General features: G+C 44.6%; 1 protein-coding gene and 5 long non-coding RNA genes across 6 annotated transcripts; 5 read left to right on the top strand and 1 right to left on the bottom strand.

The window, feature by feature from the left end:
- Positions 1–5,601: 5,601 nt before the first annotated feature.
- Positions 5,602–11,908, top strand: LOC135812499 (uncharacterized). Its single transcript, XR_010552826.1, has 4 exons — positions 5,602–5,661; positions 10,740–10,797; positions 11,476–11,533; positions 11,843–11,908. It is a non-coding gene; the product is annotated as an uncharacterized LOC135812499 (long non-coding RNA).
- Positions 11,909–13,551: 1,643 nt separating this feature from the next.
- Positions 13,552–14,842, top strand: LOC135812500 (uncharacterized). Its single transcript, XR_010552827.1, has 4 exons — positions 13,552–13,739; positions 14,049–14,106; positions 14,416–14,473; positions 14,782–14,842. It is a non-coding gene; the product is annotated as an uncharacterized LOC135812500 (long non-coding RNA).
- A 1,773-nt stretch (positions 14,843–16,615) lies between these two features.
- LOC135811539 (uncharacterized) lies at positions 16,616–110,860 on the top strand. Its single transcript, XR_010552628.1, has 3 exons — positions 16,616–16,671; positions 98,685–98,742; positions 110,800–110,860. It is a non-coding gene; the product is annotated as an uncharacterized LOC135811539 (long non-coding RNA).
- LOC135811537 (uncharacterized) lies at positions 19,371–22,653 on the top strand. Its single transcript, XR_010552625.1, has 3 exons — positions 19,371–19,585; positions 19,895–19,952; positions 21,568–22,653. It is a non-coding gene; the product is annotated as an uncharacterized LOC135811537 (long non-coding RNA).
- On the top strand, positions 67,378–68,104 carry LOC135811536 (uncharacterized). Its single transcript, XR_010552624.1, has 2 exons — positions 67,378–67,769; positions 67,845–68,104. It is a non-coding gene; the product is annotated as an uncharacterized LOC135811536 (long non-coding RNA).
- Positions 68,076–72,577, bottom strand: LOC135811535 (uncharacterized). The gene is made up of 2 exons (XM_065324774.1): positions 69,048–72,577; positions 68,076–68,747 (listed from the first exon to the last, which is right to left on the bottom strand). Exon 1 carries the CDS (start codon positions 72,342–72,344, stop codon positions 69,051–69,053), a length of 3,294 nt encoding a protein of 1,097 aa, XP_065180846.1. The 5' UTR covers positions 72,345–72,577; the 3' UTR covers positions 68,076–68,747; positions 69,048–69,050.
- Positions 110,861–143,491: the final 32,631 nt, after the last annotated feature.

A 143,491-nucleotide genomic window follows, 5' to 3' on the forward strand; every position in this document is an offset into this window, starting at 1 on the left:
TCGGATTTTGACCATTTGTGCTGACCTTTGAATTTCAATGTACCTCTCTATAACATGACCCAGCTGTAATGTCAGTGGTCGCATTGATTTGATTTTTGGTTTCCTTGTAGGGCGCTGGCACCCACATTCACTGACCCAACAAATTTGGCACTGCTGTGAATAGTTTAGTCGCAAATTGAAGATTCACGGGCAAAAGGCCCCAAACTGTGAGATTGGTTATTTTTCAGCTTTCAGCAGCCCTGTGCAAGTTCTTTAGAGAAATGTGGCTGTTTTTCTTGCTGCACTTGTCTATGTCCAGCTGCACAACGAGATGAGTCTGGTCATTGGCATTTTCTGAGCTGTGAACGGGCAGGAAGGTGAGAAAATGTCGGATTTTGACCATTTGTGCTGACCTTTGAATTTCAATGTACCTCTCTATAACATGACCCAGCTGTAATGTCAGTGGTCGCATTGATTTGATTTTTAGTTTCCTTGTAGGGCGCTGGCACCCACATTCAGTGACCCAACAAATTTGGCACTGCTGTTAATAGTTTAGTCGCAAATTGAAGATTCACGGGTAAAAATCCCCAAACTGTGAGATTCGTTATTTTTCAGCTTTGAGCAGCCCTGTGCAAGTTCTTTAGAGGAATGTGGCTCTTTTTCTTGCTGCACTTGTCTATGTCCAGCTGCACAAGGAGATGAGGCTGGTCATTGTCATTTTCTGAGATGTGAACGGGCAGGAAGGTGAGAAAATGTCGGATTTTGACCATTTGTGCTGACCTTTGAATTTCAATGTACCTCTCTATAACATGACCCAGCTGTAATGTCAGTGGTCGCATTGATTTGATTTTTGGTTTGCTTGTAGGGCGCTGGCACCCACATTCAGTGACCCAAAAAATTTGGCACTGCTGTGAATAGTTTAGTCGCAAAGTGGAGATTCACGGGTAAAATTCCCCAAACTGTGAGATTGGTTATTTTTCAGCTTTCAACAGCCCTGTGCAAGTTCTTTACAGAAATGCGGCTGTTTTTCTTGGTGCACTTGTCTATGTCCACCTGCACAACGAGATGAGGCTGGTCATTGTCATTTTCTGAGCTGTGAACGGGCAGGAAGGTGAGAAAATGTCGGATTTCGACCATTTGTGCTGACCTTTGAATTTCAATGTACCTCTCTATAACATGACCCAGCTGTAATGTCAGTGGTCGCATTGATTTGATTTTTGGTTTGCTTGTAGGGCGCTGGCACCCACATTCAGTGACCCAGAAAATGTGGCACTGCTGTGAATAGTTTAGTCGCAAAGTGAAGATTCACGGGTAAAAAGCCCCAAACTGTGAGATTGGTTAATTTTCAGCTTTCAGCAGCCCTGTGCAAGTTCTTTAGAGAAATGTGGCTGTTTTTCTTGGTGCACTTGTCTATGTCCAGCATCACAACGAGATGAGGCTGGTCATTGTCATTTTCTGAGCTGTGAACGGGCAGGAAGGTGAGAAAATGTCGGATTTTGACCATTTGTGCTGACCTTTGAATTTCAATGTACCTCTCTATAACATGACCCAGCTGTAATGTCAGTAGTCGCATTGATTTGATTTTTGGTTTGCTTGTAGGGCGCTGGCACCCACATTCAGTGACCCAACAAATTTGGCACTGCTGTGAATAGTTTAGTCGCAAAGTGAAGATTCAAGGGTAAAAAGCCCCAAACTGTGAGATTTGTTATTTTTCAGCTTTCAGTAGCCCTGTGCAAGTTCTTTAGAAAAATGTGGCTCTTTTTCTTGGTGCACTTGTCTATGTCCAGCTTCACAACGAGATGAGGCTGGTCATTGTCATTTTCTGAGCTGTGAACGGGCAGGAAGGTGAGAAAATGTCGGAATTTGACCATTTGTGCTGACCTTTGAATTTCAATGTACCTCTCTATAACATGACCCAGCTGTAATGTTAGTGGTCGAATTGATTTGATTTTTGGTTTGCTGGTAGGGCCATGGCACCTACATTCAGTGACTCAAAAAAATTTGGCACTGCTGTGAATAGTTTAGTCGCAAAGTGAAGATTCACGGGTAAAAATCCCCAAATGTACCTCTCTATAACATGACCCAGCTGTAATGTCAGTGGTCGCATTGATTTGATTTTTGGTTTCCTTGTAGGGCGCTGGAACCCACATTCAGTGACCCAACAAATTTGGCACTGCTGTGAATAGTTTAGTCGCAAAGTGAAGATTCAAGGGTAAAAAGCCCCAAACTGTGAGATTGGTTATTTTTCAGCTTTCAGCAGCCCTGTGCAAGTTCTTTAGAGAAATGTGGCTGTTTTTCTTGGTGCACTTGTCTATGTCCAGCTGCACAACGAGATGAGGCTGGTCATTGTCATTTTCTGAGCTGTGAACGAGCAGGAAGGTGAGAAAATGTCGGATTTTGACCATTTGTGCTGACCTTTGAATTTCAATGTACCTCTCTATAACATGACCCAGCTGTAATGTTAGTGGTCACATTGATTTGATTATTGGTTTACTTGTAGCGCGCTAGCAACCACATTCAGTGACCCAGAAAATGTGGCACTGCTGTGAATAGTTTAGTCGCAAAGTGAAGATTCACGGGTAAAAAGCCCCAAACTGTGAGATTGGTTGTTTTTCAGCGTTCAGTAGCCCTGGGCAAGTTCTTTAGAGAAATGGGACTGTTTTTCTTGGTGCACTTGTCTATGTCCAGCTGCAAAACGAGATGAGGCTGGTCATTGTCATTTTCTGAGCTGTGAACGGGCAGGAAGGTGAGAAAATGTCGGGTTTTGACCATTTGTGCTGACCTTTGAATTTCAATGTACCTCTCTATAACATGACCCAGCTGTAATGTCAGTGGTCGCATTGATTTTATTATTGATTTACTTGTAGGACGCTGGCACCCCCATTCAGTGACCCAGAAATGTGGCACTGCTGTGAATAGTTTAGTCGCAAAGTGAAGATTCACGGGTAAAAAGCCCCAAACTGTGAGATTTGTTATTTTTCAGCTTTCAGCAGTCTGTGCAAGTTCTTTAGAGAAATCTGGCTCTTTTTCTTGGTGCACTTGTCTATGTCCAGCTGCACAACGAGATGAGGCTGGTCATTGTCATTTTCTGAGCTGTGAACGAGCAGGAAGGTGAGAAAATGTCGGATTTTGACCATTTGTGCTGACCTTTGAATTTCAATGTACCTCTCTATAACATGACCCAGCTGTAATGTCAGTGGTCGCATTGATTTGATTTTTGGTTTGCTTGTAGGGCGCTGGCACCCACATTCAGTGACCGAGAAAATGTGGCACTGCTGTGAATAGTTTAGTCGCAAAGTGAAGATTCACGGGTAAAAAGCCCCAAACTGTGAGATTGGTTAATTTTCAGCTTTCAGCAGCCCTGTGCAAGTTCTTTAGAGAAATGTGGCTGTTTTTCTTGGTGCACTTGTCTATGTCCAGCTGCACAACGAGATGAGGCTGGTCATTGTCATTTTCTGAGCTGTGAACGGGCAGGAAGGTGAGAAAATGTCGGATTTCGACCATTTGTGCTGACCTTTGAATTTCAATGTACCTCTCTATAACATGACCCAGCTGTAATGTCAGTGGTCGCATTGATTTGATTTTTGGTTTGCTTGTAGGGCGCTGGCACCCACATTCAGTGACCCAGAAAATGTGGCACTGCTGTGAATAGTTTAGTCGCAAAGTGAAGATTCACGGGTAAAAAGCCCCAAACTGTGAGATTGGTTAATTTTCAGCTTTCAGCAGCCCTGTGCAAGTTCTTTAGAGAAATGTGGCTGTTTTTCTTGGTGCACTTGTCTATGTCCAGCATCACAACGAGATGAGGCTGGTCATTGTCATTTTCTGAGCTGTGAACGGGCAGGAAGGTGAGAAAATGTCGGATTTTGACCATTTGTGCTGACCTTTGAATTTCAATGTACCTCTCTATAACATGACCCAGCTGTAATGTCAGTAGTCGCATTGATTTGATTTTTGGTTTGCTTGTAGGGCGCTGGCACCCACATTCAGTGACCCAACAAATTTGGCACTGCTGTGAATAGTTTAGTCGCAAAGTGAAGATTCAAGGGTAAAAAGCCCCAAACTGTGAGATTTGTTATTTTTCAGCTTTCAGTAGCCCTGTGCAAGTTCTTTAGAAAAATGTGGCTCTTTTTCTTGGTGCACTTGTCTATGTCCAGCTGCACAACGAGATGAGGCTGGTCATTGTCATTTTCTGAGCTGTGAACGGGCAGGAAGGTGAGAAAATGTCGGAATTTGACCATTTGTGCTGACCTTTGAATTTCAATGTACCTCTCTATAACATGACCCAGCTGTAATGTTAGTGGTCGCATTGATTTGATTTTTGGTTTGCTGGTAGGGCCATGGCACCTACATTCAGTGACTCAAAAAAATTTGGCACTGCTGTGAATAGTTTAGTCGCAAAGTGAAGATTCACGGGTAAAAATCCCCAAACTGTGAGATTCGTTATTTTTCAGCTTTGAGCAGCCCTGTGCAAGTTCTTTAGAGAAATGTGGCTGTTTTTCTTGGTGCACTTGTCTATGTCCAGCTGCACAAGGAGATGAGGCTGGTCATTGTCATTTTCTGAGCTGTGAGCGGGCAGGAAGGTGAGAAAATGTCGGATTTTGACCATTTGTGCTGACCTTTGAATTTCAATGTACCTCTCTATAACATGACCCTGCTGTAATGTCAGTGGTCGCATTGATTTGATTTTTGGTTTGCTTGTAGGGCGCTGGCACCCACATTCAGTGACCCCAAAAATTTGGCACTGCTGTGAATAGTTTAGTCGCAAAGTGAAGATTCACGGGTAAAAAGCCCCAAAGTGTGAGATTGGTTATTTTTCAGCTTTCAGCAGCCCTGGGCAAGTTCTTTAGAGAAATGTGGCTCTTTTTCTTGGTGCACTTGTCTATGTCCAGCTGCACAACGAGATGAGGCTGGTCATTGTCATTTTCTGAGCTGTGAACGGGCAGGAAGGTGAGAAAATGTCGGATTTTGACCATTTGTGCTGACCTTTGAATTTCAATGTACCTCTCTATAACATGACCCAGCTGTAATGTTAGTGGTCGCATTGATTTGATTTTTGGTTTGCTGGTAGGGCCATGGCACCTACATTCAGTGACTCAAAAAAATTTGGCACTGCTGTGAATAGTTTAGTCGCAAAGTGAAGATTCACGGGTAAAAATCCCCAAACTGTGAGATTCGTTATTTTTCAGCTTTGAGCAGCCCTGTGCAAGTTCTTTAGAGAAATGTGGCTGTTTTTCTTGGTGCACTTGTCTATGTCCAGCTGCACAAGGAGATGAGGCTGGTCATTGTCATTTTCTGAGCTGTGAGCGGGCAGGAAGGTGAGAAAATGTCGGATTTTGACCATTTGTGCTGACCTTTGAATTTCAATGTACCTCTCTATAACATGACCCAGCTGTAATGTCAGTGGTCGCATTGATTTGATTTTTGGTTTCCTTGTAGGGCGCTGGCACCCACATTCAGTGACCCAACAAATTTGGCACTGCTGTGAATAGTTTAGTCGCAAAGTGAAGATTCAAGGGTAAAAAGCCCCAAACTGTGAGATTGGTTATTTTTCAGCTTTCAGCAGCCCTGTGCAAGTTCTTTAGAGAAATGTGGCTCTTTTTCTTGGTGCACTTGTCTATGTCCAGCTGCACAACGAGATGAGGCTGGTCATTGTCATTTTCTGAGCTGTGAACGAGCAGGAAGGTGAGAAAATGTCGGATTTTGACCATTTGTGCTGACCTTTGAATTTCAATGTACCTCTCTATAACATGACCCAGCTGTAATGTTAGTGGTCACATTGATTTTATTATTGGTTTACTTGTAGGGCGCTAGCAACCACATTCAGTGACCCAGAAAACGTGGCACTGCTGTGAATAGTTTAGTCGCAAAGTGAAGATTCACGGGTAAAAGGCCCCAAACTGTGAGATTGGTTATTTTTCAGCTTTCAGCAGCCCTGTGCAAGTTCTTTAGAGAAATGTGGCTGTTTTTCTTGGAGCACTTGTCTATGTCCAGCTGCACAACGAGATGAGGCTGGTCATTGTCATTTTCTGAGCTGTGAACGGGCAGGAAGGTGAGAAAATGTCGGATTTTGACCATTTGTGCTGACCTTTGAATTTCAATGTACCTCTCTATAACATGACCCAGCTGTAATGTCAGTGGTCGCATTGATTTTATTATTGGTTTGCTTGTAGGGCGCTGGCACCCACATTCGGTGACCCAGAAAATGTGGCACTGCTGTGAATAGTTTAGTCGCAAAGTGAAGATTCACGGGTAAAAAGCCCCAAACTGTGAGATTGGTTGTTTTTCAGCGTTCAGTAGCCCTGGGCAAGTTCTTTAGAGAAATGGGGCTGTTTTTCTTGGTGCACTTGTCTATGTCCAGCTGCAGAACGAGATGAGGCTGGTCATTGTCATTTTCTGAGCTGTGAACGGGCAGGAAGGTGAGAAAATGTCGGGTTTTGACCATTTGTGCTGACCTTTGAATTTCAATGTACCTCTCTATAACATGACCCAGCTGTAATGTCAGTGGTCGCATTGATTTTATTATTGATTTACTTGTAGGGCGCTGGCACCCCCATTCAGTGACCCAGAAATGTGGCACTGTTGTGAATAGTTTAGTCGCAAAGTGAAGATTCACGGGTAAAAAGCCCCAAACTGTGAGATTTGTTATTTTTCAGCTTTCAGCAGTCTGTGCAAGTTCTTTAGAGAAATCTGGCTCTTTTTCTTGGTGCACTTGTCTATGTCCAGCTGCACAACGAGATGAGGCTGGTCATTGTCATTTTCTGAGCTGTCAACGAGCAGGAAGGTGAGAAAATGTCGGATTTTGACCATTTGTGCTGACCTTTGAATTTCAATGTACCTCTCTATAACATGACCCAGCTCTAATGTCAGTGGTCGCATTGATTTGATTTTTGGTTTGCTTGTAGGGCGCTGGCACCCACATTCAGTGACCCAACAAATTTGGCACTGCTGTGAATAGTTTAGTCGCAAAGTGAAGATTCAAGGGTAAAAAGCCCCAAACTGTGAGATTTGTTATTTTTCAGCTTTCAGTAGCCCTGTGCAAGTTCTTTAGAGAAATGTGGCTCTTTTTCTTGGTGCACTTGTCTATGTCCAGCTGCACAACGAGATGAGGCTGGTCATTGTCATTTTTTGAGCTGTGAACGAGCAGGAAGGTGAGAAAATGTCGGATTTTGACCATTTGTGCTGACCTTTGAACTTCAATGTACCTCTCTATAACATGACCCAGCTGTAATGTCAGTGGTCGCATTGATTTTATTATTGGTTTACTTGTAGGGCGCTGGCACCCACATTCAGTGACCCAGAAAATGTAGCACTGCTGTGAATAGTTTAGTCGCAAAGTGAAGATTCACGGGTAAAAGGCCCCAAACTGTTAGATTGGTTATTTTTCAGCTTTCAGCAGCCCTGTGCAAGTTCTTTAGAGAAATGTGGCTGTTTTTCTTGGTGCACTTGTCTATGTCCAGCTGCACAACGAGATGAGGCTGGTCATTGTCATTTTCTGAGCTGTGAACGCGCAGAAAGGGGTGAAAATGTCGGATTTTGACCATTTGTGCTGACCTTTGAATTTCCATGTACCTCTCTATAACATGACCCAGCTGTAATGTCAGTGGTCGCATTGATTTGATTATTGGTTTGCTTGTAGGGCGCTGGCACCCACATTCAGTGACCAAGAAAATGTGGCACTGCTGTGAATAGTTTAGTCGCAAAGTGAAGATTCACGGGCAAAAAGCCCCAAACTGTGAGATTGGTTATTTTTCAGCTTTCAACAGCCCTGTGCAAGTTCTTTACAGAAATGCGGCTGTTTTTCTTGGTGCACTTGTCTATGTCCAGCTGCACAACGAGATGAGGCTGGTCATTGTCATTTTCTGAGCTGCGAACGGGCAGAACGGGGTGAAAATGTCGGATTTTGACCATTTGTGCTGACCTTTGAATTTCAATGTACCTCTCTATAACATGACCCAGCTGTAATGTCAGTGGTCGCATTGATTTGATTTTTGGTTTGCTTGTAGGGCGCTGGCACCCACATTCAGTGACCCAGAAAATGTGGCACTGCTGTTAATAGTTTAGTCGCAAAGTGAAGATTCACGGGTAAAAAGCCCCAAACTGTGAGATTGGTTGTTTTTCAGCTTTCAGCAGCCCTGGGCAAGTTCTTTAGAGAAATGTGGCTCTTTTTCTTAGTGCACTTGTCTATGTCCAGCTGCACAACGAGATAAGGCTGGTCATTGTCATTTTCTGAGCTGTGAACGGGCAGGAAGGTGAGAAAATGACGGATTTTGACCATTTTTGCTGACCTTTGAATTTCAATGTACCTCTCTATAACATGACCCAGCTGTAATGTCAGTTGTCGCATTGATTTGATTTTTGGTTTGCTTGTAGGGCGCTGGCACTCACATTCAGTGACCTAGAAAATGTGGCACTGCTGTGAATAGTTTAGTCGCAAAGTGAAGATTTATGGGTAAAAAGCCCCAAACTGTGAGATTGGTTATTTTTCAGCTTTCAACAGCCCTGTGCAAGTTCTTTACAGAAATGCGGCTGTTTTTCTTGGTGCACTTGTCTATGTCCAGCTGCACAACGAGATGAGGCTGGTCATTGTTATTTTCTGAGCTGTGAACGGGCAGGAAGGTGAGAAAATGTCGGATTTTGACCATTTGTGCTGACCTTTGAATTTCAATGTACCTCTCTATAACATGACCCAGCTGTAATGTCAGTGGTCGCATTGATTTGATTTTTGGTTTCCTTGTAGGGCGCTGGCACCCACATTCAGTGACCCAACAAATTTGCCACTGCTGTGAATAGTTTAGTCGCAAAGTGAAGATTCAAGGGTAAAAAGCCCCAAACTGTGAGATTGGTTATTTTTCAGCTTTCAGCAGCCCTGTGCAAGTTCTTTAGAGAAATGTGGCTCTTTTTCTTGCTGCACTTGTCTATGTCCAGCTGCACAACGAGATGAGGCTGGTCATTGTCATTTTCTGAGCTGTGAACGGGCAGGAAGGTCAGAAAATGACGGATTTTGACCATTTGTGCTGGCCTTTGAATTTCAATGTACCTCTCTATAACATGACCCAGCTGTAATGTCAGTGGTCACATTGATTTATTATTGGTTTACTTGTAGGGCGCTGGCACCCACATTCAGTGACCCAGAAAATGTGGCACTGCTGTGAATAGTTTAGTCGCAAAGTGAAGATTCACGGGTAAAAAGCCCCAAAGTGTGAGATTTGTTATTTTTCAGCTTTCAGCAGCCCTGTGCAAGTTCTTTAGAGAAATGTGGCTCTTTTTCTTGGTGCACTTGTCTATGTCCAGCTGCACAACGAGATGAGGCTGGTCATTGTCATTTACTGAGCTGTGAACGAGCAGGAAGGTGAGAAAATGTCGGATTTTGACCATTTGTGCTGACCTTTGAATTTCAATGTACCTCTCTATAACATGACCCAGCTCTAATGTCAGTGGTCGCATTGATTTGATTTTTGGTTTGCTTGTAGGGCGCTGGCACCCACATTCAGTGACCCGAAAGATTTGGCACTGCTGTGAATAGTTTAGTCGCAAAGTGGAGATTCACGGGTAAAATTCCCCAAACTGTGAGATTGGTTATTTTTCAGCTTTCAACAGCCCTGTGCAAGTTCTTTACAGAAATGCGGCTGTTTTTCTTGGTGCACTTGTCTATGTCCAGCTGCACAACGAGATGAGGCTGGTCATTGTCATTTTCTGAGCTGTGAACGGGCAGGAAGGTGAGAAAATGTCGGATTTCGACCATTTGTGCTGACCTTTGAATTTCAATGTACCTCTCTATAACATGACCCAGCTGTAATGTCAGTGGTCGCATTGATTTGATTTTTGGTTTGCTTGTAGGGCGCTGGCACGTACATTCAGTGACCCAAAAAATTTGGCACTGCTGTGAATAGTTTAGTCGTGAGTGAAGATTCACGGGTAAAAATCCCCAAACTGTGAGATTGGTTATTTTTCAGCTTTCAGCAGCCCTGTGCAAGTTCTTTAGAGAAATGTGGCTGTTTTTCTTGGTGCACTTGTCTATGTCCACCTGCACAACGAGATGAGGCTGGTCTTTGTCATTTTCTGAGCTGTGAACGGGCAGAAAGGTGAGAAAATGTCGGATTTCGACCATTTGTTCTGACCTTTGAATTTCAATGTACCTCTCTATAACATGACCCAGCTGTAATGTCAGTGGTCGCATTGATTTGATTTTTGGTTTGCTTGTAGGGCGCTGGCACCCACATTCAGTGACCCAAAAAATTTGGCACTGCTGTGAATAGTTTAGTCGCAAAGTGAAGATTCACGGGTAAAAAGCCCCAAACTGTGAGATTGGTTATTTTTCAGCTTCCAGCAGCCCTGTGCAAGTTCTTTAGAGGAATGTGGCTCTTTTTCTTGCTGCACTTGTCTATGTCCAGCTGCACAACGAGATGAGGCTGGTCATTGTCATTTTCTGAGCTGTGAACGGGCAGGAAGGTGAGAAAATGTCGGATTTTGACCATTTGTGCTGACCTTTGAATTTCAATGTACCTCTCTATAACATGACCCAGCTGTAATGTCAGTGGTCGCATTGATTTGATTTTTGGTTTGCTTGTAGGGCGCTGGCGTACCCACATTCAGTGACCCAGAAAATGTGGCACTGCTGTGAATAGTTTAGTCGCAAAGTGAAGATTCACGGGTAAAAAGCCCCAAACTGTGAGATTGGTTATTTTTCAGGGCTCAGCAGCCCTGGGCGAGTTCTTTAGAGAAATGTGGCTCTTTTTCTTGGTGCACTTTTCTTTGTCCAGCTGCACAACGAGATGAGGCTGGTCATTGTCATTTTCTGATCTGTGAACGGGCAGGAAGGTGAGAAAATGTCGGATTTTGACCATTTGTGCTGACCTTTGAATTTCAATGTACCTCTCTATAACATGACCCAGCTGTAATGTCAGTGGTCGCATTGATTTGATTTTTGGTTTGCTTGTAGGGCGCTGGCACCCACATTCCGTGACCCAAAAAATTTGGCACTGCTGTGAATAGTTTAGTCGCAAAGTGAAGATTCACGGGTAAAAAGCCCCAAACTGTGAGATTGGTTATTTTTCAGCTTCCAGCAGCCCTGTGCAAGTTCTTTAGAGGAATGTGGCTCTTTTTCTTGCTGCACTTGTCTATGTCCAGCTGCACAACGAGATGAGGCTGGTCATTGTCATTTTCTGAGCTGTGAACGGGCAGGAAGGTGAGAAAATGTCGGATTTTGACCATTTCTTCTGACCTTTGAATTTCAATGTACCTCTCTATAACATGACCCAGCTGTAATGTCAGTGGTCGCATTGATTTGATTTTTGGTTTGCTTGTAGGGCGCTGGCGTACCCACATTCAGTGACCCAGAAAATGTGGCACTGCTGTGAATAGTTTAGTCGCAAAGTGAAGATTCACGGGTAAAAAGCCCCAAACTGTGAGATTGGTTATTTTTCAGGGCTCAGCAGCCCTGGGCGAGTTCTTTAGAGAAATGTGGCTCTTTTTCTTGGTGCACTTTTCTTTGTCCAGCTGCACAACGAGATGAGGCTGGTCATTGTCATTTTCTGATCTGTGAACGGGCAGGAAGGTGAGAAAATGTCGGATTTTGACCATTTGTGCTGACCTTTGAATTTCAATGTACCTCTCTATAACATGACCCAGCTGTAATGTCAGTGGTCGCATTGATTTGATTTTTGGTTTGCTTGTAGGGCGCTGGCACCCACATTCAGTGAACCAGAAAATGTGGCACTGCTGTGAATAGTTTAGTCGCAAAGTGAAGATTCACGGGTAAAAAGCCCCAAACTGTGAGATTGGTTATTTTTCAGCTTTTAGCAGCCCTGTGCAAGTTCTTTAGAGAAATGTGGCTGTTTTTCTTGGTGCACTTGTCTATGTCCAGCTGCACAACGAGATGAGGCTGGTCTTTGTCATTTTCTGAGCTGTGAACGGGCAGAAAGGTGAGAAAATGTCGGATTTTGACCATTTGTTCTGACCTTTGAATTTCAATGTACCTCTCTATAACATGACCCAGCTGTAATGTCAGTGGTCGCATTGATTTGATTTTTGGTTTGCTTGTAGGGCGCTGGCACCCACATTCAGTGACCCAAAAAATTTGGCACTGCTGTGAATAGTTTAGTCGCAAAGTGAAGATTCACGGGTAAAAAGCCCCAAACTGTGAGATTGGTTATTTTTCAGCTTCCAGCAGCCCTGTGCAAGTTCTTTAGAGGAATGTGGCTCTTTTTCTTGCTGCACTTGTCTATGTCCAGCTGCACAACGAGATGAGGCTGGTCATTGTCATTTTCTGAGCTGTGAACGGGCAGGAAGGTGAGAAAATGTCGGATTTTGACCATTTCTTCTGACCTTTGAATTTCAATGTACCTCTCTATAACATGACCCAGCTGTAATGTCAGTGGTCGCATTGATTTGATTTTTGGTTTGCTTGTAGGGCGCTGGCGTACCCACATTCAGTGACCCAGAAAATGTGGCACTGCTGTGAATAGTTTAGTCGCAAAGTGAAGATTCACGGGTAAAAAGCCCCAAACTGTGAGATTGGTTACTTTTCAGGGCTCAGCAGCCCTGGGCGAGTTCTTTAGAGAAATGTGGCTCTTTTTCTTGGTGCACTTTTCTTTGTCCAGCTGCACAACGAGATGAGGCTGGTCATTGTCATTTTCTGATCTGTGAACGGGCAGGAAGGTGAGAAAATGTCGGATTTTGACCATTTGTGCTGACCTTTGAATTTCAATGTACCTCTCTATAACATGACCCAGCTGTAATGTCAGTGGTCGCATTGATTTGATTTTTGGTTTGCTTGTAGGGCGCTGGCACCCACATTCAGTGAACCAGAAAATGTGGCACTGCTGTGAATAGTTTAGTCGCAAAGTGAAGATTCACGGGTAAAAAGCCCCAAACTGTGAGATTGGTTATTTTTCAGCTTTTAGCAGCCCTGTGCAAGTTCTTTAGAGAAATGTGGCTGTTTTTCTTGGTGCACTTGTCTATGTCCAGCTGCACAACGAGATGAGGCTGGTCTTTGTCATTTTCTGAGCTGTGAACGGGCAGAAAGGTGAGAAAATGTCGGATTTCGACCATTTGTTCTGACCTTTGAATTTCAATGTACCTCTCTATAACATGACCCAGCTGTAATGTCAGTGGTCGCATTGATTTGATTTTTGGTTTGCTTGTAGGGCGCTGGCACCCACATTCAGTGACCCAAAAAATTTGGCACTGCTGTGAATAGTTTAGTCGCAAAGTGAAGATTCACGGGTAAAAAGCCCCAAACTGTGAGATTGGTTATTTTTCAGCTTCCAGCAGCCCTGTGCAAGTTCTTTAGAGGAATGTGGCTCTTTTTCTTGCTGCACTTGTCTATGTCCAGCTGCACAACGAGATGAGGCTGGTCATTGTCATTTTCTGAGCTGTGAACGGGCAGGAAGGTGAGAAAATGTCGGATTTTGACCATTTCTTCTGACCTTTGAATTTCAATGTACCTCTCTATAACATGACCCAGCTGTAATGTCAGTGGTCGCATTGATTTGATTTTTGGTTTGCTTGTAGGGCGCTGGCGTACCCACATTCAGTGACCCAGAAAATGTGGCACTGCTGTGAATAGTTTAGTCGCAAAGTGAAGATTCACGGGTAAAAAGCCCCAAACTGTGAGATTGGTTATTTTTCAGGGCTCAGCAGCCCTGGGCGAGTTCTTTAGAGAAATGTGGCTCTTTTTCTTGGTGCACTTTTCTTTGTCCAGCTGCACAACGAGATGAGGCTGGTCATTGTCATTTTCTGATCTGTGAACGGGCAGGAAGGTGAGAAAATGTCGGATTTTGACCATTTGTGCTGACCTTTGAATTTCAATGTACCTCTCTATAACATGATCCAGCTGTAATGTCAGTGGTCGCATTGATTTGATTTTTGGTTTGCTTGTAGGGCGCTGGCACCCACATTCAGTGAACCAGAAAATGTGGCACTGCTGTGAATAGTTTAGTCGCAAAGTGAAGATTCACGGGTAAAAAGCCCCAAACTGTGAGATTGGTTATTTTTCAGCTTTTAGCAGCCCTGTGCAAGTTCTTTAGAGAAATGTGGCTGTTTTTCTTGGTGCACTTGTCTATGTCCAGCTGCACAACGAGATGAGGCTGGTCTTTGTCATTTTCTGAGCTGTGAACGGGCAGAAAGGTGAGAAAATGTCGGATTTTGACCATTTGTGCTGACCTTTGAATTTCAATGTACCTCTCTATAACATGACCCAGCTGTAATGTCAGTGGTCGCATTGATTTGATTATTGGTTTGCTTGTAGGGCGCTGGCACCCACATTCAGTGACCCAGAAAATGTGGCACTGCTGTGAATAGTTTAGTCGCAAAGTGAAGATTCACGGGTAAAAAGCCCCAAACTGTGAGATTGGTTATTTTTCAGGGCTCAGCAGCCCTGGGCGAGTTCTTTAGAGAAATGTGGCTGTTTTTCTTGGTGCACTTTTCTATGTCCAGCTGCACAACGAGATGAGGCTGGTCATTGTCATTTTCTGATCTGTGAACGGGCAGGAAGGTGAGAAAATGTCGGATTTTGACCATTTGTTCTGACCTTTGAATTTCAATGTACTTCTCTATAACATGACCCAGCTGTAATGTCAGTGGTCGCATTGATTTGATTTTTGGTTTGCTTGTAGGGCGCTGGCACCCACATTCAGTGACCCAGAAAATGTGGCACTGCTGTGAATAGTTTAGTCGCAAAGTGAAGATTAACGGGTAAAAAGCCCCAAACTGTGAGATTGGTTATTTTTAGCTTTCAGCAGCCCTGTGCAAGTTCTTTAGAGAAATGTGGCTGTTTTTCTTGGTGCACTTGTCTATGACCAGCTGCACAACGAGATGAGGCTGGTCATTGTCATCTTCTGAGCTGTGAACGGGCAGGAAGGTGAGAAAATGTCGGATTTTGACCATTTGTGCTGACCTTTGAATTTCAATGTACCTCTCTATAACATGATCCAGCTGTAATGTCAGTGGTCGCATTGATTTGATTTTTGGTTTGCTTGTAGGGCGCTGGCACCCACATTCAGTGAACCAGAAAATGTGGCACTGCTGTGAATAGTTTAGTCGCAAAGTGAAGATTCACGGGTAAAAAGCCCCAAACTGTGAGATTGGTTATTTTTCAGCTTTTAGCAGCCCTGTGCAAGTTCTTTAGAGAAATGTGGCTGTTTTTCTTGGTGCACTTGTCTATGTCCAGCTGCACAACGAGATGAGGCTGGTCTTTTTCATTTTCTGAGCTGTGAACGGGCAGAAAGGTGAGAAAATGTCGGATTTTGACCATTTGTGCTGACCTTTGAATTTCAATGTACCTCTCTATAACATGACCCAGCTGTAATGTCAGTGGTCACATTGATTTGATTATTGGTTTGCTTGTAGGGCGCTGGCACCCACATTCAGTGACCCAGAAAATGTGGCACTGCTGTGAATAGTTTAGTCGCAAAGTGAAGATTCACGGGTAAAAAGCCCCAAACTGTGAGATTGGTTATTTTTCAGGGCTCAGCAGCCCTGGGCGAGTTCTTTAGAGAAATGTGGCTGTTTTTCTTGGTGCACTTTTCTATGTCCAGCTGCACAGCGAGATGAGGCTGGTCATTGTCATTTTCTGATCTGTGAACGGGCAGGAAGGTGAGAAAATGTCGGATTTTGACCATTTGTTCTGACCTTTGAATTTCAATGTACTTCTCTATAACATGACCCAGCTGTAATGTCAGTGGTCGCATTGATTTGATTTTTGGTTTGCTTGTAGGGCGCTGGCACCCACATTCAGTGACCCAGAAAATGTGGCACTGCTGTGAATAGTTTAGTCGCAAAGTGAAGATTAACGGGTAAAAAGCCCCAAACTGTGAGATTGGTTATTTTTAGCTTTCAGCAGCCCTGTGCAAGTTCTTTAGAGAAATGTGGCTGTTTTTCTTGGTGCACTTGTCTATGACCAGCTGCACAACGAGATGAGGCTGGTCATTGTCATCTTCTGAGCTGTGAACGGGCAGGAAGGTGAGAAAATGTCGGATTTTGACCATTTCTTCTGACCTTTGAATTTCAATGTACCTCTCTATAACATGACCCAGCTGTAATGTCAGTGGTCGCATTGATTTGATTATTGGTTTGCTTGTAGGGCGCTGGCACCCACATTCAGTGACCCAGAAAATGTGGCACTGCTGTGAATAGTTTAGTCGCAAAATGAAGATTAACGGGTAAAAAGCCCCAAACTGTGAGATTGGTTATTTTTAGCTTTCAGCAGCCCTGGGCAAGTTCTTTAGAGAAATGTGGCTGTTTTTCTTGGTGCACTTGTCTATGATCTGCTGCACAACGAGATGAGGCTGGTCATTGTCATTTTCTGAGCTGTGAACGGGCAGGAAGGTGAGAAAATGTCGGATTTTGACCATTTGTTCTGACCTTTGAATTTCAATGTACCTCTCTATAACATGACCCAGCTGTAATGTCAGTGGTCGCATTGATTTGATTATTGGTTTACTTGTAGGGCGCTGGCACCCACATTAAGTGACCCAGAAAATGTGGCACTGCTGTGATTAGTTTAGTTGCAAAGTGAAGATTCACGGGTAAAAAGCCCCAAACTGTGAGATTGGTTATTTTCAGGGCTCAGCAGCCCCGGGCGAGTTCTTTAGAGAAATGTGGCTCTTTTTCTTGGTGCACTTTTCTATGTCCAGCTGCACAACGAGATGAGGCTGGTCATTGTCATTTTCTGATCTGTGAACGGGCAGGAAGGTGAGAAAATGTCGGATTTTGACCATTTGTGCTGACCTTTGAATTTCAATGTACCTCTCTATAACATGACCCAGCTGTAATGTCAGTGGTCGCATTGATTTGATTTTTGGTTTGCTTGTAGGGCGCTGGCACCCACATTCAGTGACCCAGAAAATGTGGCACTGCTGTGAATAGTTTAGTCGCAAAGTGAAGATTAACGGGTAAAAAGCCCCAAACTGTGAGATTGGTTATTTTTAGCTTTCAGCAGCCCTGTGCAAGTTCTTTAGAGAAATGTGGCTGTTTTTCTTGCTGCACTTGTCTATGACCAGGTGCACAACGAGATGAGGCTGGTCATTGTCATTTTCTGAGCTGTGAACGGGCAGTAAGGTGAGAAAATGTCGGATTTTGACCGTTTGTTCTGACCTTCAAATTTCATTGTACCTCTCTATAACATGACCCAGCTGTAATGTCAGTGGTCGCATTGATTTGATTTTTGGTTTGCTTGTAGGGCGCTGGCACCCACATTCAGTGACCCAAAACATTTGGCACTGCTGTGAATAGTTTAGTCGCAAAGTGAAGATTCACCGGTAAAAAGTCCCAAACTGTGAGATTGGTTATTTTTCAGCTTTCAGCAGCCCTGTGCAAGTTCTTTAGAGAAATGTGGCTCTTTTTCTTGCTGCACTTGTCTATGTCCAGTTGCACAACGAGATGAGGCTGGTCATTGTCATTTTCTGAGCTGTGAACGAGCAGGAAGGTGAGAAAATGTCGCATTTCGACCATTTGTGCTGACCTTTGAATTTCAATGTACCTCTCTATAACATGACCCAGCTGTAATGTCAGTGGTCGCATTGATTTGATGATTGGTTTGCTTGTAGGGCGCTGGCACCCACATTCAGTGACCCAGAAAATGTGGCACTGGTGTGAATAGTTTAGTCGCAAAGTGAAGATTCACGGGTAAAAAGTCCCAAACTGTGAGATTAGGTATTTTTCAGCTTTCAGCAGCCCTGGGCAAGTTCTTTAGAGAAATGTGGCTCTTTTTCTTGGTGCACTTGTCTATGTCCAGCTGCACACGGAGATGAGGCTGGTCATTGTCATTTTCTGAGCTGTGAACGGGCAGGAGGGTGAGAAAATGTCGGATTTTGAACATTTGTGCTGACCTTTGAATTTCAATGTATCTCTCTATAACATGACCCAGCTGTAATGTCAGTGGTGGCATTGACTTTATTTTTGGTTTGCTTGTACGGCGCTGGCACCCACATTCAGTGACCCAGAAAATGTGGCACTGCTGTGAATAGTTTAGTCGCAAAGTGAAGATTCACGGGTAAAAAGCCCCAAACTGTGAGATTGGTTATTTTTCGGGGCTCAGCAGCCCTGGGCGAGTTCTTTACAGAAATGTGGCTCGTTTACTTGGTGAATTTGTCTATGTCCAGCTGCACAACGAGATGAGGCTGGTCATTGTCATTTTCTGAGCTGTGAACGGGCAGGAAGGTGATAAAATGTCGGATTTTGACCATTTGTGCTGACCTTTGAATTTCAATGTACCTCTCTATAGCATAACCCAGCTCTAATATCAGTGGTTGCATTGATTTGATTTTTGGTTTGCTTGTAGGGCGCTGGCACCCATATTCAGAGACCCAAAATATTTGGCAGTGCTGTGAATAGTTTAGTCGCAAAGTGAAGATTCACGGGTAAAAAGCCCCAAACTGTGAGATTGGTTATTTTTCAGCTTTCAGCAGCCCTGGGCAAGTTCTTTAGAGACATGTGGCTCTTTTTCTTGGTGCACTTGTCTATGTCCAGCTGCACAACGAGATGAGGCTGGTCATTGTCATTTTCTCAGCTGCGACCGGGCAGAAAGGGGAGAAAATATCGGATTTTGACCATTTGTGCTGACCTCTGAATTTTAATGTACCTCTCTATAACAGGACCCAGCTGTAATGTAAGTGGTCGCGTTGATTTGATTTTTGGTTTGCTTGTAGGGCGCTGGCAGGCATAGTGGGATGGTCTAAGACCATGATTGAGAAACAGAGGGTACCAGGTTCAAGTCCTGCTTGGAAGCGGAAGGAATTTTTCCAGCCGTGCTGCGACCCACAGTTAATTGGGAACTCGTGGCCTGGCACGAGGGTAACATGGATGCAGCTAATGGGACTTCGGTCTTTGACCACTTGGTGGTGGGTCTGATCTACTCACCTCCCACCGTTTAGGCGCTGCATCTGCGCCTTTGATCCTAGAGGGTGGTGGCGTTCCCACGGCGGATGCGGAAAACTCGGCTTCCAGCCGAGTCTCACGCGAACCGTGAAATTTTTTATTTATTGTAGGGCGCTGGCACCCACATTCAGTGACCCAGAAAATGTGGCACTGCTGTGAATAGTTTAGTCGCAAAGTGAAGATTCACGGGTAAAAAGCCCCAAACCGTGAGATTGGTTATTTTTCAGCTTTCAGCAGCCCTGGGCAAGTTGTTTATTGAAATGTGGCATTTTTTCTTGGTGCACTTGTCTATGTCCAGCTACACAAGGAGATGAGGATGGTCATTGTCATTTTCTGAGCTGCAAACGGGCAAAAAAAGGGGAAAGGGGACAAAATGTCGAATTTTGACCATTTCTGCTGTCCTTTGAATTTCAATTTACCTCTCTATAACATGACCCAGCTGTAATGTCAGTGGTCGCATTGATTTAATTTTTGGTTTGCTTGTAGGGCGCTGGCACCCAAATTCAGTGACCCAGAAAGTTTGGCACTGCTGTGAATAGTTTAGTCGCAAAGTGAAGATTCACTGGTAAAAAGCCCCAAACTGTGAGATTGGTTCATTTTCAGCTTTCAGCAGCCCTGGGAGAGTTCGTTAGAGAAATGGGTCTCTTTTTTGGTGCACTTGTCTATGTCCAGCTACACAAGGAGATGAGGATGGTCATTGTCATTTTCTGAGCTGCGAACGGGCAGAAAGGTGTGGAAATGTCGGATTTTGACCATTTGTGCTGACCTTTGAATTTCAATGTTCCTCTCTATAACATGACCCAGCTGTAATGTGAGTGGTGGTATTTATTTAATTTTTGGTTTGCTTGTAGGACGGTGGCACCCACATTCAGTGGCCCAGAAAATTTGGCACTGCTGTGAATAGTTTAGTCGTAAAGTGAAGATTAACGGGTTAAAAGCCCCAAACTGTGAGATTTGTTAATTTTCAGCTTTCAGCAGCCCTGGGCGAGTTCGTTAGAGGAATGTGGCTCTTTTCCTTGGTGCTTTTGTCTATGTCCAGCTAGAAAAGGATATGACGATGGTCATTGTCATTTTGTGAGCTGTAAACGGGCAGAAAGGTGAGAAAATGTCAGATTTTGACCATTTGTGCTGACCTTTGAATTTCAATGTACCTCTCTATAACATAACCCACCTGTAATGTCAGTGGCCGCATTGATTTAATTTTTGATTTTCTTGTAGGGCGCTGGCATCCACATCCAGTGACCCAGAAAGTTTGGCACTGCTGAGAATAGTTTAGTCGAAAAGTGAAGATTCACGGGTAAAATGCCCCAAACTGTGAGATTGGTTACGGAGATCGTTTCGAAGCTGATTATTTCATACACAGAGCAGCAGGGCTTCAATGTTTTGTGTGGCCACCGTCTGCTTCGATTAGGGCTTCAACACGACGTGGCATTGACTCCACGTATGGGGAAACCGTGTCAGGAGCCAACGAGTCCCACTCCAGGTGCAGTGCCCGCACCAGCTGGTCAGCATTCTCGCAGCGATGTGGAATTATTCTCTTCTTGAGAGGAGCCCACAAATTGGGAATGGCCGTGTCCTTCTCTATCTCTTCTTGATCTTGAGCTGTACTTCGTGAAGTGAATGAAAGAAATTTTGAACTGTTTTAGCATGCAACACGTGCACTCCGAACTTTTACACGAGGTGAGTGCAGTTGAGTTCATACACACAAATCGCCAGTGATGTAATGGGAGCTGGCTTCGCGGCGCCGGCTTTACACTTCGGGCCGGATTTCACCGAGCGCAACTGTATCTGGCGCTGATTTATGTGACGCTGACATATTCGGCGCTTATCTGCTGGCGCTGAAGTAAAGTAAAAAAAAGTAAATTATCCTGTCCGTTCCCAAAGGGAACTCACGACGGCCGCTAACACCCGGTAAACCCTAGCGGCAGATGCAGCGCCTAACGGCTGAAGTATACGGCGCTTTGTCATCATGGCAACCCTCCTGTAGATGCTGGCATATATCTTCCGCGAGTCCTCTGCGACCGCTTGTAATTATGCTTTTCGACTCGCTGCAGAGATCCAACAAATACCAATAGGCCTCCTTTAGGTGTGTGTGTGTATGTAATCTCACATGGTTACTTTGTGCACGTGTATGTGTATGCGTGTGTGTATGTGTGTGCATGTATGTGTGTGTGTGTGTGTGTGTGTGTTCCCGACGATTTCGGCCGCACACGTCTTTCTTCTCTTTCTCATTCTCCTAGCTCTTCTTTCCTTCTCCTGGGTGGTTACCAACAGCCAGTGTATGCCGGAGTATGTGGTGTGGCGTGCGTGTAAAAAAATTAAAAAATTAAAAAAATTAAAAATAGGGATTCACTGGCCAGAAAAAGCCACTTCTATCACTCTGTGTGGTGGATACCAGGCAAAAATTAGTGGCGGTCAATTCATCAGCCTTGCAAGCTGTTGAATGGTGTAATCCCAGCACAAGTTGCTATGTCTAACATAGCCGTTCGCTATCATCGCTTCCGTGATGGGCAAGTCTGAGGTCTGAGGTGTGTGTGTATTTTATGTGTGTGTGTGTGTGTGTGTGTGTGTGTGTGTGTGTGTGTGTGTGTGTGTATGTGTGTGTGTGTGTATGTGTGTGTGTGTGTGTGTATGTGTGTGTGTGTGTGTGTGTGTGTGTGTGTGTATGTGTGTGTGTCTGCGTGTGCTTCTTTTCTGCTGGTTCCTGTACAGCTTACCTGTGCAAATTGTGTCATCTGCCATTCCCTTCAAGCTTCGATGAACGTGGCTTCATAGCATGTTTGCACACTCTTGCCAAATCACAATAACCCTAACTGCGGCGTGACAGAAAGCTACGGATGTACATATCCGGTAGCAGCTCAAACAATGCAGCAGCCAGCATTCTGCTGGTATATGCGAGCAACGGTTGCTGTTGGAATTGTCCTGAGCAGAGAATCGCTTTCCTGAGCTTAGTGACCTACCGTGTATCACATGATCAGTACAGCCGCTAGACCTGTGTTGACGGATGCAGGAGTTCACCTGCCAAGTTGTCACTATAGATCTTTGAGGGTATCATGGATATGGATCCTGCTCCTGCAACATTTCCCGCGTTGATGGCCGCTTAGTAGCAGGCCAGTAGCTACCCCAGCAGATATAGCAGCTGAGCCCGCCATCGCTAACACTGCAACGGACACAGAAGTAAGAGCAGCTGCCATTGCAGCTAGCACTGCAGCAGACACAGCGGCAAGAGAAGTTGCCATGGCAGCAACACACTCTGCATCTGCTGCACCAGACACTGAGTGCATTAGTTTGAAAACCAGTGGACACACTGCTCACAGCAGCAATGCCAAGCATCAGTCAGAGTGGCTCAGTCTTCAGCAGCAGCAGCAGCAGCAGCAGCCTGCAGTGCACTTTACAAAGTGAGCACCTTAAAAAAACAAGTACTAGTAATCTGATTTATTTCGAATATGATTATTATTGAAAAAAACGAGCGCGTACTCGAATCCAATATTCGGTATAATTGTCTCACCCCTAACGATAAATATATCCAGCAAGTGAAGCCATTGCCCACAAGAATTGGGCATTTTCTATACAGCATACGCCCCAGCAGCGAATCATCCAGGAACAGAATGTCCTCCATTGCATCTTCATTGTTGTTTTACATGGTACATGCATTTACCACAGAAATCTTCAGTTTCAGAGCAGCAGTCAGTAGATATTGAAATGAAGACTGTTCGGTGAACATGATCTCAGTGCCAACTTTCACCCCTATTTATCGTACTTGTTTTTAATGTCCTGTATTGATATCTACAGTGTACAGGAAGCTGTGATCTGTGTGCTGTGTGCTGTGTTCTGTGTGCTGTGTGCTGTGTGCTGTGTGCTGTGTGCTGTGTGCTGTGTGCTGTGTGCTGTGTGCTGTGTGCTGTGTTCTGTGTTCTGTGTGCTGTGTGCTGTGTGCTGTGTGTGTGTGTGCTGTGATCTGTGTGCTTTTATCTGTGTGCTGTGATCTGTGATCTGTGTGCTGTGTGTAGTGTGCATTTTCCATGCATGTTCCCTTTTGTTTGCACTACAGTGCTGGCTGAAATCCGACCCGAAGTGCAAAACTGGCGCCCTGGACACGTCCCGATTACATCTTTGTACTGAAGTATTTGTACATGTGTACAACCGGCCGCATTCGTGCCACATCCAGGGCGTCATGGGTCGTGCAGATTGAGGGCGCCAAATGTGCACTCTGGGTAGGATTTCATCGAATGCAACAGTAGTATGCCAAGAGATATTTGACTGTATAGCTGGTTAAAACCTACCCTGATTTGGACACGAGTGAACACTCATGTGGACCCAAGTAACCCACTCGAATCCAGGTCAGCGTGTGCCTGGCTAATACCCCTAACCACGTTCGCTCATCTTCGGGGACTGCAATAGAGAGGTTAAGATGCACATTATTCTGATTTGACGCGCATTTTCACGTCAAGTTTGGCGTAGAACTCCAAACTTCAACGCGAGCCGTGCAGGTCACTCGCGTTGTTTTCCAACGTGAGAGCCAAACAACGCGAGCTGAACTTTCGCATCATGTCAGAAATAACAGCGCGACCATGAGCACGCATCCATACGTTAGCATAACGCAGAAACGTGTCAGTCGTGCTCACACTACAACCATTATACAATATTATCAAGAGTATATAACCCCCCAAGAGTGTGCAACTCCTGATACCCTTTCTATGGGGTACGCCGACGGCGAAAACTCACATCACGTGGTGCAGTGTCGCAGTTGTACGTTATATTCTCTTGATATTATAATATTGTACTCTTGCTACAAGTTAGTTAACCCTTTGTGTAAGTAGGCTACGATTCCGGGGCTGACCCCCCACCGGCCAAGTTCTTCGGCGACCGACAGTAGATCTACTCTACTGCAAACCGGTCAGCGGTGCTCCGATGCACGGTGGTATACTTGACCCTACAGATTAGTACTAATATTATAGTAGAGAGAATGCGCCCAACGAAAATTCGTAAGATTTCGACCGTCCGGGTTCGAGTAACGAAAGCTGCTACGAAGATCCGCCCAAACGTGACTGAAACAGACAGATCTATGAAAATGTTTTTCGTAATTTGGAGTACTAAAATACTAAAATGGCAATAAATAAGATAAATTGTGCACTCATAACAACAGCAAAAATGAAGAAAGTCAAGTACCATAACGTTTTCTTGTGACTGTCATCAGTGGAACGCCGTCACATAAAAATGTAATAACTAAAACACACACTTATATACATGAAGCTAATATGGTTTCAGGTAGAAATACAGCAGCTAACAAGTACAAAAAGCGAAGTTTGCACCTTTGCAATGCGTGAATATAGCAGGTGTTGGAAGCTGTGTATATTCGTACTCGTGACCCTGTGGTATGTAAACAGAAAGAAAACGTTGTATCACTCACACTCTTCAAGTAATACACACGCACCATTACATTCATTCACACAGTATCACATTCATCTGCCACTAACTTTCTCACATACACTATAGTATATTCACACATTGCAAAGGTGCAAACTTCGCTCTTTGTACTTGTTAGCTGCTGCATTTCTACCTGAAACCATATTAGCTACATGTATATAAGTGTGTGTTTTAGTTATTACATTTTTATGTGACGGCGTTCCACTGATGACAGTCACAAGAAAACGTTATGGAACTTGACTTTCTTCATATTTGCTGTTGTTATGAGTGCACAATTCATCTTATTTATTGCCATTTTACGACTATTGTCTCCCCGTCGATTGTTTAAAAATACTAAAATACTGATATTTTACAACTCCATGCCTTGACTCTCCGCACCCGTGCGCGCGCCGCGTCGACCTGCTACGAAGAAGTTCACGCGCAGCATACAGTTGTCGTCTGCAAACAGAGGCACGCCAGGGTTGAGGACAGGGAGGTCGTTGACGAAGGCCAGGAACAGTAGCGGTACTAGGGAGTAGGGTGGACCCTTGCGGTACACCAGCGCAAAACAGGGAGAGAATCAGAGAGGACTAGACCAAGCTTTACTGATTGAGTTCTATTGGTGTTCTATTGTTGAGATGTGAGGCAAGCCACGACTGCAGGCGGCCGATGACCACCCCATAACCCCATAACGTAAGCATGCAGCTTGGCTAGTACAGTAGTAACCCCCCATGCCAAACTGGATCAAACGCTTTCGCCAGGTCGAAGAAACACAGGCTAAGGTAATGCCGGCGGTCTCGGAAGGTGCACGGTCGCTGGACGAGGTTGGTTAGATGTAGGGAGGTAAAGTCACCATGGCGGAACCCAGATTGAATATCATGGAGCAGAGGTGCCAGATAATGGTAGACCTACACTGCTACAGCCGATCAGAGACGATTCTCTCAAGTATCTTGGAATAGGTGTTCAGCAGAGAGATAGGGCGATAGTTACCAGGATCATGACTGCTTCCCTTGTTCTTGTTTGTGGGCACAACCACAGCATATTTCCGGGCAGTAGGAGAATGTGCGCAACCTCACGGTTTACGAATATTCGTTAGCTTTTTTCGTTAAAAGTAGATCTACTCGAATTTTCGTTGTGCCCAACCTCTCTAGCTAGCTAGCTCTGATATCGCATCATGATTTTCGGGTGACTCGGGTCAAGTCTGCCACGTGCTTTCTCATAATTTCAGCCAACGTTGACCAATAGACAGCGAGTACGTAATGCTCTCCAGTCTTCGGGAACCGGTTAACCGTACAACTGCTTATCCAGCAGTCTACCAGGAGATGAACCCGTGACCCCATGACCCCGTGCACATCCCGTAGAATCTACGCAGCTGCAGAAGTTCTTTCGAGCCGAGGCCTAGCGACTCATTTTCCTCGATGTTGTTGTCGGAGATGGCTTGCGTTTCAGCTTTCTCTCTCCTCCTCCTAACTGATGGTTGGCGATTCGTGCCTGAAGCAAACTGAGTTGTGAGTTGTCTTGACGCATACGATGCTCCATCATGAAAAGTTTCAGGTAGCCTCTAATATTGGCGAACCAGTACCTACACCGCTCGCTAACAGAGCGGTTGTGGCCTGAAATAGATAGGGACTGGACGAAAAGCTATGCGTCTTGGAGAAGACTGGCAAAACGGTGGGTGTCTGTAAAGGCAGATTTGCGCTATGTAACAACAGCTTCGTGAGAAGTTTCACCGAGCGGCTTCATTGTCAGTAAGTGGTTGGTTTCGTTTGCCATGGGTTTGTCTAGTAATTCTGAATCTTCTTCTTTCCGAATCAACTTCTTTTTTGGTTTGGGCCATGGCAGGTATCTGTTCTCCGCCAACCACACGGCTGTTGTGCATGCAGTGTTTCACTGCTGCTCCATTGCAGCTGTACCCAACCTTGATGCCTTCGCTATTTTGTTCTCTTTTTTTCCTCGAAACCAGGGCTTTTACGACTCCTGCTGGCGAGTGAAGAAGTCGCTGCCATTCTCAGTTGGTCTGCGCATGCGTGAGTTACGTGGAAGCGTGTTCCGTTGAAAAAAGACTGATGTAAGTACTAGAACACGTGCAATTCATTTGTCGACCTGTTGATATTCGTCCGTTGCTCTGTGGCTTGCAGTCTGAACTGTCGCTAAATTCTTTACTCCCTATTTCGGCTTGCATTTGTTAAGGCGTGTCAAGACCATTAGTCCACAGCCCTTTGTAATCAAAACTATACGCCTCGTCTTGATGAGCACTTGTCAGCGACGAACGACGCATGGCAGTGTGAGTTCAACTTACCTTCTTTACCTGGTCGTTTTTGAATTTGTGGCAAACTTCTGATAACGCGTGGCTAATTTGTTATGGTCGGAGAGCGAAGCACCCGTCTGTCGGCACTGGACTGCCTTGCCAGTTGTGGTGCTGTAGAATGTAGAACCCCTTCCGTTGTTGCGGGCGGTTGCCGGGACAAGGTAGAGTGCGCTTCCTGAAAAAGTCAAAACTGTTCCGGTCAAGCATTTCTTCGACTTCTTCTTTTCTCCTCTGTAGGTTAGTTTACCATCTTTCAAGGGTCGTGGAGTCGGTCTGGATAGTGACGTTAACTTGCCAGGACGACCGGATTACACGTAAGAGACTGCGTCTGATCGCTATAGAGTGTAACACTGTACGACATCGCTCGCAAAGCAATAGGTGCAATGACTTGTGCTCTTGCTTGTCTGGTGGAAATTTCATGAGTGGATATTATTGCTGTGACGTCAGACAGTGTTGTATATCCACACGAGTGTGCCTAATAGTACATGTGTTGTGGTCGCTAACGACAATACTATACGATTATTTGTCGCACTCACTGACTGTATTATGATCTGGTTACGTTGGTGGACAGTTAGTCATAACTCGTAACATGTTGTCCTTTCTTTATCTTTAAGTCCACTATACGATATGTGTTAGAAAATGAAAAGTGCTCGTCTTTCTTTGGAGGGACGCGCTGCTTGACCGTAATATGTCATTTACTAGTAGATCGACATAATTGTACATGTCTGTCTAGGTGAACGTTCTGTTGCTTACCAGCGTCACAAATCGCCGTGTTAGCTGTGGCTGTTTGTACAACAAAGCAATGCTACCTACAGTCTGATAGAGGCTCAGTTCACGGGGCCATTTGACCTACTGTTGTATTGTGTAGAAGTTTGGATGCTGGCGATAGGGTGCACTTCGAAATGGCGCCTCCGCAAAATGTTCTCAGTGAATACCATGTACCATGTGAATACCAAGTTGATGGATTTTGGATGATTCGCATCGAGGTCTCATGCTGCCCATTATGATTTTATGATTTCTTCTTTTTTTTAATTCTCTTCTGAAACTATCAGCCTGCTAAACCGCTAACCAGTTAACTCTAAGCAACAGCGGGCAGTAATGAAGGTTTCGGTGTGATATCTAAATCCAATATCCTGAGCGCATCTGACATTTTCTTGCAATTTCCATACTGAATTCGACTGGCGATAGCGCATTTCAAGATTTAAATTTCCATTTCAAACCATGGTAGAAAGTGTGCCACATACTGCCAGCATCCACGTACATGTACCTGTGTATGTGTGACCTCTTCAATGGGTTTGGTGATGATACAGCCACTTGTGCCCTTGTCTATCTCTGTATATGTTTAATGTTAATCCTCCAGCAGACGGTTGTTAGAGTTGACAATTTTATGTTCCCAGTTGGCGGAGTACCGGTATGAGCCCTTCGCAGGCATACAGTTAACAATTTAATGTCCGATGTTCCTGATTGCTGCTTACTGTGTGCTCTATGATGGTGGGAATATAACTCCGTTTCAGATGATACTGGAAATAGCTTTCCAAAGTCTAGTTAATCTCAATATGTTGAAGTATGACCAGTAGACAATTGACCAATTCTCCTGGCATTGGCTGCTATTGGCCGCACTGATCTGAGGTCTAACACCCTCCCCTCCCCTCCCGCTATTGCCTGGCATGTCATTTATCTCAGCCTGCTTTCCCACATCATGATACAATGGGTGATATTTCTTCTGTGTGTGTGTGTGTGTGTGTGTGTGTGTGTGTGTGTGTGTGTGTGTGTGTGTGTGAATGACAACGTGCGGATGGATTGCCACGAGCATTCAAGTCGACTTCTCAATCACCGCCTACCGGACAGCATTCCACTGTCATCACCTCGCAGAATTTGCTAGGCCTCTGGATATTCTATTGTGATTGCTATGGAACAGCACCAGGCATTGCTCACAACCAAAAGGTACTGTTGAAGTGTTGCTGGTTATCTTGATATCCAATCCTCTTCTGCCGCTGAATCATTAAATTCAGGAAGGGATCCCCTGTTCAAATATAGGCAAGTAATGCAACTTGAAAAATGACACAGGTCGCGTCAGGCGAAATAGCACGTCATAGTACATTTGAGATCAGCGGGAAGAAGATGACGACGTCCACTAATTTAGTATCTGTGCACACGAATCTGCTGTGTGTGTGACTCTGTATGTCAGCTATGATATCATCTTCTGTGGTTCCATGTCTAGCATGTACGTCTGTACCATCCTGCAACGTTTGAATGACGTAGGTTGAGCGATCGCTCCGCGAAACATACTTTTTGAAATTCTCTTCATAGTATATCTTCCACCATTGAAATTTCGAATTTTTTCAAAAAAAGTGCTGAGAGGGGTGGCTTGCAACCTCGATATGGCTTGTTCCAGGCATGCTTTGGAGCCATCTTCTGTTGAAGTAGTGGCAGGGATCTGCCCTGCAACTGCTACAACAAAAAATGATTCGATCTGAGAAAGGGTGAGACCGCGAATCTCGGTTGAATATTGAGTATTTCAAGCCTTTTCACGACGAAGATGGAGTTCTTTTTGGAGATGGACGTCACGGCAAAGGACATGGTGTCCGACTTCTGGCGTCTGGTGAAGCCAGGGATCATTTGTCCAGTCCGGTCGGCAGCCTGACCGTCGGTAAGCTTGTGTTTGGATCTTGTTCTGCTCGATGTGGTATCACAAACAATTTCAGGGCTAGTACTTGTACAGAAACACGTGGGCGCCATCTTGGTTCACGTGACATGTGTCACACCATGCTGTGTACAGGGAATCTTGCCATACTTCGCGTCGACTCTGGCCTGTTCAAATCCACGCAAGTGAGCCACAGTTCTCTCTAGCAGGCTGAGATTTTGCAGGCACCGAGTTCAGATGTGGGCAAAGGGATTCACCGAAGGATTTTTTGATTTTCGCAATTTAGACCTCAAATAATACCCTCAAACTCGGTAAACGTGTCCCACCTCTAGGATCGTTTTGGCGAAATTCGCTTCGGTGAAAGTATGGAGCATCTCCTACTGAAAATTTTGAGCCATCGATTGTCAAAATCGGCTCATGTGGAGCTCACTTGTGTCGTTTTGAAGGACGCCGCGCCACGCGCGACATGCGCTGGTTCTTTCACAAACGGAAGACACCTTCCAGTCAGAACTGCAGACTGTGACTGTGCAGTGCACTGGTGCGCACGGCAAGGAAAAGAAGGAGACATGCATTTTCCATTTGTTGCACTGTGTCCTTTGCTTTTATTGTTCGCTGATAACATGTTCGCAAAATCTTGAGCTAGAGAGAAGACTGACTTACAATCTGATTCATCTAGGCTTCAGCGTGATGCAATTATCCCGACCATAGGAAATATTGGGAAAGGAACCGGGAACCACGAGAATAATTGTTCTGGAGCGAATCCAATTATTACCATGGTTCCTTGTTCTTGAACACCGCGCTCCACATCGTCAATGTTCTGCGAGGTAAAGATTTCAGGACTACTGTCGGTTTGTTCGACCTCTGGGCGATCTGATCTACGTCCAGCTGGCCATGATACTGAGCCGAACTGGCCACTAGTTCGCTTCTTTCTCGACTCGGGATAATCAAGCCGGTCAGAGTGCGATTTCCTACCCTGGATGCGATCCATGGTGCGGACTGAAAATAACTACTGAACACCTCCTTGGACAAGCACTGACATACAAGACCGGTGGTGGATACAAACTGACCACAGGAAACCCTAACAGCACCCGGTCTGTCAAAGAAAGTCGAAGGGAAGCAGTTCGAACTAGTTCAAGCACCACCAAAAAATAAAACTATGATAAAAACTAGCACTTGCTCTTGCAGGTCGAACACTGCACTGGCAAGTACACTTTTGCACAGTCGCGATCTCGCGGCCCCGCATCACGTGCGGGTATCTGATGACGTAGCGTGATTCAAGATGGCCTCTGACGTGTTTCCCGTTTTGTGATCCCAAATACCAGCCCTGAATTTGATATCGCACAAATTGATCTCAGCATCGTGCGTACGGTATTTTATATTCAGAAAATCCAGAAGTGTCTCTGTGTGGCCGTCCTATGCCACGAGAAACTCCAATCAGGCTCCTATGTCCTCTGCCTTCATGATTGAATGTCCACTTCGTTTGAACAACGAACACAACAATCGAGGACGGCTTTGCAATGAAAAATACAGCTATACTGGAGCTGAAAAAAAGAAGAAAAAAAAACGTGCTCAGGATGAGACTCGAGTACACGCATACTCTCCCAGCAGGTGAAACGCAAATTTTTGTGAAAAATGCGTGTCGCCGACTGACCAGTAATTTCGCCTGACGGGGTACAGAGTGGGTCAAGAACCACGTTTCCACCTCCGTGGGACGCCACAACCCCATGTTCACGTGTCAGGTGCGGCTCCTAAACGGTGGGGGTAAGGGGGATAGATCAGACAAGATGGCTCTGTGACATTTACATACCCAGACCACTGTCCACCTTCTGTAGACATTCGGAACTCTGTATCTGAAGACTGAGACCCGACTAGCAAAGTCCCAATCATTGATGTCTTGGATATCCATTTCAAACCACACCAGAAACCATGCAATGCATGGCCAGCATCCAATAACCCTTCAATGGAGCTGTCTCCAAGTGTATCGAGGGGCGTCAGGCGCTATTTCAAGATGGTATAGTCAGCCATCATGGTAAATGCCATTCCGAAGTCACTCCCAGTATCCACTTGCTTGGAGTCGGCAGCACGGATGTCCAAGTACTTGATGGGATGGGGGGGGGGGGGGGGGGGGGGGAGAGTACCAGCTCTAGATTGAACCACCCTGTATCAACTTGGCTCAAGTCCACAGACTGAAGTGCAAACTTAAGCCAGGTTCCCACTGGGCCGATATTTTGCCCGATGCTCCGATACGGCCTCAGACATGAAATCAGCCGACTGTGTCGGACGAGTCGGACTACCTCTTCACCCACAGCACCGAGCGATTTTGCTTGTTGGCCTGTCTGTGTACATACGTACACTTGCTAACGTTACACGGCGGCGCTAGGCCATAGTAGATACTAGAGCAAAACGAGGTTTTTTATTCACGCGGTAGAGGACCAAAATCTTGAACTAGCCTGATATGTAGGAGCCATCCACTCCAGCCAGTTCTCTATCTGTACCGACCCACTCTGCTGTCATGTTAAAAAGCCGTCAGGGATTGGTTTCTGGCAAATCTGTGGTGAATTTCTCGTGGTATGATTAAAATGGCAATTTCTCGACTGGTCAATATTTGGTCGAAAGTCGCCCCATTTTTAGTTAGTGCTTGAACGCGATGGAGCGGGCCTGCAACCAATCCCTGACGGCTTGTACGACAACTCCGCTCACACCAGGTGATTTTGGCGCCGATCTTGACGATTTTTCGTCAGATTCCATGGCGGCCGAAAAATCGGCCTTGTGGAAACCCGGCAATAGGAAAGATGGTGCTTGCACCCAGATGAAACCCTTTGTGTCCACTTTCAGAATGAGGCAGGCGTACATGTGTGTATGTGGGCGGGGAGGGGGGGGGGGGGTCACCTCCAGATAGGATACGGTGTACATGTACCTTCTGTGCTCCTCTCCACTTGCGTCTGGCCATGCATGAATGCCTTCAGGGGATTACACATTCACTTGTTTACTTCTGTTTTATTGTGTTTTGCAACCACTGAGCAATGTGCAGTCAGATGTCGGGCTGAAGTTCATCCTACGCAAAGCGCCAGCAACTGAAAAACACCCATGCCAAGCATTGTTAGCCAGCCCGCTCCACTGCCAGCAGGACAACGCAGGTCAGGCTACGAGTTCAGAACTGTTTGTTCATCGGCACAGTGGACCAAGGCTTCTTCATCAAGAACTTGGCTGCTGCTGCCGCCCACCCTCTTTCTCACAGGTACACATGCTCACATTGTTAGCACTACTAGTATCTGACTAAGCTTTCCTGTGAGAAATGGTGATACCATACGGATGCGGAATGGCAAGTTTGAGATTGTGGGCAATGTGAATTCTGTAGGTTTATACGTCCAGTGGAACAGCTAACAACTAATACGAGTGTGAAAGATTAGGCAAGGTACTATAGCTTATTGAATAGTTCTCCTCGAAGGACCCTGTTCTGTATCATCGTTTCTTGTGTGTGTCTAGCCGAGTTTGCCATGGACAACCCTGTGGAGGCTGGGAAATAGGATTTGCCGCGGTGTCGTGATAAGTATCCATTTGAGCTCCTTCAAACCTCACAGTTATTATGCTATTGTACTTTGAAGTACACTTTACAGTCCGTTTGGTAAAAATCACCTTTGCAGCTAGGAAATCCCAACATAGGCCGGGTTTAGGCTGGAAAGCCCCAATCAAACACTTTCAAAACACTAGACTTACAACTTCATTTGGATCCTGTCAGCAAGAAAACCCAAACTCCCTGGACTGACTCAGTGCAACCTCAAATGTGAACAAGAAGAGTCTGCACGACCCATATATTGAAGGATTTTCGGCTATTTGCATTGTTTCTGCCACTATACGAATGAGGAGGCAGTGGAGAGGCCAGATTTGCCCTAGCCTAGGTGACTTTGAATGAGTAAATTAGCACAACTGGCAATCACAATTATGATGGGGCCTCATTTAGGATTTCTTTTGAGAATGCTTGCATAACTGCCCCTGATATTTTGTATGGTGGTGTGTCTCCCTCTTGTGTGTTTTTGTTCCAGGCTTGTCATTTGCCACCTATGCTTCACTTTATGATTTCCTTTTCTTTGTAGACCTGGGAGGGGTCACTTCATAGCAGCAAGATTTTCTTGTTGCTATGTAGCTGACAAAACATGGCAGGTGTTCCGTTCCAATTCCCCCGGGGCTCAGGAAGGTAATGGAGGGATTGGGGGGGGGGGGGGGGGGAGGAGCTTGCTGGCAACTCCATGACTGGCTCCGATCAAATTTTCGCCTCAAAATGAGGTCAGAAGGAGAGGTATTCTGAATTTCTCTGATGTAGTAGTTGAATTTGTCTGCGAATCAAATCGAACACATTTAAAAACATTCCTGGTATGCTTTATGGGGGATTGCCAATGAAAATGTTACGGCAAACAAAGAACCGCAACATGAAAGGCAACTTCTGCTATTGATCACTGGATTTTTATGCATTTGAGGTGTTTCCTGTAATATTATGTATGCCATCACGAGTCGACCCTTGCCCTATATTGCCTGTGTCTCAACCCATGCCCAATATGGACTGTAGTCTGCAATATTGTAATTCCTACCCTAATAGTATTGCAATACCTATCATGCACGATCCCAAATTATGTTTGGTAGAGTTTATCATGAATTCATTTGTTGGTGGTAGAAATGATCTGTACCATTGCATTCTACAATCATAATCAATCTTACTATTTCCACACCTGCATGTGTGCTCCCACACACACACCTCAGGGACCAGCACACTACTACACACTCAGCGAGTACGAGAACTCGTACTACACAATGCGGCCGGCGGGGAGCGAGGTGGAGCGGCACACACTCGGCCGATGATTAGTGCAACAGTCAAGCAATGGCGACAACTGGTGGCTGGAGCCAGTCAGACTATCAAGTATCAACCACAAACACTGAACAATATTTGACCCCGTACCACACAATATTCATATTCTATTTCATCATTCTCACTCAAAATTCTAGTATATTCATGTTATGATCTTTTTCACATTTTTAGCTAGGTTAGCTAGGCATAGATCAGGGCCAGGTAAGAGCCTTGTAGGTCATCTCTCCTACATCCAACCAGCGCTACAGCGTCAAGTCATCAGACCTACCATTGGTAAATATGTTGTTTTGTAGTGCATGCTTGGTGTATTGTACGACACCATGTTGTTTAGTCGTCAGGCGAAATTACTGGTCAGTCGGCGTCACGCATTTTTCACAAAAATTTGCGTTTCACCTGCTGGGAGAGTATGCGTGTACTCGAGTCTCATCCTGAGCACGTTTTTTTCTTCTTTTTTCAGCTCCTGTATTTTTCATTGCAAAGCCGTCCTCGATTGTTGTGTTCGTTGTTCAAACGAAGTGGACATTCAATCATGAAGGCAGAGGACATAAGAGCCTGATTGGAGTTTCTCGTGGCATAGGACGGCCATACAGAGACACTTTGGGATTTTCTGAATATAAAATACCGTACGCACGATGCTGAGATCAATTTGTGCGATATCAAATTGTTTGTGATCTACCACATCGAGCAGAACGGGATCCAAACACAAGCTTACCGACGGTTAGGCTGCCGACCTGACTGGACAAATGATCCCTGGCTTCACCAGACGCCAGACGTCGGACACCATGTCCTTTGCCGCGACGTCCATCTCCAAAAAGAACTCCATCTTCGTCGTGAAAAGGCTTGAAATACTCAATATTCAACCGAGATTCGCGGTCTCACCCTTTCTCAGATCGAATCGTTTTTTGTTGTAGCAGTTGCAGGGCAGATCCCCGCCACTACTTCAACAGAAGATGGCTCCAAAGCATACCTGGAACAAGCCATATCGAGGTTGCAAGCCACCCTTCTCAGCACTTTTTTTGAAGAAATTCGAAATTTCAATGGTGGAAGATATACTATGAAGAGAATTTCAAAAAGTATATTTCGCGGAGCGATCGCTCAACCTACGTCATTCAAATTTTGCAGGATGGTTCAGACGTACATGCTAGGCATGGAACCACAGAAGATGATATCATAGCTGACACACAGAGTCACACACACAGCAGATTCGTGTGCACAGATACTAAATTAGTGGACGTCGTCATCTTCTTCCCGCTGATCTCAAATGTACGATGACGTGCTATTTCGCCTGACGATCCGTGTCTGTTACTCGTACTATCCCTATGCAACAGTGGCTGTCACAGGCTGCTGTTGTGTGGGTGTATGTGACCAATCAATTGTGTCATGCTCATTCATTCCCGCTCAGGTAGGTTCAAGCACTCTACGGACACCACGGCAGCCTCGCTAACGCCCGTCACCCTGGTAACGTATATTTGGGTGGTACGTACGTAGAAATTGGTAGGGTATGCATTCTGCTGTTTTGGCTTGCTAGTTCCCCATGTGACAATGGTCATCATTGGCTGCTGTCACATGGGTGTATGCTTCTAATCCATTGTGTGAAGCTGTGTAATTTTATTTTCCCACTCAGCTGGATATGGAAGACCAAGGGACCCGGATTCGCCGCAGCACGGCTAAGTATAAGCCAATGAAATGGTACGTTGCACAATTTCGTTTCTGCATGTTGCAACCTCTTTATTACTACTGTGCTTGCCAAGAATTTCTTGAGTGTTTGCAAACTGTTATAACCAAATGCTCTACCTTGTGCAAATCCGTAACTGTTTGCTTCGTACCTGCTCAGGTAGATCATCTCTTCAATCACTCCAACAGATGCCGACCATCTCGCTACTACCGATGCCGACCATCTTGCTACTACCGATGCTGACCATCTCGCTACTGCCGATGCTGACCATCTCGCTACTGCCGATGCTGACCATCTCGCTACTGCCGATGCCGACCATCTCCCTAATGCCGATGCCGACCACCTCGCTACTACCGATGCCGGCCACCTCACTACTACCGATGCCGGCCACCTCGCTACTACCGATGCCGGCCACCTCGCTACTACCGATGCCGGCCACCTCGCTACTACCGATGCCGGCCACCTCGCTACTACCGATGCCGGCCACCTTGCTACTGCCGATGCCGGCCACCTCTGTACTACCGATGCCGGCCACCTAGCTAGTGCCGATTCAGGACATCTCACTTCTACTGATGCTTGAAACTTCGCTACTACTGGTGCTTCGCTATAACTGGCATCAGCCAACTCTGTACCATCTACCTTGTGGCTCACTACTACCACTACCGACATTGACTTTCTCATTACCACGGCTGTGATCAGCGCTGCCAAGTTGTTCGCACCGCTTGGTCCTCAAATGTCGGGTGTATCATCCATCACGCTTATGCCGAGGTTGTTATGCCAGCAATCACAAGACTGGTCGTGTCTTGTGTGTCACAATGCTGCTGCTGGCATCATCGTTTTCTATCCTGCGGATGTCAGTAACATTATTTCCATCCGTGCACAGCTATGCTATACCCGCTGCATGATCACTGTTTGGGCTGGATGAAGACCGGCATTTGCCTTCACCCACCTCTAAGAAAGGTAAAGCAATTTCTGAGCCAACTTGATGCATGTCTTTCAACTTGATGCATGTCTTTCAACTTGTTGCATGTCTTTCAACTTGTTGCATGTCTTTCTACATTCAAGTAGGACAGTCATTGTCATATCAAGTTTGTGCAGTTGCCATCAGCAAATTCTGCACTTCATACATCCCATATCCTGGCAAATCTTTCAGATACACCCCCCCCCCCCCCCCACACACACACACATTGGGCCACAGTGAACACTTCGAGTAGGCGCAGGATTTGAAGAGCGTAATTTACACTAACTGTAGGTAGAAATTTAATCACAGATTGACCCCTAGTGTTGAGTCGTACACCGGGAATTTACACCTGCAAAATGCATACCCAGTACTTCTCAATTTGAAGCTTCCACTGTGCTCTCAAAGGGAAGGATAGTAACATTAATTTGATGTTGTTAGACTGACCCCTTTCTCGGGAGTTTACGTGTCTTTCAAGATCGTTATCCAGCACTAGCACCCCCCCCCCCCACACACACACACTATTCTGGGAATTATTTGCAGGCCGTTTCTTGTCAGTGGAAATTTGAAATACCTCTACCTAGGATTTGTGGTGATTGCATACAGGTACACGTACTTGAAAGGCAGATGTGCTCCTTCGCATGTAGACGTCTAAGATTGTATAGCTGCATTGCTTTTCAATTTGCACATGTATTAGCCTGCATTAGCCTGTATGACTGTACAGGTTATCGGCTTGGAACGTCAATGAAGGCCAGCCACGTCATGGAGTCGCTAGCAGCTCCCCCCCCCCCATATTATTTATTTTCAATGAATCAGCAATGAGCATGGATCCTGAGTTGAGGCTGTCACCTTTCACTATTTTACTTGCATGCAATTTTGACTTTCCAGTGTTGCTTCAAAGTGGCCGCTTCCTCATGTCCTGGTCTCATTGCTGACCCAAAAATGGAACGGAACACCTGTCAATGGGGAGGGAAATTTACAACTTGTCTTTGAAATAATTTATATTATAGTTGGGGTACAAAGTATCCATTTGAAGAAAATCCAAAAATCATGAAAAAATCGGGAAAAGGAACAGACCTATGCCCAAATTTTTCAGGTTTGGCCGCCATTTTGATTCCTGCGTGCAGTTTGTGTGGGCCCCATTCAAATGTATGGGTTGTATTCAAATGTATGGGCTGCATGCAAATGTATGGGCTTCATGAAAATGTATGGGCTGCATGCAAATGTATGGGCTGCAAGTAAATGTATGGGGTCTATTCAAATGTATGGGATCTATTCAAGTGTATGGGCTCCATTCAAATGTATGGGCTGCATTCAAATTTATGGGCTGCATGCAAATGTATGGGCTGAAAGCAAATGTATGGGGTCTACTCAAATGTATGGGCTCCATTCAAATGTATGGGCTGCATTCAAATGTATGGGATCCATTCAAATGTCACATGATGGGCTCCATGCAAATGTATGGGCTCCATTCAAATGTATGGGCTGCATGCAAATGTATGGGTCTATTCAAATGTATGGGATCTATTCAAATGTATGGGCTCCAATCAAATGTATGGGCTCCATGCAAATGAATGGGCTCCGTTCAAATGTATGGGCTGCATTCAAATGTATGGGATTCATTCAAATGTCACATGATGGGCTCCATGCAAATGTATGGGCTGCATTCAAATGTACAGGCTGCATTCAATTGTATGAGCTGCTTTCAAACATATGGGCTGCATTCAGATACAAGTCATGTACCATAAAATCCCGCCAGAGCACCCCTACCTCCGCCATCCTTCGAGTAGGTACAGGTGGAAGGGCGGATGGGTGAGCCCTCCTTACCGCATTCAGTACTACATGAAAAAGTACTCACCCTACGGAAACTGTCCGTGCATCTCGGACACCAACCAAAGGTCAAGAGCCAAGGGTCGTACAGACCCATCAAAACTCCGTGTGGTGTAGACCAGGTGTGCATCGGGGGGGGGTCGATTCACATGGCTTCGCCTGTTGTGTGGATTAGACAGTTATCTGGCGCTTGTCTTGATCTGTTTCAATCAGAATCAGATCCGCTATCGTTGCTACAAAGAGAAAATCTGTGGGTGCACATCCACTGCATTTGCAGATTTGCGTTCTTCTCTTGCGACGGGCGTATACATGGTACATGGTACATTGGGGGAATGCATGCGGGGCGATAGCGCGGGTTCGAACCCAGGTTCGGCGTTGAAAAAAAGAGGATAGAAAAGATGAAATAAGGTAGTGTCGTATTAATACGAGAGAGCTTGACAGTTCAGGGCCCTCGCTACTGTAAGTCAACAAATATTCATAAGAAGAAAAAAAGGGACCAAAGAGCTACAAGTTACGCTATAATTATCCACTAACACAACCTGTTACTTTGCAATCAGTTCATGCGATAAAATTGCACGGCACTGACCAAAGGTACTGACGCTCTGCACCTAACTGGCAATCAGCTCTAGCACATCGTGGATGTGCACTCCAACAGCCTTCCAGCTTGGAAGGTTCTAAGTTATAGAAATAACATAAGGAGGGGAAGGGGAGCGCAACCAAGACAAGCCACCCAGAATTAATTCGTTTGTTTGGGTCACTTCACTCATCAGTAGCATGGTCGGTCGGCGTTTTTCCCTTTTTCTTTTTTGGTTTCTGCCATGCAGACTATGGGCGCATTTCATTACACACATTTCGGTCAATTCTAGCATTAGTTATGGTGGATGCACTGGTCGATTACCCAAATCTCGTCAGAATTGATGGAATCCAATTCCTTCACACCACTCAATTCTGAAGAGGGGGTGGAATTGCGTGCGAGGTGTACGGGATCCCACGTGATCCCCTTTTTACGATTTTTAAGTGTAGTCGTTCGGTTACATGGCCGCAATTCCGGTTTATTCCCGTAGCTATGCAGAAGACGTTACTTCAGTAACGTCTGGCGCTAGCCAGGGTCCACACAGCTTTAATTTGGTGTTTGTGTGTTTTTGTCACGCCTGGCGCTATCCCGTATCTGTCCCGTACCGTACCGTACCATCAAACACAGCTGGCCACATACCGGTACAGCTAGCTGGCCGCACTATTCAAATAGGACTTTCAAACGCAAGATCATAACGTGAAGCAACTTGGAAGAATGAGTACGAATGCGAAGTGTATCGAGGAATGCATGTAGGGCGATAGTGCGGGTTCGAATCCCAGGGTAATAGGGAGGTTTAGTTCCCACGTAACGGAAACGCGTACGTGGGTGATCCACGTAAAGTGGATGAAGGGCATCCACGTTGCAATGTTGTGTTTAGTCACACGGAACAAACAAAAGCATAAAGCGAAAGGCCCAAACCTGGTCAAGGACGAAGCTACCCGGGCCTAAGAAGCTCATCGAATATTTTAATTTCGTGCTTCGGAAATTTCTTCAGCTGAGCACCTTCACAGCTCGCAAAATGCGCTCCATTCTGATTTTCACCCACGTTCTGGCGGAACGTGGGTGAGCCTCCATACACGGTATGTCGTGAATCAGAAAACGTCTGTACGTGGGTCACTGAGTATCACGTGGTACACACACGTAAAGTACCCACGGATTACGTGGGACTAAACCTCCCTAATGCCTGAAAAAAATAGGAGAATTGAAAATTTTTTAACATCCCTATTCTTTTTTTGCCGTCATGAAGGCGGTAGATGGTGTCGTATTACCCTCGACCGTACCTGTCCCGTATCTGTCCCGTACCTGTCCGGTACCGTACAATCAAAGACGGCTGGCCTCAATGCATATTCAAATAGGGCTTTCAAATACAAGATCATAACGTGAAGAAACTTGGAAGAATTAGTATGTATGCGAAGTGTATCGGGGGATGCATGCAGGGCGATAGTGCGGGTTCGAATCCCAGGTTATTTCTAAAAACAAAAAGTAGAAATTTATAAGAATTTATAACATCACTATGCTTTTTTTGTCTGAGTCATCAAGGCAAAAAAGCATAGCGTAGGGCCCTGAGCTTCCAAGCTCTCTCGTTCTGCTCATTCGAGAATTATAACCTGGGTCTAAAATACAACCAGAATGTTGGCTACTGTCATAGCCTAATGTATGTCTACAGCATTGGGTACATTGTGTGTATGTATGACCCATAACGATTCTGGCCGTACGGGCGCCACGTAAGCCATAAGGCAGCAGCATCAAAAGAAGAAAAAAGAGAATCTAACTGCACTCATAAACAAGCTGCCTATAGCTATCACGATCAGCAGCAACGAGAGAGAGAGAGAGACAGAATTGTACGATTCCTTGATCAGTCTCTGGTGCTGGTGAACCAATTGATTGTGAAGGGGGCGACCGCTGGGTCTTTCTTGATCCCGGCACCATTCCATCCAAGAAATAGAGGGAGTAGCTATCATGATGCCTTGCCACACGTCCAAACCACTTCAACTTGATATGCTTTTAAAGTTGAATCAAGTCGTGTGAACAGGCCAATATCATTTTTTTGACTTCCAGTAGTACTGACTCATTTGTGCAATGATGATAGCATTTGACGCCAAGCAACTTACGCAGATACCTGAGCTCAAAAGCTCTAATTCGATTTAGGATAGCTTATGAGATGGTTAGGGGCAAGTGGATTATGCCGGCATGACTTTTGGCAAAAACATGTCCTTTTTTGTTGTCCTTTTTTTAGAATGAGCGTAAAATGGCGTCCTACTACTACTACTACTACTACTACTACTATCCGAAAGACAAGGGCAAATGCCCACTGAAGCTGTTTTACACACCTGCTATTGTAGGCATACGTTTTTGGCATAATCAGGTCCTTTTTGAGAAGGAGCATAAAATGGCATCAGAAAAACAAGGAAAGATGCTCAATGAGGCTGTTATATAATTATGTAGGACTGAGTGACCAGTCGAGGCCCCATGACCAGTCACGGTCCCCGTGACCAGTCAAACAGTCACAACCCCCCCCCCCCCCCCACCCTGACCAATCACAAAATTAATTAATTACTTTACCAGTCACAATGCCCCATGACCAGTCACAAATCACCATACATGTACATGTGTAAAGCACACAGTTCGTGACTGCTCGCGGAGTGCTTCGTCCTGCAGGATTCGTTGTGGAAACTAGAATTCCCTATGAGCGGTCACAGAATACAGTTGTGGCCACTGTAATTCCATGCGAACAGTTCCATGCGGAATGTACAGTTGCGACCACTTTTCTCTGTGAGTAGTCACAGGCAGAACATAGGTATTTTGTATTATTATTTTATCACATGGCACGTGATTGTTGCCCGTACTCCAGCGAATCAGCACCTTTCGCGCCGCGGGCAATAATATGCGATATTGCCCGCAAAAACATAGTTTATTTGCCCGCAAAAAAATAGTTTATTTCAGTGATCGCGTGACTACGACGACTCTGTCGACTGTACGACTCTAGGACGAGTCGCAGTGTAGCATTGAGACGAAGATGGAATTCTTTTTGGAGATGGACATCCCGGCAATGGACATGGCCTCGGACGTCTGCCGTGTGGTGCTTGCAGGGATCATTTGTTCAGTCATGTTGGCAGCCTGACCGTCGGTAAGCTTGTGGATAAGATTCAGTTCTGCTCGATGTGGTACTGTGATCACAAACAATTATTTGAAATAACACAAATTCAACTCAGCGTCGTGCGTTTTCAGATCCTCGCAAGTCACTGCCTGTGTGTGGTCTTCGTGTGCCACGCAAAACTCTTAGTCTTACCAGGCTCATCTGTCCTCTGCCTTCACCTTTGCTTGAACAACAAACACAACAATTCAGGACATGATGTTTTGCAATGAAAAATACAGCTATGTGGAGCTGAAAAAAAGAAGAAAAATTGTCCTCAGAATTTACACACCAGGGAGTCGTCAAATACTTGCACTTGTTGCAGTACTGTATTTGACAACTTCCTGATACCCATGTAAACATGAAGAAACTCTTTGTGGTAGCACTCTTAATTTTTCAACTGAAATTATGATTCTGCTGTATTATATTGTGGTTGCCATGTCTATTGCTATGACGATGCGGTGCCGGCACTTTTTTCTGTCTCCGTCTTTCAGTGCTGTATACTCTCTGATGGCCTGTAGCAGACTTTTTGTTAGGGTGTAGGAGAAATATCTTCATTTTTCCTGTTTTGATAATGATAGTACATCAATATACATTGTGGTCATAATGTGTTGCCATTTTGGCTAGTTTCAACAGCAGCCCAATTGTCTGCTCTGTAGGCCATGTGATAAATTTGTTATCGCATGGTTGCTGCGGGCCTTATGGCATATTATTGCCCCTCGAGGTTAGCCCTCGGGCCTACGGCCCTCGGGCTAACCTCTCGGAGCAATAATATGCCATAAGGCCCTCGCAACCATGCGATAACATATACTTATCTCTTTTCAAACAATCCACAAGCCAAGAAGATGTGTAGACGGAAGAACCGTATCTTTGTGATACTGATCGCAAACATGATTAATTCCTCCAGGCCATTGAGAACCCAATTCTTAACCTTATCTAACCAAAGTTCTTGTGAAAGCAGCATGCCAGTTCAAGAACGTCTCGTCAGACATACATATCGATACATGTCTGGTGCACTCTCACTAGCAAGCAGGCTACATTCGCACCAACAATCACAAGAAGTTGTAGTGAGTGAATATTTCTATAAAATTAATAAGTAGAAGGAAAATAGGTAATGGACAAATGAAGGTGTGGAGGATCGCCCAAAAACACTGACAAGGAGACTGTAAACGGTACACAGTACTCGTATGCATGTACAATTGCAAAGTTATTTTGGGAGTAGAAATGAAGGTGTGTTCGAAGCAGTAAACTGCATAAGCCTGTCCCTCCTGGAAATCGCGATTCCACTGATGCAACAAATTTCGCGATTTTCGCCCAAACCCGCGATTTTCAGGAAAATCCGCGACTTCCCGCATTTTTTGTTTTTTTCTGCACTATAATTATCTCACTTTTTTATGCACTTTTTTCACGCAGTGCTTTCCATGATCCTGTAGGTTATTTATTTATTTTATTTATTTATTTCTGCACCTCGTGGCATGTCAAGACAGCCAATTGAATTGAGGAGAGGGTGAGACCAACCACGGAAGAAGAGAAAAAAAGAAAATGAAGAGCACGTACACAAAGTGGGAAGGGATTAGCAACTTAAAAAGCAATGGGATGCTCAGCGAGCTATGCAGCGGAAGTGGTGACTGTGACTTTGTTTACTGGGAGATACTGAAGTGCTGTCTGACGAGGGTACGGAATTTGGGCATATCTGGAGCTTGTCTAACACTGGGAGGCAGTTGGAGCCACGTGGAGTAGGAGGAAAAGAAAGGGGAATTTACGAATAGGGTAGACCTAGCTAGGGGGAGACGAACGCAGCTTCGGGTGGTGCCACCTGAATTGAACCAATTAAGGGACTGTAAATGAGCAGGGTGCTTGTCAAGAAAAATTGAATGTGCCAGGGTGCACTTGGAAGCATCAAGGTAATGTTGCAGAGTGGTAGTGGATGCAGCAGCATACAAGTCTAGATTTGTGATATAACGATCAGTACGAAATATGATGCGCAGTATACGGCGATGGAGAACTTCTAATTTACCTATGTGGGTTTTGTTAATGGTGGACCAGGCAGGGAAGCCGTACGTGAAGAGGGGAAGAATGTATGATTTATAAAAATTAATCCGGCAATTTTGGGGCAAATGGGACAAGTGACTTGACATTATGCCGACAGATCGGCATACTTTGGACGACACATGATCAGCATGGTGAGACCAGGAGAGGGCGGAATCTATGACAATGCCAAGGTGTTTATGGTGGGGCGCTACAGAGATAGGGTGACCGGGATCATCGGGAAAATGGAAGATGGGCACTGGATCTGTGGGAGGGGGAAAAAGGAGGAGCTCGGTTTTGGTCACATTTGGCTTAAGGTACCAAGTGCTCATCCAGTGAACAATGTCGTTGATACAGGTCTGAACTTTGGGGTACAGGGTGGCGTGAGATGGGGAGGAAGCAAGGACAGTGGTATCATCTGCAAACAAAGAAATATTGGGAATTGAATAGGGGAGGTCATTAACGTATGTGAGGAAGAGCAGGGGACCTAAAATAGAGCCCTGGGGCACTCCGGATGTCACAGACTCGGGGTCAGATAAGGTTCCATTTACTGTGACGCATTGATTTCGGTCCAAGAGGTAGCTAGTTATCCAGGCGAGTAGGGAGCCGGAGACACCATGGGCACGAAGTTTGGCGATCAGGCCCTTGTGCCACACGGTGTCTAAGGCCTTGGAGAGGTCGAAGAAACAGATGCAGGAAACCTGCCGCTGGTCTTTTAGGGAGCAGAGGTCTTGGATTATGCGGGACAATTGCAGGGATGTGTTGTCCTTACGGCGGAAGCCAGATTGTGCGGGGTGAAGAACAGGGGAGATATGGTCGTACAAGCGGTCGTACACTATTCTCTCTAGCAGTTTGGAGACGCAGGACAGGAGGGAGATTGGTCGGTAATTAGACGGGTTGTTCTTGTCGCCTTTATTTTTGTACACTGGAATGACAGTGGCTGACTTCCATCGTGACGGGAATGTGCCGGAGGAGAGGGAAAGGTTAAAAAGAATGGAGAGTGGGCGGTCAATTGAGTAGCTCAGTTTCCTGAGGATCTCATTGGTGATCCTATCAGCTCCGGGGGATTTGTTCAGAGGCAGTCTTGCAATATACTTGTAAACAGTTGATGAGGTGATGATCAGGGAGTGCAATGTAGTTGCTGGTGGAGTTAGGGAGGAAATAGTGGGAATAGGAGCATCGGGGTCAACCTGTAAGCCAGCACTGACGAAGTGGCGGTTCAATAAGTTACCAATGGATGCCGGAGAGGTGCTTGTTCGACCATTGGGGCCCACCATCTTCGAAGGTATGACCCGGGCGCTGGTAGGATTCCGCAGTTGACGAATGAGCACAGGGAGGGATGGGAGGCGAGGGTTTGTGGGAGATATCGTAGCACGGGGGTTGCGGATGTAGCAGCGATGGCAGGATCTGGAAAGGCATTTTACATAGTTACGTTGGTGTTTGTATTTGTTGAAATTTGTAGGGGATGGGTATTTCCGGTAGATGCTGTAGAGATCGCTCTTGACTTTAATAGCTGCTTTCAGTGATGGAGTCATCCAGGGGCAGGGTTTGTGGCGTGATTTCCGACGAGGAGGTGAGGATCTTCCTATATATAGGTCCAAGGCACCTTCAAGGATGTCAGTGAATGCGGAGACAGCCGTGTCGATGCAGTGGGAGGCAAGGACGTGAGACCAGGGTACATCTGCGAGAAAAACATTCATGGCATTCCACATGTTATCCGTGGCACCCAGGACATTGTATTTTTGCGTGGATGGTGGGCTACGACAGGTGCTGGCTGCTGTGGGGGAAGACTTTGAGGAGGAGAACTCAGCCAGCAGGACAGCATGGTCTGATGCGCCAAGAGGAGCCAGATGTTGAATGTGGTTGAGTTGGTTAGGGATGTTGCTCGCGATAAGGTCTAGACAGCTGCCAAGTCCATTCGAGCGGAGGTGGGTGGGAAAGGTTACCGATTGGGTCAAATTATAGCATGAGAAGAGGTTGTCAAGACTCAGACCCTGTGCATCCGTTTGGTCAGTTGAGCACCAGCCGGAATACCTACAGTTGAAGTCGCCTGATATCACAAGGGCTTCGGGCTTCCTTTGAGTTGATTGCAGGGCTATTTGGAGGAGGTCGAGAAAAGTCGAGAAGTCATCCGTCGACGGGGAAGGAGCACGGTAGATACAGGCTACTGTTAGGTGGGTTGTTGGCAGGTCAGAAGGTGAGACAAGCTTATGTTCAGCGAGTGTAAGCCGAAGTGCTAGCGCTTCCAAGCCCGGTTGCTGAAAATCCGGTAGCTGATCAATGGAAGTACACAGACCTTCACGAACTAAGATTAGAACTCCTCCGTACCCCCTGTGTGGGTCACGGTTCTGTCTATTTTCTAAAACAGGTCGGTCTCGACGGAAGCATTCATAGTGTGGCACGTGGAAAGCTTGTGTGGGAGTTAGCCAGGTCTCTGTGGTGCATACAACGCTGGGTGTGTGATCCTCACAGATTTGAATGAGTTCGCCAGACTTGTTTGCTATGGAGCGAGCATTAAGGACACAGATTGTAAGTCGGTGAATAGCAGCATGTACAGAATGGGGGAAGAAAGGTGGGGCAAGAGCGTTGAGAGGCGCAGGGGTTGAAGTGGAAGAGGAGGGATAAAGGTTACGCATTGGAAGCTGGCTTCGTCACTTTGGGGCTGTCCGCAAAACGCCACTTGCGTACTGAGTGGCTGATGGCTTCGGGCCAGAAGGCTCTGTCTAGTACACGCTCTTCATGTTCTGCAGCCACAGTGACTCTGGCATACGATGTGCCAAGGTATTTCGACTCCATGACGGAGCAATTTAATACCTCCACGTCCCTCGCTTCGCACCAGTCTCTGATGGAGTGAGCGTTGCAACCGCTGTTGATGCTTCCAACGTAGAGCACAAGTTTGTTGATGGGCACCACCCCTGTGAGGACGCACGGATCAGCAGGTTCCGTGTTAGGTGATTCCTTCACGTACCGAGAGGTTATAGTAGCCCGCAGAGCTTTGGATACGCTGTCCGTGATTTTGTCCTGCCGTCCTTTTCGTCTATGGTTCACGTCTTTCCACGTGTTCTGTGTCGGCTCTGTACTACATATGCCAGTGACCCCTGCTTCACAGCATTGTGTGTCGGCTGTGTGGGCTGTACAACTACAAGTATCACTGGTGCATGCAGCACACATTTGGCTTTGTTGGGCGGGCTGGGTCTGGGTGCTACTTGGACTTGTACCTTGTGGTGTTGCAGCATGATGGGTGCGTACGGTATTACTGTAGGACTTCGCAGCTGGAGGTCCCGTACCCACGTTTTATTGGGATGTGTACGTGGGTACGGTGTGTGGTAAGGGGTCAGGGATGGAAGACTTCTGTTGACGAAGCTCTACTACTTCACGCCTCAGCTCCTGGATTTCCAATTTCAGGGCCAACATTGTGCTGTCTCTATCTTCCCTCGACATAACAATCTCCTTGGGCAAGGTTGAAACACATGATACAAGGCTAGACAATTGTTCCAACGTACCGTTTGGACTTGCTGGCTGCGGCAGCACTCCCACGCCCATCTTCCGGAGTTCTTTGACGAGTTCCGGGCGAGAAAGGCTTGATGGTTGGTCTACTGATTTCCGCTCACCCAGGTCAATTAGGTCCTTGAATCCCACCAGGGCTAGGTCTAGATTCTCATCAAGTGACATCGTAAGGTACACAAAGGTTTGGTCACTGCTTAAGGGATGCTGTAGGAGTGCCGCTGAGGCTGATCCTCAGAGCACGAAAACCGCCAACCGTCCCCAAAAACTTCAAAAATATTTTGCACAGTACGACTCGTACTACTCCCAAGTAGATATACGATGCAACAAATTTCGTGATTTGGCCCAAATCTGCAATTTTCTGTAAATAATTCCGCGAATCCTGGTAAGTTCTGCATCATTCCGCACTTTTCGTCGCATTTTTTGTTGTTTTCTGCCGCAATTTCTTGCGCAAGTTTTCGAGAGTTTTTTCCGCAAATTCCCGCAGGGACAGGTAAGCACTACGTTGAGCCACAATATTGAAATACAGTTTCCTGCAGTCAAAACAAGACACAAAATGCAGTGTCCACCAAAAAAAGAAAAAATATTCACCATAAAAAAACTAAAAAAACAAGACACTCACACTTCTCCGGTCTAGTTCGCCATTCTTATTGCTAACATGACTTGATTTAATTTCTTACGCTGGTTCTTGAGAATGGATCTAGTTCGCCATTCTTATCGCTAACATGACTTGATTTAATTTCTTACGGTGGTTCTTGAGAATGGATCAATGATGTCTTGACAAAGTGTCTGAAGTCCTTGCTTCAATTGATGTCTTGAATAGATGTCTTCCCTGAACGACTTCAACTGAGAGGCAGTTTCAGTTTCAACAAGCTGGACATTGTTTTTATGTGGAGTCTTCCACAAGAAAGACAGAGCTACACACACGAAGGTGCTTGATGTACTTGAAGTACTCAGTACCTTCTTGGAGATGAACATCTTTTCATTTCCATCTTCATTATATTTTCGTCTCTGCATCGTCGACGATGTCCACTTCTGACTCCGTAATCTTGTCACCCATCCTCTCCAAAAACACAAAGCGAGTGCTGCTTGTATGCCGGATCAGTTGAAATCAGTCTCCGTTCTAGCAAGATCGGCATGCAAAAAATTACTTGACTGAAAATATTCCGAAATAGTTTTTCTGAACGACGAAGTGTTTTTCTTCAAATATGATGAATAGCACAGTCTACTAGCCAGAATGTCCTCTCAAAAGAGATTCTATCTGAAGCCTGCAAGATTGCGACCACCCTTCATTTTGGAGAGGAGCCCACATACATGACTGTATACAGTACACCAGACTCGAGCTACAAGTAAACTATTACAACGTCATGTCCATTCAGAAAAAGATGATATCCTAGCTTTTGACCATAAACGGGTCAAATTTTGAGTTTTCGTCACAATGTTTTTGGCAATCCCCCATGGAATGCTCTTCCAATTGTGTTTTTGAAGTCTATTTCTCCAAAAAGCAAGCCATAAGAAGAATAGGATTTCGGCCAGGTTTTGCCCCTAAAACACTGAATTGGGTAAAAACCATGAAAATCCAGGCCGTTCACTCCACTTTCATAACAGTACATTTGCGGTTCGAACCCCAGTTGAGGTGCCTTTTTTGGACCCTTTTTCAAGTTTTTGAATCGCGCGGCGGGCACAGTGCACCATGGTGTACCGGTACCACAAAATCGCCAAACACGGGAGCTCTCCAGAGCCAGCACTCATCTTTTTCTGAATGGACTGTAGTACTAGTAGTAGCAGTAGATCTAGTACCATGAGTAGATCTACGCGGAGATCCGAGAGTTGATCGAAATCTTTCTTGCTCACTTCTGAAACCTGTGATCATGCATGGTGATGAGTGTGAAGCATTTCGCTAGGCATAGGCACACACGGACCAGCGGCTGCACGCTGCAATCCCCCCCCCCCCCCCCCCCGCGTCCGAGATCCTCCCCGCTACGAATGTACTGAAACTGTACTGGATTCGTGCATAGCTGCGCTCTCTGGTCTTTCCTTCAGTGCTTCACTTCAGTTCAGACCCCAGTTACCAGGTCACCATGGTCACGGCATTGCCATTGGCCACGGCGATCACTGCACTGCGGAAGCGTTTCCTTGACGCGCGCAGGAGATCACCGTCAGTAAAATGTACGTACATGACTGGTTACCTGTCAGTGGTAGATTATGGTGGCCAAGCACACTTCCGGTCTTTGCAGAACTCAGTTGTCTACCGGATGCCATGGGCATGGTGTAGATCTATACTAGATAGCGCTGCGAGTAGAACTACCATTAGTACCAATGGCAATGCCTGGAGAAGATCCACATCTACATGATCTGGCCACGCGCGCCGACCTAGCACTACATTATAGTACATAGCAGCACTCACAGACTCAGTACAGTCTACAGAGTCAGTGGCAGCAAGGAAACACACTGGCGCATGGCCATGGCGCGCAAAAACCTTCCCGTGCAGCTGCATCATGCATGATCGCGTTGCACATGTGCACAGCTAGCTAGCCTACACAGTCACTACACTCTACAGTACAGTCAGGATATGCAGATCGAACTAGTAATAATAACGGTTACTTATTTCTGTAGAAACTAATGCAGAAATCTCTCACAGTCACAGACTGACTGTGGAGGAAGGAGTAGAGGTGATGCCTGCAATCACTATAATAATGTCATCGTATGTCCTGTCTCCAACCAGACTAGATCATCCTGTGTATCTAAACAACACGTGTTGTCTCCGTAACGCAAGTTATAATATTTGCACAATCTTACTATTTGCCTCTGACTCTAACTTCTATGGGATTAGAAGAATATTGTCAGAGCAGGATAGTTTGTGGCAGTTTGTGGCAAGCGGCGCACATGGTCCGTAAATAGCTTAGCTACGAAGGGGATGCAGCGGCTGACAAGTATTTCTACGTTACACTGCCACAACCGTTCAAGGTGAGAGAGATATTTCCCGTCTGCTCCTTATCGCCTCGGACTTGGGAGAAATGGGAGGTCGAAGAATAGCCGTGCAAGTACAGCACTGGGCATGCCGCTAATATCAATTTTATTACACAATAACAATCATTATCGCATTCTAAGTATTTTGACCCAACTGATTTCCCTGATACCTAAGCGGTCAAATATATCGCGTATTGGACTGCTTAGTCAAATACGCAGTTATACTTGACTGTTTCCTCTGAGACAAAAATGCGATAATACTCATAAAAAGGACACACTTCAGGCTCATTACAAACATCTTGAAAGTTTTTGTCTTCACAAGTATACTTTCAAGCCTTCTCATCAGGTGAAATACAGGCAAGGGAAAAGGAACAGGAACAGTGGATTAAATACAGTAAGAAGGTGGTAAAACAGCGCAAAAAGAAAGAAAGAAAGAAAGAAGATAGCTAAAGTAAACAGCGAAAATTGCAATAATGACACAAAGGTGCAAATGCGAGAAAACTCAATAAGCGCGACATGTAGTGCGACAACAAGAGACAACCACTGGACATACATGTAACTAACGAGGTTTTGACGACCTACCTAACAGCCTAAGTGTGAATGTACATGTATGTCCAGTGGTTATCTCTTGTTGTCGCACTACATGTCGCGCTTATTGAGTTTTCTCGCATTTGCACCTTTGTGTCATTATTGCAATTTTCGCTGTTTACTTTAGCTATCTTCTTTCTTTCTTTCTTTCTTTTTGCGCTGTTTTACCACCTTCTTACTGTATTTAATCCACTGTTCCTGTTCCTTTTCCCTTGCCTGTATTTCACCTGATGAGAAGGCTTGAAAGTATACTTGTGAAGACAAAAACTTTCAAGATGTTTGTAATGAGCCTGAAGTGTGTCCTTTTTATGAGTATTATACTTGACTATTAATATTTGACTCCTTAGACCCTCTTGGACACATACATTGTCTCTCCAACTTAGAAAAGAAAATTTTGAACAAAACAGATGTACACAAGAGGGGATTCAACCCATAACCATGTGAATCTCAGTCACTCTTCCTTGCAACCCAGGCGCTGTGCAACCGATGCTGAACCTAGCGTAAACAATGACCTAGATCCTGCAATGCTGTACAATGTGCTATAGGTTATAGTATACTTTAAAACATTACAATGATATGTCGCACATGAAGAGAAACCTTGCGTGGAGTATACGATAAATAGATTATAGACCTCATAGTTGTTTTGATTTTTGGTTTGCTTGTAGAGCGCTGGCCCCCACATTCTGTGACCCAGAAAAGTCGCAAAGTGAAGATTCACGGGTAAAAAAGCTCCAAACTTCGCAGGGGAGTAGCAGCCGCTCCGGCCGGTCCGGCTTTGGCCGGACCACTTTTTCGCCCGACCACGACAACCATAGTAAAACAATGCCAAAAGTGCCCAGAATGCAGGATTTTGCACCCTAATTTCAAAAATATTACAGGGGCACATCCCCCCGGACCCCCCTGGCCGGACCACCACCAACGGCGGTGCTACGCGCCTGCTTCGTCACGCGAAATTACGCATTATAAGAGCGACATCCACAAAACCTGCTGGGAGAGTACGCGTGTACTCGAGTCTGATCCTGAGCACGTTTTTTCTTCAATTTCCAGCTCCAGTATAGCTGTATTTTTCATTGCAAAGCCGTACTCGATTGTTATGTTCGTTGTTCAAACGAAGTGGACATTCAATCAAGAAGGCAGAGGACATAGGAGCCTGATTGGAGTTTCTCGTGGCATAGGACGGCCACACAGAGAGTCAGAGAAACGTTGGGATTCTCTTTTTCTAGGTGCACTTGTCTATGTCCAGCTGCACAAGGAGATGAGGCTGGTCATTGTCATTTTCTGAGCTGCGAACGGGCAGAAATGGGAGACAATGTCGGATTTTGACCATTTGTGCTGACCTTTGAATTTCAATGTACCTCTCTATAACATGACCCAGCTGTAATGTCAGTGGTCGCATTGATTTGATTTTTGGTTTGCTTGTAGGCCGCTGGCATCCTCATTCAGTGAACCAGAAAATTTGGGACTGCTGTGAACGGTTTAGTCGAAAAGTGAAGATTCACGGGTAAAAAGCCCCAAACTGTGAGATTGGTTATTTTTCAGGGTTCAGCAGCCCTGGGCGAGTTTTTTTAGAGAAATGTGGCTCTTTTTCTTGGTGCACTTGTCTCTGTCCAGCTACACAACAAGATGAGGCTGGTCATTGTCATTTTCTGAGCTGTGAACGGGCAGGAAGGTGGGAAAATGTCGGATTTTGACCATTTGTGCTGACCTTTGAATTTCAATGTACCTCTCTATAACATGACCCAGCTGTAATGTCAATGGTCGCATCGATTTGATTTTTGGTTTGCTTGTAGGGCGCTGGCACCAATATTCAGTGATGCAGAAAATTTGGCAATGCTGTGAATGGTTTAGTCGCAAAGTGAAGATTCACGGGTAAAAAGCCCCGAACTGTGAGATTGGTTATTTTTCAGCTTTCAGCAGCCCTGGGCAAGTTCTTTAGAGAAATGTGGCTCTTTTTCTTGGTGCATTTGTCTATGTCCAGCTGCACAACAAGATCAGGCTGGTCATTGTCATTTTCTGAGCTGTGAACGGGCAGGAAGGTGAGAAAATGTCGGATTTTGACCATTTGTGCTGACCTTTGAATTTCAATGTACCTCTCTATAACATGACCCAGCTGTAATGTCAGTGGTCGCATTGATTTGATTTTTGGTTTGCTTGTAGGGCGCTGGCACCCACATTCAGTGACCCAGAAAATGTGGCACTGCTGTGAATAGGTAAGTCGCAAAGTGAAGATTCACGGGTAAAAAGCCCCAAACTGTGAGATTGGTTATTTTTCAGCTTTCAGCAGCCCTGGGCAAATTCTTTAGAGAAATGTGGGTCTTTTTCTTGGTTCACTTGTCTATGTCCAGCTGCACAACGAGATGAGGCTGGTCATTGTCATTTTCTGAGCTGTGAACGGGCAGGAAGGTGAGAAAATGTCGGATTTTGACCATTTGTGCTGACCTTTGAATTTCAATGTACCTCTCTATAACATGACCCAGCTGTAATGTAAGTGGTCGCATTGATTTGATTTTTGGTTTGCTTGTAGGGTGCTGGCACCCACATTCAGTGACCCCAAAAATTTGGCACTGCTGTGAATAGTTTAGTCGCAAAGTGAAGATTCACAGGTAAAAAGCCCCAAACTGTGAGATTGGTTATTTTTCAGCTTTCAGCAGCCCTGGGCAAGTTCTTTAGAGAAATGTGGGTCTTTTTCTTGGTGCACTTGTCTATGTCCAGCTGCACAACGAGATGAGGCTGGTCATTGTCATTTTCTGAGCTGTGAACGGGCAGGAAGGTGAGAAAATGTCGGATTTTGACCATTTGTGCTGACCTTTGACTTTCAATGTACCTCTCTATAACATGACCCAGCTGTAATGTCAGTGGTCGCATTGATTTGATTTTTGGTTTGCTTGTAGGCGATGGCATCCACATTCAGTGACCCAGAAAAATGTGGCACTGCTGTGAATAGTTTAGTCACAAAGTGAAGATTCACGAGTAGAAAGCCCCAAACTGTGAGATTGGTTATTTTTCAGCTTTCAGGAGCCCTGGGCAAGTTCTTTAGAGAAATGTGGCTCTTTTTCTTCGTGCACTTGTCTATGTCCAGCTGCACAACGAGATGAGGCTGGTCATTGTCATTTTCTGAGCTGTGAACGGGCAGGAAGGTGAGAAAATGTCGGATTTTGACCATTTGTGCTGAACTTTGAATTTCAATGTACCTCTCTATAACATGACCCAGCTGTAATGTCAGTGGTCGCATTGATTTGATTTTTGGTTTGCTTGTAGGGCGCTGGCACCCACATTCAGTGACCCAGAAAATTTGGCACTGCTGTGAATAGTTTAGTCGGAAAGTGAAGATTCACGGGTAAAAAGCCCCAAAGTGTGAGATTGGTTTTTTTCAGCTTTCAGCAGCCCTGGGCAAGTTCTTTAGAGAAATGTGGCTCTTTTTCTTGGTGCACTTGTCTATGTCCAGCTGCACAACAAGATGAGGCTGGCTAATTGTCATTTTCTGAGCTGTGAACGGGCAGGAAGGTGAGAAAATGTCGGATTTTGACCATTTGTGCTGACCTTTGAATTTCAATGTACCTCTCTATAACATGACCCAGCTGTAATGTCAGTGGTCGCATTGATTTGATTTTTAGTTTGCTTGTAGGGCGCTGGCATCCACATTCAGTGACCCAGAAAATGTGGCACTGCTGTGAATAGTTTAGTCGCAAAGTGAAGATTCACGGGTAAAAAGCCCCAAAGTGTGAGATTGGTTATTTTTCAGCTTTCAGCAGCCCTGGGCAAGTTCTTTAGAGAAATGTGGGTCTTTTTCTTGGTTCACTTGTCTATGTCCAGCTGCACAACGAGATGAGGCTGGTCATTGTCATTTTCTGAGCTGTGAACGGGCAGGAAGGTGAGAAAATGTCGGATTTTGACCATTAGTGCTGACCTTTGAATTTCAATGTACCTCTCTATAACATGACCCAGCTGTAATGTCAGTGGTCGCATTGATTTGATTTTTGGTTTGCTTGTAGGGCGCTGGCACCCACATTCAGTGACCCAGATAATTTGGCACTGCTGTGAATAGTTTAGTCGCAAAATGAAGATTCACGGGTAAAACGCCCCAAACTGTGAGATTGGTTATTTTTCAGCTTTCAGCAGCCCTGGGCAAGTTCTTTAGAGAAATGTGGCTCTTTTTCTTGGTGCACTTGTCTATGTCCAGCTGCACAACAAGATGAGGCTGGTCATTGTCATTTTCTGAGCTGTGAACGGGCAGGAAGGTGAGAAAATGTCGGATTTTGACCATTTGTGCTGACCTTTGAATTTCAATGTACCTCTCTATAACATGACCCAGCTGTAATGTCAGTGGTCGCATTGATTTCATTTTTCGTTTGCTTGTAGGGCGCTGGCACCCACATTCAGTGACCCCAAAAATTTGGCACTGCTGTGAATAGTTTAGTCGCAAAGTGAAGATTCACAGGTAAAAAGCCCCAAACTGTGAGATTGGTTATTTTTCAGCTTTCAGCAGCCCTGGGCAAGTTCTTTAGAGAAATGTGGGTCTTTTTCTTGGTGCACTTGTCTATGTCCAGCTGCACAACGAGATGAGGCTGGTCATTGTCATTTTCTGAGCTGTGAACGGGCAGGAAGGTGAGAAAATGTCGGATTTTGACCATTTGTGCTGACCTTTGACTTTCAATGTACCTCTCTATAACATGACCCAGCTGTAATGTCAGTGGTCGCATTGATTTGATTTTTGGTTTGCTTGTAGGGCGCTGGCACCCACATTCAGTGACCCAAAAAATTTGGCACTGCTGTGAATAGTTTAGTCGCAAAGTGAAGATTCACGGGTAAAACGCCCCAAACTGTGAGATTGGTTATTTTTCAGCTTTCAGCAGCCCTGGGCAAGTTCTTTAGAGAAATGTGGCTCTTTTTCTTGGTGCACTTGTCTATGTCCAGCTGCACAACGAGATGAGGCTGGTCATTGTCATTTTCTGAGCTGTGAACGGGCAGGAAGGTGAGAAAATGTCGGATTTTGACCATTTGTGCTGACCTTTGAATTTCAATGTACCTCTCTATAACATGACCCAGCTGTAATGTCAGTGGTCGCATTGATTTGATTTTTGGTTTGCTTGTAGGGTGCTGGCACCCACATTCAGTGACCCCAAAAATTTGGCACTGCTGTGAATAGTTTAGTCGCAAAGTGAAGATTCACAGGTAAAAAGCCCCAAACTGTGAGATTGGTTATTTTTCAGCTTTCAGCAGCCCTGGGCAAGTTCTTTAGAGAAATGTGGGTCTTTTTCTTGGTGCACTTGTCTATGTCCAGCTGCACATCGAGATGAGGCTGGTCATTGTCATTTTCTGAGCTGTGAACGGGCAGGAAGGTGAGAAAATGTCGGATTTTGACCATTTGTGCTGACCTTTGACTTTCAATGTACCTCTCTATAACATGACCCAGCTGTAATGTCAGTGGTCGCATTGATTTGATTTTTGGTTTGCTTGTAGGCGATGGCATCCACATTCAGTGACCCAGAAAAATGTGGCACTGCTGTGAATAGTTTAGTCACAAAGTGAAGATTCACGAGTAGAAAGCCCCAAACTGTGAGATTGGTTATTTTTCAGCTTTCAGGAGCCCTGGGCAAGTTCTTTAGAGAAATGTGGCTCTTTTTCTTCGTGCACTTGTCTATGTCCAGCTGCACAACGAGATGAGGCTGGTCATTGTCATTTTCTGAGCTGTGAACGGGCAGGAAGGTGAGAAAATGTCGGATTTTGACCATTTGTGCTGACCTTTGAATTTCAATGTACCTCTCTATAACATGACCCAGCTGTAATGTCAGTGGTCGCATTGATTTGATTTTTGGTTTGCTTGTAGGGCGCTGGCACCCACATTCAGTGACCCAGAAAATTTGGCACTGCTGTGAATAGTTTAGTCGGAAAGTGAAGATTCACGGGTAAAAAGCCCCAAAGTGTGAGATTGGTTTTTTTCAGCTTTCAGCAGCCCTGGGCAAGTTCTTTAGAGAAATGTGGCTCTTTTTCTTGGTGCACTTGTCTATGTCCAGCTGCACAACAAGATGAGGCTGGCTAATTGTCATTTTCTGAGCTGTGAACGGGCAGGAAGGTGAGAAAATGTCGGATTTTGACCATTTGTGCTGACCTTTGAATTTCAATGTACCTCTCTATAACATGACCCAGCTGTAATGTCAGTGGTCGCATTGATTTGATTTTTAGTTTGCTTGTAGGGCGCTGGCATCCACATTCAGTGACCCAGAAAATGTGGCACTGCTGTGAATAGTTTAGTCGCAAAGTGAAGATTCACGGGTAAAAAGCCCCAAAGTGTGAGATTGGTTATTTTTCAGCTTTCAGCAGCCCTGGGCAAGTTCTTTAGAGAAATGTGGGTCTTTTTCTTGGTTCACTTGTCTATGTCCAGCTGCACAACGAGATGAGGCTGGTCATTGTCATTTTCTGAGCTGTGAACGGGCAGGAAGGTGAGAAAATGTCGGATTTTGACCATTAGTGCTGACCTTTGAATTTCAATGTACCTCTCTATAACATGACCCAGCTGTAATGTCAGTGGTCGCATTGATTTGATTTTTGGTTTGCTTGTAGGGCGCTGGCACCCACATTCAGTGACCCAGATAATTTGGCACTGCTGTGAATAGTTTAGTCGCAAAATGAAGATTCACGGGTAAAACGCCCCAAACTGTGAGATTGGTTATTTTTCAGCTTTCAGCAGCCCTGGGCAAGTTCTTTAGAGAAATGTGGCTCTTTTTCTTGGTGCACTTGTCTATGTCCAGCTGCACAACAAGATGAGGCTGGTCATTGTCATTTTCTGAGCTGTGAACGGGCAGGAAGGTGAGAAAATGTCGGATTTTGACCATTTGTGCTGACCTTTCAATTTCAATGTACCTCTCTATAACATGACCCAGCTGTAATGTCAGTGGTCGCATTGATTTCATTTTTCGTTTGCTTGTAGGGCGCTGGCACCCACATTCAGTGACCCCAAAAATTTGGCACTGCTGTGAATAGTTTAGTCGCAAAGTGAAGATTCACAGGTAAAAAGCCCCAAACTGTGAGATTGGTTATTTTTCAGCTTTCAGCAGCCCTGGGCAAGTTCTTTAGAGAAATGTGGGTCTTTTTCTTGGTGCACTTGTCTATGTCCAGCTGCACAACGAGATGAGGCTGGTCATTGTCATTTTCTGAGCTGTGAACGGGCAGGAAGGTGAGAAAATGTCGGATTTTGACCATTTGTGCTGACCTTTGACTTTCAATGTACCTCTCTATAACATGACCCAGCTGTAATGTCAGTGGTCGCATTGATTTGATTTTTGGTTTGCTTGTAGGGCGCTGGCACCCACATTCAGTGACCCAAAAAATTTGGCACTGCTGTGAATAGTTTAGTCGCAAAGTGAAGATTCACGGGTAAAACGCCCCAAACTGTGAGATTGGTTATTTTTCAGCTTTCAGCAGCCCTGGGCAAGTTCTTTAGAGAAATGTGGCTCTTTTTCTTGGTGCACTTGTCTATGTCCAGCTGCACAACGAGATGAGGCTGGTCATTGTCATTTTCTGAGCTGTGAACGGGCAGGAAGGTGAGAAAATGTCGGATTTTGACCATTTGTGCTGACCTTTGAATTTCAATGTACCTCTCTATAACATGACCCAGCTGTAATGTCAGTGGTCGCATTGATTTGATTTTTGGTTTGCTTGTAGGGCGCTGGCATCCACATTCAGTGACCCAGAAAATTTGGCACTGCTGTGAATAGTTTAGTCGCAAAGTGAACATTCACGGGTAAAAAGCCCCAAACTGTGAGATTGGTTATTTTTCAGCTTTCAGCAACCCTGGGCAAGTTCTTTAGAGAAATGTGGCTCTTTTTCTTGGTGCACTTGTCTATGTCCAGCTGCACAACAAGATGAGGCTGGTCATTGTCATTTTCTGAGCTGTGAACGGGCAGGAAGGTGAGAAAATGTCGGATTTTGACCATTTGTGCTGACCTTTGAATTTCAATGTACCTCTCTATAACATGACCCAGCTGTAATGTCAGTGGTCGCATTGATTTGATTTTTGGTTTGCTTGTAGGGCGCTGGCATCCACATTCAGTGACCCAGAAAATGTGGCACTGCTGCGAATAGTTTAGTCGCAAAGTGAAGATTCACGGGTAAAAAGCCCCAAAGTGTGAGATTAGTTATTTTTCAGCTTTCAGCAGCCCTGGGCAAGTTCTTTAGAGAAATGTGGCACTTCTTCTTGGTGCACTTGTCTATGTCCAGCTGCACAACGAGATGAGGCTGGTCATTGTCATTTTCTGAGCTGTGAACGGGCAGGAAGGTGAGAAAATGTCGGATTTTGACCATTTGTGCTGACCTTTGAATTTCAATGTACCTCTCTATAACATGACCCAGCTGTAATGTCAGTGGTCGCATTGATTTGATTTTTGGTTTGCTTGTAGGGCGCTGGCACCCACATTCAGTGACCCAAAAAATGTGGCACTGCTGTGAATAGTTTAGTCGCAAAGTGAAGATTCACGGGTAAAAAGCCCCAAACTGTGAGATTTGTTATTTTCAGCTTTCAGCAGCCCTGGGCAAGTTCTTTAGAAAAATGTGGCTCTTTTTCTTGGTGCACTTGTCTATGTCCAGCTGCACAACGAGATGAGGCTGGTCATTGTCATTTTCTGAGCTGTGAACGGGCAGGAAGGTGAGAAAATGTCGGATTTTGACCATTTGTGCTGACCTTTGACTTTCAATGTACCTCTCTATAACATGACCCAGCTGTAATGTCAGTGGTCGCCTTGATTTGATTTTTGGTTTGCTTGTAGGCGCTGGCATCCACATTCAGTGACCCAGAAAAATTTGGCACTGCTGTGAATAGTTTAGTCACAAAGTGAAGATTCACGAGTAGAAAGCCCCAAAGTGTGAGATTGGTTATTTTTCAGCTTTCAGGAGCCCTGGGCAAGTTCTTTAGAGAAATGTGGCTCTTTTTCTTGGTGCACTTGTCTATGTCCAGCTGCACAACAAGATGAGGCTGGCTAATTGTCATTTTCTGAGCTGTGAACGGGCAGGAAGGTGAGAAAATGTCGGATTTTGACCATTTGTGCTGACCTTTGAATTTCAATGTACCTCTCTATAACATGACCCAGCTGTAATGTCAGTGGTCGCATTGATTTGATTTTTAGTTTGCTTGTAGGGCGCTGGCATCCACATTCAGTGACCCAGAAAATGTGGCACTGCTGTGAATAGTTTAGTCGCAAAGTGAAGATTCACGGGTAAAAAGCCCCAAACTGTGAGGTTGGTTATTTTTCAGCTTTCAGCAGCCCTGGGCAAGTTCTTTAGAGAAATGTGGGTCTTTTTCTTGGTTCACTTGTCTATGTCCAGCTGCACAACGAGATGAGGCTGGTCATTGTCGTTTTCTGAGCTGTGAACGGGCAGGAAGGTGAGAAAATGTCGGATTTTGACCATTTGTGCTGACCTTTGAATTTCAATGTACCTCTCTATAACATGACCCAGCTGTAATGTCAGTGGTCCCATTGATTTGAATTTTGGTTTACTTGTAGGGTGCTGGCACCCACATTCAGTGACCAAACAATTGGGCACTGCTGTGAATAGTTTAGTCGCAAAGTGAAGATTCACGGGTAAAAAGCCCCAAAGTGTGAGATTGGTTATTTTTCAGCTTTCAGCAGCCCTGGGCAAGTTCTTTAGAGAAATGTGGGTCTTTTTCTTGGTTCACTTGTCTATGTCCAGCTGCACAACAAGATGAGGCTGGTCATTGTCATTTTCTGAGCTGTGAACGGGCAGGAAGGTGAGAAAAGGTCGGATTTTGACCATTTGTGCTGACCTTTGAATTTCGATGTACCTCTCTATAACATGACCCAGCTGTAATGTCAGTGGTCGCATTGATTTGATTTTTGGTTTGCTTGTAGGGCGCTGGCATCCACATTTAGTGACCCAGAAAATGTGGCACTGCTGTGAATAGTTTAGTCGCAAAGTGAAGATTCACGGGTAAAAAGCCCCAAAGTGTGAGATTGGTTATTTTTCAGCTTTCAGCAGCCCTGGGCAAGTTCTTTAGAGAAATGTGGCTCTTTTTCTTGGTTCACTTGTCTATGTCCAGCTGCACAACAAGATGAGGCTGGTCATTGTCATTTTCTGAGCTGTGAACGGGCAGGAAGGTGAGAAAATGTCGGATTTTGACCATTTGTGCTGACCTTTGAATTTCAATGTACCTCTCTATAACATGACCCAGCTGTAATGTCAGTGGTCGCATTGATTTGATTTTTGGTTTGCTTGTAGGGCGCTGGCATCCACATTCAGTGACCCCGAAAATGTGGCACTGCTGTGAATAGTTTAGTCGCAAAGTGAAGATTCACGGGTAAAAAGCCCCAAAGTGTGAGATTGGTTATTTTTCAGCTTTCAGCAGCCCTGGGCAAGTTCTTTAGAGAAATGTGGGTCTTTTTCTTGGTTCACTTGTCTATGTGCAGCTGCACAACGAGATGAGGCTGGTCATTGTCATTTTCTGAGCTGTGAACGGGCAGGAAGGTGAGAAAATGTCGGATTTTGACCATTTGTGCTGACCTTTGAATTTCAATGTACCTGTCTATAACATGACCCAGCTGTAATGTCAGTGGTCGCATTGATTTGATTTTTGGTTTGCTTGTAGGGCGCTGGCACGCACATTCAGTGACCCACAAAATTTGGCACTGCTGTGAATAGTTTAGTCGCAAAGTGAAGATTCACGGGTAAAAAGCCCCAAAGTGTGAAATTGGTTATTTTTCAGCTTTCAGCAGCCCTGGGCAAGTTCTTTAGAGAAATGTGGCTCTTTTTCTTGGTGCACTTGTCTATGTCCAGCTGCACAACAAGATGAGGCTGGTCATTGTCATTTTCTGAGCTGTGAACGGGCAGGAAGGTGAGAAAATGTCGGATTTTGACCATTTGTGCTGACCTTTGAATTTCGATGTACCTCTCTATAACATTACCCAGCTGTAATGTCAGTGGTCGCATTGATTTGATTTTTGGTTTGCTTGTAGGGCGCTGGCATCCACATTTAGTGACCCAGAAAATGTGGCACTGCTGTGAATAGTTTAGTCGCAAAGTGAAGATTCACGGGTAAAAAGCCCCAAAGTGTGAGATTGGTTATTTTTCAGCTTTCAGCAGCCCTGGGCAAGTTCTTTAGAGAAATGTGGCTCTTTTTCTTGGTTCACTTGTCTATGTCCAGCTGCACAACAAGATGAGGCTGGTCATTGTCATTTTCTGAGCTGTGAACGGGCAGGAAGGTGAGAAAATGTCGGATTTTGACCATTTGTGCTGACCTTTGAATTTCAATGTACCTCTCTATAACATGACCCAGCTGTAATGTCAGTGGTCGCATTGATTTGATTTTTGGTTTGCTTGTAGGGCGCTGGCATCCACATTCAGTGACCCCGAAAATGTGGCACTGCTGTGAATAGTTTAGTCGCAAAGTGAAGATTCACGGGTAAAAAGCCCCAAAGTGTGAGATTGGTTATTTTTCAGCTTTCAGCAGCCCTGGGCAAGTTCTTTAGAGAAATGTGGCTCTTTTTCTTGGTGCACTTGTCTATGTCCAGCTGCACAACAAGATGAGGCTGGTCATTGTCATTTTCTGAGCTGTGAACGGGAGGAAGGTGAGAAAATGTCGGATTTTGACCATTTGTGCTGACCTTTGAATTTCAATATACCTCTCTATAACATGACCCAGCTGTAATGTCAGTGGTCGCATTGATTTGATTTTTGGTTTGCTTGTGAGGCGCTGGCACCCACATTCAGTGACCCAGAAAATGTGGCACTGCTGTGAATAGTTTAGTCGCAAAGTGAAGATTCACGGGTAAAAAGCCCCAAACTGTGAGATTGGTTATTTTTCAGCTTTCAGCAGCCCTGGGCAAGTTCTTTAGAGAAATGTGGCTCTTTTTCTTGGTGCACTTGTCTATGTCCAGCTGCACAACGAGAGTAGGCTGGTCATTGTCATTTTCTGAGCTGTGAACGGGCAGGAAGGTGAGAAAATGTCGGATTTTGACCTTTTGTGCTGACCTTTGAATTTCAATGTACCTCTCTATAACATGACCCAGCTGTAATGTCAGTGGTCGCATTGATTTGATTTTTGGTTTGCTTGTAGGGCGCTGGCACCCACATTCAGTGACCCAAAAAATTTGGCACTGCTGTGAATAGTTTAGTCGCAAAGTGAAGATTCACGGGTAAAAAGCCCCAAAGTGTGAGATTGGTTATTTTTCAGCTTTCAGCAGCCCTGGGCAAGTTCTTTAGAGAAATGTGGCTCTTTTTCTTTGTGCACTTGTCTATGTCCAGCTGCACATTGAGATGAGGCTGGTCATTGTCATTTTCTGAGCTGTGAACGGGCAGGAAGGTGAGAAAATGTCGGATTTTGACCATTTGTGCTGACCTTTGAATTTCAATGTACCTCTCTATAACATGACCCAGCTGTAATGTCAGTTGTCGCATTGATTTGATTTTTGGTTTGCTTGTAGGGCGCTGGCACCCACATTCAGTGACCCCAAAAATTTGGCACTGCTGTGAATAGTTTAGTCGCAAAGTGAAGATTCACATGTAAAAAGCCCCAAAGTGTGAGATTGGTTATTTTTTAGCTTTCAGCAGCCCTGGGCAAGTTCTTTAGAGAAATGTGGCTCTTTTTCTTGGTGCACTTGTCTATGTCCAGCTGCACAACGAGATGAGGCTGGTCATTGTCATTTTCTGAGCTGTGAACGGGCAGGAAGGTGAGAAAATGTCGGATTTTTACCATTTGTGCTGACCTTTGAATTTCAATATACCTCTCTTAACATGACCCAGCTGTAATGTCAGTGGTCGCATTGATTTGATTTTTGGTTTGCTTGTGAGGCGCTGGCACCCACATTCAGTGACCCAGAAAATGTGGCACTGCTGTGAATAGTTTAGTCGCAAAGTGAAGATTCACGGGTAAAAAGCCCCAAACTGTGAGATTGGTTATTTTTCAGCTTTCAGCAGCCCTGGGCAAGTTCTTTAGAGAAATGTGGCTCTTTTTCTTGGTGCACTTGTCTATGTCCAGCTGCACAACGAGAGTAGGCTGGTCATTGTCATTTTCTGAGCTGTGAACGGGCAGGAAGGTGAGAAAATGTCGGATTTTGACCATTTGTGCTGACCTTTGAATTTCAATGTACCTCTCTATAACATGACCCAGCTGTAATGTCAGTGGTCGCATTGATTTGATTTTTGGTTTGCTTGTAGGGCGCTGGCACCCACATTCAGTGACCCAAAAAATTTGGCACTGCTGTGAATAGTTTAGTCGCAAAGTGAAGATTCACGGGTAAAAAGCCCCAAAGTGTGAGATTGGTTATTTTTCAGCTTTCAGCAGCCCTGGGCAAGTTCTTTAGAGAAATGTGGCTCTTTTTCTTGGTGCACTTGTCTATGTCCAGCTGCACAACAAGATGAGGCTGGTCATTGTAATTTTCTGAGCTGTGAACGGGCAGGAAGGTGAGAAAATGTCGGATTTTGACCATTTGTGCTGACCTTTGAATTTCAATGTACCTCTCTATAACATGACCCAGCTGTAATGTCAGTGGTCGCATTGATTTGATTTTTGGTTTGCTTGTAGGGCACTGGCACCCACATTCAGTGACCCAGAAAATGTGGCACTGCTGTGAATAGTTTAGTCGCAAAGTGAAGATTCACGGGTAAAAAGCCCCAAACTGTGAGATTGGTTATTTTTCAGCTTTCAGCAGCCCTGGGCAAGTTCCTTAGAGAAATGTGGGTCTTTTTCTTGGTTCACTTGTCTATGTCCAGCTGCACAACGAGATGAGGCTGGTCATTGTCATTTTCTGAGCTGTGAACGGGCAGGAAGGTGAGAAAATGTCGGTATTTGACCATTTGTGCTGACCTTTGAATTTCAATGTACCTCTCTATAACATGACCCAGCTGTAATGTCAGTGGTCGCATTGATTTGACTTTTGGTTTGCTTGTAGGTCGCTGGCACCCACATTCAGTGACCCCAAAAATTTGGCACTGCTGTGAATAGTTTAGTCGCAAAGTGAAGATTCACGGGTAAAAAGCCCCAAAGTGTGAGATTGGTTATTTTTCAGCTTTCAGCAGCCCTGGGCAAGTTCTTTAGAGAAATGTGGCTCTTTTTCTTTGTGCACTTGTCTATGTCCAGCTGCACATTGAGATGAGGCTGGTCATTGTCATTTTCTGAGCTGTGAACGGGCAGGAAGGTGAGAAAATGTCGGATTTTGACCATTTGTGCTGACCTTTGAATTTCAATGTACCTCTCTATAACATGACCCAGCTGTAATGTCAGTGGTCGCATTGATTTGATTTTTGGTTTGCTTGTAGGGCACTGGCACCCACATTCAGTGACCCAGAAAATGTGGCACTGCTGTGAATAGTTTAGTCGCAAAGTGAAGATTCACGGGTAAAAAGCCCCAAACTGTGAGATTGGTTATTTTTCAGCTTTCAGCAGCCCTGGGCAAGTTCTTTAGAGAAATGTGGCTCTTTTTCTTTGTGCACTTGTCTATGTCCAGCTGCACATTGAGATGAGGCTGGTCATTGTCATTTTCTGAGCTGTGAACGGGCAGGAAGGTGAGAAAAGGTCGGATTTTGACCATTTGTGCTGACCTTTGAATTTCAATGTACCTCTCTATAACATGACCCAGCTGTAATGTCAGTGGTCGCATTGATTTGATTTTTGGTTTGGTTGTAGGGCACTGGCACCCACATTCAGTGACCCAGAAAATGTGGCACTGCTGTGAATAGTTTAGTCGCAAAGTGAAGATTCACGGGTAAAAAGCCCCAAAGTGTGAGATTGGTTATTTTTCAGCTTTCAGCAGCCCTGGGCAAGTTCCTTAGAGAAGTGTGGGTCTTTTTCTTGGTTCGCTTGTCTATATCCAGCTGCACAACGAGATGAGGCTGGTCATTGTCATTTTCTGAGCTGTGAACGGGCAGGAAGGTGAGAAAATGTCGGATTTTGACCATTTGTGCTGACCTTTCAATTTCAATGTACCTCTCTATAACATGACCCAGCTGTAATGTCAGTGGTCGCATTGATTTGACTTTTGGTTTGCTTGTAGAGCGCTGGCACCCACATTCAGTGACCCCAAAAATTTGGCACTGCTGTGAATAGTTTAGTCGCAAAGTGAAGATTCACGGGTAAAAAGCCCCAAAGTGTGAGATTGGTTATTTTTCAGCTTTCAGCAGCCCTGGGCAAGTTCTTTAGAGAAAAGTGGCTCTTTTTCTTGGTGCACTTGTCTATGTCCAGCTGCACAACGAGATGAGGCTGGTCATTGTCATTTTCTGAGCTGTGAACGGGCAGGAAGGTGAGAAATGTCGGATTTTGACCATTTGTGCTGACCTTTGAATTTCAATGTACCTGTCTATAACATGACCCAGCTGTAATGTCAGTGGTCGCATTGATTTGATTTTCGGTTTGCTTGTAGGGCGCTGGCACCCACATTCAGTGACCCCAAAAATTTGGCACTGCTGTGAATAGTTTAGTCGCAAAGTGAAGATTCACGGGTAAAAAGCCCCAAAGTGTGAGATTGGTTATTTTTCAGCTTTCAGCAGCCCTGGGCAAGTTCTTTAGAGAAATGTGGCTCTTTTTCTTGGTGCACTTGTCTATGTCCAGCTGCACAACAAGATGAGGCTGGTTATTGTCATTTTCTGAGCTGTGAACGGGCAGGAAGGTGAGAAAATGTCGGATTTTGACCATTTGTGCTGACCTTTGAATTTCAATGTACCTCTCTATAACATGACCCAGCTGTAATGTCATTGGTCGCATTGATTTGATTTTTGGTTTGCTTGTAGGGCGCTGGCATCCACATTCAGTGACCCAGAAAATGTGGCACTGCTGTGAATAGTTTAGTCGCAAAGTGAAGATTCACGGGTAAAAAGCCCCAAACTGTGAGATTGGTTATTTTTCAGCTTTCAGCAGCCCTGGGCAAGTTCTTTAGAGAAATGTGGCTCTTTTTCTTTGTGCAATTGTCTATGTCAAGCAGAACAACGAGATGAGGCTGGTTATTGTCATTTTCTGAGCTGTGAACGGGCAGTAAGGTGAGAAAATGTCGGATTTTGACCATTTGTGCTGACCTTTGAATTTCAATGTACCTCTCTATAACCAGTCCTGGGTATCCCTTGTTTAGGGAACACTTGACATTGTCTGGTCGCCAAGGTGATCATGGTGATCCGTAGCTGCGCGTAGGCCCGCGTAGCCGCCTTGCCGGCCTCGGCCCTTTTACCTCGGCAGACCGCACCGGAAAAAAGATGACGACGCTGTTTTGGTGAATATTTTCTTCGCGCTCGACGGTCTGTGCGCCAAATTCAAAAAAAGTCGAAAGCCTTTTCTTCTTTCTCGAGTGATCCTTGGTGATTTTTCAAGCTTCTTCGCAGTGTTCAACACCCAATGGCTCAGGAGAAGAAAAGTCGAAAAAGTGTAGTCACTGGCCTCGTTTCAAGTGACAGCAGGAGAAGAAATTTCCTTTCAAAACGGAAGAATGGACTCCTAAAAAAGGTAAGTTGAATGCACATCGCAATTCTGAACTTGCGCAATTTGTCATGAAGACTTCGCTTCATTTGTGTTCTGCAGGCCGCAGAGTTGCATGTTGGAAGTGGAGCCAAGGTTTTGGTCGTGGTGGTCGCTCCTTCTGGAGTTCGACACACGTACAGCTCGCATCCTGTGGACGAGATTTTGCCCTCAACCAGCTCAAGTGTCACAACAGCAAGAGCTGACCCAGTGGCATGCTCTGCAAGAAGCAGTTCATATCCCACCGCGATGAACACCCCAGATTCCACCACGAGCCCCACTGAAGAATGAAAATAAAATTTGGACTGCTGGTCCTTCAAACATCACCTGTTGGATACTTGTTGTGTGCAAACACCATAGTCTGGTATCAATTCACCTCAGAATGTCAACATTGAAATAATAATGTATGCGTCATCAGAAATTGACACTTTCTGGACAACAGAACAATGCTAGTAGTCAACAAACATCACACTGAACCACTATGAATAGGAGCACTGGTTTGTACCACATGTACATGCACCTCAGTGTCTCAAATGGAAATAGAGGAAATAGCCGTGATCATGGTGATAGCCGGGCCATGATGCAGAACCACTTGGGGCCGTCAGATTAATTTTCCTGGACCGAGCCAGCCGGGAAAAAACCCTCGCGCTGACGGACGCAGTAGTGAGGGAAAAAACCGGGTGTATATCCCCAACGGCGACATAGGAGTAACGGATAAGACCACGGCGAGGTAGCCACGACCCTTGTTCGAGGTACAGCGTCTCTGCACTGGAGTCTCCCACTGCTTGAGCCAGCTGCTCAATGAAGTGGAAAGTATATAAATGGAGAAGACATGGTGTCAATAAGAAGTGTAGCGCTCGCACTTGACAATGCAAAGTGTGTGGCATGACGCAAAATGCACATTGAAGAACTACGGAAGCCAGGACCAGCCCTCCCTTGGCGAGTACACCGACTGTGAAGCAGTCACTGCAAGGAAAGTGCACACACAAGAACAACACAGAAAGCTACTTGAGCAAAATATTGCTCATCCATGCATACTATGGACACAATCGGACTGCATTCGAGCGAGGCAAACATCTTTTCTTTGCATGTTGGAACATTGTGCAAGACACATAAAGACACACATGTCTACTAACTGAAATAAATTTATTGCACAGAAAAGTCACTATGAGTGTGTCCGAATGTACCTTTGAATAGACAAAAGCACATAAACCGCACACCAATGGATGAAAGTGGCGAAAGAAATGCAAGGCACAAAGCACTCACCACTCATGGAGGCATATCATCAGCTGCATTGCCGCCGTCAGCCATGCACGAAACCATATCCCGCATCTGGCGCACGACCTTCAACACTGCTGGCTGGGTGGAAGCCTGCTCCAGTTCATCGCACAATGCAGAGGCAGCATTGTTGTCGGGCGCGAGATGTAGTAGCTGCTGGAATTCTTTCCTGAGGGAAGCCATAGTCCGTCTCGTATCACTCCCGTGTTTCTCGGCCTCTTCGGTGGTCAGAAAGTGTGGTGGCTGAGACTGCCTGGACAGCGGATAGGCACCATCTCCAAATAATGTCGCTAGCTGCTTCCGTCTGGCTTTACCCACAGCAGTGAGGTTCACAGCATCCGGCACCAATTCCTCACCAGGACTGAAGGATTGCAGTGGTCTTGAAAACGCTAGCTCACCATTGGGAACCAACATTGTTCTCAGACGCGCACGCCACACCAGAAGTTCCTTAGCATAACCGGGACGGGCTCTCGATTCCGACTTTGGATCTGGCAGCTGTAGGGCACTGAATACTTTGGAGCGGAGCTTCATGAGCTGCTCATGGTTACGGATCACCCGGCGCCACATGTTGGAGTCTTTCTCCCCTGACACCCATGACTTCACATTGGCATTTAGCTCTTCGACGATAGCATCAAGTGCCTGGTGGAGGTCACCCTTTCCTGACCTGCTGAGGAAGAGAGTGCTGTCAATGAGACTTCGCAAATCTGTTGAGAGCGAGAGGCGACGGACTTCCTCGGACATGTCAATCACTTGATATGTTGTGTGATTCCTCGCATGCAGCAATGGAGAGAGAACTCTGCGAGACTCAATAAACAGTGGTACGTCGTTGTGCCGTGCTCCCCGCCGAAGCATGAATAGTGGAAAGCAGTACTGAGTGCACAGCTCCAGCAGCCAGGAATACGTATGATTGTTGGTGAACTGCTTGCACCAAACGAAGAAACCCTCTGCTGAAGGGGTGTTGCTGCCAGATTCCTGGGCGAGTACATATGGCCGCAGAAGTTTGTCAAAGCAGCCATCCGTGAAACGGCTCAGCTCATCGTATGTGCGGTGGTGGTCTTTGGCTTTGAAGGCCCAATCCAATTGCTTAGGAGAAGTATATCCCTGGCTAATAGCGAACTCCTTATAGGCAAATGGCCACAGAGACTTGACAATGCACTGGATAATGTTCATCTCCCAGTGCAAGCCACCTGAAATGGGTAGTACCCAATCAAACTCCCCATCAGGAATGTTTGTTGGGGGCATCAATTCACCCTTCTCAACCAGATCATCTAAAAACTTCCTCAGCCTCTCACGTAACGTACTCATGTTCCCTGTTACACCCAAGCCCCTTGTACTGCATGCACTCTTCAGGTCAGCCTTCGACATTGAGTCGACATGCAATATTCCTGCTTCATGGTTAGCCAATTTGGCTGCATCACGCCTTGCCTCCTCCATCACAGTCAATATGAGGGAGTACGGCAAGCCGTCACACACAACAGTGAGCCATTCCCTCACCCCCTCGTCACCTACACATTGTTTTACCCTTGCACGCTTCCCAACATCGCGCAATACAATGCGAACAGCTTCATGGGAGTTGGGGTTGACAAAAATGGGCTCTAGAAACCCAACATCTGCCGGGGACACAAGGGGCACATCTTCACCACTGGTCTTTGAGGACACTCTGGTTAACGAAACACCGGTACTGCTGTCCACATGCGGTACATACACAAACTCGGTGCCTGACTTTAGTGTGCCTGGCTTGGTGACTTTGATGTGCTCGGTCGACACCACTGATTTGCCTTGGTCAGCTTGCAATGCCTGCCTAACATTTACCCTGCATGTCGCATTGGGACACAAATGCAGCCTGCGCTCCATCTGTGTGCAACATTTAGGGCAGATCAGGTACCGTCTTTCTCGTTCCAATGATGCAAGATGGCTATCAACTGGGTCAGCTGATAGCCTCTGCTCAGACACAAGAGCTTCAATCCTTTTGTTCATGAAACTCAGCAAGTGTGGCTTAATCAAAGATTCTTGATCAAGAGGATCCGGTACCTGATCTATTGCACATTGAATCTCAGTGACAGTTGGAAATTTCCAATTTCGGAAATGGAAATCTCCCTTTTCTTGGGAAGGAACATGGGAATGACGGGCATAGACAACATTGGTCAGAACCTCATACGTGGAACGATTGCTGCCACGGGAGAGGTACGACTTAAGTTGTCGTTGCTCATTGTCAAACCCAACACTCACGAACCCTTCAGGAACTTGCAGCTCGCTACCACCCAACCCAGCCAACCAATCTTTCACGAGCTTATAACTCCCCCCCGACCCTAGGTGACCAAAAATGTCGAGGGTTGTCTTGCTTTGGGTGATGCTGTACACTATCGCCTGGAGCAAAACATGGAATTCTGCACAGTAATTCAAGTTAGCAGCAGCATAGAGAGACTCCATGGCTTGCGCTTGAAGAACTGTGCGGCGGTCGGCAACGGAGAAGTCAAGTGCAAACGTGCTGGAGGTCATGCCCGTCACAAACGTCTCAACAAACTTGTTGTAGGGTTTGTTGCTGAACTGACCCGTCGGGATGGACAGCAAGTTCTGCAATGATCTACTTGACTTTGCTGACTCAACAGCACTCAACACATCTGCTTTGAACTGCGGCTGCTCAGCCACACACAGCCTACGTAGCAAGTCCAAGCGACCTTCCGAGGTGCTCAGAAGCGAACCTACACTTTCCTTTTTCATACTAATTATTTCCTTCTCAAGTAATTCAATTTTGCTATCCTTCTGCAAATGCATCTTCGACAATGCAGCCAACGCACAGTTTTTGGCCACCAACACTCTCTCTAAACGCTTCAAAGAATCAACATTTTCAACATTATCAACATTTTCAACATTATCTACCGGTACTTCGTTTGAGGCTGAGGAGGTTTCTCGGGACTGGCTGAAGACAGGGGGAAAAGAATCATCTACATCATCGCAGGAGCTTACCTCTGGGAGAGCCTGAGGAACATCATCGCTGGCATCTACCATGTCTACAGAGTCCCCATAGCTATCGCCCCTCCGAGGCTCGTACAGAGGGTGGTTGGTGATTAAATCCTTCAAGTCAGCCAGTCGTCCGCAGCTCCTACAAATTGCAGATACGTCTCGTCCAGAGAGCGCTGACAACACTGCCAGGATACACTTGCGAACCCGAACATCCTTGGAGCTATGCCGAGGCGATTCCCACTCATCGTGGAAGGGATTCTTGCACGCAAACTGGTATTGAGAACCTCCAGAGTGTCTCTTCTTCGTGGATATCTTGCCCATGATGACAAAATGTTGAAAATGCAAAACGGGCTTCTTCTCGTCGCTTCTCTCTCGAGAACGACATGGCAGAGTTCAATTTTTTTTCGGGCAAAACCTCCATAAACCCCTACAGGCCAGGCTAAAACACTGTCCAACCTCCGCACTTTTGGGGTTACCTCCGCAAAGTTACCTAAAGAGGGACTGATATTTCAAGGCAAATCGAAATTGTGCCACATCTCTTTCAATGAGAACAGAGGCCTTCGCAGCGCATCCATCTTCCTCTTTTTCGGGCCGCGGGCGCACGGCGGGCGCACGGCGCGATTTGACCGTGCGTACTTGTCAATCTCCATATCAACGCCTGAGTTTTCGTGTAAAAACCGAATGTTCCCTGAACAAGGGATTCCCTCGACTGATAACATGACCCAGCTGTAATGTCAGTTGTCGCATTGATTTGATTTTTGGTTTGCTTGTAGGGCGCTGGCACCCACATTCAGTGACCCAAAAAATTTGGCACTGCTGTGAATAGTTTAGTCGCAAAGTGAAGATTCACGGGTAAAAAGCCCCAAAGTGTGAGATTGGTTATTTTTCAGCTTTCAGCAGCCCTGGGCAAGTTCTTTAGAGAAATGTGGGTCTTTTTCTTTGTGCACTTGTCTATGTCCAGCTGCACAACGAGATGAGGCTGGTCATTGTCATTTTCTGAGCTGTGAACGGGCAGGAACGTGAGAAAATGTCGGATTTTGACCATTTGTGCTGACCTTTGAATTTCAATGTACCTCTCTATAACATGACCCAGCTGTAATGTCAGTGGTCGCATTGATTTGACTTTTGGTTTGCTTGTAGGGCGCTGGCACCCACATTCAGTGACCCCAAAAATTTGGCACTGCTGTGAATAGTTTAGTCGCAAAGTGAAGATTCACGGGTAAAAAACCCCAAAGTGTGAGATTGGTTATTTTTCAGCTTTCAGCAGCCCTGGGCAAGTTCTTTAGAGAAAAGTGGCTCTTTTTCTTGGTGCACTTGTCTATGTCCAGCTGCACAACGAGATGAGGCTGGTCATTGTCATTTTCTGAGCTGTGAACGGGCAGGAAGGTGAGAAAATGTCGGATTTTGACCATTTGTGCTGCTGACCTTTGAATTTCAATGTACCTGTCTATAACATGACCCAGCTGTAATGTCAGTGGTCGCATTGATTTGATTTTCGGTTTGCTTGTAGGGCGCTGGCACCCACATTCAGTGACCCAAAAAATTTGGCACTGCTGTGAATAGTTTAGTCGCAAAGTGAAGATTCACGGGTAAAAAGCCCCAAAGTGTGAGATTGGTTATTTTTCAGCTTTCAGCAGCCCTGGGCAAGTTCTTTAGAGAAATGTGGCTCTTTTTCTTGGTGCACTTGTCTATGTCCAGCTGCACAACAAGATGAGGCTGGTTATTGTAATTTTCTGAGCTGTGAACGGGCAGGAAGGTGAGAAAATGTCGGATTTTGACCATTTGTGCTGACCTTTGAATTTCAATGTACCTCTCTATAACATGACCCAGCTGTAATGTCAGTGGTCGCATTGATTTGATTTTTGGTTTGCTTGTAGGGCGCTGGCATCCACATTCAGTGACCCAGAAAATGTGGCACTGCTGTGAATAGTTTAGTCGCAAAGTGAAAATTCACGGGTAAAAAGCCCCAAACTGTGAGATTGGTTATTTTTCAGCTTTCAGCAGCCCTGGGCAAGTTCTTTAGAGAAATGTGGCTCTTTTTCTTTGTGCAATTGTCTATGTCAAGCTGAACAACGAGATGAGGCTGGTTATTGTCATTTTCTGAGCTGTGAACGGGCAGTAAGGTGAGAAAATGTCGGATTTTGACCATTTGTGCTGACCTTTGAATTTCAATGTACCTCTCTATAACATGACCCAGCTGTAATGTCAGTTGTCGCATTGATTTGATTTTTGATTTGCTTGTAGGGCGCTGGCACCCACATTCAGTGACCCAAAAAATTTGGCACTGCTGTGAATAGTTTAGTCGCAAAGTGAAGATTCACGGGTAAAAAGCCCCAAAGTGTGAGATTGGTTATTTTTCAGCTTTCAGCAGCCCTGGGCAAGTTCTTTAGAGAAATGTGGCTCTTTTTCTTGGTGCACTTGTCTATGTCCAGCTGCACAACAAGATGAGGCTGGTCATTGTCATTTTCTGAGCTGTGAACGGGCAGGAAGGTGAGAAAATGTCGGATTTTGACCATTTGTGCTGACCTTTGAATTTCAATGTACCTCTCTATAACATGACCCAGCTGTAATGTCAGTTGTCGCATTGATTTGATTTTTGGTTTGCTTGTAGGGCGCTGGTATCCACATTCAGTGACCCAGAAAATGTGGCACTGCTGTGAATAGTTTAGTCGCAAAGTGAAGATTCACGGGTAAAAAGCCCCAAAGTGTGAGATTGGTTATTTTTTCAGCTTTCAGCAGCCCTGGGCAAGTTCTTTAGAGAAATGTGGCTCTTTTTCTTTGTGCACTTGTCTATGTCCAGCTGCACAACGAGATGAGGCTGGTCATTGTCATTTTCTGAGCTGTGAACGGGCAGGAAGGTGAGAAAATGTCGGATTTTGACCATTTGTGCTGACCTTTGAATTTCAATGTACCTCTCTATAACATGACCCAGCTGTAATGTCAGTGGTCGCATTGATTTGATTTTTGGTTTGCTTGTAGGGCGCTGGCACCCACATTCAGTGACCCAGAAAATGTGGCACTGCTGTGAATAGTTTAGTCGCAAAGACAAGATTCACGGGTAAAAAGCCCCAAAGTGTGAGATTGGTTATTTTTCAGCTTTCAGCAGCCCTGGGCAAGTTCTTTAGAGAAATGTGGGTCTTTTTCTTGGTTCAATTGTCTATGTCCAGCTGCACAGCGAGATGAGGCTGGTCATTGTCATTTTCTGAGCTGTGAACGGGCAGGAAGGTGAGAAAATGTCGGATTTTGACCATTTGTGCTGACCTTTGAATTTCAATGTACCTCTCTATAACATGACCCAGCTGTAATGTCAGTGGTCGCATTGATTTGATTTTTGGTTTGCTTGTAGGGCGCTGGCACCCACATTCAGTGACCCCAAAAATTTGGCACTGCTGTGAATAGTTTAGTCGCAAAGTGAAGATTCACGGGTAAATAGCCCCAAACTGTGAGATTGGTTATTTTTCAGCTTTCAGCAGCCCTGGGCAAGTTCTTTAGAGAAATGTGGCTCTTTTTCTTGGTGCACTTGTCTATGTCCAGCTGCACAACGAGATGAGTCTGGTCATTGTCATTTTCTGAGCTGTGAACGGTAAGGAAAGTGAGAAAATGTCGGATTTTGACCATTTGTGCTGACCTTTGAATTTCAATGTACCTCTCTATAACATGACCCAGCTGTAATGTCAGTGGTCGCATTGATTTGATTTTGGGTTTGCTTGTGAGGCGCTGGCACCCAAATTCAGTGACCCAGTAAATGTGGCACTGCTGTGAATAGTTTAGTCGCAAAGTGAAGATTCACGGGTAAAAAGCCCTAAAGTGTGAGATTGGTTATTTTTTCAGCTTTCAGCAGCCCTGGGCAAGTTCTTTAGAGAAATTGGCTCTTTTTCTTGGTGCACTTGTCTATGTCCAGCTGCACAACAAGATCAGGCTGGTCATTGTCATTTTCTGAGCTGTGAACGGGCAGGAAGGTGAGAAAATGTCGGATTTTGACCATTTGTGCTGACCTTTGAATTTCAATGTACCTCTCTATAACATGACCCAGCTGTAATGTCAGTGGTCGCATTGATTTGATTTTTGGTTTGCTTGTAGGGCGCTGGCACCCACATTCAGTGACCCAAAAAATTTGGCACTGCTGTGAATAGTTTAGTCGCAAAGTGAAGATTCACGGGTAAAAAGCCCCAAAGTGTGAGATTGGTTATTTTTCAGCTTTCAGCAGCCCTGGGCAAGTTCTTTAGAGAAATGTGGCTCTTTTTCTTTGTGCACTTGTCTATGTCCAGCTGCACATTGAGATGAGGCTGGTCATTGTCATTTTCTGAGCTGTGAACGGGCAGGAAGGTGAGAAAATGTCGGATTTTGACCATTTGTGCTGACCTTTGAATTTCAATGTACCTCTCTATAACATGACCCAGCTGTAATGTCAGTTGTCGCATTGATTTGATTTTTGGTTTGCTTGTAGGGCGCTGGCACCCACATTCAGTGACCCCAAAAATTTGGCACTGCTGTGAATAGTTTAGTCGCAAAGTGAAGATTCACATGTAAAAAGCCCCAAACTGTGAGATTGGTTATTTTTTAGCTTTCAGCAGCCCTGGGCAAGTTCTTTAAAGAAATGTGGCTCTTTTTCTTGGTGCACTTGTCTATGTCCAGCTGCACAACAAGATGAGGCTGGTCATTGTCATTTTCTGAGCTGTGAACGGGCAGGAAGGTGAGAAAATGTCGGATTTTGACCATTTGTGCTGACCTTTGAATTTCAATGTACCTCTCTATAACATGACCCAGCTGTAATGTCAGTTGTCGCATTGATTTGATTTTTGGTTTGCTTGTAGGGCGCTGGTATCCACATTCAGTGACCCAGAAAATGTGGCACTGCTGTGAATAGTTTAGTCGCAAAGTGAAGATTCACGGGTAAAAAGCCCCAAAGTGTGAGATTGGTTATTTTTTCAGCTTTCAGCAGCCCTGGGCAAGTTCTTTAGAGAAATGTGGCTCTTTTTCTTTGTGCACTTGTCTATGTCCAGCTGCACAACGAGATGAGGCTGGTCATTGTCATTTTCTGAGCTGTGAACGGGCAGGAAGGTGAGAAAATGTCGGATTTTGACCATTTGTGCTGACCTTTGAATTTCAATGTACCTCTCTATAACATGACCCAGCTGTAATGTCAGTGGTCGCATTGATTTGATTTTTGGTTTGCTTGTAGGGCGCTGGCACCCACATTCAGTGACCCAAAAAATGTGGCACTGCTGTGAATAGTTTAGTCGCAAAGACAAGATTCACGGGTAAAAAGCCCCAAAGTGTGAGATTGGTTATTTTTCAGCTTTCAGCAGCCCTGGGCAAGTTCTTTAGAGAAATGTGGGTCTTTTTCTTGGTTCAATTGTCTATGTCCAGCTGCACAGCGAGATGAGGCTGGTCATTGTCATTTTCTGAGCTGTGAACGGGCAGGAAGGTGAGAAAATGTCGGATTTTGACCATTTGTGCTGACCTTTGAATTTCAATGTACCTCTCTATAACATGACCCAGCTGTAATGTCAGTGGTCGCATTGATTTGATTTTTGGTTTGCTTGTAGGGCGCTGGCACCCACATTCAGTGACCCCAAAAATTTGGCACTGCTGTGAATAGTTTAGTCGCAAAGTGAAGATTCACGGGTAAATAGCCCCAAACTGTGAGATTGGTTATTTTTCAGCTTTCAGCAGCCCTGGGCAAGTTCTTTAGAGAAATGTGGCTCTTTTTCTTGGTGCACTTGTCTATGTCCAGCTGCACAACGAGATGAGTCTGGTCATTGTCATTTTCTGAGCTGTGAACGGTAAGGAAAGTGAGAAAATGTCGGATTTTGACCATTTGTGCTGACCTTTGAATTTCAATGTACCTCTCTATAACATGACCCAGCTGTAATGTCAGTGGTCGCATTGATTTGATTTTGGGTTTGCTTGTGAGGCGCTGGCACCCAAATTCAGTGACCCAGTAAATGTGGCACTGCTGTGAATAGTTTAGTCGCAAAGTGAAGATTCACGGGTAAAAAGCCCTAAAGTGTGAGATTGGTTATTTTTTCAGCTTTCAGCAGCCCTGGGCAAGTTCTTTAGAGAAATTGGCTCTTTTTCTTGGTGCACTTGTCTATGTCCAGCTGCACAACAAGATCAGGCTGGTCATTGTCATTTTCTGAGCTGTGAACGGGCAGGAAGGTGAGAAAATGTCGGATTTTGACCATTTGTGCTGACCTTTGAATTTCAATGTACCTCTCTATAACATGACCCAGCTGTAATGTCAGTGGTCGCATTGATTTGATTTTTGGTTTGCTTGTAGGGCGCTGGCACCCACATTCAGTGACCCAAAAAATTTGGCACTGCTGTGAATAGTTTAGTCGCAAAGTGAAGATTCACGGGTAAAAAGCCCCAAAGTGTGAGATTGGTTATTTTTCAGCTTTCAGCAGCCCTGGGCAAGTTCTTTAGAGAAATGTGGCTCTTTTTCTTTGTGCACTTGTCTATGTCCAGCTGCACATTGAGATGAGGCTGGTCATTGTCATTTTCTGAGCTGTGAACGGGCAGGAAGGTGAGAAAATGTCGGATTTTGACCATTTGTGCTGACCTTTGAATTTCAATGTACCTCTCTATAACATGACCCAGCTGTAATGTCAGTTGTCGCATTGATTTGATTTTTGGTTTGCTTGTAGGGCGCTGGCACCCACATTCAGTGACCCCAAAAATTTGGCACTGCTGTGAATAGTTTAGTCGCAAAGTGAAGATTCACATGTAAAAAGCCCCAAACTGTGAGATTGGTTATTTTTTAGCTTTCAGCAGCCCTGGGCAAGTTCTTTAAAGAAATGTGGCTCTTTTTCTTGGTGCACTTGTCTATGTCCAGCTGCACAACGAGATGAGGCTGGTCATTGTCATTTTCTGAGCTGTGAACGGGCAGGAAGGTGAGAAAATGTCGGATTTTGACCATTTGTGCTGACCTTTGAATTTCAATATACCTCTCTATAACATGACCCAGCTGTAATGTCAGTGGTCGCATTGATTTGATTTTTGGTTTGCTTGTGAGGCGCTGGCACCCACATTCAGTGACCCAGAAAATGTGGCACTGCTGTGAATAGTTTAGTCGCAAAGTGAAGATTCACGGGTAAAAAGCCCCAAACTGTGAGATTGGTTATTTTCAGCTTTCAGCAGCCCTGGGCAAGTTCTTTAGAGAAATGTGGGTCTTTTTCTTGGTTCACTTGTCTATGTCCAGCTGCACAACGAGATGAGGCTGGTCATTGTCATTTTCTGAGCTGTGAACGGGCAGGAAGGTGAGAAAATGTCGGATTTTGACCATTTGTGCTGACCTTTGAATTTCAATGTACCTGTCTATAACATGACCCAGCTGTAATGCCAGTGGTCGCATTGATTTGATTTTTGGTTTGCTTGTAGGGCGCTGGCACCCACATTCAGTGAACCACAAAATTTGGCACTGCTGTGAATAGTTTAGTCGCAAAGTGAAGATTCACGGGTAAAAAGCCCCAAAGTGTGAGATTGGTTATTTTTCAGCTTTCAGCAGCCCTGGGCAAGTTCTTTAGAGAAATGTGGCTCTTTTTCTTGGTGCACTTGTCTATGTCCAGCTGCACAACAAGATGAGGCTGGTCATTGTAATTTTCTGAGCTGTGAACGGGCAGGAAGGTGAGAAAATGTCGGATTTTGACCATTTGTGCTGACCTTTGAATTTCAATGTACCTCTCTATAACATGACCCAGCTGTAATGTCAGTGGTCGCATTGATTTGATTTTTGGTTTGCTTGTAGGGCACTGGCACCCACATTCAGTGACCCAGAAAATGTGGCACTGCTGTGAATAGTTTAGTCGCAAAGTGAAGATTCACGGGTAAAAAGCCCCAAACTGTGAGATTGGTTATTTTTCAGCTTTCAGCAGCCCTGGGCAAGTTCCTTAGAGAAATGTGGGTCTTTTTCTTGGTTCACTTGTCTATGTCCAGCTGCACAACGAGATGAGGCTGGTCATTGTCATTTTCTGAGCTGTGAACGGGCAGGAAGGTGAGAAAATGTCGGTATTTGACCATTTGTGCTGACCTTTGAATTTCAATGTACCTCTCTATAACATGACCCAGCTGTAATGTCAGTGGTCGCATTGATTTGACTTTTGGTTTGCTTGTAGGTCGCTGGCACCCACATTCAGTGACCCCAAAAATTTGGCATTGCTGTGAATAGTTTAGTCGCAAAGTGAAGATTCACGGGTAAAAAGCCCCAAAGTGTGAGATTGGTTATTTTTCAGCTTTCAGCAGCCCTGGGCAAGTTCTTTAGAGAAATGTGGCTCTTTTTCTTTGTGCACTTGTCTATGTCCAGCTGCACATTGAGATGAGGCTGGTCATTGTCATTTTCTGAGCTGTGAACGGGCAGGAAGGTGAGAAAATGTCGGATTTTGACCATTTGTGCTGACCTTTGAATTTCAATGTACCTCTCTATAACATGACCCAGCTGTAATGTCAGTGGTCGCATTGATTTGATTTTTGGTTTGCTTGTAGGGCACTGGCACCCACATTCAGTGACCCAGAAAATGTGGCACTGCTGTGAATAGTTTAGTCGCAAAGTGAAGATTCACGGGTAAAAAGCCCCAAAGTGTGAGATTGGTTATTTTTCAGCTTTCAGCAGCCCTGGGCAAGTTCTTTAGAGAAATGTGGCTCTTTTTCTTTGTGCACTTGTCTATGTCCAGCTGCACATTGAGATGAGGCTGGTCATTGTCATTTTCTGAGCTGTGAACGGGCAGGAAGGTGAGAAAAGGTCGGATTTTGACCATTTGTGCTGACCTTTGAATTTCAATGTACCTCTCTATAACATGACCCAGCTGTAATGTCAGTGGTCGCATTGATTTGACTTTTGGTTTGCTTGTAGGGCGCTGGCACCCACATTCAGTGACCCCAAAAATGTGGCACTGCTGTGAATAGTTTAGTCGCAAAGTGAAGATTCACGGGTAAAAAGCCCCAAAGTGTGAGATTGGTTATTTTTCAGCTTTCAGCAGCCCTGGGCAAGTTCTTTAGAGAAAAGTGGCTCTTTTTCTTGGTGCACTTGTCTATGTCCAGCTGCACAACGAGATGAGGCTGGTCATTGTCATTTTCTGAGCTGTGAACGGGCAGGAAGGTGAGAAATGTCGGATTTTGACCATTTGTGCTGACCTTTGAATTTCAATGTACCTGTCTATAACATGACCCAGCTGTAATGTCAGTGGTCGCATTGATTTGATTTTCGGTTTGCTTGTAGGGCGCTGGCACCCACATTCAGTGACCCCAAAAATTTGGCACTGCTGTGAATAGTTTAGTCGCAAAGTGAAGATTCACGGGTAAAAAGCCCCAAAGTGTGAGATTGGTTATTTTTCAGCTTTCAGCAGCCCTGGGCAAGTTCTTTAGAGAAATGTGGCTCTTTTTCTTGGTGCACTTGTCTATGTCCAGCTGCACAACAAGATGAGGCTGGTTATTGTCATTTTCTGAGCTGTGAACGGGCAGGAAGGTGAGAAAATGTCGGATTTTGACCATTTGTGCTGACCTTTGAATTTCAATGTACCTCTCTATAACATGACCCAGCTGTAATGTCAGTGGTCGCATTGATTTGATTTTTGGTTTGCTTGTAGGGCGCTGGCATCCACATTCAGTGACCCAGAAAATGTGGCACTGCTGTGAATAGTTTAGTCGCAAAGTGAAGATTCACGGGTAAAAAGCCCCAAACTGTGAGATTGGTTATTTTTCAGCTTTCAGCAGCCCTGGGCAAGTTCTTTAGAGAAATGTGGCTCTTTTTCTTTGTGCAATTGTCTATGTCAAGCAGAACAACGAGATGAGGCTGGTTATTGTCATTTTCTGAGCTGTGAACGGGCAGTAAGGTGAGAAAATGTCGGATTTTGACCATTTGTGCTGACCTTTGAATTTCAATGTACCTCTCTATAACATGACCCAGCTGTAATGTCAGTTGTCGCATTGATTTGATTTTTGGTTTGCTTGTAGGGCGCTGGCACCCACATTCAGTGACCCAAAAAATTTGGCACTGCTGTGAATAGTTTAGTCGCAAAGTGAAGATTCACGGGTAAAAAGCCCCAAAGTGTGAGATTGGTTATTTTTCAGCTTTCAGCAGCCCTGGGCAAGTTCTTTAGAGAAATGTGGGTCTTTTTCTTTGTGCACTTGTCTATGTCCAGCTGCACAACGAGATGAGGCTGGTCATTGTCATTTTCTGAGCTGTGAACGGGCAGGAACGTGAGAAAATGTCGGATTTTGACCATTTGTGCTGACCTTTGAATTTCAATGTACCTCTCTATAACATGACCCAGCTGTAATGTCAGTGGTCGCATTGATTTGATTTTTGGTTTGCTTGTAGGGCACTGGCACCCACATTCAGTGACCCAGAAAAGGTGGCACTGCTGTGAATAGTTTAGTCGCAAAGTGAAGATTCACGGGTAAAAAGCCCCAAACTGTGAGATTGGTTATTTTTCAGCTTTCAGCAGCCCTGGGCAAGTTCCTTAGAGAAGTGTGGGTCTTTTTCTTGGTTCACTTGTCTATGTCCAGCTGCACAACGAGATGAGGCTGGTCATTGTCATTTTCTGAGCTGTGAACGGGCAGGAAGGTGAGAAAATGTAGGATTTTGACCATTTGTGCTGACCTTTGAATTTCAATGTACCTCTCTATAACATGACCCAGCTGTAATGTCAGTGGTCGCATTGATTTGACTTTTGGTTTGCTTGTAGGGCGCTGGCACCCACATTCAGTGACCCCAAAAATTTGGCACTGCTGTGAATAGTTTAGTCGCAAAGTGAAGATTCACGGGTAAAAAACCCCAAAGTGTGAGATTGGTTATTTTTCAGCTTTCAGCAGCCCTGGGCAAGTTCTTTAGAGAAAAGTGGCTCTTTTTCTTGGTGCACTTGTCTATGTCCAGCTGCACAACGAGATGAGGCTGGTCATTGTCATTTTCTGAGCTGTGAACGGGCAGGAAGGTGAGAAAATGTCGGATTTTGACCATTTGTGCTGCTGACCTTTGAATTTCAATGTACCTGTCTATAACATGACCCAGCTGTAATGTCAGTGGTCGCATTGATTTGATTTTCGGTTTGCTTGTAGGGCGCTGGCACCCACATTCAGTGACCCAAAAAATTTGGCACTGCTGTGAATAGTTTAGTCGCAAAGTGAAGATTCACGGGTAAAAAGCCCCAAAGTGTGAGATTGGTTATTTTTCAGCTTTCAGCAGCCCTGGGCAAGTTCTTTAGAGAAATGTGGCTCTTTTTCTTGGTGCACTTGTCTATGTCCAGCTGCACAACAAGATGAGGCTGGTTATTGTAATTTTCTGAGCTGTGAACGGGCAGGAAGGTGAGAAAATGTCGGATTTTGACCATTTGTGCTGACCTTTGAATTTCAATGTACCTCTCTATAACATGACCCAGCTGTAATGTCAGTGGTCGCATTGATTTGATTTTTGGTTTGCTTGTAGGGCGCTGGCATCCACATTCAGTGACCCAGAAAATGTGGCACTGCTGTGAATAGTTTAGTCGCAAAGTGAAAATTCACGGGTAAAAAGCCCCAAACTGTGAGATTGGTTATTTTTCAGCTTTCAGCAGCCCTGGGCAAGTTCTTTAGAGAAATGTGGCTCTTTTTCTTTGTGCAATTGTCTATGTCAAGCTGAACAACGAGATGAGGCTGGTTATTGTCATTTTCTGAGCTGTGAACGGGCAGTAAGGTGAGAAAATGTCGGATTTTGACCATTTGTGCTGACCTTTGAATTTCAATGTACCTCTCTATAACATGACCCAGCTGTAATGTCAGTTGTCGCATTGATTTGATTTTTGATTTGCTTGTAGGGCGCTGGCACCCACATTCAGTGACCCAAAAAATTTGGCACTGCTGTGAATAGTTTAGTCGCAAAGTGAAGATTCACGGGTAAAAAGCCCCAAAGTGTGAGATTGGTTATTTTTCAGCTTTCAGCAGCCCTGGGCAAGTTCTTTAGAGAAAAGTGGCTCTTTTTCTTGGTGCACTTGTCTATGTCCAGCTGCACAACAAGATGAGGCTGGTCATTGTCATTTTCTGAGCTGTGAACGGGCAGGAAGGTGAGAAAATGTCGGATTTTGACCATTTGTGCTGACCTTTGAATTTCAATGTACCTCTCTATAACATGACCCAGCTGTAATGTCAGTTGTCGCATTGATTTGATTTTTGGTTTGCTTGTAGGGCGCTGGTATCCACATTCAGTGACCCAGAAAATGTGGCACTGCTGTGAATAGTTTAGTCGCAAAGTGAAGATTCACGGGTAAAAAGCCCCAAAGTGTGAGATTGGTTATTTTTTCAGCTTTCAGCAGCCCTGGGCAAGTTCTTTAGAGAAATGTGGCTCTTTTTCTTTGTGCACTTGTCTATGTCCAGCTGCACAACGAGATGAGGCTGGTCATTGTCATTTTCTGAGCTGTGAACGGGCAGGAAGGTGAGAAAATGTCGGATTTTGACCATTTGTGCTGACCTTTGAATTTCAATGTACCTCTCTATAACATGACCCAGCTGTAATGTCAGTGGTCGCATTGATTTGATTTTTGGTTTGCTTGTAGGGCGCTGGCACCCACATTCAGTGACCCAGAAAATGTGGCACTGCTGTGAATAGTTTAGTCGCAAAGACAAGATTCACGGGTAAAAAGCCCCAAAGTGTGAGATTGGTTATTTTTCAGCTTTCAGCAGCCCTGGGCAAGTTCTTTAGAGAAATGTGGGTCTTTTTCTTGGTTCAATTGTCTATGTCCAGCTGCACAGCGAGATGAGGCTGGTCATTGTCATTTTCTGAGCTGTGAACGGGCAGGAAGGTGAGAAAATGTCGGATTTTGACCATTTGTGCTGACCTTTGAATTTCAATGTACCTCTCTATAACATGACCCAGCTGTAATGTCAGTGGTCGCATTGATTTGATTTTTGGTTTGCTTGTAGGGCGCTGGCACCCACATTCAGTGACCCCAAAATTTGGCACTGCTGTGAATAGTTTAGTCGCAAAGTGAAGATTCACGGGTAAATAGCCCCAAACTGTGAGATTGGTTATTTTTCAGCTTTCAGCAGCCCTGGGCAAGTTCTTTAGAGAAATGTGGCTCTTTTTCTTGGTGCACTTGTCTATGTCCAGCTGCACAACGAGATGAGTCTGGTCATTGTCATTTTCTGAGCTGTGAACGGTAAGGAAAGTGAGAAAATGTCGGATTTTGACCATTTGTGCTGACCTTTGAATTTCAATGTACCTCTCTATAACATGACCCAGCTGTAATGTCAGTGGTCGCATTGATTTGATTTTGGGTTTGCTTGTGAGGCGCTGGCACCCAAATTCAGTGACCCAGTAAATGTGGCACTGCTGTGAATAGTTTAGTCGCAAAGTGAAGATTCACGGGTAAAAAGCCCTAAAGTGTGAGATTGGTTATTTTTTCAGCTTTCAGCAGCCCTGGGCAAGTTCTTTAGAGAAATTGGCTCTTTTTCTTGGTGCACTTGTCTATGTCCAGCTGCACAACAAGATCAGGCTGGTCATTGTCATTTTCTGAGCTGTGAACGGGCAGGAAGGTGAGAAAATGTCGGATTTTGACCATTTGTGCTGACCTTTGAATTTCAATGTACCTCTCTATAACATGACCCAGCTGTAATGTCAGTGGTCGCATTGATTTGATTTTTGGTTTGCTTGTAGGGCGCTGGCACCCACATTCAGTGACCCAAAAAATTTGGCACTGCTGTGAATAGTTTAGTCGCAAAGTGAAGATTCACGGGTAAAAAGCCCCAAAGTGTGAGATTGGTTATTTTTCAGCTTTCAGCAGCCCTGGGCAAGTTCTTTAGAGAAATGTGGCTCTTTTTCTTTGTGCACTTGTCTATGTCCAGCTGCACATTGAGATGAGGCTGGTCATTGTCATTTTCTGAGCTGTGAACGGGCAGGAAGGTGAGAAAATGTCGGATTTTGACCATTTGTGCTGACCTTTGAATTTCAATGTACCTCTCTATAACATGACCCAGCTGTAATGTCAGTTGTCGCATTGATTTGATTTTTGGTTTGCTTGTAGGGCGCTGGCACCCACATTCAGTGACCCCAAAAATTTGGCACTGCTGTGAATAGTTTAGTCGCAAAGTGAAGATTCACATGTAAAAAGCCCCAAACTGTGAGATTGGTTATTTTTTAGCTTTCAGCAGCCCTGGGCAAGTTCTTTAGAGAAATGTGGCTCTTTTTCTTGGTTCACTTGTCTATGTCCAGCTGCACAACGAGATGAGGCTGGTCATTGTCATTTTCTGAGCTGTGAACGGGCAGGAAGGTGAGAAAATGTCGGATTTTGACCATTTGTGCTGACCTTTGAATTTCAATGTACCTGTCTATAACATGACCCAGCTGTAATGCCAGTGGTCGCATTGATTTGATTTTTGGTTTGCTTGTAGGGCGCTGGCACCCACATTCAGTGAACCACAAAATTTGGCACTGCTGTGAATAGTTTAGTCGCAAAGTGAAGATTCACGGGTAAAAAGCCCCAAAGTGTGAGATTGGTTATTTTTCAGCTTTCAGCAGCCCTGGGCAAGTTCTTTAGAGAAATGTGGCTCTTTTTCTTGGTGCACTTGTCTATGTCCAGCTGCACAACAAGATGAGGCTGGTCATTGTAATTTTCTGAGCTGTGAACGGGCAGGAAGGTGAGAAAATGTCGGATTTTGACCATTTGTGCTGACCTTTGAATTTCAATGTACCTCTCTATAACATGACCCAGCTGTAATGTCAGTGGTCGCATTGATTTGATTTTTGGTTTGCTTGTAGGGCACTGGCACCCACATTCAGTGACCCAGAAAATGTGGCACTGCTGTGAATAGTTTAGTCGCAAAGTGAAGATTCACGGGTAAAAAGCCCCAAACTGTGAGATTGGTTATTTTTCAGCTTTCAGCAGCCCTGGGCAAGTTCCTTAGAGAAATGTGGGTCTTTTTCTTGGTTCACTTGTCTATGTCCAGCTGCACAACGAGATGAGGCTGGTCATTGTCATTTTCTGAGCTGTGAACGGGCAGGAAGGTGAGAAAATGTCGGTATTTGACCATTTGTGCTGACCTTTGAATTTCAATGTACCTCTCTATAACATGACCCAGCTGTAATGTCAGTGGTCGCATTGATTTGACTTTTGGTTTGCTTGTAGGTCGCTGGCACCCACATTCAGTGACCCCAAAAATTTGGCACTGCTGTGAATAGTTTAGTCGCAAAGTGAAGATTCACGGGTAAAAAGCCCCAAAGTGTGAGATTGGTTATTTTTCAGCTTTCAGCAGCCCTGGGCAAGTTCTTTAGAGAAATGTGGCTCTTTTTCTTTGTGCACTTGTCTATGTCCAGCTGCACATTGAGATGAGGCTGGTCATTGTCATTTTCTGAGCTGTGAACGGGCAGGAAGGTGAGAAAATGTCGGATTTTGACCATTTGTGCTGACCTTTGAATTTCAATGTACCTCTCTATAACATGACCCAGCTGTAATGTCAGTGGTCGCATTGATTTGATTTTTGGTTTGCTTGTAGGGCACTGGCACCCACATTCAGTGACCCAGAAAATGTGGCACTGCTGTGAATAGTTTAGTCGCAAAGTGAAGATTCACGGGTAAAAAGCCCCAAAGTGTGAGATTGGTTATTTTTCAGCTTTCAGCAGCCCTGGGCAAGTTCTTTAGAGAAATGTGGCTCTTTTTCTTTGTGCACTTGTCTATGTCCAGCTGCACATTGAGATGAGGCTGGTCATTGTCATTTTCTGAGCTGTGAACGGGCAGGAAGGTGAGAAAAGGTCGGATTTTGACCATTTGTGCTGACCTTTGAATTTCAATGTACCTCTCTATAACATGACCCAGCTGTAATGTCAGTGGTCGCATTGATTTGATTTTTGGTTTGGTTGTAGGGCACTGGCACCCACATTCAGTGACCCAGAAAATGTGGCACTGCTGTGAATAGTTTAGTCGCAAAGTGAAGATTCACGGGTAAAAAGCCCCAAACTGTGAGATTGGTTATTTTTCAGCTTTCAGCAGCCCTGGGCAAGTTCCTTAGAGAAGTGTGGGTCTTTTTCTTGGTTCGCTTGTCTATATCCAGCTGCACAACGAGATGAGGCTGGTCATTGTCATTTTCTGAGCTGTGAACGGGCAGGAAGGTGAGAAAATGTCGGATTTTGACCATTTGTGCTGACCTTTCAATTTCAATGTACCTCTCTATAACATGACCCAGCTGTAATGTCAGTGGTCGCATTGATTTGACTTTTGGTTTGCTTGTAGGGCGCTGGCACCCACATTCAGTGACCCCAAAAATGTGGCACTGCTGTGAATAGTTTAGTCGCAAAGTGAAGATTCACGGGTAAAAAGCCCCAAAGTGTGAGATTGGTTATTTTTCAGCTTTCAGCAGCCCTGGGCAAGTTCTTTAGAGAAAAGTGGCTCTTTTTCTTGGTGCACTTGTCTATGTCCAGCTGCACAACGAGATGAGGCTGGTCATTGTCATTTTCTGAGCTGTGAACGGGCAGGAAGGTGAGAAATGTCGGATTTTGACCATTTGTGCTGACCTTTGAATTTCAATGTACCTGTCTATAACATGACCCAGCTGTAATGTCAGTGGTCGCATTGATTTGATTTTCGGTTTGCTTGTAGGGCGCTGGCACCCACATTCAGTGACCCCAAAAATTTGGCACTGCTGTGAATAGTTTAGTCGCAAAGTGAAGATTCACGGGTAAAAAGCCCCAAAGTGTGAGATTGGTTATTTTTCAGCTTTCAGCAGCCCTGGGCAAGTTCTTTAGAGAAATGTGGCTCTTTTTCTTGGTGCACTTGTCTATGTCCAGCTGCACAACAAGATGAGGCTGGTTATTGTCATTTTCTGAGCTGTGAACGGGCAGGAAGGTGAGAAAATGTCGGATTTTGACCATTTGTGCTGACCTTTGAATTTCAATGTACCTCTCTATAACATGACCCAGCTGTAATGTCAGTGGTCGCATTGATTTGATTTTTGGTTTGCTTGTAGGGCGCTGGCATCCACATTCAGTGACCCAGAAAATGTGGCACTGCTGTGAATAGTTTAGTCGCAAAGTGAAGATTCACGGGTAAAAAGCCCCAAACTGTGAGATTGGTTATTTTTCAGCTTTCAGCAGCCCTGGGCAAGTTCTTTAGAGAAATGTGGCTCTTTTTCTTTGTGCAATTGTCTATGTCAAGCAGAACAACGAGATGAGGCTGGTTATTGTCATTTTCTGAGCTGTGAACGGGCAGTAAGGTGAGAAAATGTCGGATTTTGACCATTTGTGCTGACCTTTGAATTTCAATGTACCTCTCTATAACATGACCCAGCTGTAATGTCAGTTGTCGCATTGATTTGATTTTTGGTTTGCTTGTAGGGCGCTGGCACCCACATTCAGTGACCCAAAAAATTTGGCACTGCTGTGAATAGTTTAGTCGCAAAGTGAAGATTCACGGGTAAAAAGCCCCAAAGTGTGAGATTGGTTATTTTTCAGCTTTCAGCAGCCCTGGGCAAGTTCTTTAGAGAAATGTGGGTCTTTTTCTTTGTGCACTTGTCTATGTCCAGCTGCACAACGAGATGAGGCTGGTCATTGTCATTTTCTGAGCTGTGAACGGGCAGGAACGTGAGAAAATGTCGGATTTTGACCATTTGTGCTGACCTTTGAATTTCAATGTACCTCTCTATAACATGACCCAGCTGTAATGTCAGTGGTCGCATTGATTTGATTTTTGGTTTGCTTGTAGGGCACTGGCACCCACATTCAGTGACCCAGAAAAGGTGGCACTGCTGTGAATAGTTTAGTCGCAAAGTGAAGATTCACGGGTAAAAAGCCCCAAACTGTGAGATTGGTTATTTTTCAGCTTTCAGCAGCCCTGGGCAAGTTCCTTAGAGAAGTGTGGGTCTTTTTCTTGGTTCACTTGTCTATGTCCAGCTGCACAACGAGATGAGGCTGGTCATTGTCATTTTCTGAGCTGTGAACGGGCAGGAAGGTGAGAAAATGTCGGATTTTGACCATTTGTGCTGACCTTTGAATTTCAATGTACCTCTCTATAACATGACCCAGCTGTAATGTCAGTGGTCGCATTGATTTGACTTTTGGTTTGCTTGTAGGGCGCTGGCACCCACATTCAGTGACCCCAAAAATTTGGCACTGCTGTGAATAGTTTAGTCGCAAAGTGAAGATTCACGGGTAAAAAACCCCAAAGTGTGAGATTGGTTATTTTTCAGCTTTCAGCAGCCCTGGGCAAGTTCTTTAGAGAAAAGTGGCTCTTTTTCTTGGTGCACTTGTCTATGTCCAGCTGCACAACGAGATGAGGCTGGTCATTGTCATTTTCTGAGCTGTGAACGGGCAGGAAGGTGAGAAAATGTCGGATTTTGACCATTTGTGCTGCTGACCTTTGAATTTCAATGTACCTGTCTATAACATGACCCAGCTGTAATGTCAGTGGTCGCATTGATTTGATTTTCGGTTTGCTTGTAGGGCGCTGGCACCCACATTCAGTGACCCAAAAAATTTGGCACTGCTGTGAATAGTTTAGTCGCAAAGTGAAGATTCACGGGTAAAAAGCCCCAAAGTGTGAGATTGGTTATTTTTCAGCTTTCAGCAGCCCTGGGCAAGTTCTTTAGAGAAATGTGGCTCTTTTTCTTGGTGCACTTGTCTATGTCCAGCTGCACAACAAGATGAGGCTGGTTATTGTCATTTTCTGAGCTGTGAACGGGCAGGAAGGTGAGAAAATGTCGGATTTTGACCATTTGTGCTGACCTTTGAATTTCAATGTACCTCTCTATAACATGACCCAGCTGTAATATCAGTGGTCGCATTGATTTGATTTTTGGTTTGCTTGTAGGGCGCTGGCATCCACATTCAGTGACCCAGAAAATGTGGCACTGCTGTGAATAGTTTAGTCGCAAAGTGAAGATTCACGGGTAAAAAGCCCCAAACTGTGAGATTGGTTATTTTTCAGCTTTCAGCAGCCCTGGGCAAGTTCTTTAGAGAAATGTGGGTCTTTTTCTTTGTGCACTTGTCTATGTCCAGCTGCACAACGAGATGAGGCTGGTCATTGTCATTTTCTGAGCTGTGAACGGGCAGGAACGTGAGAAAATGTCGGATTTTGACCATTTGTGCTGACCTTTGAATTTCAATGTACCTCTCTATAACATGACCCAGCTGTAATGTCAGTGGTCGCATTGATTTGATTTTTGGTTTGCTTGTAGGGCACTGGCACCCACATTCAGTGACCCAGAAAAGGTGGCACTGCTGTGAATAGTTTAGTCGCAAAGTGAAGATTCACGGGTAAAAAGCCCCAAACTGTGAGATTGGTTATTTTTCAGCTTTCAGCAGCCCTGGGCAAGTTCCTTAGAGAAGTGTGGGTCTTTTTCTTGGTTCACTTGTCTATGTCCAGCTGCACAACGAGATGAGGCTGGTCATTGTCATTTTCTGAGCTGTGAACGGGCAGGAAGGTGAGAAAATGTCGGATTTTGACCATTTGTGCTGACCTTTGAATTTCAATGTACCTCTCTATAACATGACCCAGCTGTAATGTCAGTGGTCGCATTGATTTGACTTTTGGTTTGCTTGTAGGGCGCTGGCACCCACATTCAGTGACCCCAAAAATTTGGCACTGCTGTGAATAGTTTAGTCGCAAAGTGAAGATTCACGGGTAAAAAACCCCAAAGTGTGAGATTGGTTATTTTTCAGCTTTCAGCAGCCCTGGGCAAGTTCTTTAGAGAAAAGTGGCTCTTTTTCTTGGTGCACTTGTCTATGTCCAGCTGCACAACGAGATGAGGCTGGTCATTGTCATTTTCTGAGCTGTGAACAGGCAGGAAGGTGAGAAAATGTCGGATTTTGACCATTTGTGCTGCTGACCTTTGAATTTCAATGTACCTGTCTATAACATGACCCAGCTGTAATGTCAGTGGTCGCATTGATTTGATTTTCGGTTTGCTTGTAGGGCGCTGGCACCCACATTCAGTGACCCAAAAAATTTGGCACTGCTGTGAATAGTTTAGTCGCAAAGTGAAGATTCACGGGTAAAAAGCCCCAAAGTGTGAGATTGGTTATTTTTCAGCTTTCAGCAGCCCTGGGCAAGTTCTTTAGAGAAATGTGGCTCTTTTTCTTGGTGCACTTGTCTATGTCCAGCTGCACAACAAGATGAGGCTGGTTATTGTCATTTTCTGAGCTGTGAACGGGCAGGAAGGTGAGAAAATGTCGGATTTTGACCATTTGTGCTGACCTTTGAATTTCAATGTACCTCTCTATAACATGACCCAGCTGTAATATCAGTGGTCGCATTGATTTGATTTTTGGTTTGCTTGTAGGGCGCTGGCATCCACATTCAGTGACCCAGAAAATGTGGCACTGCTGTGAATAGTTTAGTCGCAAAGTGAAGATTCACGGGTAAAAAGCCCCAAACTGTGAGATTGGTTATTTTTCAGCTTTCAGCAGCCCTGGGCAAGTTCTTTAGAGAAATGTGGCTCTTTTTCTTTGTGCAATTGTCTATGTCAAGCAGAACAACGAGATGAGGCTGGTTATTGTCATTTTCTGAGCTGTGAACGGGCAGTAAGGTGAGAAAATGTCGGATTTTGACCATTTGTGCTGACCTTTGAATTTCAATGTACCTCTCTATAACATGACCCAGCTGTAATGTCAGTTGTCGCATTGATTTGATTTTTGGTTTGCTTGTAGGGCGCTGGCACCCACATTCAGTGACCCAAAAAATTTGGCACTGCTGTGAATAGTTTAGTCGCAAAGTGAAGATTCACGGGTAAAAAGCCCCAAAGTGTGAGATTGGTTATTTTTCAGCTTTCAGCAGCCCTGGGCAAGTTCTTTAGAGAAATGTGGGTCTTTTTCTTTGTGCACTTGTCTATGTCCAGCTGCACAACGAGATGAGGCTGGTCATTGTCATTTTCTGAGCTGTGAACGGGCAGGAACGTGAGAAAATGTCGGATTTTGACCATTTGTGCTGACCTTTGAATTTCAATGTACCTCTCTATAACATGACCCAGCTGTAATGTCAGTGGTCGCATTGATTTGATTTTTGGTTTGCTTGTAGGGCACTGGCACCCACATTCAGTGACCCAGAAAAGGTGGCACTGCTGTGAATAGTTTAGTCGCAAAGTGAAGATTCACGGGTAAAAAGCCCCAAACTGTGAGATTGGTTATTTTTCAGCTTTCAGCAGCCCTGGGCAAGTTCCTTAGAGAAGTGTGGGTCTTTTTCTTGGTTCACTTGTCTATGTCCAGCTGCACAACGAGATGAGGCTGGTCATTGTCATTTTCTGAGCTGTGAACGGGCAGGAAGGTGAGAAAATGTCGGATTTTGACCATTTGTGCTGACCTTTGAATTTCAATGTACCTCTCTATAACATGACCCAGCTGTAATGTCAGTGGTCGCATTGATTTGACTTTTGGTTTGCTTGTAGGGCGCTGGCACCCACATTCAGTGACCCCAAAAATTTGGCACTGCTGTGAATAGTTTAGTCGCAAAGTGAAGATTCACGGGTAAAAAACCCCAAAGTGTGAGATTGGTTATTTTTCAGCTTTCAGCAGCCCTGGGCAAGTTCTTTAGAGAAAAGTGGCTCTTTTTCTTGGTGCACTTGTCTATGTCCAGCTGCACAACGAGATGAGGCTGGTCATTGTCATTTTCTGAGCTGTGAACGGGCAGGAAGGTGAGAAAATGTCGGATTTTGACCATTTGTGCTGCTGACCTTTGAATTTCAATGTACCTGTCTATAACATGACCCAGCTGTAATGTCAGTGGTCGCATTGATTTGATTTTCGGTTTGCTTGTAGGGCGCTGGCACCCACATTCAGTGACCCAAAAAATTTGGCACTGCTGTGAATAGTTTAGTCGCAAAGTGAAGATTCACGGGTAAAAAGCCCCAAAGTGTGAGATTGGTTATTTTTCAGCTTTCAGCAGCCCTGGGCAAGTTCTTTAGAGAAATGTGGCTCTTTTTCTTGGTGCACTTGTCTATGTCCAGCTGCACAACAAGATGAGGCTGGTTATTGTCATTTTCTGAGCTGTGAACGGGCAGGAAGGTGAGAAAATGTCGGATTTTGACCATTTGTGCTGACCTTTGAATTTCAATGTACCTCTCTATAACATGACCCAGCTGTAATATCAGTGGTCGCATTGATTTGATTTTTGGTTTGCTTGTAGGGCGCTGGCATCCACATTCAGTGACCCAGAAAATGTGGCACTGCTGTGAATAGTTTAGTCGCAAAGTGAAAATTCACGGGTAAAAAGCCCCAAACTGTGAGATTGGTTATTTTTCAGCTTTCAGCAGCCCTGGGCAAGTTCTTTAGAGAAATGTGGCTCTTTTTCTTTGTGCAATTGTCTATGTCAAGCTGAACAACGAGATGAGGCTGGTTATTGTCATTTTCTGAGCTGTGAACGGGCAGTAAGGTGAGAAAATGTCGGATTTTGACCATTTGTGCTGACCTTTGAATTTCAATGTACCTCTCTATAACATGACCCAGCTGTAATGTCAGTTGTCGCATTGATTTGATTTTTGATTTGCTTGTAGGGCGCTGGCACCCACATTCAGTGACCCAAAAAATGTGGCACTGCTGTGAATAGTTTAGTCGCAAAGTGAAGATTCACGGGTAAAAAGCCCCAAAGTGTGAGATTGGTTATTTTTCAGCTTTCAGCAGCCCTGGGCAAGTTCTTTAGAGAAATGTGGCTCTTTTTCTTGGTGCACTTGTCTATGTCCAGCTGCACAACAAGATGAGGCTGGTCATTGTCATTTTCTGAGCTGTGAACGGGCAGGAAGGTGAGAAAATGTCGGATTTTGACCATTTGTGCTGACCTTTGAATTTCAATGTACCTCTCTATAACATGACCCAGCTGTAATGTCAGTTGTCGCATTGATTTGATTTTTGGTTTGCTTGTAGGGCGCTGGTATCCACATTCAGTGACCCAGAAAATGTGGCACTGCTGTGAATAGTTTAGTCGCAAAGTGAAGATTCACGGGTAAAAAGCCCCAAAGTGTGAGATTGGTTATTTTTTCAGCTTTCAGCAGCCCTGGGCAAGTTCTTTAGAGAAATGTGGCTCTTTTTCTTTGTGCACTTGTCTATGTCCAGCTGCACAACGAGATGAGGCTGGTCATTGTCATTTTCTGAGCTGTGAACGGGCAGGAAGGTGAGAAAATGTCGGATTTTGACCATTTGTGCTGACCTTTGAATTTCAATGTACCTCTCTATAACATGACCCAGCTGTAATGTCAGTGGTCGCATTGATTTGATTTTTGGTTTGCTTGTAGGGCGCTGGCACCCACATTCAGTGACCCCAAAAATGTGGCACTGCTGTGAATAGTTTAGTCGCAAAGACAAGATTCACGGGTAAAAAGCCCCAAAGTGTGAGATTGGTTATTTTTCAGCTTTCAGCAGCCCTGGGCAAGTTCTTTAGAGAAATGTGGGTCTTTTTCTTGGTTCAATTGTCTATGTCCAGCTGCACAGCGAGATGAGGCTGGTCATTGTCATTTTCTGAGCTGTGAACGGGCAGGAAGGTGAGAAAATGTCGGATTTTGACCATTTGTGCTGACCTTTGAATTTCAATGTACCTCTCTATAACATGACCCAGCTGTAATGTCAGTGGTTGCATTGATTTGATTTTTGGTTTGCTTGTAGGGCGCTGGCACCCACATTCAGTGACCCCAAAAATTTGGCACTGCTGTGAATAGTTTAGTCGCAAAGTGAAGATTCACGGGTAAATAGCCCCAAACTGTGAGATTGGTTATTTTTCAGCTTTCAGCAGCCCTGGGCAAGTTCTTTAGAGAAATGTGGCTCTTTTTCTTGGTGCACTTGTCTATGTCCAGCTGCACAACGAGATGAGTCTGGTCATTGTCATTTTCTGAGCTGTGAACGGTAAGGAAAGTGAGAAAATGTCGGATTTTGACCATTTGTGCTGACCTTTGAATTTCAATGTACCTCTCTATAACATGACCCAGCTGTAATGTCAGTGGTCGCATTGATTTGATTTTGGGTTTGCTTGTGAGGCGCTGGCACCCAAATTCAGTGACCCAGTAAATGTGGCACTGCTGTGAATAGTTTAGTCGCAAAGTGAAGATTCACGGGTAAAAAGCCCTAAAGTGTGAGATTGGTTATTTTTTCAGCTTTCAGCAGCCCTGGGCAAGTTCTTTAGAGAAATTGGCTCTTTTTCTTGGTGCACTTGTCTATGTCCAGCTGCACAACAAGATCAGGCTGGTCATTGTCATTTTCTGAGCTGTGAACGGGCAGGAAGGTGAGAAAATGTCGGATTTTGACCATTTGTGCTGACCTTTGAATTTCAATGTACCTCTCTATAACATGACCCAGCTGTAATGTCAGTGGTCGCATTGATTTGACTTTTGGTTTGCTTGTAGGGCGCTGGCACCCACATTCAGTGACCCCAAAAATTTGGCACTGCTGTGAATAGTTTAGTCGCAAAGTGAAGATTCACGGGTAAAAAGCCCCAAGGTGTGAGATTGGTTATTTTTCAGCTTTCAGCAGCCCTGGGCAAGTTCTTTAGAGAAAAGTGGCTCTTTTTCTTGGTGCACTTGTCTATGTCCAGCTGCACAACGAGATGAGGCTGGTCATTGTCATTTTCTGAGCTGTGAACGGGCAGGAAGGTGAGAAAATGTCGGATTTTGACCATTTGTGCTGACCTTTGAATTTCAATGTACCTCTCTATAACATGACCCAGCTGTTATGTCAGTGGTCGCATTGATTTGATTTTTGGTTTGCTTGTAGGGCGCTGGCACCCACATTCAGTGACCCCAAAATTTGGCACTGCTGTGAATAGTTTAGTCGCAAAGTGAAGATTCACGGGTAAAAAGCCCCAAAGTGTGAGATTGGTTATTTTTCAGCTTTCAGCAGCCCTGGGCAAGTTCTTTAGAGTAATGTGGCTCTTTTTCTTGGTGCACTTGTCTATGTCCAGCTGCACAACGAGATGAGTCTGGTCATTGTCATTTTCTGAGCTGTGAACGGGCAGGAAAGTGAGAAAATGTCGGATTTTGACCATTTGTGCTTACCTTTGAATTTCAATGTACCTCTCTATAACATGACCCAGCTGTAATGTCAGTGGTCGCATTGATTTGATTTTGGGTTTGCTTGTGAGGCGCTGGCACCCACATTCAGTGACCCAGTAAATGTGGCACTGCTGTGAATAGTTTAGTCGCAAAGTGAAGATTCACGGGTAAAAAGCCCCAAAGTGTGAGATTGGTTATTTTTTCAGCTTTCAGCAGCCCTGGGCAAGTTCTTTAGAGAAATTAGCTCTTTTTCTTGGTGCACTTGTCTATGTCCAGCTGCACAACAAGATCAGGCTGGTCATTGTCATTTTCTGAGCTGTGAACGGGCAGGAAGGTGAGAAAATGTCGGATTTTTACCATTTGTGCTGACCTTTGAATTTCAATGTACCTCTCTATAACATGACCCAGCTGTAATGTCAGTGGTCGCATTGATTTGACTTTTGGTTTGCTTGTAGGGCGCTGGCACCCACATTCAGTGACCCCAAAAATTTGGCACTGCTGTGAATAGTTTAGTCGCAAAGTGAAGATTCACGGGTAAAAAGCCCCAAGGTGTGAGATTGGTTATTTTTCAGCTTTCAGCAGCCCTGGGCAAGTTCTTTAGAGAAAAGTGGCTCTTTTTCTTGGTGCACTTGTCTATGTCCAGCTGCACAACGAGATGAGGCTGGTCATTGTCATTTTCTGAGCTGTGAACGGGCAGGAAGGTGAGAAATGTCGGATTTTGACCATTTGTGCTGACCTTTGAATTTCAATGTACCTCTCTATAACATGACCCAGCTGTAATCTCAGTTGTCGCATTGATTTGATTTTTGGTTTGCTTGTAGGGCGCTGGCACCCACATTCAGTGACCCAAAAAATTTGGCACTGCTGTAAATAGTTTAGTCGCAAAGTGAAGATTCACGGGTAAAAAGCCCCAAAGTGTGAGATTGGTTATTTTTCAGCTTTCAGCAGCCCTGGGCAAGTTCTTTAGAGAAATGTGGCTCTTTTTCTTGGTGCACTTGTCTATGTCCAGCTACACAAGATGAGGCTGGTTATTGTCATTTTCTGAGCTGTGAACGGGCAGGAAGGTGAGAAAATGTCGGATTTTGACCATTTGTGCTGACCTTTGAATTTCAATGTACCTCTCTATAACATGACCCAGCTGTAATGTCAGTGGTCGCATTGATTTGATTTTTGGTTTGCTTGTAGGGCGCTGGCATCCACATTCAGTGACCCAGAAAATGTGGCACTGCTGTGAGTAGTTTAGTCGCAAAGTGAAGATTCACGGGTAAAAAGCCCCAAAGTGTGAGATTGGTTATTTTTCAGCTTTCAGCAGCCCTGGGCAAGTTCTTTAGAGAAATGTGGCTCTTTTTCTTTGTGCAATTGTCTATGTCAAGCTGAACAACGAGATGAGGCTGGTCATTGTCATTTTCTGAGCTGTGAACGGGCAGTAAGGTGAGAAAATGTCGGATTTTGACCATTTGTGCTGACCTTTGAATTTCAATGTACCTCTCTATAACATGACCCAGCTGTAATGTCAGTTGTCGCATTGATTTGATTTTTGATTTGCTTGTAGGGCGCTGGCACCCACATTCAGTGACCCAAAAAATTTGGCACTGCTGTGAATAGTTTAGTCGCAAAGTGAAGATTCACGGGTAAAAAGCCCCAAACTGTGAGATTGGTTATTTTTCAGCTTTCAGCAGCCCTGGGCAAGTTCCTTAGAGAAATGTGGGTCTTTTTCTTGGTTCACTTGTCTATGTCCAGCTGCACAACGAGATGAGGCTGGTCATTGTCATTTTCTGAGCTATGAACGGGCAGGAAGGTGAGAAAATGTCGGATTTTGACCATTTGTGCTGACCTTTGAATTTCAATGTACCTGTCTATAACATGACCCAGCTGTAATGTCAGTGGTCGCATTGATTTGATTTTTGGTTTGCTTGTAGGGCGCTGGCATCCACATTCAGTGACCTAGAAAATGTGGCACTGCTGTGAATAGTTTAGTCGCAAAGTGAAGATTCACGGGTAAAAAGCCCCAAACTGTGAGATTGGTTATTTTTCAGCTTTCAGCAGCCCTGGGCAAGTTCTTTTGAGAAATGTGGCTCTTTTTCTTTGTGCAATTGTCTATGTCAAGCTGAACAACGAGATGAGGCTGGTTATTGTCATTTTCTGAGCTGTGAACGGGCAGTAAGGTGAGAAAATGTCGGATTTTGACCATTTGTGCTGACCTTTGAATTTCAATGTACCTCTCTATAACATGACCCAGCTGTAATTTCAGTTGTCGCATTGATTTGATTTTTGATTTGCTTGTAGGGCGCTGGCACCCACATTCAGTGAACCAAAAAATTTGGCACTGCTGTGAATAGTTTAGTCGCAAAGTGAAGATTCACGGGTAAAAAGCCCCAAACTGTGAGATTGGTTATTTTTCAGCTTTCAGCAGCCCTGGGCAAGTTCTTTAGAGAAATGTGGCTCTTTTTCTTGGTGCACTTGTCTATGTCCAGCTGCACAACAAGATGAGGCTGGTCATTGTCATTTTCTGAGCTGTGAACGGGCAGGAAAGTGAGAAAATGTCGGATTTTGACCATTTGTGCTGACCTTTGAATTTCAATGTACCTCTCTATAACATGACCCAGCTGTAATATCAGTGGTCGCATTGATTTGATTTTAAGTTTGCTTGTAGGGCGCTGGCATCCACATTCAGTGACCCAGAAAATGTGGCACTGCTGTGAATAGTTTAGTCGCAAAGTGAAGATTCACGGGTAAAAAGCCCCAAACTGTGAGATTGGTTATTTTTCAGCTTTCAGCAGCCCTGGGCAAGTTCTTTAGAGAAATGTGGCTCTTTTTCTTGGTTCACTTGTCTATGTCCAGCTGCACAACGAGATGAGGCTGGTCATTGTCATTTTCTGAGCTGTGAACGGGCAGGAAGGTGAGAAAATGTCGGATTTTGACCATTTGTGCTGACCTTTGAATTTCAATGTACCTCTCTATAACATGACCCTGCTGTAATGTCAGTGGTCACATTGATTTGATTTTTGGTTTGCTTGTAGGGCGCTGGCACCCACATTCAGTGACCCAAAAAATTTGGCACTGCTGTGAATAGTTTAGTCGCAAAGTGAAGATTCACGGGTAAAAAGCCCCAAAGTGTGAGATTGGTTATTTTTCAGCTTTCAGCAGCCCTGGGCAAGTTCTTTAGAGAAATGTGGCTCTTTTTCTTTGTGCACTTGTCTATGTCCAGCTGCACAACGAGATGAGGCTGGTCATTGTCATTTTCTGAGCTGTGAACGGGCAGGAAGGTGAGAAAATGTCGGATTTTGACCATTTGTGCTGACCTTTCAATTTCAATGTACCTCTCTATAACATGACCCAGCTGTAATGTCAGTGGTCGCATTGATTTGACTTTTGGTTTGCTTGTAGGGCGCTGGCACCCACATTCAGTGACCCCAAAAATGTGGCACTGCTGTGAATAGTTTAGTCGCAAAGTGAAGATTCACGGGTAAAAAGCCCCAAAGTGTGAGATTGGTTATTTTTCAGCTTTCAGCAGCCCTGGGCAAGTTCTTTAGAGAAAAGTGGCTCTTTTTCTTGGTGCACTTGTCTATGTCCAGCTGCACAACGAGATGAGGCTGGTCATTGTCATTTTCTGAGCTGTGAACGGGCAGGAAGGTGAGAAATGTCGGATTTTGACCATTTGTGCTGACCTTTGAATTTCAATGTACCTGTCTATAACATGACCCAGCTGTAATGTCAGTGGTCGCATTGATTTGATTTTCGGTTTGCTTGTAGGGCGCTGGCACCCACATTCAGTGACCCCAAAAATTTGGCACTGCTGTGAATAGTTTAGTCGCAAAGTGAAGATTCACGGGTAAAAAGCCCCAAAGTGTGAGATTGGTTATTTTTCAGCTTTCAGCAGCCCTGGGCAAGTTCTTTAGAGAAATGTGGCTCTTTTTCTTGGTGCACTTGTCTATGTCCAGCTGCACAACAAGATGAGGCTGGTTATTGTCATTTTCTGAGCTGTGAACGGGCAGGAAGGTGAGAAAATGTCGGATTTTGACCATTTGTGCTGACCTTTGAATTTCAATGTACCTCTCTATAACATGACCCAGCTGTAATGTCAGTGGTCGCATTGATTTGATTTTTGGTTTGCTTGTAGGGCGCTGGCATCCACATTCAGTGACCCAGAAAATGTGGCACTGCTGTGAATAGTTTAGTCGCAAAGTGAAGATTCACGGGTAAAAAGCCCCAAACTGTGAGATTGGTTATTTTTCAGCTTTCAGCAGCCCTGGGCAAGTTCTTTAGAGAAATGTGGCTCTTTTTCTTTGTGCAATTGTCTATGTCAAGCAGAACAACGAGATGAGGCTGGTTATTGTCATTTTCTGAGCTGTGAACGGGCAGTAAGGTGAGAAAATGTCGGATTTTGACCATTTGTGCTGACCTTTGAATTTCAATGTACCTCTCTATAACATGACCCAGCTGTAATGTCAGTTGTCGCATTGATTTGATTTTTGGTTTGCTTGTAGGGCGCTGGCACCCACATTCAGTGACCCAAAAAATTTGGCACTGCTGTGAATAGTTTAGTCGCAAAGTGAAGATTCACGGGTAAAAAGCCCCAAAGTGTGAGATTGGTTATTTTTCAGCTTTCAGCAGCCCTGGGCAAGTTCTTTAGAGAAATGTGGGTCTTTTTCTTTGTGCACTTGTCTATGTCCAGCTGCACAACGAGATGAGGCTGGTCATTGTCATTTTCTGAGCTGTGAACGGGCAGGAACGTGAGAAAATGTCGGATTTTGACCATTTGTGCTGACCTTTGAATTTCAATGTACCTCTCTATAACATGACCCAGCTGTAATGTCAGTGGTCGCATTGATTTGATTTTTGGTTTGCTTGTAGGGCACTGGCACCCACATTCAGTGACCCAGAAAAGGTGGCACTGCTGTGAATAGTTTAGTCGCAAAGTGAAGATTCACGGGTAAAAAGCCCCAAACTGTGAGATTGGTTATTTTTCAGCTTTCAGCAGCCCTGGGCAAGTTCCTTAGAGAAGTGTGGGTCTTTTTCTTGGTTCACTTGTCTATGTCCAGCTGCACAACGAGATGAGGCTGGTCATTGTCATTTTCTGAGCTGTGAACGGGCAGGAAGGTGAGAAAATGTCGGATTTTGACCATTTGTGCTGACCTTTGAATTTCAATGTACCTCTCTATAACATGACCCAGCTGTAATGTCAGTGGTCGCATTGATTTGACTTTTGGTTTGCTTGTAGGGCGCTGGCACCCACATTCAGTGACCCCAAAAATTTGGCACTGCTGTGAATAGTTTAGTCGCAAAGTGAAGATTCACGGGTAAAAAACCCCAAAGTGTGAGATTGGTTATTTTTCAGCTTTCAGCAGCCCTGGGCAAGTTCTTTAGAGAAAAGTGGCTCTTTTTCTTGGTGCACTTGTCTATGTCCAGCTGCACAACGAGATGAGGCTGGTCATTGTCATTTTCTGAGCTGTGAACGGGCAGGAAGGTGAGAAAATGTCGGATTTTGACCATTTGTGCTGCTGACCTTTGAATTTCAATGTACCTGTCTATAACATGACCCAGCTGTAATGTCAGTGGTCGCATTGATTTGATTTTCGGTTTGCTTGTAGGGCGCTGGCACCCACATTCAGTGACCCAAAAAATTTGGCACTGCTGTGAATAGTTTAGTCGCAAAGTGAAGATTCACGGGTAAAAAGCCCCAAAGTGTGAGATTGGTTATTTTTCAGCTTTCAGCAGCCCTGGGCAAGTTCTTTAGAGAAATGTGGCTCTTTTTCTTGGTGCACTTGTCTATGTCCAGCTGCACAACAAGATGAGGCTGGTTATTGTCATTTTCTGAGCTGTGAACGGGCAGGAAGGTGAGAAAATGTCGGATTTTGACCATTTGTGCTGACCTTTGAATTTCAATGTACCTCTCTATAACATGACCCAGCTGTAATATCAGTGGTCGCATTGATTTGATTTTTGGTTTGCTTGTAGGGCGCTGGCATCCACATTCAGTGACCCAGAAAATGTGGCACTGCTGTGAATAGTTTAGTCGCAAAGTGAAGATTCACGGGTAAAAAGCCCCAAACTGTGAGATTGGTTATTTTTCAGCTTTCAGCAGCCCTGGGCAAGTTCTTTAGAGAAATGTGGGTCTTTTTCTTTGTGCACTTGTCTATGTCCAGCTGCACAACGAGATGAGGCTGGTCATTGTCATTTTCTGAGCTGTGAACGGGCAGGAACGTGAGAAAATGTCGGATTTTGACCATTTGTGCTGACCTTTGAATTTCAATGTACCTCTCTATAACATGACCCAGCTGTAATGTCAGTGGTCGCATTGATTTGATTTTTGGTTTGCTTGTAGGGCACTGGCACCCACATTCAGTGACCCAGAAAAGGTGGCACTGCTGTGAATAGTTTAGTCGCAAAGTGAAGATTCACGGGTAAAAAGCCCCAAACTGTGAGATTGGTTATTTTTCAGCTTTCAGCAGCCCTGGGCAAGTTCCTTAGAGAAGTGTGGGTCTTTTTCTTGGTTCACTTGTCTATGTCCAGCTGCACAACGAGATGAGGCTGGTCATTGTCATTTTCTGAGCTGTGAACGGGCAGGAAGGTGAGAAAATGTCGGATTTTGACCATTTGTGCTGACCTTTGAATTTCAATGTACCTCTCTATAACATGACCCAGCTGTAATGTCAGTGGTCGCATTGATTTGACTTTTGGTTTGCTTGTAGGGCGCTGGCACCCACATTCAGTGACCCCAAAAATTTGGCACTGCTGTGAATAGTTTAGTCGCAAAGTGAAGATTCACGGGTAAAAAACCCCAAAGTGTGAGATTGGTTATTTTTCAGCTTTCAGCAGCCCTGGGCAAGTTCTTTAGAGAAAAGTGGCTCTTTTTCTTGGTGCACTTGTCTATGTCCAGCTGCACAACGAGATGAGGCTGGTCATTGTCATTTTCTGAGCTGTGAACAGGCAGGAAGGTGAGAAAATGTCGGATTTTGACCATTTGTGCTGCTGACCTTTGAATTTCAATGTACCTGTCTATAACATGACCCAGCTGTAATGTCAGTGGTCGCATTGATTTGATTTTCGGTTTGCTTGTAGGGCGCTGGCACCCACATTCAGTGACCCAAAAAATTTGGCACTGCTGTGAATAGTTTAGTCGCAAAGTGAAGATTCACGGGTAAAAAGCCCCAAAGTGTGAGATTGGTTATTTTTCAGCTTTCAGCAGCCCTGGGCAAGTTCTTTAGAGAAATGTGGCTCTTTTTCTTGGTGCACTTGTCTATGTCCAGCTGCACAACAAGATGAGGCTGGTTATTGTCATTTTCTGAGCTGTGAACGGGCAGGAAGGTGAGAAAATGTCGGATTTTGACCATTTGTGCTGACCTTTGAATTTCAATGTACCTCTCTATAACATGACCCAGCTGTAATATCAGTGGTCGCATTGATTTGATTTTTGGTTTGCTTGTAGGGCGCTGGCATCCACATTCAGTGACCCAGAAAATGTGGCACTGCTGTGAATAGTTTAGTCGCAAAGTGAAGATTCACGGGTAAAAAGCCCCAAACTGTGAGATTGGTTATTTTTCAGCTTTCAGCAGCCCTGGGCAAGTTCTTTAGAGAAATGTGGCTCTTTTTCTTTGTGCAATTGTCTATGTCAAGCAGAACAACGAGATGAGGCTGGTTATTGTCATTTTCTGAGCTGTGAACGGGCAGTAAGGTGAGAAAATGTCGGATTTTGACCATTTGTGCTGACCTTTGAATTTCAATGTACCTCTCTATAACATGACCCAGCTGTAATGTCAGTTGTCGCATTGATTTGATTTTTGGTTTGCTTGTAGGGCGCTGGCACCCACATTCAGTGACCCAAAAAATTTGGCACTGCTGTGAATAGTTTAGTCGCAAAGTGAAGATTCACGGGTAAAAAGCCCCAAAGTGTGAGATTGGTTATTTTTCAGCTTTCAGCAGCCCTGGGCAAGTTCTTTAGAGAAATGTGGGTCTTTTTCTTTGTGCACTTGTCTATGTCCAGCTGCACAACGAGATGAGGCTGGTCATTGTCATTTTCTGAGCTGTGAACGGGCAGGAACGTGAGAAAATGTCGGATTTTGACCATTTGTGCTGACCTTTGAATTTCAATGTACCTCTCTATAACATGACCCAGCTGTAATGTCAGTGGTCGCATTGATTTGATTTTTGGTTTGCTTGTAGGGCACTGGCACCCACATTCAGTGACCCAGAAAAGGTGGCACTGCTGTGAATAGTTTAGTCGCAAAGTGAAGATTCACGGGTAAAAAGCCCCAAACTGTGAGATTGGTTATTTTTCAGCTTTCAGCAGCCCTGGGCAAGTTCCTTAGAGAAGTGTGGGTCTTTTTCTTGGTTCACTTGTCTATGTCCAGCTGCACAACGAGATGAGGCTGGTCATTGTCATTTTCTGAGCTGTGAACGGGCAGGAAGGTGAGAAAATGTCGGATTTTGACCATTTGTGCTGACCTTTGAATTTCAATGTACCTCTCTATAACATGACCCAGCTGTAATGTCAGTGGTCGCATTGATTTGACTTTTGGTTTGCTTGTAGGGCGCTGGCACCCACATTCAGTGACCCCAAAAATTTGGCACTGCTGTGAATAGTTTAGTCGCAAAGTGAAGATTCACGGGTAAAAAACCCCAAAGTGTGAGATTGGTTATTTTTCAGCTTTCAGCAGCCCTGGGCAAGTTCTTTAGAGAAAAGTGGCTCTTTTTCTTGGTGCACTTGTCTATGTCCAGCTGCACAACGAGATGAGGCTGGTCATTGTCATTTTCTGAGCTGTGAACGGGCAGGAAGGTGAGAAAATGTCGGATTTTGACCATTTGTGCTGCTGACCTTTGAATTTCAATGTACCTGTCTATAACATGACCCAGCTGTAATGTCAGTGGTCGCATTGATTTGATTTTCGGTTTGCTTGTAGGGCGCTGGCACCCACATTCAGTGACCCAAAAAATTTGGCACTGCTGTGAATAGTTTAGTCGCAAAGTGAAGATTCACGGGTAAAAAGCCCCAAAGTGTGAGATTGGTTATTTTTCAGCTTTCAGCAGCCCTGGGCAAGTTCTTTAGAGAAATGTGGCTCTTTTTCTTGGTGCACTTGTCTATGTCCAGCTGCACAACAAGATGAGGCTGGTTATTGTCATTTTCTGAGCTGTGAACGGGCAGGAAGGTGAGAAAATGTCGGATTTTGACCATTTGTGCTGACCTTTGAATTTCAATGTACCTCTCTATAACATGACCCAGCTGTAATATCAGTGGTCGCATTGATTTGATTTTTGGTTTGCTTGTAGGGCGCTGGCATCCACATTCAGTGACCCAGAAAATGTGGCACTGCTGTGAATAGTTTAGTCGCAAAGTGAAAATTCACGGGTAAAAAGCCCCAAACTGTGAGATTGGTTATTTTTCAGCTTTCAGCAGCCCTGGGCAAGTTCTTTAGAGAAATGTGGCTCTTTTTCTTTGTGCAATTGTCTATGTCAAGCTGAACAACGAGATGAGGCTGGTTATTGTCATTTTCTGAGCTGTGAACGGGCAGTAAGGTGAGAAAATGTCGGATTTTGACCATTTGTGCTGACCTTTGAATTTCAATGTACCTCTCTATAACATGACCCAGCTGTAATGTCAGTTGTCGCATTGATTTGATTTTTGATTTGCTTGTAGGGCGCTGGCACCCACATTCAGTGACCCAAAAAATGTGGCACTGCTGTGAATAGTTTAGTCGCAAAGTGAAGATTCACGGGTAAAAAGCCCCAAAGTGTGAGATTGGTTATTTTTCAGCTTTCAGCAGCCCTGGGCAAGTTCTTTAGAGAAATGTGGCTCTTTTTCTTGGTGCACTTGTCTATGTCCAGCTGCACAACAAGATGAGGCTGGTCATTGTCATTTTCTGAGCTGTGAACGGGCAGGAAGGTGAGAAAATGTCGGATTTTGACCATTTGTGCTGACCTTTGAATTTCAATGTACCTCTCTATAACATGACCCAGCTGTAATGTCAGTTGTCGCATTGATTTGATTTTTGGTTTGCTTGTAGGGCGCTGGTATCCACATTCAGTGACCCAGAAAATGTGGCACTGCTGTGAATAGTTTAGTCGCAAAGTGAAGATTCACGGGTAAAAAGCCCCAAAGTGTGAGATTGGTTATTTTTTCAGCTTTCAGCAGCCCTGGGCAAGTTCTTTAGAGAAATGTGGCTCTTTTTCTTTGTGCACTTGTCTATGTCCAGCTGCACAACGAGATGAGGCTGGTCATTGTCATTTTCTGAGCTGTGAACGGGCAGGAAGGTGAGAAAATGTCGGATTTTGACCATTTGTGCTGACCTTTGAATTTCAATGTACCTCTCTATAACATGACCCAGCTGTAATGTCAGTGGTCGCATTGATTTGATTTTTGGTTTGCTTGTAGGGCGCTGGCACCCACATTCAGTGACCCCAAAAATGTGGCACTGCTGTGAATAGTTTAGTCGCAAAGACAAGATTCACGGGTAAAAAGCCCCAAAGTGTGAGATTGGTTATTTTTCAGCTTTCAGCAGCCCTGGGCAAGTTCTTTAGAGAAATGTGGGTCTTTTTCTTGGTTCAATTGTCTATGTCCAGCTGCACAGCGAGATGAGGCTGGTCATTGTCATTTTCTGAGCTGTGAACGGGCAGGAAGGTGAGAAAATGTCGGATTTTGACCATTTGTGCTGACCTTTGAATTTCAATGTACCTCTCTATAACATGACCCAGCTGTAATGTCAGTGGTTGCATTGATTTGATTTTTGGTTTGCTTGTAGGGCGCTGGCACCCACATTCAGTGACCCCAAAAATTTGGCACTGCTGTGAATAGTTTAGTCGCAAAGTGAAGATTCACGGGTAAATAGCCCCAAACTGTGAGATTGGTTATTTTTCAGCTTTCAGCAGCCCTGGGCAAGTTCTTTAGAGAAATGTGGCTCTTTTTCTTGGTGCACTTGTCTATGTCCAGCTGCACAACGAGATGAGTCTGGTCATTGTCATTTTCTGAGCTGTGAACGGTAAGGAAAGTGAGAAAATGTCGGATTTTGACCATTTGTGCTGACCTTTGAATTTCAATGTACCTCTCTATAACATGACCCAGCTGTAATGTCAGTGGTCGCATTGATTTGATTTTGGGTTTGCTTGTGAGGCGCTGGCACCCAAATTCAGTGACCCAGTAAATGTGGCACTGCTGTGAATAGTTTAGTCGCAAAGTGAAGATTCACGGGTAAAAAGCCCTAAAGTGTGAGATTGGTTATTTTTTCAGCTTTCAGCAGCCCTGGGCAAGTTCTTTAGAGAAATTGGCTCTTTTTCTTGGTGCACTTGTCTATGTCCAGCTGCACAACAAGATCAGGCTGGTCATTGTCATTTTCTGAGCTGTGAACGGGCAGGAAGGTGAGAAAATGTCGGATTTTGACCATTTGTGCTGACCTTTGAATTTCAATGTACCTCTCTATAACATGACCCAGCTGTAATGTCAGTGGTCGCATTGATTTGACTTTTGGTTTGCTTGTAGGGCGCTGGCACCCACATTCAGTGACCCCAAAAATTTGGCACTGCTGTGAATAGTTTAGTCGCAAAGTGAAGATTCACGGGTAAAAAGCCCCAAGGTGTGAGATTGGTTATTTTTCAGCTTTCAGCAGCCCTGGGCAAGTTCTTTAGAGAAAAGTGGCTCTTTTTCTTGGTGCACTTGTCTATGTCCAGCTGCACAACGAGATGAGGCTGGTCATTGTCATTTTCTGAGCTGTGAACGGGCAGGAAGGTGAGAAAATGTCGGATTTTGACCATTTGTGCTGACCTTTGAATTTCAATGTACCTCTCTATAACATGACCCAGCTGTTATGTCAGTGGTCGCATTGATTTGATTTTTGGTTTGCTTGTAGGGCGCTGGCACCCACATTCAGTGACCCCAAAATTTGGCACTGCTGTGAATAGTTTAGTCGCAAAGTGAAGATTCACGGGTAAAAAGCCCCAAAGTGTGAGATTGGTTATTTTTCAGCTTTCAGCAGCCCTGGGCAAGTTCTTTAGAGTAATGTGGCTCTTTTTCTTGGTGCACTTGTCTATGTCCAGCTGCACAACGAGATGAGTCTGGTCATTGTCATTTTCTGAGCTGTGAACGGGCAGGAAAGTGAGAAAATGTCGGATTTTGACCATTTGTGCTTACCTTTGAATTTCAATGTACCTCTCTATAACATGACCCAGCTGTAATGTCAGTGGTCGCATTGATTTGATTTTGGGTTTGCTTGTGAGGCGCTGGCACCCACATTCAGTGACCCAGTAAATGTGGCACTGCTGTGAATAGTTTAGTCGCAAAGTGAAGATTCACGGGTAAAAAGCCCCAAAGTGTGAGATTGGTTATTTTTTCAGCTTTCAGCAGCCCTGGGCAAGTTCTTTAGAGAAATTAGCTCTTTTTCTTGGTGCACTTGTCTATGTCCAGCTGCACAACAAGATCAGGCTGGTCATTGTCATTTTCTGAGCTGTGAACGGGCAGGAAGGTGAGAAAATGTCGGATTTTTACCATTTGTGCTGACCTTTGAATTTCAATGTACCTCTCTATAACATGACCCAGCTGTAATGTCAGTGGTCGCATTGATTTGACTTTTGGTTTGCTTGTAGGGCGCTGGCACCCACATTCAGTGACCCCAAAAATTTGGCACTGCTGTGAATAGTTTAGTCGCAAAGTGAAGATTCACGGGTAAAAAGCCCCAAGGTGTGAGATTGGTTATTTTTCAGCTTTCAGCAGCCCTGGGCAAGTTCTTTAGAGAAAAGTGGCTCTTTTTCTTGGTGCACTTGTCTATGTCCAGCTGCACAACGAGATGAGGCTGGTCATTGTCATTTTCTGAGCTGTGAACGGGCAGGAAGGTGAGAAATGTCGGATTTTGACCATTTGTGCTGACCTTTGAATTTCAATGTACCTCTCTATAACATGACCCAGCTGTAATCTCAGTTGTCGCATTGATTTGATTTTTGGTTTGCTTGTAGGGCGCTGGCACCCACATTCAGTGACCCAAAAAATTTGGCACTGCTGTAAATAGTTTAGTCGCAAAGTGAAGATTCACGGGTAAAAAGCCCCAAAGTGTGAGATTGGTTATTTTTCAGCTTTCAGCAGCCCTGGGCAAGTTCTTTAGAGAAATGTGGCTCTTTTTCTTGGTGCACTTGTCTATGTCCAGCTACACAAGATGAGGCTGGTTATTGTCATTTTCTGAGCTGTGAACGGGCAGGAAGGTGAGAAAATGTCGGATTTTGACCATTTGTGCTGACCTTTGAATTTCAATGTACCTCTCTATAACATGACCCAGCTGTAATGTCAGTGGTCGCATTGATTTGATTTTTGGTTTGCTTGTAGGGCGCTGGCATCCACATTCAGTGACCCAGAAAATGTGGCACTGCTGTGAGTAGTTTAGTCGCAAAGTGAAGATTCACGGGTAAAAAGCCCCAAAGTGTGAGATTGGTTATTTTTCAGCTTTCAGCAGCCCTGGGCAAGTTCTTTAGAGAAATGTGGCTCTTTTTCTTTGTGCAATTGTCTATGTCAAGCTGAACAACGAGATGAGGCTGGTCATTGTCATTTTCTGAGCTGTGAACGGGCAGTAAGGTGAGAAAATGTCGGATTTTGACCATTTGTGCTGACCTTTGAATTTCAATGTACCTCTCTATAACATGACCCAGCTGTAATGTCAGTTGTCGCATTGATTTGATTTTTGATTTGCTTGTAGGGCGCTGGCACCCACATTCAGTGACCCAAAAAATTTGGCACTGCTGTGAATAGTTTAGTCGCAAAGTGAAGATTCACGGGTAAAAAGCCCCAAACTGTGAGATTGGTTATTTTTCAGCTTTCAGCAGCCCTGGGCAAGTTCCTTAGAGAAATGTGGGTCTTTTTCTTGGTTCACTTGTCTATGTCCAGCTGCACAACGAGATGAGGCTGGTCATTGTCATTTTCTGAGCTATGAACGGGCAGGAAGGTGAGAAAATGTCGGATTTTGACCATTTGTGCTGACCTTTGAATTTCAATGTACCTGTCTATAACATGACCCAGCTGTAATGTCAGTGGTCGCATTGATTTGATTTTTGGTTTGCTTGTAGGGCGCTGGCATCCACATTCAGTGACCTAGAAAATGTGGCACTGCTGTGAATAGTTTAGTCGCAAAGTGAAGATTCACGGGTAAAAAGCCCCAAACTGTGAGATTGGTTATTTTTCAGCTTTCAGCAGCCCTGGGCAAGTTCTTTTGAGAAATGTGGCTCTTTTTCTTTGTGCAATTGTCTATGTCAAGCTGAACAACGAGATGAGGCTGGTTATTGTCATTTTCTGAGCTGTGAACGGGCAGTAAGGTGAGAAAATGTCGGATTTTGACCATTTGTGCTGACCTTTGAATTTCAATGTACCTCTCTATAACATGACCCAGCTGTAATTTCAGTTGTCGCATTGATTTGATTTTTGATTTGCTTGTAGGGCGCTGGCACCCACATTCAGTGAACCAAAAAATTTGGCACTGCTGTGAATAGTTTAGTCGCAAAGTGAAGATTCACGGGTAAAAAGCCCCAAACTGTGAGATTGGTTATTTTTCAGCTTTCAGCAGCCCTGGGCAAGTTCTTTAGAGAAATGTGGCTCTTTTTCTTGGTGCACTTGTCTATGTCCAGCTGCACAACAAGATGAGGCTGGTCATTGTCATTTTCTGAGCTGTGAACGGGCAGGAAAGTGAGAAAATGTCGGATTTTGACCATTTGTGCTGACCTTTGAATTTCAATGTACCTCTCTATAACATGACCCAGCTGTAATATCAGTGGTCGCATTGATTTGATTTTAAGTTTGCTTGTAGGGCGCTGGCATCCACATTCAGTGACCCAGAAAATGTGGCACTGCTGTGAATAGTTTAGTCGCAAAGTGAAGATTCACGGGTAAAAAGCCCCAAACTGTGAGATTGGTTATTTTTCAGCTTTCAGCAGCCCTGGGCAAGTTCTTTAGAGAAATGTGGCTCTTTTTCTTGGTTCACTTGTCTATGTCCAGCTGCACAACGAGATGAGGCTGGTCATTGTCATTTTCTGAGCTGTGAACGGGCAGGAAGGTGAGAAAATGTCGGATTTTGACCATTTGTGCTGACCTTTGAATTTCAATGTACCTCTCTATAACATGACCCTGCTGTAATGTCAGTGGTCACATTGATTTGATTTTTGGTTTGCTTGTAGGGCGCTGGCACCCACATTCAGTGACCCAAAAAATTTGGCACTGCTGTGAATAGTTTAGTCGCAAAGTGAAGATTCACGGGTAAAAAGCCCCAAAGTGTGAGATTGGTTATTTTTCAGCTTTCAGCAGCCCTGGGCAAGTTCTTTAGAGAAATGTGGCTCTTTTTCTTTGTGCACTTGTCTATGTCCAGCTGCACAACGAGATGAGGCTGGTCATTGTCATTTTCTGAGCTGTGAACGGGCAGGAAGGTGAGAAAATGTCGGATTTTGACCATTTGTGCCGACCTTTGAATTTCAATGTACCTCTCTATAACATGACCCTGCTGTAATGTCAGTGGTCGCATTGATTTGATTTTTGGTTTGCTTGTAGGGCGCTGGCACCCACATTCAGTGACCCAAAAAATTTGGCACTGCTGTGAATAGTTTAGTCGCAAAGTGAAGATTCACGGGTAAAAAGCCCCAAAGTGTGAGATTGGTTATTTTTCAGCTTTCAGCAGCCCTGGGCAAGTTCTTTAGAGAAATGTGGCTCTTTTTTTTGGTGCACTTGTCTATGTCCAGCTGCACAACGAGATGAGGCTGGTCATTGTCATTTTCTGAGCTGTGAACGGGCAGGAAGGTGAGAAAATGTCGGATTTTGACCATTTGTGCTGACGTTTGAATTTCAATGTACCTCTCTATAACATGACCCAGCTGTAATGTCAGTTGTCGTATTGATTTGATTTTAAGTTTGCTTGTAGGGCGCTGGCATCCACATTCAGTGACCCAGAAAATGTGGCACTGCTGTGAATAGTTTAGTCGCAAAGTGAAGATTCACGGGTAAAAAGCCCCAAACTGTGAGATTGGTTATTTTTCAGCTTTCAGCAGCCCTGGGCAAGTTCTTTAGAGAAATGTGGGTCTTTTTCTTGGTTCACTTGTCTATGTCCAGCTGCACAACGAGATGAGGCTGGTTATTGTCATTTTCTGAGCTGTGAACGGGCAGGAAGGTGAGAAAATGTCGGATTTTGACCATTTGTGCTGACCTTTGAATTTCAATGTACCTCTCTATAACATGACCCAGCTGTAATGTCAGTGGTCGCATTGATTTGATTTTTGGTTTGCTTGTAGGGCGCTGGCACCCACATTCAGTGACCCAAAAAATTTGGCACTGCTGTGAATAGTTTAGTCGCAAAGTGAAGATTCACGGGTAAAAAGCCCCAAACTGTGAGATTGGTTATTTTTCAGCTTTCAGCAGCCCTGGGCAAGTTCTTTAGAGAAATGTGGCTCTTTTTCTTGGTGCACTTGTCTATGTCCAGCTGCACAACGAGATGAGGCTGGTCATTGTCATTTTTTGAGCTGTGAACGGGCAGGAAGGTGAGAAAATGTCGGATTTTGACCATTTGTGCTGACGTTTGAATTTCAATGTACCTCTCTATAACATGACCCAGCTGTAATGTCAGTTGTCGCATTGATTTGATTTTTGGTTTGCTTGTAGGGCGCTGGCACCCACATTCAGTGACCCAAAAAATTTGGCACTGCTGTGAATAGTTTAGTCGCAAAGTGAAGATTCACGGGTAAAAAGCCCCAAACTGTGAGATTGGTTATTTTTCAGCTTTCAGCAGCCCTGGGCAAGTTCTTTAGAGAAATGTGGCTCTTTTTCTTGGTGCACTTGTCTATGTCCAGCTGCACAACAAGATGAGGCTGGTCATTGTCATTTTCTGAGCTGTGAACGGGCAGGAAGGTGAGAAAATGTCGGATTTTGACCATTTGTGCTGACGTTTGAATTTCAATGTACCTCTCTATAACATGACCCAGCTGTAATGTCAGTTGTCGCATCGATTTGATTTTAAGTTTGCTTGTAGGGCGCTGGCATCCACATTCAGTGACCCAGAAAATGTGGCACTCCTGTGAATAGTTTAGTCGCAAAGTGAAGATTCACGGGTAAAAAGCCCCAAACTGTGAGATTGGTTATTTTTCAGCTTTCAGCAGCCCTGGGCAAGTTCTTTAGAGAAATGTGGGTCTTTTTCTTGGTTCACTTGTCTATGTCCAGCTGCACAACGAGATGAGGCTGGTTATTGTCATTTTCTGAGCTGTGAACGGGCAGGAAGGTGAGAAAATGTCGGATTTTGACCATTTGTGCTGACCTTTGAATTTCAATGTACCTCTCTATAACATGACCCTGCTGTAATGTCAGTGGTCGCATTGATTTGATTTTTGGTTTGCTTGTAGGGCGCTGGCACCCACATTCAGTGACCCAAAAAATTTGGCACTGCTGTGAATAGTTTAGTCGCAAAGTGAAGATTCACGGGTAAAAAGCCCCAAACTGTGAGATTGGTTATTTTTCAGCTTTCAGCAGCCCTGGGCAAGTTCTTTAGAGAAATGTGGCTCTTTTTCTTGGTTCACTTGTCTATGTCCAGCTGCATAACGAGATGAGGCTGGTTATTGTCATTTTCTGAGCTGTGAACGGGCAGGAAGGTGAGAAAATGTCGGATTTTGACCATTTGTGCTGACCTTTGAATTTCAATGTACCTCTCTATAACATGACCCTGCTGTAATGTCAGTGGTCGCATTGATTTGATTTTTGGTTTGCTTGTAGGGCGCTGGCACCCACATTCATTGACCCAAAAAATTTGGCACTGCTGTGAATAGTTTAGTCGCAAAGTGAAGATTCACGGGTAAAAAGCCCCAAACTGTGAGATTGGTTATTTTTCAGCTTTCAGCAGCCCTGGGCAAGTTCTTTAGAGAAATGTGGCTCTTTTTCTTGGTGCACTTGTCTATGTCCAGCTGCACAACGAGATGAGGCTGGTCATTGTCATTTTCTGAGCTGTGAACGGGCAGGAAGGTGAGAAAATGTCGGATTTTGACCATTTGTGCTGACCTTTGAATTTCAATGTACCTCTCTATAACATGACCCAGCTGTAATGTCAGTTGTCGCATTGATTTGATTTTTGGTTTGCTTGTAGGGCGCTGGTATCCACATTCAGTGACCCAGAAAATGTGGCACTGCTGTGAATAGTTTAGTCGCAAAGTGAAGATTCACGGGTAAAAAGCCCCAAAGTGTGAGATTGGTTATTTTTTCAGCTTTCAGCAGCCCTGGGCAAGTTCTTTAGAGAAATGTGGCTCTTTTTCTTGGTGCACTTGTCTATGTCCAGCTGCACAACGAGATGAGGCTGGTCATTGTCATTTTCTGAGCTGTGAACGGGCAGGAAGGTGAGAAAATGTCGGATTTTGACCATTTGTGCTGACCTTTGAATTTCAATGTACCTCTCTATAACATGACCCAGCTGTAATGTCAGTGGTCGCATTGATTTGATTTTTGGTTTGCTTGTAGGGCGCTGGCATCCACATTCAGTGACCCAGAAAATGTGGCACTGCTGTGAATAGTTTAGTCGCAAAGTGAAGATTCACGGGTAAAAAGCCCCAAACTGTGAGATTGGTTATTTTTCAGCTTTCAGCAGCCCTGGGCAAGTTCTTTAGAGAAATGTGGCTCTTTTTCTTTGTGCAATTGTCTATGTCAAGCAGAACAACGAGATGAGGCTGGTTATTGTCATTTTCTGAGCTGTGAACGGGCAGTAAGGTGAGAAAATGTCGGATTTTGACCATTTGTGCTGACCTTTGAATTTCAATGTACCTCTCTATAACATGACCCAGCTGTAATGTCAGTTGTCGCATTGATTTGATTTTTGGTTTGCTTGTAGGGCGCTGGCACCCACATTCAGTGACCCAAAAAATTTGGCACTGCTGTGAATAGTTTAGTCGCAAAGTGAAGATTCACGGGTAAAAAGCCCCAAAGTGTGAGATTGGTTATTTTTCAGCTTTCAGCAGCCCTGGGCAAGTTCTTTAGAGAAATGTGGCTCTTTTTCTTTGTGCACTTGTCTATGTCCAGCTGCACAACGAGATGAGGCTGGTCATTGTCATTTTCTGAGCTGTGAACGGGCAGGAAGGTGAGAAAATGTCGGATTTTGACCATTTGTGCTGACCTTTGAATTTCAATGTACCTCTCTATAACATGACCCAGCTGTAATGTCAGTGGTCGCATTGATTTGATTTTTGGTTTGCTTGTAGGGCACTGGCACCCACATTCAGTGACCCAGAAAAGGTGGCACTGCTGTGAATAGTTTAGTCGCAAAGTGAAGATTCACGGGTAAAAAGCCCCAAACTGTGAGATTGGTTATTTTTCAGCTTTCAGCAGCCCTGGGCAAGTTCCTTAGAGAAGTGTGGGTCTTTTTCTTGGTTCACTTGTCTATGTCCAGCTGCACAACGAGATGAGGCTGGTCATTGTCATTTTCTGAGCTGTGAACGGGCAGGAAGGTGAGAAAATGTCGGATTTTGACCATTTGTGCTGACCTTTGAATTTCAATGTACCTCTCTATAACATGACCCAGCTGTAATGTCAGTGGTCGCATTGATTTGACTTTTGGTTTGCTTGTAGGGCGCTGGCACCCACATTCAGTGACCCCAAAAATTTGGCACTGCTGTGAATAGTTTAGTCGCAAAGTGAAGATTCACGGGTAAAAAACCCCAAAGTGTGAGATTGGTTATTTTTCAGCTTTCAGCAGCCCTGGGCAAGTTCTTTAGAGAAAAGTGGCTCTTTTTCTTGGTGCACTTGTCTATGTCCAGCTGCACAACGAGATGAGGCTGGTCATTGTCATTTTCTGAGCTGTGAACGGGCAGGAAGGTGAGAAAATGTCGGATTTTGACCATTTGTGCTGCTGACCTTTGAATTTCAATGTACCTGTCTATAACATGACCCAGCTGTAATGTCAGTGGTCGCATTGATTTGATTTTCGGTTTGCTTGTAGGGCGCTGGCACCCACATTCAGTGACCCAAAAAATTTGGCACTGCTGTGAATAGTTTAGTCGCAAAGTGAAGATTCACGGGTAAAAAGCCCCAAAGTGTGAGATTGGTTATTTTTCAGCTTTCAGCAGCCCTGGGCAAGTTCTTTAGAGAAATGTGGCTCTTTTTCTTGGTGCACTTGTCTATGTCCAGCTGCACAACAAGATGAGGCTGGTTATTGTCATTTTCTGAGCTGTGAACGGGCAGGAAGGTGAGAAAATGTCGGATTTTGACCATTTGTGCTGACCTTTGAATTTCAATGTACCTCTCTATAACATGACCCAGCTGTAATGTCAGTGGTCGCATTGATTTGATTTTTGGTTTGCTTGTAGGGCGCTGGCATCCACATTCAGTGACCCAGAAAATGTGGCACTGCTGTGAATAGTTTAGTCGCAAAGTGAAAATTCACGGGTAAAAAGCCCCAAACTGTGAGATTGGTTATTTTTCAGCTTTCAGCAGCCCTGGGCAAGTTCTTTAGAGAAATGTGGCTCTTTTTCTTTGTGCAATTGTCTATGTCAAGCTGAACAACGAGATGAGGCTGGTTATTGTCATTTTCTGAGCTGTGAACGGGCAGTAAGGTGAGAAAATGTCGGATTTTGACCATTTGTGCTGACCTTTGAATTTCAATGTACCTCTCTATAACATGACCCAGCTGTAATGTCAGTTGTCGCATTGATTTGATTTTTGATTTGCTTGTAGGGCGCTGGCACCCACATTCAGTGACCCAAAAAATTTGGCACTGCTGTGAATAGTTTAGTCGCAAAGTGAAGATTCACGGGTAAAAAGCCCCAAAGTGTGAGATTGGTTATTTTTCAGCTTTCAGCAGCCCTGGGCAAGTTCTTTAGAGAAATGTGGCTCTTTTTCTTGGTGCACTTGTCTATGTCCAGCTGCACAACAAGATGAGGCTGGTCATTGTCATTTTCTGAGCTGTGAACGGGCAGGAAGGTGAGAAAATGTCGGATTTTGACCATTTGTGCTGACCTTTGAATTTCAATGTACCTCTCTATAACATGACCCAGCTGTAATGTCAGTTGTCGCATTGATTTGATTTTTGGTTTGCTTGTAGGGCGCTGGTATCCACATTCAGTGACCCAGAAAATGTGGCACTGCTGTGAATAGTTTAGTCGCAAAGTGAAGATTCACGGGTAAAAAGCCCCAAAGTGTGAGATTGGTTATTTTTTCAGCTTTCAGCAGCCCTGGGCAAGTTCTTTAGAGAAATGTGGCTCTTTTTCTTTGTGCACTTGTCTATGTCCAGCTGCACAACGAGATGAGGCTGGTCATTGTCATTTTCTGAGCTGTGAACGGGCAGGAAGGTGAGAAAATGTCGGATTTTGACCATTTGTGCTGACCTTTGAATTTCAATGTACCTCTCTATAACATGACCCAGCTGTAATGTCAGTGGTCGCATTGATTTGATTTTTGGTTTGCTTGTAGGGCGCTGGCACCCACATTCAGTGACCCAGAAAATGTGGCACTGCTGTGAATAGTTTAGTCGCAAAGACAAGATTCACGGGTAAAAAGCCCCAAAGTGTGAGATTGGTTATTTTTCAGCTTTCAGCAGCCCTGGGCAAGTTCTTTAGAGAAATGTGGGTCTTTTTCTTGGTTCAATTGTCTATGTCCAGCTGCACAGCGAGATGAGGCTGGTCATTGTCATTTTCTGAGCTGTGAACGGGCAGGAAGGTGAGAAAATGTCGGATTTTGACCATTTGTGCTGACCTTTGAATTTCAATGTACCTCTCTATAACATGACCCAGCTGTAATGTCAGTGGTCGCATTGATTTGATTTTTGGTTTGCTTGTAGGGCGCTGGCACCCACATTCAGTGACCCCAAAAATTTGGCACTGCTGTGAATAGTTTAGTCGCAAAGTGAAGATTCACGGGTAAAAAACCCCAAAGTGTGAGATTGGTTATTTTTCAGCTTTCAGCAGCCCTGGGCAAGTTCTTTAGAGAAAAGTGGCTCTTTTTCTTGGTGCACTTGTCTATGTCCAGCTGCACAACGAGATGAGGCTGGTCATTGTCATTTTCTGAGCTGTGAACGGGCAGGAAGGTGAGAAAATGTCGGATTTTGACCATTTGTGCTGCTGACCTTTGAATTTCAATGTACCTGTCTATAACATGACCCAGCTGTAATGTCAGTGGTCGCATTGATTTGATTTTCGGTTTGCTTGTAGGGCGCTGGCACCCACATTCAGTGACCCAAAAAATTTGGCACTGCTGTGAATAGTTTAGTCGCAAAGTGAAGATTCACGGGTAAAAAGCCCCAAAGTGTGAGATTGGTTATTTTTCAGCTTTCAGCAGCCCTGGGCAAGTTCTTTAGAGAAATGTGGCTCTTTTTCTTGGTGCACTTGTCTATGTCCAGCTGCACAACAAGATGAGGCTGGTTATTGTCATTTTCTGAGCTGTGAACGGGCAGGAAGGTGAGAAAATGTCGGATTTTGACCATTTGTGCTGACCTTTGAATTTCAATGTACCTCTCTATAACATGACCCAGCTGTAATGTCAGTGGTCGCATTGATTTGATTTTTGGTTTGCTTGTAGGGCGCTGGCATCCACATTCAGTGACCCAGAAAATGTGGCACTGCTGTGAATAGTTTAGTCGCAAAGTGAAAATTCACGGGTAAAAAGCCCCAAACTGTGAGATTGGTTATTTTTCAGCTTTCAGCAGCCCTGGGCAAGTTCTTTAGAGAAATGTGGCTCTTTTTCTTTGTGCAATTGTCTATGTCAAGCTGAACAACGAGATGAGGCTGGTTATTGTCATTTTCTGAGCTGTGAACGGGCAGTAAGGTGAGAAAATGTCGGATTTTGACCATTTGTGCTGACCTTTGAATTTCAATGTACCTCTCTATAACATGACCCAGCTGTAATGTCAGTTGTCGCATTGATTTGATTTTTGATTTGCTTGTAGGGCGCTGGCACCCACATTCAGTGACCCAAAAAATTTGGCACTGCTGTGAATAGTTTAGTCGCAAAGTGAAGATTCACGGGTAAAAAGCCCCAAAGTGTGAGATTGGTTATTTTTCAGCTTTCAGCAGCCCTGGGCAAGTTCTTTAGAGAAATGTGGCTCTTTTTCTTGGTGCACTTGTCTATGTCCAGCTGCACAACAAGATGAGGCTGGTCATTGTCATTTTCTGAGCTGTGAACGGGCAGGAAGGTGAGAAAATGTCGGATTTTGACCATTTGTGCTGACCTTTGAATTTCAATGTACCTCTCTATAACATGACCCAGCTGTAATGTCAGTTGTCGCATTGATTTGATTTTTGGTTTGCTTGTAGGGCGCTGGCATCCACATTCAGTGACCCAAAAAATTTGGCACTGCTGTGAATAGTTTAGTCGCAAAGTGAAGATTCACGGGTAAAAAGCCCCAAAGTGTGAGATTGGTTATTTTTTCAGCTTTCAGCAGCCCTGGGCAAGTTCTTTAGAGAAATGTGGCTCTTTTTCTTTGTGCACTTGTCTATGTCCAGCTGCACAACGAGATGAGGCTGGTCATTGTCATTTTCTGAGCTGTGAACGGGCAGGAAGGTGAGAAAATGTCGGATTTTGACCATTTGTGCTGACCTTTGAATTTCAATGTACCTCTCTATAACATGACCCAGCTGTAATGTCAGTGGTCGCATTGATTTGAATTTTGGTTTGCTTGTAGGGCGCTGGCACCCACATTCAGTGACCCAGAAAATGTGGCACTGCTGTGAATAGTTTAGTCGCAAAGACAAGATTCACGGGTAAAAAGCCCCAAAGTGTGAGATTGGTTATTTTTCAGCTTTCAGCAGCCCTGGGCAAGTTCTTTAGAGAAATGTGGGTCTTTTTCTTGGTTCAATTGTCTATGTCCAGCTGCACAGCGAGATGAGGCTGGTCATTGTCATTTTCTGAGCTGTGAACGGGCAGGAAGGTGAGAAAATGTCGGATTTTGACCATTTGTGCTGACCTTTGAATTTCAATGTACCTCTCTATAACATGACCCAGCTGTAATGTCAGTGGTCGCATTGATTTGATTTTTGGTTTGCTTGTAGGGCGCTGGCACCCACATTCAGTGACCCCAAAAATTTGGCACTGCTGTGAATAGTTTAGTCGCAAAGTGAAGATTCACGGGTAAATAGCCCCAAACTGTGAGATTGGTTATTTTTCAGCTTTCAGCAGCCCTGGGCAAGTTCTTTAGAGAAATGTGGCTCTTTTTCTTGGTGCACTTGTCTATGTCCAGCTGCACAACGAGATGAGTCTGGTCATTGTCATTTTCTGAGCTGTGAACGGTAAGGAAAGTGAGAAAATGTCGGATTTTGACCATTTGTGCTGACCTTTGAATTTCAATGTACCTCTCTATAACATGACCCAGCTGTAATGTCAGTGGTCGCATTGATTTGATTTTGGGTTTGCTTGTGAGGCGCTGGCACCCAAATTCAGTGACCCAGTAAATGTGGCACTGCTGTGAATAGTTTAGTCGCAAAGTGAAGATTCACGGGTAAAAAGCCCTAAAGTGTGAGATTGGTTATTTTTTCAGCTTTCAGCAGCCCTGGGCAAGTTCTTTAGAGAAATTGGCTCTTTTTCTTGGTGCACTTGTCTATGTCCAGCTGCACAACAAGATCAGGCTGGTCATTGTCATTTTCTGAGCTGTGAACGGGCAGGAAGGTGAGAAAATGTCGGATTTTGACCATTTGTGCTGACCTTTGAATTTCAATGTACCTCTCTATAACATGACCCAGCTGTAATGTCAGTGGTCGCATTGATTTGACTTTTGGTTTGCTTGTAGGGCGCTGGCACCCACATTCAGTGACCCCAAAAATTTGGCACTGCTGTGAATAGTTTAGTCGCAAAGTGAAGATTCACGGGTAAAAAGCCCCAAGGTGTGAGATTGGTTATTTTTCAGCTTTCAGCAGCCCTGGGCAAGTTCTTTAGAGAAAAGTGGCTCTTTTTCTTGGTGCACTTGTCTATGTCCAGCTGCACAACGAGATGAGGCTGGTCATTGTCATTTTCTGAGCTGTGAACGGGCAGGAAGGTGAGAAAATGTCGGATTTTGACCATTTGTGCTGACCTTTGAATTTCAATGTACCTCTCTATAACATGACCCAGCTGTAATGTCAGTGGTAGCATTGATTTGATTTTTGGTTTGCTTGTAGGGCGCTGGCACCCACATTCAGTGACCCCAAAATTTGGCACTGCTGTGAATAGTTTAGTCGCAAAGTGAAGATTCACGGGTAAAAAGCCCCAAAGTGTGAGATTGGTTATTTTTCAGCTTTCAGCAGCCCTGGGCAAGTTCTTTAGAGAAATGTGGCTCTTTTTCTTGGTGCACTTGTCTATGTCCAGCTGCACAACGAGATGAGTCTGATCATTGTCATTTTCTGAGATGTGAACGGGCAGGAAAGTGAGAAAATGTCGGATTTTGACCATTTGTGCTGACCTTTGAATTTCAATGTACCTCTCTATAACATGACCCAGCTGTAATGTCAGTGGTCGCATTGATTTGATTTTGGGTTTGCTTGTGAGGCGCTGGCACCCACATTCAGTGACCCAGTAAATGTGGCACTGCTGTGAATAGTTTAGTCGCAAAGTGAAGATTCACGGGTAAAAAGCCCCAAAGTGTGAGATTGGTTATTTTTTCAGCTTTCAGCAGCCCTGGGCGAGTTCTTTAGAGAAATTGGCTCTTTTTCTTGGTGCACTTGTCTATGTCCAGCTGCACAACAAGATCAGGCTGGTCATTGTCATTTTCTGAGCTGTGAACGGGCAGGAAGGTGAGAAAATGTCGGATTTTTACCATTTGTGCTGACCTTTGAATTTCAATGTACCTCTCTATAACATGACCCAGCTGTAATGTCAGTGGTCGCATTGATTTGACTTTTGGTTTGCTTGTAGGGCGCTGGCACCCACATTCAGTGACCCCAAAAATTTGGCACTGCTGTGAATAGTTTAGTCGCAAAGTGAAGATTCACGGGTAAAAAGCCCCAAGGTGTGAGATTGGTTATTTTTCAGCTTTCAGCAGCCCTGGGCAAGTTCTTTAGAGAAAAGTAGCTCTTTTTCTTGGTGCACTTGTCTATGTCCAGCTGCACAACGAGATGAGGCTGGTCATTGTCATTTTCTGAGCTGTGAACGGGCAGGAAGGTGAGAAATGTCGGATTTTGACCATTTGTGCTGACCTTTGAATTTCAATGTACCTCTCTATAACATGACCCAGCTGTAATCTCAGTTGTCGCATTGATTTGATTTTTGGTTTGCTTGTAGGGCGCTGGCACCCACATTCAGTGACCCAAAAAATTTGGCACTGCTGTAAATAGTTTAGTCGCAAAGTGAAGATTCACGGGTAAAAAGCCCCAAAGTGTGAGATTGGTTATTTTTCAGCTTTCAGCAGCCCTGGGCAAGTTCTTTAGAGAAATGTGGCTCTTTTTCTTGGTGCACTTGTCTATGTCCAGCTACACAACAAGATGAGGCTGGTTATTGTCATTTTCTGAGCTGTGAACGGGCAGGAAGGTGAGAAAATGTCGGATTTTGACCATTTGTGCTGACCTTTGAATTTCAATGTACCTCTCTATAACATGACCCAGCTGTAATGTCAGTGGTCGCATTGATTTGATTTTTGGTTTGCTTGTAGGGCGCTGGCATCCACATTCAGTGACCCAGAAAATGTGGCACTGCTGTGATTAGTTTAGTCGCAAAGTGAAGATTCACGGGTAAAAAGCCCCAAAGTGTGAGATTGGTTATTTTTCAGCTTTCAGCAGGCCTGGGCAAGTTCTTTAGAGAAATGTGGCTCTTTTTCTTTGTGCAATTGTCTATGTCAAGCTGAACAACGAGATGAGGCTGGTCATTGTCATTTTCTGAGCTGTGAACGGGCAGTAAGGTGAGAAAATGTCGGATTTTGACCATTTGTGCTGACCTTTGAATTTCAATGTACCTCTCTATAACATGACCCAGCTGTAATGTCAGTTGTCGCATTGATTTGATTTTTGATTTGCTTGTAGGGCGCTGGCACCCACATTCAGTGACCCAAAAAATTTGGCACTGCTGTGAATAGTTTAGTCGCAAAGTGAAGATTCACGGGTAAAAAGCCCCAAACTGTGAGATTGGTTATTTTTCAGCTTTCAGCAGCCCTGGGCAAGTTCCTTAGAGAAATGTGGGTCTTTTTCTTGGTTCACTTGTCTATGTCCAGCTGCACAACGAGATGAGGCTGGTCATTGTCATTTTCTGAGCTATGAACGGGCAGGAAGGTGAGAAAATGTCGGATTTTGACCATTTGTGCTGACCTTTGAATTTCAATGTACCTCTCTATAACATTACCCAGCTGTAATGTCAGTGGTCGCATTGATTTGACTTTTGGTTTGCTTGTAGGGCGCTGGCACCCACATTCAGTGACCCCAAAAATTTGGCACTGCTGTGAATAGTTTAGTCGCAAAGTGAAGATTCACGGGTAAAAGCCCCAAAGTGTGAGATTGGTTATTTTTCAGCTTTCAGCAGCCCTGGGCAAGTTCTTTAGAGAAATGTGGGTCTTTTTCTTGGTTCACTTGTCTATGTCCAGCTGCACAACAAGATGAGGCTGGTCATTGTCATTTTCTGAGCTGTGAACGGGCAGGAAGGTGAGAAAATGTCGGATTTTGACCATTTGTGCTGACCTTTGAATTTCAATGTACCTCTCTATAACATGACCCAGCTGTAATGTCAGTGGTCGCATTGATTTGATTTTAAGTTTGCTTCTAGGGCGCTGGCATCCACATTCAGTGACCCAGAAAATGTGGCACTGCTGTGAATAGTTTAGTCGCAAAGTGAAGATTCACGGGTAAAAAGCCCCAAACTGTGAGATTGGTTATTTTTCAGCTTTCAGCAGCCCTGGGCAAGTTCTTTAGAGAAATGTGGGTCTTTTTCTTGGTGCACTTGTCTATGTCCAGCTGCACAACAAGATGAGGCTGGTCATTGTCATTTTCTGAGCTGTGAACGGGCAGGAACGTGAGAAAATGTCGGATTTTGACCATTTGTGCTGACCTTTGAATTTCAATGTACCTCTCTATAACATGACCCAGCTGTAATGTCAGTGGTCGCATTGATTTGATTTTTGGTTTGCTTGTAGGGCGCTGGCATCCACATTCAGTGACCTAGAAAATGTGGCACTGCTGTGAATAGTTTAGTCGCAAAGTGAAGATTCACGGGTAAAAAGCCCCAAACTGTGAGATTGGTTATTTTTCAGCTTTCAGCAGCCCTGGGCAAGTTCTTTTGAGAAATGTGGCTCTTTTTCTTTGTGCAATTGTCTATGTCAAGCTGAACAACGAGATGAGGCTGGTTATTGTCATTTTCTGAGCTGTGAACGGGCAGTAAGGTGAGAAAATGTCGGATTTTGACCATTTGTGCTGACCTTTGAATTTCAATGTACCTCTCTATAACATGACCCAGCTGTAATGTCAGTTGTCGCATTGATTTGATTTTTGATTTGCTTGTAGGGCGCTGGCACCCACATTCAGTGAACCAAAAAATTTGGCACTGCTGTGAATAGTTTAGTCGCAAAGTGAAGATTCACGGGTAAAAAGCCCCAAACTGTGAGATTGGTTATTTTTCAGCTTTCAGCAGCCCTGGGCAAGTTCTTTAGAGAAATGTGGCTCTTTTTCTTGGTGCACTTGTCTATGTCCAGCTGCACAACAAGATGAGGCTGGTCATTGTCATTTTCTGAGCTGTGAACGGGCAGGAAGGTGAGAAAATGTCGGATTTTGACCATTTGTGCTGACCTTTGAATTTCAATGTACCTCTCTATAACATGACCCAGCTGTAATATCAGTGGTCGCATTGATTTGATTTTAAGTTTGCTTGTAGGGCGCTGGCATCCACATTCAGTGACCCAGAAAATGTGGCACTGCTGTGAATAGTTTAGTCGCAAAGTGAAGATTCACGGGTAAAAAGCCCCAAAGTGTGAGATTGGTTATTTTTCAGCTTTCAGCAGCCCTGGGCAAGTTCTTTAGAGAAATGTGGCTCTTTTTCTTGGTTCACTTGTCTATGTCCAGCTGCACAACGAGATGAGGCTGGTCATTGTCATTTTCTGAGCTGTGAACGGGCAGGAAGGTGAGAAATGTCAGATTTTGACCATTTGTGCTGACCTTTGAATTTCAATGTACCTCTCTATAACATGACCCTGCTGTAATGTCAGTGGTCACATTGATTTGATTTTTGGTTTGCTTGTAGGGCGCTGGCACCCACATTCAGTGACCCAAAAAATTTGGCACTGCTGTGAATAGTTTAGTCGCAAAGTGAAGATTCACGGGTAAAAAGCCCCAAACTGTGAGATTGGTTATTTTTCAGCTTTCAGCAGCCCTGGGCAAGTTCTTTAGAGAAATGTGGCTCTTTTTCTTTGTGCACTTGTCTATGTCCAGCTGCACAACGAGATGAGGCTGGTCATTGTCATTTTCTGAGCTGTGAACGGGCAGGAAGGTGAGAAAATGTCGGATTTTGACCATTTGTGCCGACCTTTGAATTTCAATGTACCTCTCTATAACATGACCCTGCTGTAATGTCAGTGGTCGCATTGATTTGATTTTTGGTTTGCTTGTAGGGCGCTGGCACCCACATTCAGTGACCCAAAAAATTTGGCACTGCTGTGAATAGTTTAGTCGCAAAGTGAAGATTCACGGGTAAAAAGCCCCAAAGTGTGAGATTGGTTATTTTTCAGCTTTCAGCAGCCCTGGGCAAGTTCTTTAGAGAAATGTGGCTCTTTTTCTTTGTGCACTTGTCTATGTCCAGCTGCACAACGAGATGAGGCTGGTCATTGTCATTTTCTGAGCTGTGAACGGGCAGGAAGGTGAGAAAATGTCGGATTTTGACCATTTGTGCTGACCTTTGAATTTCAATGTACCTCTCTATAACATGACCCTGCTGTAATGTCAGTGGTCGCATTGATTTGATTTTTGGTTTGCTTGTAGGGCGCTGGCACCCACATTCAGTGACCCCAAAAATTTGGCACTGCTGTGAATAGTTTAGTCGCAAAGTGAAGATTCACGGGTAAAAAGCCCCAAACTGTGAGATTGGTTATTTTTCAGCTTTCAGCAGCCCTGGGCAAGTTCTTTAGAGAAATGTGGCTCTTTTTCTTGGTGCACTTGTCTATGTCCAGCTGCACAACGAGATGAGGCTGGTCATTGTCATTTTCTGAGCTGTGAACGGGCAGGAAGGTGAGAAAATGTCGGATTTTGACCATTTGTGCTGACGTTTGAATTTCAATGTACCTCTCTATAACATGACCCAGCTGTAATGTCAGTTGTCGCATTGATTTGATTTTTGGTTTGCTTGTAGGGCGCTGGCACCCACATTCAGTGACCCCAAAAATTTGGCACTGCTGTGAATAGTTTAGTCGCAAAGTGAAGATTCACGGGTAAAAAGCCCCAAACTGTGAGATTGGTTATTTTTCAGCTTTCAGCAGCCCTGGGCAAGTTCTTTAGAGAAATGTGGCTCTTTTTTTTGGTGCACTTGTCTATGTCCAGCTGCACAACGAGATGAGGCTGGTCATTGTCATTTTCTGAGCTGTGAACGGGCAGGAAGGTGAGAAAATGTCGGATTTTGACCATTTGTGCTGACGTTTGAATTTCAATGTACCTCTCTATAACATGACCCAGCTGTAATGTCAGTTGTCGCATTGATTTGATTTTAAGTTTGCTTGTAGGGCGCTGGCATCCACATTCAGTGACCCAGAAAATGTGGCACTGCTGTGAATAGTTTAGTCGCAAAGTGAAGATTCACGGGTAAAAAGCCCCAAACTGTGAGATTGGTTATTTTTCAGCTTTCAGCAGCCCTGGGCAAGTTCTTTAGAGAAATGTGGGTCTTTTTCTTGGTTCACTTGTCTATGTCCAGCTGCACAACGAGATGAGGCTGGTTATTGTCATTTTCTGAGCTGTGAACGGGCAGGAAGGTGAGAAAATGTCGGATTTTGACCATTTGTGCTGACGTTTGAATTTCAATGTACCTCTCTATAACATGACCCTGCTGTAATGTCAGTGGTCGCATTGATTTGATTTTTGGTTTGCTTGTAGGGCGCTGGCACCCACATTCAGTGACCCAAAAAATTTGGCACTGCTGTGAATAGTTTAGTCGCAAAGTGAAGATTCACTGGTAAAAAGCCCCAAACTGTGAGATTGGTTATTTTTCAGCTTTCAGCAGCCCTGGGCAAGTTCTTTAGAGAAATGTGGCTCTTTTTCTTGGTGCACTTGTCTATGTCCAGCTGCACAACGAGATGAGGCTGGTCATTGTCATTTTCTGAGCTGTGAACGGGCAGGAAGGTGAGAAAATGTCGGATTTTGACCATTTGTGCTGACCTTTGAATTTCAATGTACCTCTCTATAACATGACCCTGCTGTAATGTCAGTGGTCGCATTGATTTGATTTTTGGTTTGCTTGTAGGGCGCTGGCACCCACATTCAGTGACCCCAAAAATTTGGCACTGCTGTGAATAGTTTAGTCGCAAAGTGAAGATTCACGGGTAAAAAGCCCCAAACTGTGAGATTGGTTATTTTTCAGCTTTCAGCAGCCCTGGGCAAGTTCTTTAGAGAAATGTGGCTCTTTTTCTTGGTGCACTTGTCTATGTCCAGCTGCACAACGAGATGAGGCTGGTCATTGTCATTTTCTGAGCTGTGAACGGGCAGGAAGGTGAGAAAATGTCGGATTTTGACCATTTGTGCTGACGTTTGAATTTCAATGTACCTCTCTATAACATGACCCAGCTGTAATGTCAGTTGTCGCATTGATTTGATTTTTGGTTTGCTTGTAGGGCGCTGGCACCCACATTCAGTGACCCCAAAAATTTGGCACTGCTGTGAATAGTTTAGTCGCAAAGTGAAGATTCACGGGTAAAAAGCCCCAAACTGTGAGATTGGTTATTTTTCAGCTTTCAGCAGCCCTGGGCAAGTTCTTTAGAGAAATGTGGCTCTTTTTCTTGGTGCACTTGTCTATGTCCAGCTGCACAACAAGATGAGGCTGGTCATTGTCATTTTCTGAGCTGTGAACGGGCAGGAAGGTGAGAAAATGTCGGATTTTGACCATTTGTGCTGACCTTTGAATTTCAATGTACCTCTCTATAACATGACCCAGCTGTAATGTCAGTGGTCGCATTGATTTTATTTTTGTTTTGCTTGTAGGGCGCTGGCACCCACATTCAGTGACCCAAAAAATTTGGCACTGCTGTGAATAGTTTAGTCGCAAAGTGAAGATTCACGGATAAAAAGCCCCAAACTATGAGATTTGTTATTTTCAGCTTTCAGCAGCCCTGGGCAAGTTCTTTAGAGAAATGTGGCTCTTTTACTTGGTGCACTTGTCTATGTCCAGCTGCATAACAAGATGAGGCTGGTCATTGTCATTTTCTGAGCTGTGAACGGGCAGGAAGGTGAGAAAATGTCGGATTTTGACCATTTGTGCTGACCTTTGAATTTCAATGTACCTCTCTATAACATGACCCAGCTGTAATGTCAGAGGTCACATTGATTTGATTTTTGGTTTGCTTGTAGGGCGCTGGCACCCACATTCAGTGACCCGAAAAATTTGGCACTGCTGTGAATAGTTTAGTCGCAAAGTGAAGATTCACGGGTAAAAAGCCCCAAAGTGTGAGATTGGTTATTTTTCAGCTTTCAGCAGCCCTGGGCAAGGTCTTTAGAGAAATGTGGCTCTTTTTCTTGGTGCACTTGTCTATGTCCAGCTGCACAACGAGATGAGGCTGGTCATTGTCATTTTCTGAGCTGTGAACGGGCAGGAAGGTGAGAAAATGTCGGATTTTGACCATTTGTGCTGACCTTTGAATTTCAATGTACCTCTCTATAACATGACCCAGCTGTAATGTCAGTGGTCACATTGATTTGATTTTTGGTTTGCTTGTAGGGCGCTGGCACCCACATTCAGTGACCCCAAAAATTTGGCACTGCTGTGAATAGTTTAGTCGCAAAGTGAAGATTCACGGGTAAAAAGCCCCAAAGTGTGAGATTGGTTATTTTTCAGCTTTCAGCAGCCCTGGGCAAGTTCTTTAGAGAAATGTGGGTCTTTTTCTTGGTTCACTTGTCTATGTCCAGCTGCACAACGAGATGAGGCTGGTCATTGTCATTTTCTGAGCTGTGAACGGGCAGGAAGGTGAGAAAATGTCGGATTTTGACCATTTGTGCTGACCTTTGAATTTCAATGTACCTCTCTATAACATGACCCAGCTGTAATGTCAGAGGTCACATTGATTTGATTTTTGGTTTGCTTGTAGGGCGCTGGCACCCACATTCAGTGACCCGAAAAATTTGGCACTGCTGTGAATAGTTTAGTCGCAAAGTGAAGATTCACGGGTAAAAAGCCCCAAAGTGTGAGATTGGTTATTTTTCAGCTTTCAGCAGCCCTGGGCAAGTTCTTTAGAGAAATGTGGCTCTTTTTCTTGGTGCACTTGTCTATGTCCAGCTGCACAACGAGATGAGGCTGGTCATTGTCATTTTCTGAGCTGTGAACGGGCAGGAAGGTGAGAAAATGTCGGATTTTGACCATTTGTGCTGACCTTTGAATTTCAATGTACCTCTCTATAACATGACCCAGCTGTAATGTCAGTGGTCGCATTGATTTGATTTTTAGTTTGCTTGTAGGGCGCTGGCATCCACATTCAGTGACCCAGAAAATGTGGCACTGCTGTGAATAGTTTAGTCGTAAAGTGAAGATTCACGGGTAAAACCCCCAAACTGTGAGATTGGTTATTTTTCAGCTTTCAGCAGCCCTGGGCAAGTTCTTTAGAGAAATGTGGCTCTTTTTCTTGGTTCACTTGTCTATGTCCAGCTGCACAACGAGATGAGGCTGGTCATTGTCATTTTCTGAGCTGTGAACGGGCAGGAAGGTGAGAAAATGTCGGATTTTGACCATTTGTGCTGACCTTTGAATTTCAATGTACCTCTCTATAACATGACCCAGCTGTAATGTCAGTGGTCACATTGATTTGATTTTTGGTTTGCTTGTAGGGCGCTGGCATTCACATTCAGTGACCCAGAAAATGTGGCACTGCTGTGAATAGTTTAGTCGCAAAGTGAAGATTCACGGGTAAAAAGCCCCAAACTGTGAGATTGGTTATTTTTCAGCTTTCAGCAGCCCTGGGCAAGTTCTTTAGAGAAATGTGGCTCTTTTTCTTGGTTCACTTGTCTATGTCCAGCTGCACAACGAGATGAGGCTGGTCATTGTCATTTTCTGAGCTGTGAACGGGCAGGAAGGTGAGAAAATGTCGGATTTTGACCATTTGTGCTGACCTTTGAATTTCAATGTACCTCTCTATAACATGACCCAGCTGTAATGTCAGTGGTCACATTGATTTGATTTTTGGTTTGCTTGTAGGGCGCTGGCATTCACATTCAGTGACCCAGAAAATGTGGCACTGCTGTGAATAGTTTAGTCGCAAAGTGAAGATTCACGGGTAAAAAGCCCCAAAGTGTGAGATTGGTTATTTTTCAGCTTTCAGCAGCCCTGGGCAAGTTCTTTAGAGAAATGTGGCTCTTTTTCTTTGTGCACTTGTCTATGTCAAGCTGAACAATGAGATGAGGCTGGTTATTGTCATTTTCTGAGCTGTGAACGGGCAGTAAGGTGAGAAAATGTCGGATTTTGACCATTTGTGCTGACCTTTGAATTTCAATGTACCTCTCCATAACATGACCCAGCTGTAATGTCAGTGGTCACATTGATTTGATTTTTGGTTTGCTTGTAGGGCGCTGGCACCCACATTCAGTGACCCCAAAAATTTGGCACTGCTGTGAATAGTTTAGTCGCAAAGTGAAGATTCACGGGTAAAAAGCCCCAAAGTGTGAGATTGGTTATTTTTCAGCTTTCAGCAGCCCTGGGCAAGTTCTTTAGAGAAATGTGGCTCTTTTTCTTGGTTCACTTGTCTATGTCCAGCTGCACAACGAGATGAGGCTGGTCATTGTCATTTTCTGAGCTGTGAACGGGCAGGAAGGTGAGAAAATGTCGGATTTTGACCATTTGTGCTGACCTTTGAATTTCAATGTACCTCTCTATAACATGACCCAGCTGTAATGTCAGTGGTCACATTGATTTGATTTTTGGTTTGCTTGTAGGGCGCTGGCACCGACATTCAGTGACCCCAAAAATTTGGCACTGCTGTGAATAGTTTAGTCGCAAAGTGAAGATTCACGGGTAAAAAGCCCCAAACTGTGAGATTGGTTATTTTTCAGCTTTCAGCAGCCCTGGGCAAGTTCTTTAGAGAAATGTGGCTCTTTTTCTTGGTTCACTTGTCTATGTCCAGCTGCACAACAAGATGAGGCTGGTCATTGTCATTTTCTGAGCTGTGAACGGGCAGGAAGGTGAGAAAATGTCGGATTTTGACCATTTGTGCTGACCTTTGAATTTCAATGTACCTCTCTATAACATGACCCAGCTGTAATGTCAGTGGTCACATTGATTTGATTTTTGGTTTGTTTGTAGGGCGCTGGCATTCACATTCAGTGACCCAGAAAATGTGGCACTGCTGTGAATAGTTTAGTCGCAAAGTGAAGATTCACGGGTAAAAAGCCCCAAACTGTGAGATTGGTTATTTTTCAGCTTTCAGCAGCCCTGGGCAAGTTCTTTACAGAAATGTGGCTCTTTTTCTTTGTGGACTTGTCTATGTCAAGCTGAACAACGAGATGAGGCTGGTTATTGTCATTTTCTGAGCTGTGAACGGGCAGTAAGGTGAGAAAATGTCGGATTTTGACCATTTGTGCTGACCTTTGAATTTCAATGTACCTCTCTATAACATGACCCAGCTGTAATGTCAGTGGTCACATTGATTTGATTTTTGGTTTGCTTGTAGGGCGCTGGCACCCACATTCAGTGACCCCAAAAATTTGGCACTGCTGTGAATAGTTTAGTCGCAAAGTGAAGATTCACGGGTAAAAAGCCCCAAAGTGTGAGATTGGTTATTTTTCAGCTTTCAGCAGCCCTGGGCAAGTTCTTTAGAGAAATGTGGGTCTTTTTCTTGGTTCACTTGTCTATGTCCAGCTGCACAACGAGATGAGGCTGGTCATTGTCATTTTCTGAGCTGTGAACGGGCAGGAAGGTGAGAAAATGTCGGATTTTGACCATTTGTGCTGACCTTTGAATTTCAATGTACCTCTCTATAACATGACCCAGCTGTAATGTCAGAGGTCACATTGATTTGATTTTTGGTTTGCTTGTAGGGCGCTGGCACCCACATTCAGTGACCCCAAAAATTTGGCACTGCTGTGAATAGTTTAGTCGCAAAGTGAAGATTCACGGGTAAAAAGCCCCAAACTGTGAGATTGGTTATTTTTCAGCTTTCAGCAGCCCTGGGCAAGTTCTTTAGAGAAATGTGGCTCTTTTTCTTGGTTCACTTGTCTATGTCCAGCTGCACAACGAGATGAGGCTGGTCATTGTCATTTTCTGAGCTGTGAACGGGCAGGAAGGTGAGAAAATGTCGGATTTTGACCATTTGTGCTGACCTTTGAATTTCAATGTACCTCTCTATAACATGACCCAGCTGTAATGTCAGTGGTCACATTGATTTGATTTTTGGTTTGCTTGTAGGGCGCTGGCATTCACATTCAGTGACCCAGAAAATGTGGCACTGCTGTGAATAGTTTAGTCGCAAAGTGAAGATTCACGGGTAAAAAGCCCCAAACTGTGAGATTGGTTATTTTTCAGCTTTCAGCAGCCCTGGGCAAGTTCTTTAGAGAAATGTGGCTCTTTTTCTTGGTTCACTTGTCTATGTCCAGCTGCACAACGAGATGAGGCTGGTCATTGTCATTTTCTGAGCTGTGAACGGGCAGGAAGGTGAGAAAATGTCGGATTTTGACCATTTGTGCTGACCTTTGAATTTCAATGTACCTCTCTATAACATGACCCAGCTGTAATGTCAGTGGTCACACTGATTTGATTTTTGGTTTGCTTGTAGGGCGCTGGCATCCACATTCAGTGACCCAGAAAATGTGGCACTGCTGTGAATAGTTTAGTCGCAAAGTGAAGATTCACGGGTAAAAAGCCCCAAAGTGTGAGATTGGTTATTTTTCAGCTTTCAGCAGCCCTGGGCAAGTTCTTTAGAGAAATGTGGCTTTTTTTCTTTGTGCACTTGTCTATGTCAAGCTGAACAACGAGATGAGGCTGGTTATTGTCATTTTCTGAGCTGTGAACGGGCAGTAAGGTGAGAAAATGTCGGATTTTGACCATTTGTGCTGACGTTTGAATTTCAATGTACCTCTCTATAACATGACCCAGCTGTAATGTCAGTGGTCGCATTGATTTGATTTTTGGTTTGCTTGTGGGGCGCTGGCACCCACATTCAGTGACCCCAAAAATGTGGCACTGCTGTGAATAGTTTAGTCGCAAAGTGAAGATTCACGGGTAAAAAGCCCCAAAGTGTGAGATTGGTTATTTTTCAGCTTTCAGCAGCCCTGGGCAAGTTCTTTAGAGAAATGTGGCTCTTTTTCTTGGTGCACTTGTCTATGTCCAGCTGCACAACGAGATGAGGCTGGTCATTGTCATTTTTTGAGCTGTGAACGGGCAGGAAGGTGAGAAAATGTCGGATTTTGACCATTTGTGCTGACCTTTGAATTTCAATGTACCTCTCTATAACATGACCCAGCTGTAATGTCAGTTGTCGCATTGATTTGATTTTTGATTTGCTTGTAGGGCGCTGCCACCCACATTCAGTGACCCAAAAAATTTGGCACTACTGTGAATAGTTTAGTCGCAAAGTGAAGATTCACGGGTAAAAAGCCCCAAACTGTGAGATTGGTTATTTTTCAGCTTTCAGCAGCCCTGGGCAAGTTCTTTAGAGAAATGTGGCTCTTTTTCTTGGTTCACTTGTCTATGTCCAGCTGCACAACGAGATGAGGCTGGTCATTGTCATTTTCTGAGCTGTGAACGGGCAGGAAGGTGAGAAAATGTCGGATTTTGACCATTTGTGCTGACCTTTGAATTTCAATGTACCTCTCTATAACATGACCCAGCTGTAATGTCAGTGGTCACATTGATTTGATTTTTGGTTTGCTTGTAGGGCGCTGGCATTCACATTCAGTGACCCAGAAAATGTGGCACTGCTGTGAATAGTTTAGTCGCAAAGTGAAGATTCACGGGTAAAAAGCCCCAAAGTGTGAGATTGGTTATTTTTCAGCTTTCAGCAGCCCTGGGCAAGTTCTTTAGAGAAATGTGGCTCTTTTTCTTTGTGCACTTGTCTATGTCAAGCTGAACAATGAGATGAGGCTGGTTATTGTCATTTTCTGAGCTGTGAACGGGCAGTAAGGTGAGAAAATGTCGGATTTTGACCATTTGTGCTGACCTTTGAATTTCAATGTACCTCTCCATAACATGACCCAGCTGTAATGTCAGTGGTCACATTGATTTGATTTTTGGTTTGCTTGTAGGGCGCTGGCACCCACATTCAGTGACCCCAAAAATTTGGCACTGCTGTGAATAGTTTAGTCGCAAAGTGAAGATTCACGGGTAAAAAGCCCCAAAGTGTGAGATTGGTTATTTTTCAGCTTTCAGCAGCCCTGGGCAAGTTCTTTAGAGAAATGTGGGTCTTTTTCTTGGTTCACTTGTCTATGTCCAGCTGCACAACGAGATGAGGCTGGTCATTGTCATTTTCTGAGCTGTGAACGGGCAGGAAGGTGAGAAAATGTCGGATTTTGACCATTTGTGCTGACCTTTGAATTTCAATGTACCTCTCTATAACATGACCCAGCTGTAATGTCAGTGGTCACATTGATTTGATTTTTGGTTTGCTTGTAGGGCGCTGGCACCGACATTCAGTGACCCCAAAAATTTGGCACTGCTGTGAATAGTTTAGTCGCAAAGTGAAGATTCACGGGTAAAAAGCCCCAAACTGTGAGATTGGTTATTTTTCAGCTTTCAGCAGCCCTGGGCAAGTTCTTTAGAGAAATGTGGCTCTTTTTCTTGGTTCACTTGTCTATGTCCAGCTGCACAACAAGATGAGGCTGGTCATTGTCATTTTCTGAGCTGTGAACGGGCAGGAAGGTGAGAAAATGTCGGATTTTGACCATTTGTGCTGACCTTTGAATTTCAATGTACCTCTCTATAACATGACCCAGCTGTAATGTCAGTGGTCACATTGATTTGATTTGCTTGTAGGGCGCTGGCATTCACATTCAGTGACCCAGAAAATGTGGCACTGCTGTGAATAGTTTAGTCGCAAAGTGAAGATTCACGGGTAAAAAGCCCCAAACTGTGAGATTGGTTATTTTTCAGCTTTCAGCAGCCCTGGGCAAGTTCTTTACAGAAATGTGGCTCTTTTTCTTTGTGGACTTGTCTATGTCAAGCTGAACAACGAGATGAGGCTGGTTATTGTCATTTTCTGAGCTGTGAACGGGCAGTAAGGTGAGAAAATGTCGGATTTTGACCATTTGTGCTGACCTTTGAATTTCAATGTACCTCTCTATAACATGACCCAGCTGTAATGTCAGTGGTCACATTGATTTGATTTTTGGTTTGCTTGTAGGGCGCTGGCACCCACATTCAGTGACCCCAAAAATTTGGCACTGCTGTGAATAGTTTAGTCGCAAAGTGAAGATTCACGGGTAAAAAGCCCCAAAGTGTGAGATTGGTTATTTTTCAGCTTTCAGCAGCCCTGGGCAAGTTCTTTAGAGAAATGTGGGTCTTTTTCTTGGTTCACTTGTCTATGTCCAGCTGCACAACGAGATGAGGCTGGTCATTGTCATTTTCTGAGCTGTGAACGGGCAGGAAGGTGAGAAAATGTCGGATTTTGACCATTTGTGCTGACCTTTGAATTTCAATGTACCTCTCTATAACATGACCCAGCTGTAATGTCAGAGGTCACATTGATTTGATTTTTGGTTTGCTTGTAGGGCGCTGGCACCCACATTCAGTGACCCCAAAAATTTGGCACTGCTGTGAATAGTTTAGTCGCAAAGTGAAGATTCACGGGTAAAAAGCCCCAAACTGTGAGATTGGTTATTTTTCAGCTTTCAGCAGCCCTGGGCAAGTTCTTTAGAGAAATGTGGGTCTTTTTCTTGGTTCACTTGTCTATGTCCAGCTGCACAACGAGATGAGGCTGGTCATTGTCATTTTCTGAGCTGTGAACGGGCAGGAAGGTGAGAAAATGTCGGATTTTGACCATTTGTGCTGACCTTTGAATTTCAATGTACCTCTCTATAACATGACCCAGCTGTAATGTCAGTGGTCGCATTGATTTGATTTTTAGTTTGCTTGTAGGGCGCTGGCATCCACATTCAGTGACCCAGAAAATGTGGCACTGCTGTGAATAGTTTAGTCGTAAAGTGAAGATTCACGGGTAAAACCCCCAAACTGTGAGATTGGTTATTTTTCAGCTTTCAGCAGCCCTGGGCAAGTTCTTTAGAGAAATGTGGCTCTTTTTCTTGGTTCACTTGTCTATGTCCAGCTGCACAACGAGATGAGGCTGGTCATTGTCATTTTCTGAGCTGTGAACGGGCAGGAAGGTGAGAAAATGTCGGATTTTGACCATTTGTGCTGACCTTTGAATTTCAATGTACCTCTCTATAACATGACCCAGCTGTAATGTCAGTGGTCACATTGATTTGATTTTTGGTTTGCTTGTAGGGCGCTGGCATTCACATTCAGTGACCCAGAAAATGTGGCACTGCTGTGAATAGTTTAGTCGCAAAGTGAAGATTCACGGGTAAAAAGCCCCAAACTGTGAGATTGGTTATTTTTAAGCTTTCAGCAGCCCTGGGCAAGTTCTTTAGAGAAATGTGGCTCTTTTTCTTTGTGCACTTGTCTATGTCAAGCTGAACAACGAGATGAGGCTGGTTATTGTCATTTTCTGAGCTGTGAACGGGCAGGAAGGTGAGAAAATGTCGGATTTTGACCATTTGTGCTGACCTTTGAATTTCAATGTACCTCTCTATAACATGACCCAGCTGTAATGTCAGTGGTCGCATTGATTTGATTTTTGGTTTGCTTGTAGGGCGCTGGCATCCACATTCAGTGACCCAAAAAAATTTGGCACTGCTGTGAATAGTTTAGTCGCAAAGTGAAGATTCACGGGTAAAAAGCCCCAAAGTGTGAGATTGGTTATTTTTCAGCTTTCAGCAGCCCTGGGCAAGTTCTTTAGAGGAATGTGGCTCTTTTTCTTGGTTCACTTGTCTATGTCCAGCTGCACAACGAGATGAGGCTGGTCATTGTCATTTTCTGAGCTGTGAACGGGCAGGAAGGTGAGAAAATGTCGGATTTTGACCATTTGTGCTGACCTTTGAATTTCAATGTACCTCTCTATAACATGACCCAGCTGTAATGTCAGTGGTCACATTGATTTGATTTTTGGTTTGCTTGTGAGGCGCTGGCACCGACATTCAGTGACCCAAAAAAGTTGGCACTGCTGTGAATAGTTTAGTCGCAAAGTGAAGATTCACGGGTAAAAAGCCCCAAACTGTGAGATTGGTTATTTTTCAGCTTTCAGCAGCCCTGGGCAAGTTCTTTAGAGAAATGTGGCTCTTTTTCTTGGTTCACTTGTCTATGTCCAGCTGCACAGCCAGATGAGGGTGGTCATTGTCATTTTCTGAGCTGTGAACGGGCAGGAAGGTGAGAAAATGTCGGATTTTGACCATTTGTGCTGACCTTTGAATTTCAATGTACCTCTCTATAACATGACCCAGCTGTAATGTCAGTGGTCACATTGATTTGATTTTTGGTTTGCTTGTAGGGCGCTGGCACCGACATTCAGTGACCCCAAAAATTTGGCACTGCTGTGAATAGTTTAGTCGCAAAGTGAAGATTCACGGGTAAAAAGCCCCAAAGTGTGAGATTGGTTATTTTTCAGCTTTCAGCAGCCCTGGGCAAGTTCTTTAGAGAAATGTGGCTCTTTTTCTTGGTTCACTTGTCTATGTCCAGCTGCACAACAAGATGAGGCTGGTCATTGTCATTTTCTGAGCTGTGAACGGGCAGGAAGGTGAGAAAATGTCGGATTTTGACCATTTGTGCTGACCTTTGAATTTCAATGTACCTCTCTATAACATGACCCAGCTGTAATGTCAGTGGTCACATTGATTTGATTTTTGGTTTGCTTGTAGAACGCTGGCACCGACATTCAGTGACCCCAAAAATTTGGCACTGCTGTGAATAGTTTAGTCGCAAAGTGAACATTCACGGGTAAAAAGCCCCAAACTGTGAGATTGGTTATTTTTCAGCTTTCAGCAGCCCTGGGCAAGTTCTTTAGAGAAATGTGGCTCTTTTTCTTGGTTCACTTGTCTATGTCCAGCTGCACAACGAGATGAGGCTGGTCATTGTCATTTTCTGAGCTGTGAACGGGCAGGAAGGTGAGAAAATGTCGGATTTTGACCATTTGTGCTGACCTTTGAATTTCAATGTACCTCTCTATAACATGACCCAGCTGTAATGTCAGTGGTCACATTGATTTGATTTTTGGTTTGCTTGTAGGGCGCTGGCACCGACATTCAGTGACCCCAAAAATTTGTCACTGCTGTGAATAGTTTAGTCGCAAAGTGAAGATTCACGGGTAAAAAGCCCCAAACTGTGAGATTGGTTATTTTTCAGCTTTCAGCAGCCCTGGGCAAGTTCTTTAGAGAAATGTGGCTCTTTTTCTTGTATCACTTGACTATGTCCCGCTGCACAACGAGATGAGGCTGGTCATTGTCATTTTCTGAGCTGTGAACGGGCAGGGAGGTGAGAAAATGTCGGATTTTGACCATTTGTGCTGAAGATTCACGGGTAAAAAGCCCCAAACTGTGAGATTGGTTATTTTTCAGCTTTCAGCAGCCCTGGGCAAGTTCTTTAGAGAAATGTGGCTCTTTTTCTTGGTGCACTTGTCTATGTCCAGCTGCACAACAAGATGAGGCTGGTCATTGTCATTTTCTGAGTTGTGAACGGGCAGGAAGGTGAGAAAATGTCGGATTTTGACCATTTGTGCTGACCTTTGAATTTCAATGTACCTCTCTATAACATGACCCAGCTGTAATGTCAGTTGTCGCATTGATTTGATTTTTGGTTTGCTTGTAGGGCGCTGGCACCGACATTCAGTGACCCAAAAAATTTGGCACTGCTGTGAATAGTTTAGTCGCAAAGTGAAGATTCACGGGTAAAAAGCCCCAAACTATGAGATTGGTTAGTTTTCAGCTTTCAGCAGCCCTGGGCAAGTTCTTTAGAGAAATGTGGGTCTTTTTCTTGGTTCACTTGTCTATGTCCAGCTGCACAACAAGATCAGGCTGGTCATTGTCATTTTCTGAGCTGTGAACGGGCAGGAAGGTGAGAAAATGTCGGATTTTGACCATTTGTGCTGACCTTTGAATTTCAATGTACCTCTCTATAACATGACCCAGCTGTAATGTCAGTGGTAGCATTGATTTGATTTTTCGTTTGCTTGTAGGGCGCTGGCACTTACATTCAGTGACCCAAAAAATGTGGCACTGCTGTGAATAGTTTAGTCGCAAAGTGAAGATTCACGGGTAAAAAGCCCCAAACTGTGAGATTGGTTATTTTTCAGCTTTCAGCAGCCCTGGGCAAGTTCTTTAGAGAAATGTGGCTCTTTTTCTTGGTTCACTTGTCTATGTCCAGCTGCACAACAAGATGAGGCTGGTCATTGTCATTTTCTGAGCTGTGAACGGGCAGGGAGGTGAGAAAATGTCGGATTTTGACCATTTGTGCTGAAGATTCACGGGTAAAAAGCCCCAAACTGTGAGATTGGTTATTTTTCAGCTTTCAGCAGCCCTGGGCAAGTTCTTTAGAGAAATGTGGCTCTTTTTCTTGGTTCACTTGTCTATGTCCAGCTGCACAGCAAGATGAGGCTGGTCATTGTCATTTTCTGAGCTGTGAACGGGCAGGGAGGTGAGAAAATGTCGGATTTTGACCATTTGTGCTGACCTTTGAATTTCAATGTACCTCTCTATAACATGACCCAGCTGTAATGTCAGTTGTCGCATTGATTTGATTTTTGGTTTGCTTGTAGGGCGCTGGCACCCACATTCAGTGACCCAAAAAATTTGGCACTGCTGTGAATAGTTTAGTCGCAAAGTGAAGATTCACGGATAAAAAGCCCCAAACTATGAGATTTGTTATTTTCAGCTTTCAGCAGCCCTGGGCAAGTTCTTTAGAGAAATGTGGCTCTTTTACTTGGTGCACTTGTCTATGTCCAGCTGCATAACAAGATGAGGATGGCCATTGTCATTTTCTGAGCTGTGAACGGGCAGGAAGGTGAGAAAATGTCGGATTTTGACCATTTGTGCTGACCTTTGAATTTCAATGTACCTCTCTATAACATGACCCAGCTGTAATGTCAGTGGTAGCATTGATTTGATTTTTCGTTTGCTTGTAGGGCGCTGGCACTTACATTCAGTGACCCAAAAAATGTGGCACTGCTGTGAATAGTTTAGTCGCAAAGTGAAGATTCACGGGTAAAAAGCCCCAAACTGTGAGATTGGTTATTTTTCAGCTTTCAGCAGCCCTGGGCAAGTTCTTTAGAGAAATGTGGCTCTTTTTCTTGGTTCACTTGTCTATGTCCAGCTGCACAACAAGATGAGGCTGGTCATTGTCATTTTCTGAGCTGTGAACGGGCAGGAAGGTGAGAAAATGTCGGATTTTGACCATTTGTGCTGACCTTTGAATTTCAATGTACCTCTCTATAACATGACCCAGCTGTAATGTCAGTGGTAGCATTGATTTGATTTTTGGTTTGCTTGTAGGGCGCTGGCACCGACATTCAGTGACCCAGAAAATGTGGCACTGCTGTGAATAGTTTAGTCGCAAAGTGAAGGCTCTTTTTCTTGGTGCACTTGTCTATGTCCAGCTGCACAACGAGATGAGGCTGGTCATTGTCATTTTCTGAGCTGTGAACGGGCAGGAAGGTGAGAAAATGTCGGATTTTGACCATTTGTGCTAACCTTTGAATTTCAATGTACCTCTCTATAACATGACCCAGCTGTAATGTCAGTGGTCGCATTGATTTGATTTTTGGTTTGCTTGTAGGGCGCTGGCATCCACATTCAGTGACCCAGAAAATGTGGCACTGCTGTGAATAGTTTAGTCGCAAAGTGAAGATTCACGGGTAAAAAGCCCCAAACTGTGAGATTGGTTATTTTTCAGCTTTCAGCAGCCCTGGGCAAGTTCTTTAGAGAAATGTGGCTCTTTTTCTTGGTGCACTTGTCTATGTCCAGCTGCACAACGAGATGAGGCTGGTCATTGTCATTTTCTGAGCTGTGAACGGGCAGGAAGGTGAGAAAATGTCGGATTTTGACCATTTGTGCTGACCTTTGAATTTCAATGTACCTCTCTATAACATGACCCAGCTGTAATGTCAGTGGTCACATTGATTTGATTTTTGGTTTGCTTGTAGGGCGCTGGCACCGACATTCAGTGACCCCAAAAATGTAGCACTGCTGTGAATAGTTTAGTCGCAAAGTGAAGATTCACGGGTAAAAAGCCGAAAAACTGTGAGATTGGTTATTTTTCAGCTTTCAGCAGCCCTGGGCAAGTTCTTTAGAGAAATGTGGCTCTTTTTCTTGGTGCACTTGTCTATGTCCAGCTGCACAACGAGATGAGGCTGGTCATTGTCATTTTCTGAGCTGTGAACGGGCAGGAAGGTGAGAAAATGTCGGATTTTGACCATTTGTGCTGACCATTGAATTTCAATGTACCTCTCTATAACATGACCCAGCTGTAATGTCAGTGGTCGCATTGATTTGATTTTTGGTTTGCTTCTAGGGCGCTGGCATCCACATTCAGTGACCCAGAAAATGTGGCACTGCTGTGAATAGTTTAGTCGCAAAGCGAAGATTCACGGGTAAAAAGCCCCAAACTGTGAGATTGGTTATTTTTCAGCTTTCAGCAGCCCTGGGCAAGTTCTTTAGAGAAATGTGGCTCTTTTTCTTGGTTCACTTGACTATGTCCCGCTGCACAACGAGATGAGGCTGGTCATTGTCATTTTCTGAGCTGTGATCGGGCAGGAAGGTGAGAAAATATCGGATTTTGACCATTTGTGCTGACCTTTGAATTCCAATGTACCTCTCTATAACATGACCCAGCTGTAATGTCAGTGGTCGCATTGATTTGATTTTTGGTTTGCTTGTAGGGCGCTGGCACCCACATTCAGTGACCCAAAAAATTTGGCACTGCTGTGAATAGTTTAGTCGCAAAGTGAAGATTCACGGGTAAAAAGCCCCAAACTGTGAGATTGGTTATTTTTCAGCTTTCAGCAGCCCTGGGCAAGTTCTTTAGAGAAATGTGGGTTTTTTTCTTGGTGCACTTGTCTATGTCCAGCTGCACAACAAGATGAGGCTGGTCATTGTCATTTTCTGAGCTGTGAACGGGCAGGAAGGTGAGAAAATGTCGGATTTTGACCATTTGTGCTGACCTTTGAATTTCAATGTACCTCTCTATAACATGACCCAGCTGTAATGTCAGTGGTAGCATTGATTTGATTTTTGGTTTGCTTGTAGGGCGCTGGCACTTACATTCAGTGACCCAAAAAATGTGGCACTGCTGTGAATAGTTTAGTCGCAAAGTGAAGATTCACGGGTAAAAAGCCCCAAACTGTGAGATTGGTTATTTTTCAGCTTTCAGCAGCCCTGGGCAAGTTCTTTAGAGAAATGTGGCTCTTTTTCTTGGTTCACTTGTCTATGTCCAGCTGCACAACAAGATGAGGCTGGTCATTGTCATTTTCTGAGCTGTGAACGGGCAGGGAGGT

The sequence above is a fragment of the Sycon ciliatum genome, chromosome 3 (genome assembly GCF_964019385.1).
Source record: "Sycon ciliatum chromosome 3, ocSycCili1.1, whole genome shotgun sequence".
Taxonomy (NCBI): domain Eukaryota; kingdom Metazoa; phylum Porifera; class Calcarea; order Leucosolenida; family Sycettidae; genus Sycon; species Sycon ciliatum.

What these genes read in the sequence shown, in the direction of transcription:
- LOC135811535 (XM_065324774.1), bottom strand. Translation starts at nt 72,344, where the DNA reads ATGGGCAAGATATCCACGAAGAAGAGACACTCTGGAGGTTCTCAATAC.